The sequence below is a fragment of the Acanthopagrus latus genome, chromosome 17 (assembly GCF_904848185.1).
Source record: "Acanthopagrus latus isolate v.2019 chromosome 17, fAcaLat1.1, whole genome shotgun sequence".
NCBI classification, from domain to species: Eukaryota; Metazoa; Chordata; class Actinopteri; order Spariformes; family Sparidae; genus Acanthopagrus; species Acanthopagrus latus.
In genome coordinates this window covers 22,638,070-22,780,564 of record NC_051055.1, presented here as the reverse complement: position 1 = coordinate 22,780,564, position 142,495 = coordinate 22,638,070, and the positions used below count along the sequence as shown (strand labels likewise).

The 142,495-nt window shown below is 41.7% G+C and overlaps 7 protein-coding genes across 14 annotated transcripts; 5 read left to right on the top strand and 2 right to left on the bottom strand.

Annotated features, from left to right (window-relative positions):
• Positions 1–50,556: 50,556 nt before the first annotated feature.
• Positions 50,557–59,789, top strand: LOC119006597 (endoribonuclease ZC3H12A). 3 transcript variants are annotated; one of them, XM_037075475.1, is made up of 6 exons: positions 50,557–50,775; positions 52,294–52,744; positions 53,267–53,406; positions 57,179–57,413; positions 57,619–57,725; positions 57,903–59,789. In XM_037075475.1, exons 2-6 carry the CDS (start codon positions 52,371–52,373, stop codon positions 58,940–58,942), a joined length of 1,896 nt encoding a protein of 631 aa, XP_036931370.1. In that variant the 5' UTR covers positions 50,557–50,775; positions 52,294–52,370; the 3' UTR covers positions 58,943–59,789. The 3 variants fall into 3 exon arrangements, with proteins under 3 accessions (XP_036931370.1, XP_036931371.1, XP_036931369.1); XM_037075476.1 differs by lacking the exon at positions 50,557–50,775 and adding an exon at positions 50,784–50,815 and having other exon boundaries at positions 52,296–52,744; XM_037075474.1 differs by lacking the exon at positions 50,557–50,775 and adding an exon at positions 50,784–50,952 and having other exon boundaries at positions 52,296–52,744.
• Positions 59,790–60,975: 1,186 nt separating this feature from the next.
• On the bottom strand, positions 60,976–64,730 carry LOC119005719. The gene is made up of 6 exons (XM_037073589.1): positions 64,646–64,730; positions 63,619–63,803; positions 63,451–63,526; positions 63,213–63,354; positions 61,755–61,994; positions 60,976–61,086 (listed from the first exon to the last, which is right to left on the bottom strand). Exons 1-6 carry the CDS (start codon positions 64,728–64,730, stop codon positions 61,029–61,031), a joined length of 786 nt encoding a protein of 261 aa, XP_036929484.1. The 3' UTR covers positions 60,976–61,028.
• An 8,404-nt stretch (positions 64,731–73,134) lies between these two features.
• Positions 73,135–78,124, top strand: LOC119005718 (keratin-associated protein 10-10). The gene is made up of 10 exons (XM_037073588.1): positions 73,135–73,146; positions 73,479–73,574; positions 73,712–73,874; positions 74,672–74,752; positions 74,882–74,925; positions 75,048–75,140; positions 75,269–75,428; positions 75,591–75,694; positions 75,951–76,052; positions 76,900–78,124. The coding sequence occupies exons 1-10, from the start codon at positions 73,135–73,137 to the stop codon at positions 77,152–77,154; spliced, it is 1,110 nt and encodes a 369-aa protein (XP_036929483.1). The 3' UTR covers positions 77,155–78,124.
• Positions 78,125–79,743: 1,619 nt separating this feature from the next.
• inpp5b (inositol polyphosphate-5-phosphatase B) lies at positions 79,744–100,979 on the top strand. 3 transcript variants are annotated; one of them, XM_037073011.1, is made up of 23 exons: positions 79,744–79,998; positions 81,358–81,437; positions 81,769–81,866; positions 82,015–82,044; positions 82,150–82,260; positions 83,370–83,513; positions 88,951–89,041; positions 90,480–90,650; positions 92,964–93,065; positions 93,343–93,457; positions 94,312–94,428; positions 95,529–95,716; positions 95,888–95,999; positions 96,089–96,198; positions 96,660–96,795; positions 97,096–97,206; positions 97,452–97,617; positions 97,882–98,117; positions 98,300–98,407; positions 98,817–98,901; positions 99,387–99,514; positions 99,616–99,727; positions 100,542–100,979. In XM_037073011.1, the coding sequence occupies exons 1-23, from the start codon at positions 79,942–79,944 to the stop codon at positions 100,649–100,651; spliced, it is 2,718 nt and encodes a 905-aa protein (XP_036928906.1). In that variant the 5' UTR covers positions 79,744–79,941; the 3' UTR covers positions 100,652–100,979. The 3 variants fall into 3 exon arrangements, with proteins under 3 accessions (XP_036928906.1, XP_036928908.1, XP_036928907.1); XM_037073013.1 differs by lacking the exons at positions 79,744–79,998; positions 81,358–81,437; positions 81,769–81,866; positions 82,015–82,044; positions 82,150–82,260 and adding an exon at positions 82,825–83,136; XM_037073012.1 differs by lacking the exons at positions 79,744–79,998; positions 81,358–81,437; positions 81,769–81,866; ... (1 more) ...; positions 82,150–82,260; positions 83,370–83,513 and adding an exon at positions 85,312–85,460.
• A 213-nt stretch (positions 100,980–101,192) lies between these two features.
• On the top strand, positions 101,193–117,718 carry mtf1 (metal-regulatory transcription factor 1). Of its 4 annotated transcripts, XM_037073017.1 has the most exons (12): positions 101,193–101,295; positions 102,970–103,305; positions 103,396–103,502; positions 107,566–107,804; positions 108,760–108,891; positions 109,262–109,335; positions 110,281–110,414; positions 110,836–110,913; positions 111,120–111,222; positions 111,307–111,962; positions 112,343–112,412; positions 113,407–117,718. In XM_037073017.1, the coding sequence occupies exons 2-12, from the start codon at positions 103,035–103,037 to the stop codon at positions 113,937–113,939; spliced, it is 2,397 nt and encodes a 798-aa protein (XP_036928912.1). In that variant the 5' UTR covers positions 101,193–101,295; positions 102,970–103,034; the 3' UTR covers positions 113,940–117,718. The 4 variants fall into 4 exon arrangements, with proteins under 4 accessions (XP_036928912.1, XP_036928909.1, XP_036928910.1 ...); XM_037073014.1 differs by having other exon boundaries at positions 102,970–103,502; XM_037073015.1 differs by lacking the exon at positions 101,193–101,295 and adding an exon at positions 101,444–101,843 and having other exon boundaries at positions 102,970–103,502.
• Positions 117,719–119,334: 1,616 nt separating this feature from the next.
• yrdc (yrdC N(6)-threonylcarbamoyltransferase domain containing) lies at positions 119,335–124,692 on the top strand. The gene is made up of 6 exons (XM_037073033.1): positions 119,335–119,619; positions 121,936–122,128; positions 122,549–122,663; positions 122,756–122,875; positions 123,013–123,143; positions 124,033–124,692. The coding sequence occupies exons 1-6, from the start codon at positions 119,448–119,450 to the stop codon at positions 124,100–124,102; spliced, it is 801 nt and encodes a 266-aa protein (XP_036928928.1). The 5' UTR covers positions 119,335–119,447; the 3' UTR covers positions 124,103–124,692.
• A 134-nt stretch (positions 124,693–124,826) lies between these two features.
• LOC119005428 (glycoprotein endo-alpha-1,2-mannosidase-like protein) lies at positions 124,827–141,666 on the bottom strand. Its single transcript, XM_037073026.1, has 4 exons — positions 140,686–141,666; positions 138,232–138,341; positions 129,116–129,192; positions 124,827–127,100 (listed from the first exon to the last, which is right to left on the bottom strand). Exons 1-4 carry the CDS (start codon positions 141,194–141,196, stop codon positions 126,464–126,466), a joined length of 1,335 nt encoding a protein of 444 aa, XP_036928921.1. The 5' UTR covers positions 141,197–141,666; the 3' UTR covers positions 124,827–126,463.
• Between the last annotated feature and the right edge of the window lie 829 nt (positions 141,667–142,495).

Here is a 142,495-nt window from a genome sequence, read left to right as displayed (position 1 = left end):
AAGGGTTTTAATATGATAATACGAAGTGATGATTTGGAACAAATTCAATGCCTTAAAAAATGCCTTTCAGAGTCCGTGAAAATGTCCGTGCACTGATCTGTGTCTCCAAAAGAAACAATGTGCTGATGGTGTTGAAAGACCGGGAACGATGAAAAAAGTCCATTTAATGAGATTCTCTTTGTTGTGGCTCCTCTGGGCAGGAGGAGCTACCTGTTTGTTGTCTTTCTCCAGTCGCACATATCTATTCTAATGGGTCGCAGGCTTACCTCAAGGCGATTTCATCTCGTTGAGTGTCAGGCTGCGTTGAACACTCACATTTTGTCTCAAGGTGGAAAGGATTTAAGTATTTTATGAATAATCAGATCAAATTATTTGTGATTATATCTTTGTGTGTGATTATCTTTTGTCAGGAAACACATGATGTTTTAGTAACCACACGCAAACATCACATTACCATCCAAGACTTCAACAAACTAACATGGTTTTTCTTACCCCGGCTGACTTTTTGATAGGTTTCAGAGCAGAAAGCATTCCCAAGAGCAGGAGCATATTTGTAAAGGCGTCAATGCTCTCCCTCGCGCGTCTCGTTCTTTGGTTCTTTTTCATTCCTTTTGTGATTCACATTGAGGACTGACAATAAAACTCTTGAAATACCATCACAGCAGTCCGGTTGAGTTGAGTTTTTTTAACAGATAAGATTGCAATCGGATTGCGAGACACCAATGGATATGGTTTCCTTTTCTGTGAGGAGTGTGGTTTAGCCTTTTTGTACACCAGGAATGTGAGCACGCAAACACAAGCACAGGCCATCACTAATTGTGCTCTCCAGTAAAATCCGGAAATACAGCCGAAGACGGAATAAAAAGGGATAGGAACATTTATTGGACTAATTAATCTGTAGGTTTATATAACACAGTGTTACACTGACTGAGTATAGGCAAGGCAAGAAACCAGGCACTAATGAAACCATTACTCATTGCATTTCTTCAACCCAGGGCAAATTCATAATTATATTTTCATGACAACTAATGTTTGTTTGTTTCTTTTAAAAATAATGCTCATTAAATCAAATGCAACCTAAAATATGTTACTTTTCTAATTGGAAACATGGTTAAAACCTCACCGTGACTTTGACCATCATAACTTCACCCAATAGCTAGACAGCAAATAGCGTCTGTGTTAGCAAATTGGCAACATTCAAATACAGCTCTCGACCTTGGAAGAAGTTGCTGTTGATCAAAAGCCCCAGAAAAGCTACTTTAAGGGGCCTTGTAGTAAAATCGTGTCTACAAACTACTTGCTTCTGGTCTGGGAACCCGACAAATCTGCAAGACTCGTGTCATTTCCTCAGGCAGATGTGTTGGGCCCACCTCTTGATTTATGGTGGCTAGGTCACGACCGTATCCAAAATATGGCAGGTAGGTTGGAAGATTGGATTCATATTGAGTCTGTGGTTTTTTTTGTTTTTTTTAAGTATTTTTTTGGCCTTTTCTGGCTTTATTTGACAGTACAGCTGAAGAGTTGGACAGGAAACAGGGAAAGAGACGGGGAGTGACACGCAGCAAAGGGACCCGGGCCGGGAGTCGAACCCGGGTCCGCTGCAGAGCCTCAGCACATGGGTTGCGCGCGCTACCGACCGAGCTATGCGGCGCCCCGAGTCTGTGGTTTAAAATAACGATGGGGTGACGAGAACTAATCAAGCCAGTTGCTGAATCTTCACACACTAGACCGGCTTATGTAGGACAATTATACTACTGCACTGCTTGTGTTCCAGTTTGACGAGTGGCCGTGTTAACTGGTGACTTTTAGTTGCATGTGTATTTTGGTTACCGTGGAGGGAAGCTAGCTTTCTAGTAGGCGTGGTGTGGAGTTGATGACATTACAAGAAAGGCCATACAGACCGAACAGCTGGCTGCGATTCACAGCGCTCTTGTTATGAACGGTAGTAGCTAGCAACCTTCTCCAAATCACCATTAATTGAGAGCTAACAAGCTTCATTTTAGCTTCTGCTGCCAAGGAAACTAGTTTCCAGAGACATTTAGGAAATCAAAAAATTAACTGAGAGGATCCAGACTTCTTTGCATTTGCGATGCCAGGCTTACTTTTTTCAAGGTCATGTGTGATCTCTGCAAGAAATATATAACTAAAAGGGGCTCTATATAACAATCATTCGCAATTAACATGTATTAATCACTATTTTATGGGACACATGTGAGTAGCTTGTAACATGATGTGAAAAATGAGACCTTACCCGTCTTTCTTGGTTGCTTTTGTAATCCTGTGCGTGATTTGTTTAAAGGGGCATCTTGTAGTTCTGGACTAGGAATTCAAACTCAGAATTTTAAAACCTACAAGACTGATGAGGAAAAAAAAAACAAAATGTGTTCCCAGGGGAAAGTAAGGTCCCTGAAACACTGCTTCAGCTAGAAAGGTGGCAGGGTAAGTATAACACTATGACCCTGTGTTTTCCTTTGAGGTCAGTTTGTTTTAGGTCGAAATTTCCCACGACAGACCAAAATAAGTCAGTGTATGAGACAGGTGCCTCCCTCCACTCTGCTAACAGACAGCAACAGTAGCTAATGATATTTTGATACAGTAAGTTCCACAGAGCCCCTTTAAACGACCCAAATGTGACCAATAAGTCATCGAGAAAAAATGTTACGCATATGATATGGAAATATATTTTGTGAGCAGTGCATGCACACAGGTTTTTTTCTCGGCAGGTGTGCCCACTGGACGGCTTCTGGCAACAAGCCTGTTGCACAAGTAAAAATAGAGAAAACACTGGGATGTGTGTTAACTACTTAATGTTTTAATCCCACTCCCTTGGTGTAATATATCGTTTAAACAGTCATAATGTTTAATGCACTATAAGCTGCTCTGCTGTTTTTGGAAAGCCTCCATTTATGGACTTTAAAGTTGCTGAGTTAAAGATTTTAAAGTCACACAGAGCTGCGCGCAGTTCACACCACAAGCTTGCCGAGCCATTCCAGTGAGATACTACTACACATATTCATGATTTATCAAAGATCAAATAATGATATTTACCCAAGAGTAGTCAGCAGATTATGGAGCCTGAGTGTGTGGGGATGACTCATGATGGGGTTGTAAAACTGCGGCAGGGTACTTACTTGCCACACAGTTTAGTGGATTAAGGAGTGCCACAGTCACACTCGCTTAGACGACTGTGTCAACAAGGGAAGCATCTCCCAAGCCACTGGCTAAATCAATGCGCCGCACGCTCTCCGGGATGCTTTAGAGGTTATGCAAATGAACGAGGCTGGGATGTGACATTTTGAAAGCCCTGGATGGATCACCCCTATTAGCAGAGGCTTTGACGGATCTTAAAAGGTGCTTTCCTCTCCCATGATGGAGGTTTATTCTAGTCTCTCGCTCCTCTTTCAACATGATTTGTGGTCAGCGGGGTCAGCGGTGAGTTCATATAAAACAAACACGGCTCCTGCTGTAGGGGAGCCCACCTGTGAAATGGAAGCACACAGAGCAAAGCCGCTGTCAGGACTCGGTGGCAGAGAGCACATAACTGATTCCGTGTTGCATCAGACTGAGCAAATGTGGCGAAGAAAACCAAGGCTTACCGAATACCGACACTGCTCCACATTTGTTTCACACAGTAATGATTCATGGAAATGAGGCCTGCGGTTAAAACGAGCTGTCCACAGCTACAGTCGGCAGTGGGGATTTTCCTCCAACAGCAATCCGAAGAAATAATTACTCATATGCAAAATTATCACATTACAAACACGCATAATAAAAAAAATGAGAACAAAATGTCATATTCACTCTCCCCATTAAAGGCTGGCCATTGTTTGCGCAGCGCCCAAGTGACACGCTAACCTTCATATAAATTGGTTGCAGCACTTAACTGATGAGATGACAATAGCCTGAAAAAAGCACATTATGGTAGATGAGGCTGCAATTATCTGGTTAAAACTCCTTAAACAGAATGATTGTGGGGGAAGAATGGGGAGGCTGATTGAATTCTGACATACACCAACGCTCAATTAGGGCTGGAATGTGAAATCACTGACGTTACCTACATTCGTCGCAGCAGTTTCCTGTATCCCTGTTTTCAGAGGCAGACAGTGGAGGTTTTGGTACATGACGGGTCCACGTCCATTCACCAGCAGGTACTGGGCTTCTTTAATTGAGGAAGGAGGAGTGTGTGATCAATCTAAGTTAAATGCAGGGACGCATTACGATTTTGTTGATATTTTCAACTAATTTTGGCTGATTGCAGATGCCGGATATTACTATCTGCACTGCTCAAAGATATGGTTAAAAAAAAAAATCACATTAGGATTATTTTTGAAAGATGTTGGAATTGCAATATGATTCACGATTAGTCTGAATGGTCACATGTACATGCAAAACCTGACTCTCTTAAAACAAAATCACAATGTAGTGCTTTGACTTCTGACATCTGGAGAACAGGATTAAAAAAAATTAATTGCAACTTCCATGACTTGGATAGTGCACTTGCCCGTGTCGCCATTTGGCTAATATTTCCACTAAGCGTGCAGCTCTAGTATGCACATGATTTTTCCGCCTAATTGCATCAACACGAAGTCTAGAGTCAACATAGTATGTCTATTCTTATGGTAATGTTTCACTGAGAGATGTACACATACAGGGCTTTTCAAATATACCCATAATCACATGGCAGAAAAAGCAGAAAACCGCTCTGCATTGCGTGCACAGAATTAAAGCCTCACGTCATTAGCATATGAGCAGAAATGGTCACATTGGTCCGATGGCTGTATTTCATTTTAAAGCCTTTAATCTGCTGATGCTGACAATGAGCCAGTATAAATGACATCCCTTATCAAATGATAAACCTCTATATTTTTCTTAAGTTGTGAATTTGTGAAATAGGTCAACTACCAAAACAACATACGGTATATCACAGTTCCCATAACACTGACCTTAGCTGTAAGGTCGCAATTGTTTAGGCGAAGACAGGAAAACTGTTTGGTGAGGTTTAGGTATTAAGAAACACGGTTAAGTTTAGGGGGAAAAAAATGTCATTTGGGTAAAAATCACTACAGTTACCTGAGTAATTAAATTTGGTTACATATGAGACGTAATTTCACTGTGTCAGTTAAGTTCAAATAACTCACTACTGACCCCTTGTTTCACACAGGACATACAGCTGGCCTCCTCCATACGTACACTCTTCGTCCCTCATACTACTGCTCCCTATGTCCTCCTTTGTGGCTGTAATAATTACCACTGCCACTAGAGGTCACTGTCAAAGATGAAGCATAAACATTGCTGATAATAACTGCTTTCACACCTTTCTGGCTGTTTCTCCTATGAGGACCGGTAAGAACGGCAGTATGAGCAGTGTTGACATCTGGTAAGCACGCACTACTAAGATAAGCAAAATGAGACTGCAGGGAGTAACAAAAAAATTACACCCTGCCCCCCTCAAAAGAAAAAAAAAGTACATTACATATAAAGTCAGACAGCAGGTTTTCTATTGCGTAAAATGATCTATTTGTCGTCCGGGTGCTTGTCTCCAGACGGCCCCCTTGAGCATTTAAGGGAATGTACCATCAAGTGGAACGTCCTCGGATAGACAACACCACTGACAGGAATACAACCATTTTCAAATATTTAGCTTGAGCAGGCAATCACAGCAGTAAAAAGATCTGAGTGATGCCTCTTGGGGAGGAATGTCAAAGATCCAATGGAGCTAATACTGTGGAAAAATGATTTGTTTTTTAAGGGTTTGATGTTGACTCAAATGAAGTCGGCATGAGTGGTCACTGGTTCATGGTCACCAAGCGACGCAGCAGCACCAGTATGCACACTATAACCATGATTATTTGAACTGTAAAATTACCAGCGGTTCACAAAATGCTTTTTTTATTTCTCACATTTCATCACTTAGCTGTTAGAATAAACTATAAAAGTCTTATTATTTGTCTAAAACATTCAATCTTCACATGAATAATGTCCTCACATGTTCCTAATAATGAAGTGATGTACAAACCCCACGTTCTGCTGCCCTGTTGTGGAAATAATGTGTTGCTGCATTGTAGCGTTTCATACGTGCTCCTAAACCCTCATCAGAAACTGATTAATTAACAGCACTAACTTCTAAATCGGTCATCATTTAGCAGTATGTGCTTTTACAGGTGCCCAAGTCTTCATTGTGCCGTGGCTTAAGGTCTTATGATAAAAGATAGGAAAGTTATGGTATGAGGAGCAGGAGGTTCAGCAACACAAACCCTGCAGTCATTCATTCACAAATACCTAGGGACGGGAACAGTCTCTGCGCACAGAACACAAAGAGAGAGGATTCACCAGGGATTTCCTGACGCTTGTGACAAAAGGACCAGAGTCATGAATATTTAACGTGATGCTGCCAGATGAAAAGTCGAAAGGTGTGGCAGGTAACATCAAAGTCAGCCGAGCAAAAGTTTTATCTTAATCCCAGGGCACTGCTTTGCATGCCTCACTCGAATTTACCGTCTACTGTCACTTTCATTTATAACACAAATCACAGCATATCTAAGATAAATTCCTGATATGTTCATTTTTGTCAACGATAGATCTTTAGATTGTATGAACCATGTAGACTATGCTATAACTAATGTACAAATCAGGCTAAAGGGGCACTGTAACCCCTGTTCTATCAGCCGGGGGTTTCACCTTCTATCTATCTCTGTAGGTTTGATCGTCGCCCCACAGTGAGACGGTCAAACCTCCACAGATCATTAGAAGTGAAATCCTGTGTGAAATAGGAAGTAGACGTTCTCCCACCCAAGGATGCACAGAGTTATGTGTGATTGAATAACATCAGAGTCATAAAGCTTTTTTTCTCGATACAGACTACGTAACGCTCCATCTCCCATCCTTGGAAGCAGGTTGAATCGGGCGCCCAACAATGGGACGACGCTCAATTTTGCAAATCAGACATCAGCCTTCTTGCAAGGCTGGAGACTTAACATAATGGCCGACACTTGTCTTGTGACAAAACAAGGTCCAACATTAAAAGGAAGAAAGAACTTGGTGATTGACTGGGTTGTAGGAACGAGCAGGTCCACCATTATCTGTACCTGTGTTTGTTCAACCGACTTAATTACCTGTATTCATGTTTCTGCTTGGCACGGATGAGGCTTTAAGAGGAAGTGGATTGCGAGGGGATAGCAGTCACCGTATTTTTGTCTCCTATAGGTCATGTCGTGCACCCACACCCTCCTCACCCTGATGTCCCAACGTCGTATAAAAAACTTAACGGTTAGTTAACAGTGGTCATCAAGATATTGCCGTCATAGAGACCAGACGCACATGCAACATTTTTTCTCTTGGCGCACACAAGCTTCATCTTTACTGCTTGAATAAAACGCTATGTGGACACGGGCCCTGAGAGAAATAGATACTAGAAAATAAATACTTCAATGCTGTCAGCAAAGTCTTGCTATTGATAAATAGTGCAAACTTGTGTCAAACTTTACAAAAGTTGAACACTGGCTGCACTGAAATGCGTCATTTTGTTGTAAAATTGAACCAATTTAAACACACTACAACTAACTTTTAACCGGTAATGAAACAGTCACCATTTGATACTGATGCTTCTATATGAAATACCTCAACAACAACACCATTCAGGCATTCATTCATTCATTCTTAACACCTGTCGAAGGGTCGGATTCCAAATGATCTGGTCGGATGAGTCCTAAAACTTTAAAATGTCTGGATTTGTCCAGAGGAGCCACCAGAATCAACAGAAACATTTATGCTCCCTGTAGCTGCTTTGAGTCCTGGCGCGTCTACGTGTTCGAGCCCAGCTCATACCTTCCACCACTGCCGCTGGCTGATGGCAAAAGAGCTGCTGGGATACTCCAAATTAACACAGCTCCCATAAGCAGGAACACTCCCAGAGATTATTTTTGGACCACACTTTGCTAAATGCTCACTTTTAATTGGGACAGTACTCAGGCTCTCATTGTCACTGACTCCTTTACTTGGCATTTGGCTGCATTTCTGTTGGACGGAGAACAAACTCTCCTGCCTCTTCTTTATCAGGAAAATCGTGCCGTGTGTGGTATCAAACCTGACTTGAAATATTTACGGCGCTGACCTCACCGGACCTGGAATTGCTCCAGGTCTGACCTACAGCAATCTTGTATTATTGAATAGCTTAATTGAAGCAGTTGGAGCGATGCTTTGATCAAGGGCACTTGTTTATCAAGGGCGCTTAGGAGGCAGTTGTCAGGGGAGCTGAGAGCACGTCTTATCATTCTCCCATAACCAGATTTTTTTTTTTTTTTTCAAAATTCAAACTAGTGACCTTGTCCTACGCTTACTTCAGTATCCATTAGGCGGCGGTGACACAAAAGCGATGACTTCCACTACCACTCCACTTTGTGTTGCAACTTTATGTCCTGCAGTTTGAAAAAATATATTTTCATCCAGCACCCACCATTCATAAATAGACCCCTCGTGTCTCCATATTTCACCAGAGGACAATGGAGTCATATCGAGGCTTGTCACACAAATCTCTATTGGCAATGTCTGACATCTAATCTAATCCTGTCCTCCCTCCATTTCTTTTCACTGCTGGTTTAACAGGCTATTATGTTTTTAGCATTTGTGGCTTCCGGTGCACAGGCCCTCCTCTGTCTTATTGAGTGACTTCTCATCTAGGCGGGATTTGCCCTGGCTACGGATGTCAGGACGCCTCATAAAACCTTCGCCGCGTCATTTATTTTGTCCGTCCAGCTTGCTCGACCAGATCAGGGCTTTCCAAGGACTCGTTCCGCGTTACGAAGGTGCAACAGTTTGATCTTTAAATCTTTTCCCAACATGGAAAAAAAAAGAGGCGCGAGGAGAGAGAGAGAAAATCATTACAGATGTCATGCTTTGATGGTGTGAATAGCGTGTGAGGTAGGTTTTCTCTGCATATGTCTGGTTCATTATTCATTCTGCTGGTGGTGTATGTTTCAGTGTCGAAACCGAAAGAAAAAAAATAAAAAATAAATGTTCTGAGACGTCTCTTTATTCCGATATTCTCATCTCTCGCTTCGGGCGAAGACAGCAATACACCAAATGTACACCCACATGCATCATTTCAACAGCATCCCCTTTGGTGACAAGTCCATTCCCACAAGCATTATCCAACGTAACATTACACTCCAAAATAGCAAGACTGTTGAGGCGATGGAGTAATATAGAACTGTAAAAAAAAAAGCCCATGTTTTAATTGCTCATCATCAGCTCCACGTTAATCACACTTAAAAAAAAACAAAAAACAAATATGTCTTCTTTTTTCTCTCGTTCCCACGCCGCCTCTGATCTGAAGCCAGTTTTCATCAATAAGTGTGATGATTAACATTACGCCGCGATGTAGGTCATAATTTCAGGATTATTTATTGATTTCAGTCGGTGGTGGGGGGGGGGGGCCTTTGGCTCTGGGGTGACATATGAGTCTGAGCAACCTGCGCTGCGACACAATACCTGCGGTATGCCGATGATGAAGTCATGCATTCAAAATCACATTAGCATGGCTTTGACCAGTTTTACATAACGTATCCCAGGGTGCGGCGGCTCCCACGGGGGGACGTGAATAAAGCATAAGGCCTTCCGCGGTATCTCCCCGCGTTCTAAATATCCCCCTCTCAACTTTTTATAAATGTGCAGTATTTATCATTTGGAATTCCACCACAAAAAAGCCTCTGCGTATCACTGGGGGAAGGAGAGGGAAATGGCAAAGGGAGCGCTGGAATAAATTATTCGCAGACAAATCTTTTATTCCAACACAGAGCGCAGAAAACAAGTGTGCCAGCTCCCCCAGTAATTCAAGAGGTACTTTTCTTTTGTTCTTCCCTTTGTTTTTCAGCGCGGCTGTGGAAATAGAAGTTGCTAAATAAGGCCCCTCCCATTTCCCAACTCCCCTACGAGCCTCGTCTGCCTTTCTCCTCCACTCCGGCAGCCTCTTCTAAGCAATAGATCATTACCTGTTGTCTGTTTACGGTGAGTTGCACGTCCGGATCGGGTCCATAATTTAAATTGCGAGTGACAAGAGTCCGCACTCGGTAGCTGGCAGGAGCATTCCCCCTAGCGTTTTATTAACTTTGCCAATTGCATAAATTACCTGTTGTGGCCACATAATTGAGCTGACCTTATAAAATAACAAGAGGGATGGCTCTGATGTGGCGTCACACCTTCCTCCAACCCCCCTCAGGTGACCCCCTTCCTTCATTGTTTGGACTGGATCCCTCTTATTAAGACTTCATTACTGCCCCACCATCAATATTTCACCCTCCTTGTCTCCAGCGTGCTTCGGTTATGGTGGAGCCGATAGTGAGGGAGGAGGAGGAGGAGAGGCCTGGTCAAAGGAATGAGATGGAGGCAAAGGGAAAAAGAAAAACTCTTTAATCATGCATCACTGAACGGGAGCTGTTGAGGCAAACGTGAGGAACCATGTAACGACTCACACTCCCATATTAATGTGCGTTCTCATTAGATCACGTTTAAAAACGTCTGCATGATGAAGTGGAGCTTCCAAAGATTCCTGCAGTCGGTTCGGGAGCCAGAGGGGTCGTATTTACAGCCTTGAAGAGCTCGCACACCACTTCACAGAAAAGCTCTTTAATAATCGAGGTTACATCAACTGTACTTTTCAGCAGTGTCTCGCTTCTCATTTCTACTGATTTATACAAAAAACACACACACACACTTCTTCTGTCAGTGTTTGTGGGTTAAACACGTCGAAAACAAACAAAAAAAAAAAGTGTTGGAATTACTTTGCCACACAAACTTTTGTCTCCACCACGACTCGCCCAAGGATCCAAACTGAGGCCTTTCACTCACGAGCCCACCTTGTCCGACCTTTAGCTTCTTGCTGCCTCCCTTTCCCGTGAACGCTCAGGCTCAAAAGGACTGGATTATTGCACTGCGAGCAGCTTCTGGGTAAAAAAAAAAAAAAAAAAAAGTAAGAAAAAAAAATTCTACACGTCCTAGAATAACATTCCGTTCTTTAGCAAAAGTGTGTTCGAGCTCTGGCAGCTCGGTCTCTTGATCATGTCGAGTGTTGCGTCAATCTGAGAGCTGCAGCGGTTTGCTCCAGGAATGTTTTCGAGGGCCTGCCTCGTTCCCACACCTGGGGTTCAAGTGCACGTTTGAATTATTGAAGGCCCACAGGTGCGTATAGAGCGGTAAATGATGCATAACCTGCATCTTCTCATCCACGCCGAGTACTTAGAAAAGTATAGTTAGAGAGATTGCGTTGACTCCGGAGAACCTGAGTGTTACAAATGGCCGCTTTTGGCTATTTAATCATAATATTCGTGGGGGGGGGGGGGATAATCACCCACTTGTGGCGTGAAGACTGCGTCACGTCTCAGCCTCCACCAGCCAAACTGCTGCAGCGATGCAGATGTTTTGTACGACATCAAAATGTGTTTGCTCGGTGATGTGTCTCTGTTTCCTCCACCCTGTGAGTGTGTGTGCTGTGTGTGTACCTCCACTTGTATGTACTACATGTATGTGTGTATTTGTGTGTGTGTGTGTGTGTGTGTGTGAGAGAGAGAGAGAGAGAGAGAAAGAAAGAGAGAGAGGGAGAGAGAGAGAGATCTTGAGATACCTGGCATCTCTGCTGCCTCTGTTTGTTTGGCTCCGGGCTTTCAGACTGTCAGTGCGAGGGCTGTGTAGTGAAACAAAACATGCTGTCATCTCCGTAACAAGTCTAGCCGCCGGGACTCAACACACACCTCAGCGAGACAAGACGCCGTGGCACAGCCTCCGACTCACCACGTTCTGGCTCCAGCAGTTGACACTCAGGACCAAAGCCGCTCTGGGGATTTTGGAAAGCTATGAAACACTCCTCCGCTGGCACGTTTCTTCCTCTCCTTCCTTCTTTTCTATATGCAGCTCAGTCACTTTTTGTATATGTAAGCACAAGTACATCACATGAGGCAGATGTGACAAGATGTTAATCACACATCTACTCGGGGGACAGTCGGCCCCAGTTCGCGCGATAAGGCATCGCACAGACCGATCGCACGGAGACGAACCTGATAATCAAGGAGGAGGTTAAAAAGAAAAATGCCTTCTCTCTCTGAATTGTTTTCTCTTCCCCTGCAATTCTGAGCCAACTTTCATGTTGTTTGTCTTTGCCCATCTGTTTTCTAAACGCCATGCTCCTGGAGGCACATCAGCCCTGGTCTGTAAGCTGTTACAGACGGGAAGTCAAGCGCCTCTTTCAATTACTCTCTTATTGGCTTAGACCTCCCTCTGGACAGGCCAGGCCCAGTGTCAATCCTGCTCGTAATGAGAGGAGATCTCTCCCCACGGAGAAAGTGTCTCTTTGGGTTTACGTTATGTCCTCCTGCTCTAACCCAACAAATAGGAAGCGCCTCGGGTGGGTGGGTGGGTGGGAGGATGTGTGTGGGAGCACATGTGTAGAGTGTGCTTGTTTTTTGTTTTGTTTTGTTTTTTAGCACATCCTCTTTTTCACCCTGCATTTGACAGTCAATGCCACTTCACACACACTTATAATCTTTTCCCAATCTTCATCATCTATCCGAATCAAATCCCGGGGATGCCAGTAAGCACCAATTACTGGGAGCCACAGTGTTGTTCAGCGGAGCATGTTGCCCTTTTGCCTGCCAGCTAGTTGTCTACCGTAAAAACTGGCCGGTGCAATAACATATAACACCAAAACCTCTTTTCCCAACTAAACTTTCTGCTTCTCCCCGGGGATTGCAAGTGTGCTGTGTGTATGTGCGTGTGTGTGTTTATGTGTGTGTGTTGGGGGGGTGGTGGTTGCAAGTGTGTGTCTGCATTTTCCCAGCCAGACAGCTGTACACCAGCCCAGTGTGAAGGTCAGGGTACAGCCCGACTAGCAGCAGGAGATGTCACACCAGGACAGGCCACGGCAGCCATGCACAAAATTGCCTCAACAGATCACAGACCTCCACCCATCTGCTGTGACGCCAGATTGGGGCGGGGGGGTTGCAGAGGGTTGAATTCAGTGGCCGAGCTAATAGCCCTCAGTGAGATTCACCACAGTAGCGCGGGCGCGATTTGTAAATTAAGTGTTTGTTTCCCTCAGAGGTTTGTGGATTAATGAAATATCATTTTTTTTAAAAACGCTCCTTGACTGTCGTTGAGGTTGGAGCAACAGAGTCATCAGGCGATGGCACTGCGATGTCTGATAACGCTTCTTTAAAACCTTAAAATGTCTATTTGATGTATCTCTTGACATGCACTGTCAGGCAGTAACATACCAGCGTCTTCACAGGTTTCATTTTAATCCACCTTCATCCTTTTATTTAAAAAAAAAAATCATCAATTACATTTGCAGAAACAACACAGAGAACAGACAGTGTTTACTTTTTGTTCTAAAGACTTTTCAGTATTGAAATACAATGGTATCCCTAAAACTACAGCCTGTGAATGTAACATGACAAATCTGTTGCCATAAAATTTAAAATGTAGAAAAATATCGAATATTTACATATATTCTTATTGAAAATGTTGTGTATAACTAAAATTGTAATGACAATATTAAGTTAGACAACTAACATTCAAAGAGGCATTGGTTTTGTATTGCAGATGTGAAATAAAGGCTAATAAGAAAAGGAAAATATATCATAAAACATGAATTAAAAATAATATGAATGAATTATTAAAGACAATCACAGAGATATTCATAAATTAAGCCAAAAACAAAGGGAGGTAATCCCTTTCTTGCCAGATGTGTCTAGATGATGACCTATGCTGTCGCTGGGCAACATTTCCTGACAGCATCACAGATGGGAGATACCTGGTAGGGCGCGTTTACTGACGAGCGGTTCTAATGAGGAAATCATGTCCCGCCGACCTCGGCATCATATGAATATGTCCACCTGGCAGCGGCCTACGTCACGGCGCCGCCACCTGTGACGGAGGCAGCGCTGTCGAGGTACAAACAAACATCGCTCGTCTGTCAATACGAAATGCCTTCGAAGAAATACTGGCAAATAAAGAGGTGTTTATGTTTTCTGGGGCTGGCGGAGTGCACAAACACACCTCAGAAAGCCTCGAGTCGTACTGTACTCTCAGAGTGCAGCAACAGATGTGTGATGAAATAATAATTCGGCAGTACATCATCCACTTTTCGAGGCACCTGCGCCAAAATGTGTAAACAGCCGCATCATCCCGCCACATGCATCACAAAAACTGATCCGGCCAGACTCGACGGCACGGGGGGCGAAGTGACAGGGCGCAGAGCGGTGACTAAGTTTCTGCGTCAAAGTTTAATTACATTCTCACAGTGTGGAAATTACAAAAGTGCTGACCTCTGGGGGAATTTGATGGCATGCAGTCACACTGCATAGAATATGTATTATTATTATATACAGCTCTGAGATTGGTCGGGGGGCTGAACAGAAAGTCTGCGAGCAAGCGCCTTTTCTGTCGGCAGTTTTCTATTTCTGTTTCCGCTGCTCGTGGCTGATGTGTCCCATCGTGGAGGAGTCAATCTTCCTCACAAAGGAGGAGCCTGCCTTCCCCGGGGACATCGTTTATTCATGTATCAGATTTATTTTTTGCTGCCATGGCCTCCCAGGATTCACACTGCATTTATTACAGGGGGGTAATGAAAATTGAATTCGTATGGCGGAGCCCCACATGCATTGTGTGACTCGGGTGCAATGCGAAGGTCTCCTCCCTCCACTGTAGCTGTCTGCATCCACAGCTCCCGAAGTTGAGAAAGGCATCCGCAGTTAAGAAATCCTTGAAAGTTTTCAAGGATAAAACGGTGTCAATTTGAAGTAAAAATAAAAAATTTAATATTTAAGGTCGGAAAGTTTTTTTTTTTTATTTTATTTTTTTATTTCTTGGAGTTTAAAATTCAGCTGCTGCAGAACCGAGGGGGAAAAGAGCCTCAGCTTCTTTTCAGAGTAGGGTGAGAAAATCTGCCATCTTTGAGTATATATCTTATCTTAACCACACAAGTACGATTTAAAATCCTCTGTAAAGTTGCAAAGTGTTTTCTTCAAGTGACTAAAACCTCTCCAAACGGGACAATCCTCACTCTTTAGCTGTGTCTGTACCAGATACTGATTCTTAAGAGGTGCACCGCGTTCATACCGGGGAAGTGACAAAATTAAGAGCGCTCACAGCTGTCAGTCCTGAATGAGCTTGATTTTTGAGAATGCTATTGATGGACACTATTGTCCCACAACACAATGCACAAAGGAAAAAAAGGGTAGTTGTTCACAGCTGGAGAAAAAAAGCAGCACGACAAGCTACAGGAAAACTAATGTTTTACATCTGAGGAAACATCATTTTCTTTGTCTTTGTTCCAATTAATTGCAGTTGCTTTCAAAAACAGTTGCAGATTGATTGACGTCCGTCTGTGCATGTCTCTTTTCATTTTGTGTTAAAGCGATTAACGACAATATTATCCTTCAAAATGACCGAAAATAGCAGAATTCTATTAAGATTATTACATAAGATAAAACGGGGTGTTTTACACTGGTTCTTGGGTTTGAGTTAATTGGTTTTCTTTATAAAGAAATCGCAAAATATTGAAGGATTAGACCAAAGGTATTGTCAATATGAATTTGTGCAGTAACATGGAGGCTGGGCTCACAAAAGACACAAACAGCAGTTAAGCTAACAGCAACAGTGAGGCTACTGCTGTTGTATTAGCAGCACTCAGCCAGTTTGTGTCGCACACTGCAGAACTTTCTGTGCAATCTGTGTTTTTCCAAAAACAGCCACTGCGCTGACCTGGTGCCAGCTGTAAGCTAGCTAGCAAACGGTCATGTGTATGAACATGCGGCTTAGCTTAACCTCTGACTGAACCCAGAACTCACCAGGAACTCAAGTTCTACCAGTCATTTCCTCTCAATCTCCTTTTCTCTTGTCTTTTTTGAAGCAGACTTACAAAGCCTCGGGAAAACCAGAGCTTCTCAGAGACACGTCTTTGACTTCGCACTGCTGGATGGATTTGCATTATTTCACTGACTTTACACAATCACGCTAGGAATAAAAATACGCCTTGCATTTTGTCTGAACACACTCCTAACTCAGTGGAACAGCTGGCTTTTCATCACAAAACATCCCTAGTATAAAAAAACGAACTATACAGGTCACATTACAGTGTCAGCTAAACCATGGCAGAGTCTGGTAATCACCCCCCCATTGTGTCTATATAATAGAGTCTCAGTGGTTTACTTTACAGTGGAAAGCAAAGTGAGATTTCAGACACTTGTCAATCATCATCATTTTGTGTCATCGCTGACAGCTGTAGTCTTGCTCACAGCTATAGAGTGCGAGCAAAACACATGCAAACGAAGGATCAACAAGTCACCAACACAGTAATGATGAACGGAAGATGAGTGAACAATATTGCATTAGCTCCATGTTGGCCTCAGATACTGACTATGATGCCTCGCTTGGTTAGCGGTGAGTTGATCACAAAAGCTAAAGTAACAAATTTCTGCTACCCATTTTACGTGTCGCTTTGCTAGAGTCTTTCAAATCTACCCATCAGCCACATTTTGGACTGGCTGCTGCCTTACTGCTAGTTTTTGGGTCAACTTGGATTTTCTTCAAAGGTAAAAATCTGTTGACCTTCATGAGCATCCTGCTGCCTATGTTTACGAATACGGTAGCAGAGGACAATAGCAGCGAGCGTACCGTATACCCCAAGAAAAGAGACAACTTGCAAACATGAGCGCATGAGATTGTATCACATTCTCAACCATGGAGTTCAAGTTTATCAAGTGAATTATTCATGTGTCTATGAGCTATATTATACTGGCAGGCATACGTTTTCCATGTACCCCTTTAAACCATTAAGTAGTCGCACACGTTTTTAACAGCCTATAACTGTTTTAATCAGCGGTATCGGGACAGTACGGACACGTTGATTGGTGATGCGTTACATTTTTACACCACTAACTGTTGCGCTCTGTCGGGGGATTTGGTGGTTTGGATGGATAAATGATGGACTGACTGGCTGGATGTATTATTCATTTGTTTATTTATGGGCTTGGATGAGCACTTTGAAATGATTATTTATAGTGACGTCGAACTCGCAGGGGGCCCGGCGTGCTCGACTTGAAACTTTTCCAAACATAAAGTGGATGCAATGCCGACTCGCTGATATGAAGTCGGCAGCACGCATAGATTACAATAAACTGGCTCAAAATGTAGTCGAGGCTCCTCGCCGAGACGGGGACAGTTCAGGATCCTTCAGTCTCTTTCCTCCGATGAGTCTTCATCTCCTCCCGCTTCGTCTTCGTCCCTCTTCCCCCCGTTCAACTCACCCGTATCGTTTGTCTCCTTTACCTCGAGTATATTTTTCCTTCATCTGTCTGTGCCGCTCGCCGTCCTGCCTGACAGGTTTGGCCTTTTTAAATGACCGTTTGTCATCGCGGCAGGCGTCAAGTTACGCTCGTGAGCCGCTCGCCCTCGAAGTACGAGGCAGAGAGGACGAGGGGAGAATGGGAGATGGAAGGAAGAGAAAAGTGGGGGGGGGTGGAATGAAGAGAGAGGATGAAATGAAGGGAGGCGGGACAGGGGAAGGAAAGGGTGACTTAAAGAGAGAAAATAAATCCTCCCTTCCCTTTAAACGACTGCGCGAGAGCAGCATTTCTCGCGGCTGATACAACACCAAATTATGAAAGGTAATCTCTGGTGTGAGTGTGTGACACAGTGATAACTTGGGCAGGTGGAGAGGAATCCTACATCCTTAAGAGCTGCAGCAGAGCCGGCTGATTTTATCAAACATGGCTGATGAGGCCTTCGCTGTCTGTCGTTTTTACTCTCTCCCTCTCTCTCTCTCTCTCTCTCCCTCTGTGCGCCGCCCCTCCCTCCCCTCTCTCGTTCTCTCATTTCTGTCTTACAAGCTCGCTGGGCCTCGCCTGCTGACATGCTTCAGCACGACCACTAAGCACATCCCCACCGTCGGGTCTCGAGTTCACACTGCTGACAGTGCCAATTCATTAGTGTCCACTGACGCACAGCCAAACTCTCAGTCATAATGCCACAAGGCATTACATTTAACTTTTCTTTCTAAGAGCCTTCTTTTTTTTTTTTTGGTCTGTACAAAGGAAGCATTAAAAAAAAAACTATGTGCTCTTTTCCCACACACTAAGAGCCCTAAATGAACCAGGCGCAGAGTGAGTGAGGATGACAGTGAATGCAACCTAGCATCTGAAGCCACAACCGGCATTAAAAGTAAATAGATAAATAAATAAATAAATAAAACTCACACGGTCTCATTTATGTGAGGCTGGCTTCCTCTGAGCCTTTTCAACACTTTAATTAAATTGGATCTGCCTCCTAATTATTCTAATTGATAAATTATAACTTGATTATGTCACATTACAGCTCTGTAAATCTAAAATGCTCATTTGCTTGACAAACACAGCGACGTCTGCTGCATTTGAAGTGAGCACGGGATGGCCTCGGCCGCACCGAGGGGAGCGAGCGCCGAAGATCCCCGTTTATTTCCAGCTGCTGCTCAGGGTCGGGTGATTATTTGTCTCCTTTAATCACTAGAAGCCCACTCAATTAGAGCTCTTTTCATTTTATTTCAATAACTAATCCGGGAATTGGGGTCCAGACTTTATAACACACATGCTGTAATTATATCCAAAGTATATTACCACGCTTTTTTTTTTTTTTTGTCTATGGGAAATGACAGAACCCAGGGGCTGCACTGCAGGAACGCCTCCTGTTTGCACCACATCAGCTCCAGCTTGATGACGCTAGATTTGCTGAATTGAAAACAGGCTCCTGGAGAGGGGGGTTGTTTATTGCGATGAAAATATCAATACACACGGATTGAAATCTGTGAAGCCGGGACGTCTGGGCGGCAAAAACGGGACGACGGGGGAGCTCAGTCGAGAACCAATCAGCAGTTTAACAAAAAAGGGCAAACACTAATTTAGAAGATAATAATTCAATGATCAGCAAGCTCTCCCAGGATGTCTGCTCATCCTGCAGCCACCTTTGACCCACAGCGTGACCCCGCTGCTGCACGACCTCCACTGCCTGCAGCCGTCAGCAGCAAACAGATAAATGTGACTGTACATGAGTGTATGTGCTGTATATGTGTGTGAAGAAAAAAAAAAAAAAAAACAGTGAGAGAAATACAGAAGAGGAAGGCAGTTTGGAGGGTTACGATCCCTTTGAGACCTCATTAACAAGGGAGATCTCACCACTTTGTGTCATCCGGCAACATCCGCTGACTGACGCTCAGAGGGCAGCACGAGTGGATAACCACACTGTAATTTCTTTGGGGTTTATTTTACCCTGAGTTCAGTCAGAAACATTCTCGTCATACAGTTGTTGAAGCTGAATTTGGCGCAGTGGCTCGTTTTTTTTTTGTTTTGTTTTGTTTTTTTGTTTAGTTTATTTTTTTTTTCTTTTTCGGAGCAAACAAAAACCCTCGAGGGAAACAGAGCAAACAGAGCCGAGAAGTATGAAAAGAAAAAAAAAAAAGAAAAAAAAGAAATGCTGTATGTGCACACGATAAGGTTCTCTAGGGCGGAAATATATCCGTCTAAATCTATCATAAATATACTGGAAGTCAAAAGGTGAACTCGCCGAGTTAATTAAATCGCAGAAAATCCAACGGCGCGGCTGCGGCGGCGCGGCTGCGGCGGCGAGCCTGCGGTGCAGCTCCAGCGGCTGATTTCTGAAAGTCAGCAGACACATACAGGAAGCTTTCCTACGCTTTCTTCCCGAAGCTGCGTCCATATCTGACACAGTCAATGACTGAAACACACGGGTAACCTAGGACAGATACTGTGGCAATATCATAATAATGAAGCAGAGTCGCAGTTAGCTCATCCATAATGTTGCTGTTGCTACGCGAGCGCACGACTACAGAAGTTTTGGCGAATCTGTCCCTAATCTGTGACAGAATAACTCCTTACTTTCAGTTTTAACCCTGTATCATCCTGTTTCTCGCCCTGCTGGACATCTGATCAGCGAGGCAGGCATGTTCCTAGACAAATAAAAAGAAATCAGCAATTCCCTTTTTGACGTCTAAGGATATTTTTTCTGCAGCCTGGGACCTGTGAGGGGCCTTGTCTTGTTGCACACCGTCTGAAATAAGCAGCTGCTGGAAAATGCTCGTCAGGAGAATTCTAATCTAAAAAGAAACAAATAATGAAGCCCACTGTCTCTGAAGCAATAGTTCAGATATGAGTCACAAGTTTGACAAAACGCAGGCCTCAGAGATGATTAGACCTTCTTAGCATTTAAAGTTAGAGACAGAACAAGAGGGGCACTTACAGTCTGGACTGGGCTGTTGTTATCATTTCCAGGATCTGTACAGCGATCAGGAATAACTGTATCCTGCTCTGCTTTTTTTTTTTTTTTTTTTTTTTTTTACATTTTCCTTCAGATTAAGCTGTAGAGTAAAGCCACAAATTTCATCCCAACTGAAAATTTTACCAAATTACTGGCTGTCTCATATTTTCTTCATATGCACGCTTCTGTTTTCTTATTCGGTCTCTGAGGAAATTATATTTTCTTTTGTACCACAACCTGCGATTTTCTCAGAGAGGATTGGTTTTCATGTTTATTCTTCTCTCTTTTTTTTGTTGTTGCAGATTTACTGAACTGTCTGAACAAAGTGATTGCACAGGATTTTTTTTTTTTTTCCCCACTGTTTCGGTGTGATGACATGATTTGTATTCGTCGGCGCGCATCAGAATTGTGGAATTTTCTCCTGAGCGACGTCTGAAAAAGAAATGGCAGGAAAGATGCCCCCTCATGCAAATTATGCAGTACAAGTCGCAAATTCAAATCAGGGAAGAATCAAATGGCTCCACGGCACTTTGAGTCTTGATTTTTTTTTTTTTTTTTTTTTTTTTTGTCCGCTCCTCCCTCGAGCTCACGCCGACGGCATAAATCTCACTTGGTGGAGTTTAAGGCCAAGGACAATATTGAATAACCAACCGCGGCAGAGTGACAGATTGATCTACCGTGAACATGATACAGATGTAACCGCACTCTTCATCTTCTCGCTCTGTCAGTGGATTAAGATGCAAGGTGCATTCGCCGTGCCCCGGTAAATAAGCTTTTATTGCATTGAAGCCTCAGGGACTCATCTGAATATTTAAAATCTTTGGAAGAATACACTGATTTAGTAGCTTTGAACATCGCCCCTCAGGGCTGCTGATGAGAATTTATGGAAGTCAGCTCCGGTTGATCAACATTAATCTCTGAGATGACAGAAAGGAGATGTTTGGATGATGGAAAGATGATGAATGTCCATTAGGGTTCAGTTATAATTAATATGCATGGAAAAATGTGACTTTAACGAGAGAAAATGTTTATGTTTTGCTAATGATTTTCTTACGTTAATGAAAAAAGAAAAAAGATTCCTTCCACCATGCCGTTTCCAGAAGTGGCTTCATTTCACATTTAAGTTTTTGTATTTTGATAGCAAAGTTGTGATGAACCCAATGTTCTGCACACTGGTGAAATATATATATATATATATATATATATATATATATATATATCTATATATATATATATATATATATATATATAAAAGAATTTTCCAGGCATGGTGGGTTCAAAGCAACATCCAAACCTCAATCTATCATCACCACCTCTGTATCTCCAAAAAGAAGCCCACGTGAACTGAGGTGGATATTGATCATGATAGCTGCACACACACAAAAAAATCTGTGTGAGGTCAAGCAAAAAAAGGAGCCTCCGAGGGACCTCCAATTCCCACAATCCCCAGTTAACCTGAACATCAGCACAAAGAGAAGCGGCTCTCAAGGTCAGAGGAGACGCCTCTACCTACATAAATCATGAAGAGGAGTCATCACAAGGAAAAAAAAAAACCTCGAATGCCCATAAGCGTCACTCAGCCTCAGTGTGTAAGCACTTTTTTTTTTTCTCCCTGTGTTTTTCTCAGAAAGCCATCCATCAGATTTTTCTCTCCTCGCTTTACTTTTTCTTCCGTTTTTCATGATTCATCTGTTTTGACTTCATGTTTGCCGCACGCTATCCAGTAAAGGTGGATCTACGGGCCTTTGTGCACAGCTGTTTCTATCTTTCCTATCATCTCTCCGCGTTTGTTCTGCATCAGAGCGAATGTTCACCTCGTCGAACAGGAGCGAGCCGCGGCCATCAAAGTGTGGGCGACCGTCAGAGTGAACCCAAAATTTTCAATATTTACTGTGGAAAAAGGAAACGGAACGAGCAATGTCTACGGTGATGGACGGCCGCTGCTCCTTGCAGATAATTTTTTAATGCGTTTAAGATGTTAAGTGCCAGTTTTGTGATATCAACATTCATCGCTACCATTAGGCAATTACACCCACTCATGTCTGGGCTATAATGGTGATATTATCAGCCGCGATAGTCGCCCTGAAAGACAGAATCACATCTTAGTAACAAAAAAAAAATTAATCCAGTAAAATGAAGACATAGGCTATCATGCTTTTCCATTTAAAAGATGAGGCTGGTGATACTCTGTACTTTCACTTTTTACCACTGTCAACAAATCAAACGAAAAGAAGAAAAATAGTGCAGTTTTGGTGCTCTCTAATATGGCCGTGACATAAAGATTGTCCTCTTTTAGAAGCCTAAAACCTATAAATTATTTGGAATAAGCAAAGAAAAAAGGCTGAAAAAATCATGTCATGATGCAGTAATCACCTCCTGCTGATCACTGCTCTGCAGCTCGTCCTGTTAGGCACACCAGGCCTTTATCATCTCATTGTTAATGTTGGCAAACGGTCATAGGTTGTTACATTTAGGCACCAAAACTCCAAAAGATTGTGGTTCGGGTTGTAATAAGTGACTGAAGTTATGTTACATGAAGCTGACACACCACCAGAACTGTCTGGAAAGGAGCTGGCCGAAAACCCATTGTGTTACTGAGTTCTCCCCCCAGACAGCTTCAAAAAACCGCAACAAGTCCAGTTGCCTACGTCGCAGCACCTGGATGTTTGGAGAAGGGCGGGCGCTTTTAGAAAATACTTGGCAGGTGATTGGACCACGTTTCTGTCTGTCACGGTCAATCATGGGTAAATAACAGAGAGTAATAAAAAATACAAATAAACATTTTTAAAAACATTTCCCTCGAGAAAAGCCTTTGTTGCTGTTCAATGGTACGCTGTACATCTCCACTTCTGATACCAGATGCTAAAGCAGCATTTCCTCTTCTGAGCGGCCACCACCACATTTCTTTTCAGATGAACAGTCAGTGTTCTCGCTTGTCCGTCCCCGCAGCTACCATCTCTAGCTGCAGGTAGTTCCACAAGGACAACGATCGGCTTAACACCCGTGTGTTTTGGCCTTGTGAGGTAGACGTACCATCCTGGATGTGCCTGGCTCATGTGGACTTCCGTCGCTCTATGACGCCTGACTTCCTCCTCTGTGCCTGTCATGATTACCATGGCCACTGCAGCCTACCTACAGCTTAACAATATACATTATGTGAAAAGAGGTAGCTATGAGCTGTTTTCAGCGGCTGCCAACATGGCTGCAGCGAATGTATGAGTGTAAAACAAACTGCAGTGCTCACTGTTCATCGTGATTGTGGCCAAATGGTGTTTTTAACAGTTTCTGGGCTACAACTAAGCTCTGAGGCAAAGAGGATCGATCTCTATTAGGTTTTGATTAAACAGATAATACGTGTTGGTATCAGTTCATAATTGTTTCTAGTCCTCCTGTGCATATCTTGAATATGAGATACATTATAAATGCACTCTTACTTTTTCTCCAGGCTTAAATCTGGTATCAAGTCCACTTTGAAGGATAACACGTTTGATGCTCCGACTTCTCTTCTCTGTCCTGCAAGGAGCGCTGGCTCATCGGCACGTTCTCGTCTGAGTTTTTCTCACAAAGCCCCATTAATGTTTCTTTATCAAGAGTCTTTGATTCACCTTTTGAGAGAAATGGCTAATTAAATAGTCGATGCCTCTTGCAATTCCTGGAAATTTGCTTATTATCGATCCATCCTCCAGCTCTCCTGCTGTGAACCAGATGCATTTTCTCTATTGATCCCACATCAGACTGTGCAGTGTACCGGCACAGTATTTTTAAATCTCGGGCTATTACGTATCGATTTCGAAAAACTTTTCATTTTTTGCTCTGAAATACATACAAGTTTAGTTTGAAGGGGAGTCATTTTCAGCTCAAAAAGCAATATCAGGACTCACAGGGGCATTAATTGCCGCAGTCATAATGAAAAATGCATTTGTTTCCATTATTTCAGTCCAGGTACTACCACAGTGTTCCTGTGCTCCATTAGCACAAAGGGCCTTCTTGGCCTGCTTGACTCCTTCATAACAACTCCTTTTCGTCTGTCACTGCCAACACCATCACTTTTTCTGAAGGCGTTTGAAATGTTCCAAGTCAACAGCCACCCCAGTGTTAATTCATGCCTGATTTACAAGATTTCTATATATGGCTCCTACTTCAAGGTACACCCATTGCGGTTTTTTGATACAGAGGTGCTTTGTTGTTAGGAAACGGTGAGGGGAAAAAAAAAAAAAAAAGACCAAAAAACAAAAACAAGAAGTCTATTTCTGTCGAGCGACAACCCTCTGCAGTCTCGTAGATGTCAGAAGTTGAATTTACAAGACAAAGGCGGTGAGTGCACCGCCGACAAGCTGCAGCTCTCTCCTGACAGATGGATGAGAAGTAAACGGCAGCGGCTCAAAAGGAAAAAGCGCACTCCCGGCAAGCTGGAGTAAGATGTTTGGCAAGATGTCCACTATTTCTAAATGACAGTCTTGGCTTTCGTCACTTTATTCTTTCTGTAGTGTCTATTAGCCATGTGTTTACTGTATCTTTGGTCTCTCTTTTGTTATATATTTTCTACACGCTCTCTCTGACTATCTACAGTGAGCCGGTCTGTGCCAGCAGTTGCTTCACACTTGAATTCCATCTTATCTGCCAAGTAAACAGCCACGGTGTTTGTTAAGCTCATAGTGAAAAAGGTGTGAGAAGCTTTAACAAGGTTGACATGTTTAAGATACATTTGTGCGGTACTTACTTCCGAGTATTTCAATTGTGATTAATCATTTGTCTTTAAATACACAGGTTTCGAGAGTGCGTTGACCTTGAACCACGGCAGGAACTCCATTCTTTTATTTAACTTCCCCTTTTCCCGATTAATTCAGCTCACTGTTGAACTGTAGAGGAAACATAAAGTAGTTTAACTTGTGTATATAAGAAAAATCCCCGTGTATGAATATGTAATGAAGTTTGACACAGCCTCAGCCATGATTATGTTCTCATGAATATGCATTACTTTAAATCTTGGAGTCTTCCGCAGTGTTTGGGAATGTTCCAGGCGAGGGGTGTCGAGCATCACAACGCCGTTGTTCCACCGGGGTAACCGACGGAGAGAGGCACTCTTCGTGTTTTCCATGAGAAAACAAGCGAGACATTGTCTCGGATGCCGCGCGTAGCCTACGTTCACGTGACTTTATTTCTCGCGTCACTGCCGGCGGGCGGTCACACAACAAAGTGGAGATTCACAGATATGGCAGTTATTCAATAGATCCGCAGCCATCTGTCATTGCTCACAGACACCACCACAATGCCAAGATGCAGCTATATGTTTGTCTTCTTACTGAGGCAGAGTGGTTCTCTACAGGCAGACTTTAGGCCAGCCTGTATATTCACAAGAGGGTCATAGAGAATCCACTTGCCAAAATACTTATATTTTGCATTTGTTTTGAATATAATACTGCTCTTTTCTCATTACAAATAACAATTTCAGCTTAACAATGTCTGAGAAGTTGAGTCATTGAATGTAATACATTTAATAAAAGAACGTACAGTCAGAATTCAGTCAGCCCTTACATTATATTATTATATATTATATTATCCCTGTACTGTTCCTTTACTACTTATTTCCAACTAAGTCATTGTGTTGTGTGGGTTATATGCGTATATTACTGTATTATACATTATATTACGTGCAATATATAAGAAATTTACTTTAAAACATTCTCAACATCATCTCAAAGCCTCTATATAGTGTGCTGCAATGAGATCTACTAAAGTTAGCATGCTAACCAGCTAGCCTCGGCCCGTCCCTTTTACATAGTACTCCTCCGAGGTCCCAGTCCGAACCACTAGCTGCACGGCTAATAAAGCTAGCTATCAAACAGTTAGATATAAGAAATCTCTCTGCAGGACTACAATAGATACCACAATAGGAACAACTGAGTGTTTTTTCTTTTAATTTGAGTGATGTGCGGTGACCAAACTATAGGTTAAAACAATTCAGCTCCCTCTCTCTTTTTACAAAGTAAAGAAGTAAAGAAAAGGTCATGAGTTTTGTACTCAAAATGTATTATTGAGACAGGACGATACCTGCCGGACAGAACTGTCATCTTGACTTTAACAAACAGAAAAACACCTTATACCTGCATTCTCTCTCTCTGTCTCTGTCTCTCTGCATATGTGAGTGAGAGACTGAGGCTGATACTGTGCCCAGGTGATGAATGGCCAACAGTGGATAAAGTACACAGCAATAACCTCCAGGCAATCCGGAGCGCAGTCGGGCACGGGCCAACAAATTTATCATTCAATTGTCAGAGGATTTTATCAAGTGTGTTTTCTCCTGTGTCTTTTGATTTATTCTACAATTTGTAACAGTCACTCTGAGTCAGCATTCGACAAGTGTCATTGCAGCCGATGCGCAGCAAACCTACAGTATGTACGGCGGCCAGGGAGGGAGGGAGGAAGGAATCCAGGAACAGATCGAATGCAACGGTGACCCGTGAACAACAACAGGACGTGGCATTTCGGAAAATTCTATTAATCTAGAGAATTGTAGAATAGTCAAATCTGTCTCACAACAGAGGAGCGCGAGTGCTGCTGAGGCCAACGGTTTGCAACGAGCTAAACAGATGACCTCGCTCTCTCTCCTCTCTCCGCTCAGACGAGTGAAGTGCGTGGGTTTGGGCGGCATGGTGTAGGAGGCACAAACCCTGCTGAGCCCCGTGGGCTATGAACACTCATCAGCACATGGAGTGCACTTCACTATCTTGAACAGAATATACATGCTCCCCCATTACACAAATGGGTCCACAGCAGTGGAAGAGCTGTCCCGGCAAACCGCTTGTTTATTTCTCTCTAGCAGGCTAATTGTTAATCATTTTCTTTTTAATTGCGGTGGTGGGCCTGGCCTCTCAATCTGCATCGGAAGGCCTCCCAAGGCTCGCCGCGGCGTTAATGTGATGTTCAGTCTCGTGGGTTTAGTCTTGCAGCGGCAGCCTCTCCCCCAGCAGCCACTGAGCGCAGCATGAAGGCAGCCCTTGAGGGACATTACCCGGCCAGCCTCTCGGATGCGTAATATGTAAGCTGCTTCTCAGCGGAGGCAGGGAGCCCGGTTCTCTCTCTGTCTTGCCCGGTTCTTGCATCTCTCTCTGGGGGCTTGGCAGTGCCCATGTGGGGGTGGCAGTGATTGATGATGCCCACTCCGTTTAACACACTGTGGAAACCCAGCGGCAGATGGGGATCTACAGATGCATGCTTTTGCTGCAAAGCTAAGGTCTTGAGGAAGTTAGCTTTGCCTCAGTGTGTCAGCGTGATGTTTTACAAGTGCGGTAGATCACGTTGCTGCCTTCCTGCATATAGATCATCCAGTATTTCAGGCGCGCGTCAGGAGCAGGCTAACTAATAATTCAAGAGCTGTATCACATAAAGAGCCCATTTGAATATGATTCCAAAATATGATACTTTTCACCCAATTGAAATGCATCAAGTATGAAATTGACTGCGTGGAATTTATGCATGCATGGGTATTTCTTATTATGCAATTACTGGACCATTATCACCCTGTGTTCATGTCATGTAATTTAGTGACATGCCTGGAGAAATTGCGTTTGTGCAAGGCTACACCCCCCCCCCCCCCCACCCCCCACTCACACACACGCGCACACAATTTCCCTCCACCAGTTTGATTTGACGTATTAATCTTATCAACTTTACACGAGCGCGCGACGTGAATAACTTAAACATTCCAAAGTTATTTTCATGCAGAGGGGTAAGAAGGGTAGGAGGAAGTTATTTGTCGGTCTGCTGAAGTGGGAGGAAGTTCCATTTAATTGGATTTTGATGTGCCCTGTTGTCATGGCACCCAGATCCCATCCTTACACATGAACTTATGTGTACATGTGGGTCTGTGTGTGTACGTGTGCCCGTATAGGTGTGTGCGTGCGTGTGTGTATGTAAGATGGAGGAGCAAGCGAGAGGCAAGGTGGAAGACGACAGAGAGACAGATGGAAGAAAAGGAATTATCTGACAGAGGAAATTAGCTTTCTATAAAGAGAATGTAACAACTGAGGTATGGCTAGTAATATTGATTGAGAGGAATAAATGCGATTGACCGATCGTCGCAGTGGGCACGGGATACGGCTGGTTAAGTGGCCGGGGATCCCTCCACCAGTGGCGAGCGAAATCACCGCCAAGTGGTTTAGTGCATGTGTAATGAAGGGACACAAAGTCCATCTGCATCTCAGTCTGCTTTGATGCTTTGATGTGGCATGTGCTCTACCACGACTTATCTCCAAAGGCGACTCCATAAAACCTCAGATTAGAAAGACACACACATAATTTGTCTGTGCCGGATGCGCAGCGCAAACACAAAAACTCCTGGGTATATTTTTTTAAAACCCTCTCATCTACTGACAGAGAAAACATTCCCATTTTGACGCAACAATTTGGAGAAGTAACCATGAGACATCTGTTGCTACCGCTGAAAATGGCAATCCTGAAGATTTCCATACCTCACTGCTTTCCGGAGATCCAGAGTTGCCTGTGTGACGTTAATCGGTTTGTTTCTTTGGATTTGGATTTGTACTTGTTTTGCATGTATCATCGTCCGCTGTTAACCGTCTTTTCTTTGTTGGTTCGGACACGACCGTTAACAGTTACGTTAACTGTTTAATCCCAACGCTAGCAGAGACCATGACAAACAAAACTGTTACGTCGCTTGCAAACCACTTACTCTCTCTGGCCGACCAACCACTGCTCAACCACACGTCACTAACTCTGTGCCTCTTGTGATATCTTCCGGGAAAGTCATATATATCTCTTAGCCGTGGGCGTGATCATCATTGCGTTACCTCATTCAGCAATAGATCATGACTTAACAGATATTTACTGACGTGAAAATCTTTTGAGATTATTACTTTAACTCTTGGTTGGAAGTTCAGGCACTTTGCATCAGGGCATGTGATTGAAAGTTCTATTTCAACATCATCTGTTATATTTCTGAGAGGCAGTGAATGAAAAGCGTTGGCTTCGGCTAACGCTTACAACACACGCAAATAACTTGAAGGAAATTAAACAACACTCTGACATATCAACACCTTATAAAGTTTTTCTGGCCAAAGGGATTTTTTTGACCACATTGGGATTTTGTTTTTATATTAACCCTAACCCCAACCCATGACTATTTCCATGAAAAAAACGCCCACATTGTGGATAGCCCGGCAACAGTAGCAGGAGTCTTTTGCCGCCTGACAAATGTAGGTCTAATACAGGGGTTCCCATATGGTGTGTCGCGACGCAATATACAACTATAAAACAAGTAATGAGTTTTTAATTAACTCTTGTACACACTCATTTCCCAACACAGAGCCAAATTCTAAACTCTGAAAAAAAAAAAGAAAGGAAAACCCTTCAGGGCACAGCCGTTAACGTAATTGTCAGATGGTAGGAGTTATCAGAGTGTGACACATCAAAGGCCCTGATTGACAGCCAGTGTGAGGGAGGATAACAGGGAGACAATGGCTGTCCTGTGCAGGGAGAACCTCAACTAACCACCAGTGCAGAAGAAAAGTCGACAGTATCATGAAAGCTACTTGTTTTGTTGCTTCAGCTGGGGCGGGTATGTCGACTACCCACAGCCTGAACGCATCGCTTGTTGGGAGATGTTGGCTAATGCTAAGCAAGCTGAAGAGGCTCTAGGAAACCAAACGTCCATTCCACTTTGAGAGGAACTGGGCCACCTTCAGAAGAGCTCAGGATCTGAACCAGAAGCAGCAACGATTTGTTGGATTGTGTCAAAGTGTAGAAGTTTAGTGACAGTGATAACACGTGCTTTAGAGGTTGTTTTGCATGAATATTAACACAGGTATGTCTTGTCGAAAAGAAAAAGCTTGAAAACCACTGGTCTGATATTCTTATCTGATTGGATAATCACTCACCTTTTGGCTCTGTTTTGGTCTTCACCAACTCATGAGGGTAACATCTGCCTTATGCCTATATTCACCAGCTAGATGCTAACTTTATGTCTGATGTTTAGTGCATAGCATTGACTGTACATAAAGATAGACAGAACGACAGCTTCCCAGAAGTGAAATCAAAACATCAGGATCGCCCCCTGGTGGTTGGCTGCAGTACAGCTCATAAATACTGCCCTCTCCATGTCCACATACAGTATGTAACATTGAATCACCCACTCAGAGGACACATCAAATACATTTTTAAGATTGTTCCTGCCGTTTTAAGACCATTCTTATCACGCTGATATGTTAAAGTGTTCATTTTTGTTTGGTTTGAATTAGTTTTTTGCTATTAGGAGGAGGTGAAACGTCAAAAATCAATGCCATGACTCCACACCTCGAGCATTACAGCGCAGACTCTTGATCCAAATGACGTGACCAGCACAAGATGGCGGTGCTCTTATCTGGGTTATTTGAAGAAGTGGATGCATGTCAGTCAACTTCATGTGTTGAAGGTGCTGAGAGGGTAGCGTGCAGTAAAATAAAAAAATAAAAAACAGCACTGATGAGAGTTTACAGACTGACGCAAAACAGTGAATTTGCAGGATGTAAAACCAAAACAATAAGCTGAAAGATACTAAAAGGTTCTGAAGAGCTGGAACCACAGAGTGATTCTCTGACTTATTTCAGAAATATTTCACATTGACCAGTGTAGCTTGAAAAAGTGAATACCCAGTTCCGATCAAGGCAAAAGATTCACAACGAATACTAACAACGCAAATGCACTGCAGGACAAATGAAATAAATCACTGAAATATGAATCACATCTCCAACTGGATTCAACTCCACGTCACAGGTTTGCTTTTCATGCCACAGATTAATTTGATGTGAGGGAAGCAATATTTTTATTTTTAATCACAACAGCTACAATTTTGTTTATTTGATTCTTTCTTTGATAAGATGTCTGTTTATTAACAGTAAAACTAAAGTGACCTGAACCCTAACCGGCACCAGAACGCTGCGGTTAATGGAGCTGTAAGAACAAGGTGAGTCAAATGCCGTCATCCAAAAAAAACAAAACAAAAGTAACTGATTCACTCCACAAACATTGTGCCAAATTAATTGCCGGTCCCAGTCCGCAGAAACAGTCATTAGTCTATAAATCTGGCCCGTTGCCAAGGATGTTAAGAGTGACATAAGGCAAGATTAACCATCCGTCCTCTGAAGTGCTGAACTGAGTCACAGTTGAGTGTGAATGTAAACACTAATATTGACATGGGGAGCTCTTGTAGCTTAACTGTGCACAAGGGAGCTCGAGCCAATCCGATCCCAGAACACACACAGACACTTCTTTAAAGGACAGCATAAAAAACAAGTGCTATTTTAGTGAGTGTGTTTGATTTGGAGAGGTGTCCCCGAAGCACTAAGAAGACACTCCTATAATAATTCACAGGAGTCATATTTTGGAAAACATTAAGAGACTTCTGAAAAGTACTGTTGTTTGCACGGAGGAGGTAACCATGGAGGAGGTTGGGTTTTTTTTTTTTTTTTTTTTTTTTTATTTGAGAGACAAAATGAGTCTCACTGCGTTAAATAATGGACTGTGACACTGTTCCTGGTGATGGCTTGCCACGCTCCATATCTTTTTTTCTTTTTTTTTTGCATTTTGGCGGATATCAAAAATAGATAAGGAAGCAGCCTCCGTGTTGCGTTCAAGCACTTAGATCCCACGACAGCGCTGACGAGAGAAATCTGGAGCATCCAAATTTAGTCGAATGAAATCCAGGGTTAATCACCCAAGATGCAACGCAGACAGTCAAACAGCTGTTGAGGGGGGGGAAAAAAGGAGAGACTGCACGGTGGCTTGCATGGAAAATGAATTTGCTTCTCAAATAAATAGGGGGGAACAACAAAATTACTTTCCCGATCTCTGAGTAGAGAAGAGGCATTAGTTTGTTTTTTTGACCAAGCTAAAAATAATGTTGAGTCTTGGTGGTGGTGGGGGGTGCAGGCAAGTTACGATGCCATCTACAAGGCTTCCTGCGTTTAAACAGCAGGGAGTCATTTACTCACTCACTTGCTTCAGAGAAATTAAGTGGTGTACATGCAAGATCTTAATTGTAATTGTTTGCTGAACACAAACTAGTTCTAAAGTAGGCAGCTGGGCACACACATCAGTTTTGGCGAGGCTACATAGAGCTAGGCTGAACAAATGCTGTAGATATCAACTGAAAATGAAATGGGGGCTTATGGTGTCCAAGATAGTTCTTTATTGCAAATATTTGGACTTAAAATCTATAAAGCATGGACAAGACATGGTGGTGGTTTTTGTCCAGGCCTCAGCTCTGCGGATAAAACTACACTCCTAAAAACTTTGGTGTGTCCTCGAGGAGTTGGGGTGGTTTCTTCACCCCAGACTGAACCTAATCGATTTTTTTTTAAAGAAAAAAGTGTAGATTCTTGGATTCCAGATTCTTAACTGTAAATATGTTCCGGTTTCTTTACTTCTCTATGACAGTAAACTGAACCTCTTTAGACTGACGGACAATACATAACATTTTCAATTTGGTCTTGTGACAACGCTGTACTTCAAGTGTCAACTCTTGTTCAGGCTTTTCTTGGGGTGGGGTCACCATTACAAATGTTGAAACTCTGTCTCAAACTGCAGTCGCTGGCTTCCTAGCCTCGTCGCCTGTCACTCCGCCTTCAGACATGAAAGTTCATTAACATGTAATGTAAAAGTGATATCGCACAGTTTGTTGAAATGTCAATATGGAGTCAAATCAGCGGTCTGCAGAAGGTACCGACATTTTATCCTTCCGATTGGACCATTTTATAGACCAAACAACTAATCTGATTAGTCAGGAAGTAGTGGACAGATTAATTGACAAATGGAAGTAATCCTTAGAAGAGTCTTCTCCATTCTATTGTGTTCCACTCTATCTGAAGCACCGTTGTAAACAGTTACACGGATGTGCACTTCTCTAACGGTGGGAGTTTTCCTGCCTGTTAAATTGTGAGTAAAATCTTTTGGCTGGATGCCTGGCTCCTGCTAATTGTAGGGGAGGAGGGTTACCTTGAAAACACTCTTCAACTCCTCACTTCACATTAAGGCTTACCAATACAGAGGAGTGAAAAGGGAACGAAACAGACTTCACTCCCAAAAAAAAAACTTAAGACTGAATCAGAATCCTATGGGAAGATCCGTGCCCATTCATCTTTAATGTATCTCAACTCGCGCTCCGAGGCGCCGAGGACTGACAGAGGAGAACAGACAGAACGAAAGAAGAATGGGAAAAGGGAAAGAGAGAATTTTTTGGAAGGAGAAAAGAGAGGACGAGGGGGCAGCTTACTGGGGAATAGGAGTATACTGTGAATGATTGATGAGCAGACAGGGCTGTTGGGTGCGTTCGCCAAGCAATAAAAATGGACTAATCCATCCTTTTCACTCCCTGAGGATCATAGCACCGTAGCCATCACTGAGCGAGTGGGATTTTTTTTGGAACTTTCCAGTCTGTTCACTGACCAGTTTTCAAGAAGCAAAAACAGTGGAGGAGTTAGTGCCAAATGATATCCAGCCCGCTGGAGTCTCTCCATCACCTCTCCTCCCCCCACCCCCTTTTTTTTTTTCAATCTCTTCTTTTTTTTCCATTTCCATCATCCTTTTTCCCCCCTCGCCCCTGCTGTCCATCTGGCAGTCTGTCTGTTTTGTCTTTCTACACCTGTCCGCCTGACAGTGGTTTGGTTAATTTGCTCGGATCAATCTGTTCTCTTCGACAATGTCCACACTCATCTCCTGTGTCATTTCCCCCTTGACCACCCACTCTCACCAGTGTAATTTTCCCTCCAAACTCACCTTCATTCATGCTGCATCCTGATTACCCCCTTTTCTCCCTCTTGTTGCTGTTTTTTTCCCATCAGCCGCCAGTCTCTTCCCCCTTTTTTTTTTTCTTTTTTCTTTCTTTGCTAAACACAGAGTGACCCCTGTTGGTGGCTAGCAGGGCTTACAGGCGGTAATGGCACATCTTTCTCTTCTCGAGGGGGACATCAGGCGTGAAATCAGCCTGGCATTGGCTACACTGTGACAGACCCTCTGTCTCGGGGCCATATTTGCCCCCTGCCCTCCCTCCTCACTTGGGAAGTAGCACCAGTCAGCAGGTGGGGTTAGTCTCCTTCCTTCATATGTCTCCATGGAGCTTCCTCTCTCTCTTTTTCTCCCTTCCCTCTCTTAGCTGACCAAGCCATTAAAAAAGGCTCTAAACTTCTGACATATCTCGCTCTCATTTTTCTTTTCATTTTCTGTTCTTTTTGTTGTATATATATATATATATATATATATATATATATATATATATATATATATATATATATATATAAGTGATGTGTCTCTAAAGTGGTCAAGTGTGAAGTGGTGTATGAAGTGCTCAGCTTCGTTGTTTTTACTTCAGTGAAAGAAGCAATAACACAAAGTGAAAAAATAATACCCTTCCAGCGTGTTACATTATATAAACCACATTATTGGATAATTAATATCGAAAGCAGCATTTTAATGTTTTGGATCTGCTGGAGTTAAGTTGAACTACTTCATGATTTTTTTTTTTATTCTATCTATGCAGTTGTGTTTTATATTAATGCATCATATTCTATTCTTTGTGTCTAAAAAAAAAAAGTGACCAGTACAAATAAAATATGTCTCAGCAGATTGTTAAAAGGGCTGTAAAATAATAATAAGTGCAAATAATTACAAAATGACATTTGTACTTAAACCTGTATTTTGACATATTGACATATTGCTCTCTTGCCAAGTGTTAGATAAAAAGATTGATAAAGCTGCAATAAATATGAAACTACAGCAAGCAGCTTAGCATGTTAGCATGACAACGATTAGCATGGCTCTGTCCAGGGTTTGTGACTCAAAGCTGGAGTGGTAGAAATTTTACAAAAGTATGAAAAGTCCCTTTTATTCAAGCCATTGCAGAAGGAGTTCAGAAGTTGCTAATTAAGCCACAAATAAATCTGTGTTTTGCAGTATAGCAGCTTTTTTTTCAGTGGTGTGTCTTTGAGACACCCTGCACTGACACACCAGAATAATAGATGTGGGAAGGGAAGTTGGTCCAGCAACTCTGTGGAGTTCATGGCAGAGAAACCAAATTGCCACAAGGGGGCAACAAAAGCTCCAGACTTGCATCATTCATACAAATACTGATGTGTAAACCAAGCATACTGCAGTTTCATGTTAAAGGTCTATGTGGTGGACTATGACCACCTCCAAAACTGCATACTTTGTACCACTCACCCAATATTTGTACTGTTGTTAAACAAACATTTTGCGTAAATAAACGGTCACGTATCTTTTTTCAGACGTTCACTTCTCAGTGTGTAATTATTAAGTCACTTGCTGAGAGATTTCAGTTTAGCAAACACACAAACGCAGAGCGGTTCCCTAAATTCTACTTAGCTACACCCCCCCCCCATCCCTCGTCATTAATGTCACATAATGGTGCTAACGCTATCCTCCCAATTAAAGTTAGCTAGCTGTGTAGCAGTTCTGAGGTTTCAGACAACTAAAACGTATCAAACACTGTTTTAGTGCACTGAATAGCATGCTAGTATGGAATATCTGATGCTGCATTGATAACCATCTGCTGTGCTGTTTTGGACCTTTTGGACAGGGACATCTATTTCCTGTGTTTATGCTAAGCTAACTGGCTTCTGGCTGTAGATTCATATTAGCCAGACAGACGTTAGAGTGATATTAATCATTTAACTCTTGCAAAATGAAGAACTGTTGCTTTAGTAATTGAGTAAATGGCCAATCCACAAGGCGTACATGCTTATTACTGCATGGGCATGGTATTTTACTATGTTAATTCAGAAGTACCTCACAGATGAAGAGTGCTAACAAGTCATAGCATTGATTTCTATGCGACCATCAGCTATGGCTTGAAATAGAACTTGTCTGTAGTCAATGTCTGTCCATTTTACCTCATACTGTGGGTCATTTTACAGTATAAACCCATGTGACAAACTACAAGCATCCCCTGTGCGCCCCTCATCTTTCTTCATAGAAAGAATCCAAACAGATTACTTCACATTTGCTCTCGAAACATCAGAGTGACTCATCCACGCTCAGCTACAAGGAGCTTCCTGAGAAAATAAAGCTGATATTATTATATTTATCTTCCGTTGCTCCTGGAAGTCACAACAGAGAGAAGTGAATCATCTTAAATTTGCTAAAACGCTTAAGTTATGACTCAGCCAGCAGAGATTTCCTTTGAAATGTGGAGTGTAGTGTGCCGGGCTGTCTACAGTAAGTGAAGTGTAATTGGGTTTTGAGCGCAGAGAAATGTCCTGAGTTCGACTTCAAGTTTAATTTGCTCCGGAGTGAAAAGAATGAATAAGACGTATGCAGATGGGAATGTCAATGTGAACTATGCTTTTTCCTTTTTGCTTTCATCACTCACTAAAGGCATCATGACATTGCCGATTTTTGTTAAGGGGGTTTCAGTTTGAGGAGTGAAGGAGACGTATGGTTTTGGAACAGGTTTGTGGGGAAAGCGCCCCGGTTGTTTGAGGGAATTAAACCAACGGTCCCTCCAATATCACTAAAGCGGCACAATAAGATGAGGTATTATGTGCTGACAACCTCATTAATAACAAATAAACATCTTTCTGCTGCCTGATGTTAAAGCAGCCAAACATGTTTTTACTCAGGCGGTGTATTTGGCCACCAGGTGAGACTGGGCCCCCCCTCTCTCTCATTCTCAATTAACTCCCATGATTTACTTCAGATTTCATCTGATGAGACTGACCCCTTCGCCCCAGCCACAGAGAAGACTGAGTCATAAACGTCAGCCATCAGATTTTGATTTAGGGAGATCTGAGTGATTAAAAGTTAATTGTTGAAATGTGTCAAGGTGGCTTGTTTAATTACGGCGAACGAGGCATTCATTTTGCAGCCCGACTTAAAAATAGCGCGGCGGGGTAACTAACGCTGCCGGGCTCGCCCGCGTGGATGCGGTGCCGCCGTATTTACTTTGCAGAAGTCACTGCGATGACCCCTGGGGAAGATAATTAAGGTGGAATCAACATTTCATGCAGTACGTGATGAGCATATCAAGACAATTACGCTCTTCAGAAAAAAAGGGGACGGGGAGCTCGAAGCAGGGTAAAATACTGTTACGCCAGGTTTAAATTGCGATGTATAGTAGACAGTTTTGAGTATTCAGATGTGGTTTCCCCAGGCTGCTGCTTACACGGGATAATTAGGTCCAGTGTAGTAGCTGGAGGAGGTATCTGGTGGAGTGGGAGTGCACAGATTCAATCAGTCAGTATTTTTTTTTTTCTTCTTCTTCGTTTTTTTGCCGTATTGTCAAGCACTTGAGCTATTCCCCACTTTGTTGGTTCCCCGTCTGCCACTGGGGAACTAACATAACTCTCTACACATCTCTTTTACATATTTCGGGGCACATATTCATTGCCATTGATTTATGTGTCAGGTCATAGTTCTCCATTGGCATTTATGTATTCCATGGTTTCTCCGCTGTGCTCAAGAAGAAGAGCAGCCATGAAGAGATTTCTTTGCCTCCCGCAAAGTTTGAACTGGGTCATGGTAAAGACCCCGCAGGGCCGTTTCTCTTTGCATAAGTGTTTTCTTTCATTGCACGCCAGTTACATACTCCAGCGCAGTTCATCTTTATGTAAACCAGGACCCCCGGTTCTCTCCACTGCGAACAGAAAAGATGAGTGCGTTTGAGGTATCGTCAACATAGATACACAGCGTCATTGGAACAAGTGATATCAGCGAGAGCGTTTACGGTGAGCGCTCCGGCTGCACGCTTTTTAGCAGTGTGTGTATGTGTGATGCTTTATATTCGACAAGCAACTCGTGGTTTTTACGTCCAGCGAGGAGGTTTTGTGTCCGTTTGTTGGTTTGTCAGAGGGATAACACAAAAACTACTGAATTTCCGCTGAACTCGGAGAGAGGATGGGTCTCGGCCAGGAACTAGATTAGCTTTTTCGGTGCCAATCTGGAATCCAGGGATATTTTCTCACATGTTTTGTTGTTGTTGTTGTTGTTGACATGTTCATTAATTTCTCAGGGATTAAAGAATAGATCTTGAAGCGTATTCACCTTGCTGGTATCTATGAGTGGAATTTGATGAGGATCCATATAAAAATCACAATCCAGCAGATGTAATTATGTTTTATTTGATCTTGGATTGGGCTTGATTGAATTAAAGGGAGTGTTGGGCCTTGGCAGATGGACTGAGTGCCATTCTAGTTTTCACAATGGATTCATGTGTTGATTATCTTTTCAGTTAATTGATTAATCCGTTATAGTCTATAAAACCCAAAGATATCTGGTTTATAATGATACGAAACAGAAAGCAGAAAATTGGAGAAGCAGGAACCAGATAGTTATTTTGGACATATTTTCTTTAAAAAAAAAAAAAAAAAAGATACAAAAAAGATTATTTGATTATCAATCGCTTGAGCTTGAGCTCTGATTTTTCAATTGTTCCAGTTCTAAATAAATAGTTTCTGCAGCTCAGTAGCTTCGATCTGCATATAAAAAATGGAACTTTTAAATTGCATTAAGTACAAATGCCAAAAATCGCTCCCATCACCAAGTCCAAAGCCGGACTGAGACAAACAACCACGGGCCTTTCGGCGAGGTGTCGACTTATTTCAACTTATGTTTGTCAGTCAGTCGACATCATGTTATTAATCTAACATCACCAACATGTTTGTAAATCTAACCAATCTGCAACCTTTATGTGTTTTTCTGAATGCCCACCATGAGGACGAAGGTCATCTGATGATGGATATGCTCTTTGGAAAAGTCGATGGGAAGGATGGGCGTACCACCTGCATGCAAAATTTGACTTTGGGGGATACACTGCTTGCAAATTAGAATTTAATGTTAATGTGTAATGTACAATGTTATTTGTCATCACGTGAGCAAGCGAAGGGATCTTTCCGTATTTTGCACGTGAGAGTCATCTGTGTGTGGATCATTTGGGGAAGGAGGGAGTGGAGTCTTGACGACGTACTTTTAAAGCTTTAAAGTTGTGTCTCTGTGGGCAGTCGAATGTGAAGAACTACGAAAATGGATGATGTTAGAATATTGTACGTATCTGTTTATCACTCGTCTGAGCCTTAATACTTAAAGCTAAATCAGTCCCAGTTCATAAATAGTCATGAAAATAGAACCAGTCATCCAAGCACTATTTTGCTTGTTCCACTGGCATTAAAAACACAAATACACACACACGCGCACACACACACACACACACACAAGCATATAAACAGTCAATATAATTGCAAAACTAAATTATGGCGGCCATGGGGAAATATAAATTATTTTATGTGAGCTGTACTCATTTCACGCCTGGTGGACTCTCACCTTTAACCGGGAATGTGCATGTCTTTCGCTGCAGTTTCGGGCCCGGGCATTCTAATAAAAGAATAATGGAAGCATTCTCCCTTTTTAATTGGACATTGTTAGAATGACATATCAATCCTGCCGCAGAGATGCCCTTTCCATGTATACTGTAATTGAAACGTTCCCCATTTCCCCCCTTTCGCGGTTCCCCACCATACAGGAGATTGAGACTGCTCATGGCTTGCAAATCCGGACCGCCCGCATGGCTTGTTTATTGTTGACTGTGCTTTACTGAGCATCACATCATCACTTCATTCTCCATTTGTTTTGTTTTTTTTTTTTCCTTGCTAATATCTCGATGGTGGTGAGATCCGCTCCCTCTCTGCGCTGTCATAATAAAAAAAAAAGAAGAAGCCTTTCTCGCGCAGAGGCACACTAATGCGTAAAAATTCTCGTTGTAAACTCTCGTCGATATTAACAATAATATCACTGCTGGTGATTCATCCGCCTTCATACTCTTTGTTTTCTCGCAATTTTACATTCCATAAGCTCTGATTTCCATTAGCATTTTTGCAATTATCCAAGAAATTCTATTAAAGTTCCTGGCAAATGAAATGACAAGAAATGATCACCCTATTAAGCCCCGGAGCTAAAAAACAACATAATGTGCACAGTATTGTATGGTTATAATTTTCATTAGTGGGGGGGAGAATGAAGAAAAAGGTGAATTACTACCTGTGTTTAACCACTCAGGTATTCATGGCATGAGGCTGACAAGTGAGCTGAAGCTGAGCAAATAAAAACTGGCAGCCGCTGGATGAATGGCTGCATGTTTGGGTCATGATAAGGAAGAATTACAGTTTTACACATCACCGAGGAGAGGAAAACAAAGCCCGGTGTGGGGTTAAAAGCTCTTTAAACTGCTGGAAAACAGCCCAGCGGAAAAAAAAAAAAAAAAAAAAAAAAAGATTCTCTCTCTCTTTCTCAGTGGTTAAAGCCTTTTTCCTCGGTGGAAGATGTAAGTGATTTAGAGCTCATCAAAATCACACAGTATGGCCCCCAAAGCACGCACAGTTAAATGTATGATAGTGGTCCGCAGGGTGGGCAAGGTACTGTCTTGATCATTGTTGGGGGGGGGGGGGGGTTCCTAATGGAGCTATTACAGAGACAGTTGTTACATCCACATAACTGCATTAATCATGACAAGAGGGGTAATATCCTCCTCATTTAACAGTCCAACTTCCAGATTCCCCCCCGTGTTCTGCACTCTCATACTCAGCAAGTCGAGTTCTATTACAGATTCCCGTCCATCAGTCCGATTCCCACGACTCTGCTCGGCTGTCAGCGTGTCCTTCGTACGTTCACATTAACGTGGAAATTTGCAAAACAAATCATAAAGAAGCGATGCAAAGACGGAGCAGGTTACATTCTAATGTGGGTGAAATAAGAAAATATTACCACCCATAATAATTATATGATAATAACTTGTCTTATGTAGACCCATCAAAAACAGCTGGATCTGCCGCTTCTGAATCTCAGATTGGAAGGACTAACGCTTAAAGTTTGATCTCATTTCATAACATATACATAAGAGGAAACAATATTGCTGGTATTTTTATTGTAAAATTGTGCTGCCTTATGTTTGTTGTATCACCAATCCTCTGCAACTGGTGGTTTTCTCTCTTTGTGAGTGTGTGTGTGTGTGTGTTTGTGTCTGTGTGTGTGTCATTATGGCAAAATGGGTTCCTGGGGACACATTTCACAGCGGGAACCAACACAGAAGGGGTTTTGAGTACTTTTCCCAGGCGTCTGTCTGTTTGTCCGTGGACAGATTTTATCGGCGCGACGATATCGCAACCGTTCAAGACACGGCGAGGAAACTTTGCAGGTGTGCGGCTGAGGTCAAACATGAGGAGAGATCCGAGATGGGTGTAGTTTGAGCGATGGGAGCCAGAGAGCAGGGGGACGGCTTCCTCGTACTTTACTCCCCCTGGCCCACATTTCTACTGATGCAGTCCTGAAACTTAGCAGGTGTGTAGTTGAGATCACAATGAAGGCCGCAGTCGAAGACGTAAGGGTGTGGTGATACACTGGTACTGACATTAACTGTGATACTGAAAAGGGAATCGTTGTCTCAGTCATACACCTTTGACAATATTGTGTAAATAATCTCACAGATGTTAGGCCACGTGAATCTTTTATTAATCAGGTCATCTGGTTTATAGTCATTTTTGTCCATCTCCCTTCACTTGTGTTTTATCTGCCAAAAAAAGAGAGAAAATGCACAGTGAACAGTTGAAAGTTAAAGATGATTTTTACTGATAGCAATATTATTTTTGTGTTTTATTTTCAAACTTTCTGTAGATATCACCATAATATTGTTATCTTGACTCTGTTGGATAGCCATGCAGCAAAAAATCTAAGATCCTGAGAGCCCTTGTCCGACCCATGAGTCCTCAGTTTGAACATCAGCATCCTCCCCATATTGTTTTGCTGCCTGTTTTTAAATTATTTACAATAAGATCTAGTCTCCCGTTTTATTGTGTTTTTTTCCAAGATGGACAGAGTAATAAAAAGCAAAAAATCACAAAGGTTTTCTAGACTTTTCTTAGATGAAACAGCTAGTCAGTAAATCAAAAAAAAAGTAATCGGCAGGTTAATCGGGCCTGAAAGAAAGAAAAGCAGACTCTGTTCCGTCAGACGGGACAGAAAAGGGGGGGGCATGAGGCCTGCTGTACATTATCCCAGCCAGTTGGCAGCTTGGCTCCTGAGAGCCCACTCCCACTGGGTGTGAATCAGAAATCTAACAGCTAATGGCAACAGTCGCCCCATGGTAGCGCTACTGACAGCAAACTAATGCCCACACATACAGAGTGGAGCACAAGAGCTGTCAACACCCCACCATGACCCTGTGGGTATAAAATGGCAAAAAGAAAAAAAAAAAAAAGTGAGAGGAATCGCCCCCCAGTTGAAATTGATGGCCGTTAAACACACTCGAGCCTTTAACTGCTAAGTGTGGAGTTTCCACTCCAGTGTTTTTTTTCTTGCTATAATCAAAGTGTTGAGTCACATTTATAAGTAGAAGAGAGGGGAAAATTGAACGGTTCAGGTAACGACTGTATTATTATCGACTCTATCAACACAAGCAAGTCGAGCTTTTGTTTTTCGGGGTCTAACGCGTACGTCTGAAGTGGATCTGCAGCAGCGTTGTGCCCACAGATCAGAGAAAGGAAAAAAAAAATATGTTTCTTAGACGTGTAGAGCTCTACTGTAGGAATAAAACAACTTATTCTGAAAGGTGTTCTCTCATTAGATGTTTTGATGATGCTGGTGGTGGATGGCGCTTGTCTGTCATACTGCTGGGGACGTTTCACCACCACTCTCTGACACATGTTGAATCAGTGTGACCGGCTCATTTTTTGGGGGGCTTTTATGACTAAAAATTTTGAATTTCATAAATCTAATATCCGTCTGCTGAAAAAAAAAAATGAATAATGCATCCACCTCATAAGGTTCTTTTTGGACTCCTGAATATGAAACACACTTCTGGAAGTGTTTTTGTTTGTTGTTTTTCTCCACTGTTTTATTCAGGTTTATTCTTTTTCCCTCATCTAATATTTTGGCCAGATCTTTAAACCCTCAAATCATGAAACTTTCATGTTTTACCAAAGTTCTTCAGCTTCCAACTGTTGTCTCTAATGACCCTTTTGGGCCACTAGAGGGCAGCACACACAAATGGTGTTGTTAAAGTAAAGACAACATTTATCATACTATTACATCACAACTTGGTGATTTAATTGATGACTTTTCGAATTGTGTTGCTTCAGCTTGGGTTTTTCAAACTGCTGATGTTACGTATAAGGGATAGTTTACTAGTTCTGATGAGTTCTATGCTGTAAAGTCTAATAGTCTGAGGAGAAAATAACCCAGATGAGGTCATCAGAGTTATCTCAACTCTGGCTTGCAGACTACATATTTTGTTAAAGAAAGCCTGTGTTATAAACTGGTATCATGGATTTTGGTGGACGTAGATGTGTACCAGGCTGGGCGGGTCAGATGAAATGATGCTATCGGTTAAGATCTGGTGTTGCTGATCAAAATATCCTGCCACAACTTAATCACATTTCTGGAAAACACAGATGTGTCGAGACTTCACTGTTGCAAAACCGATTGGTCAGGGTTGGAAAAAGATCACGTGTTGGCTTAACATACTTGTTTCAGTCACCACAAACGTGGCTGAGTTCTTGTCAAAAACGACCAGTTTTGTCGCCATGTTAAAAATGTCTGGTGCTGCTGAAACCTCAACTCCGTTCCTTTTTTTCTCGTTTCGTGTAAGTCCCTAAACTTAAAGGAAATGCCAAACCAAACTGCTGGAATGCCCCTTTAATTATCATATATTACCTTTCTTGATACATAAAGCAACATGTAGCCTACTGTACATCAGGGGAGTGAAAGAAATTAGAAGTTATCAGACTCTATTAGCGTTATTTCATTAACGACAAAGCCTCCGCCCCTGCAGGCTGTCGCGAGACAAGCAGCGACTGTAAAAAAAAAGAAAAAAAAAGAAAAAGGAGGAATCGCCGAGCAGCTGCACTCACAGAGATGAGCGGTATCTCCGGCGTTCAGCAGCACCACCAACCAAGCCGAATCAAGTGCGTGTTATCAGTATACAGGTTAAACGCCTACACTGAGCACCGTCAGCAAAGAACAGGAGTCCTGAGGGGAGCAGACATCAAAGTAATCAACCGCCGAAAGCAAGATGAGAGAGCCGCCGTCACACCGCAGAACAATTTCTCAGCAGAATGGAAAAGGTTTTCTCTATCGACATCGCTACAAACGCTATTATTCATCATTCCATTAACACAATCTACCACAGCGATAAACCTGCGACAACGACGCAAAGTATTTCTCTATGCTCCTACAGGCCATGAGCCTCTTGATGGAAAAAGGCGGGAACAGGTCGAGAAACTGGAATTTGAAAACAAAGACTCATTCCAGGCGATACTCGGAGTCATCAGGCCTCATCTATCTCGAGCAGCGCCGCAGCACGCGTGGCAAAAAAACGCGAGACCGTCGCGATTTTTCAATTCTTGATGCGGTTGTTGCTCTGAGCTGTTCCGCGGCGTAGTGAGTGAATCACCACAACGTGAGCGAAGCACTTCAGCAGGAACTCTAGGTTTCTTTTTGCCCGAGATCCCAGCAGAGAGTGCATTAATCATCACAGCCTCTCCCCCCCCACCCCCACCCTCCGAAGTGGAGACAGAGCGAGCAACAGCTGGGGGAGAGGAGCTCGGCTTTAAACAGTACAGGCTGCAGGAGGTTCAGCCATCACTTCTTGTTGTGGATTCTGACATCAATAGTAATGAATACCTTGGAGCGTTGCCTGACTGCCTGAGCACGAATCGCTATCGCACAGGAGCCCGGGCGCTGAAAGTGGGTTTTGTTTGCGCGTCTTTTGTGTGTTATTGACCATGTCTCTGGGTCCACGTGTGACCATGTGATGCGCACGCCTCCGTGTACCTGTACGTCCTCGTGCTTTGCTGAGTGTGAGCATGCCCCTTTTGTTGGGGCCAGATATGAGTAATATGCAGAACAGCAGGCAGCCCAAAAATGACCCGGGCTGACAGGAACAATTAATCAGAACATTGTTGGTGCTCTTGGACGAGGCCGGGGCTTCATGCTGAGGTTACACCTGCACGGGCTCGGAGCTGCGCTGGGATCCAGCGCAACTCAGCGCAATGATCTTTAAATGATCTATGGCCGGCCGAACCACATTTATTTCAAGCAAGTGTTTGCGTGGTTGTTGGACAGTTAAAGGCACAGTGCAAAAATACATAAAAAGACTAACAAGGGCCACAGAGGTCAGTGAGAAAATACACTGTTTTTTAGTTTGGTGTGACTACTCCTTTAATAAAATAGAGGACAATACATTCACCGGGTTCATGTGAAGTCCTTTAGGTAAATTTCCCTCTTTTCTTGATCCACCAATTGTTCCCGTTCACCATTTCTGCTCAGGGGAGTGTGGAGGGGTCCCCGAGGAGGCACGACAACACGTCTGCAGAGGGATTCTAGAGATCAAACACACAAGTTATTGGGAATCTGATCAGACTGATCACTGCAATGTATGTATATAAAAGAGGACACACAAAGAACAAAGCCAACTTCAGCATACCAGGTTTTAGATTTGATTATTTATGGCTTGTTCTAGTTTTAAATATTAGAACCAGCCGCGTGTGTGGAGGTCTAATTAACAGAACAACCATACCTGTCTTTATGATCGGTTGTTTTACCTTTTAATCTGTATCGTGAATAACATTACAGCCAGAGGAGAGGAGGGGAGTCTGTTGTCTTTCCGCAATAAACACAATTCCACACAAATTCTGTCAGTATTTTGAGAAACTTTCACATTATTTTGAGATCCCAGGTCATTATTTCTGGGTTTTCCGTTATCTTGAGAAAGTTTCTTATTATTTGCGAAGTAAGTCGTTATTATTTCCAGATACCTACTCAAAATTTTGAGACATTTTCTCAGTATTTTTTGAGATCCGAGGTCATTATTTTGCAGTTTTTCCATTATGTTGAGAAAAGTGAGTCAACAAGAGTTTCTCATGGTTTTACATAGTCAGCTTTTCCAGGTACTGTGTCTTGAGAAACCTTCTCATAATTTTGAGATGCTAAGTCATTATTTTCAAGAAAAAATAACTAATTGTTTAGAGAGAAATTCTTTGTATTTTGAAGGAAGTCATTACTTCGCGTTCGTCACTATTTAAGTATTCAAAGTCCATCTTTTGCGGGGTCTTCTTGGTTATTATTTTGAGGACTGTCATTATTCTGAGCCACCAAGTCATTATTTCGAGACACTAAATGAAGCCTCTCTTTAAAACGACCTGCGGGGTTGTGAGTTTTTCCATCACACTGCTCGAAATGGACTTCCATCCTGGCCGGCGAGAAGGTTAATAAATGCAGACCGTTTGTGTGTATGTGATGTCTAAATAAATACAATTTCTCTCAGAGTGTATCTCGGTTGGCAGATGTCTGTGAGCGGCTCGCTGGAGTGGTCGCTACATTGCGATTCTGCGCTCACAACCTGCTCGGGGAATTCAGTTGTCACTAATCAAAGCAAATTTAATCAAACGCCGCCTCGGAACCGCGGCCCTCTCGGTTCTGCCGCTCTTTTGTTCGATCAGTGCTGAAGCCACCTAGCTCGTTCTAATGCCTCACCTCCTCTACACTCAAACACTGTGTCAGGGGGTCTTTGCTTGCTGATCTATGTAGGACAAGCAGCGGGGCGTCTGAGGTAATAGATGAACAAGATGAATGTGGGGGATATGTTCATTTGAAAGCTCTTGTCACTGAGGGTTTGTCGTCCGGCTGCACAAAGGGTGGAGCCGTCCCCGCCTGATTTACTTTAGATCCAAACCGCGGCTAAATTGGAAATCGTGAATCACTCTGACACCGTTGGTCTAAGATGGATTACTCCAGTTAAAGGGCTGCCTTTTCTTTTCCTTTGGTTCTTTTTAAAGAAATCATACAAAAATTAATTTCTCTGACGGACGGCTGACCCGGGCGCTCAGCGAAAAGGGATGGCGAAGGGGAGGCCGGAGCTGAGGCACTACAAAGCGCGGCGCTCTCCCAGCCACATCCAAATAGCTCTCAGCAGCACAATGAGCACTGGCTGAATATTTGATCAACTGTCTCCGGTTTAACAACCCTTGCCAAGCTACACCTGCCTGGAGGAGAAAGATATGCCTTTGAGCGGGGTAATGCCTCCCCCCACCACCACCTCCCCGAAAAGATGTTAAGGAAGTGAGCGTTTGATGTTCACAATACCCAATCTGCACTAATCTCGTCCAATCTTGGGCACTTGGATTTCTCAGCGAGGTTACAGATTTGCATTACTGAACAATGGCTCTCTGGGTGCCAGCAAAGGCCTTCCAATACGATCCAGCCATGAATCACCAAACCAATGCACTCAGCCGCAGTCAACTGTGAGGTACTCGGAGTGTTTACAGATCGAATTCAGTTATAAAATACTTCATAACTGTCCTTCGCGGCTGATATTTCCTGAACGCACCTGGAAACGTTCCCACTCTCGAAGAACTCAATGGCAAGAATTTATTTGCGCGAGCTTTTCTGTATCTGTCTGTCTTCTAGTCGTGAGCTTGTGTGTGTGTGTGTGTGTGTGTGTGTGTGCCCTATGTGTGTATTCACCCCCACCAACTCATCGTCGCTGGCTGCTGCAGCTCATTGCCTCCAGTAATATCAGGCCTTGCAGACACCTGGGACCGCTGGTGTGGGCCCCTCAGAGGAGGCAACCGCCTGGCAACTGGCCCTGATTACTTTCTCCACTCTCCGGAACTCAACTCTGTATATGCCATTAACCGCGGCACGCAGGGTGATCCCGACTCGACCGTGCCATTAACCCTGTACACAAAGGGTTGTTTACAAACACACACACACACACACACGCACACACACGCACGCACAACCTCGCGCTCACACGGCCACACCGAAGTTCACAACATGCTGAAGCATGCTGAAGGCCATCTGCAGAGCAACATCTTCCATCATCTCCTCCCCTCGGTGAGCGCTTTAAAGCTGGGTAACGTGGTGAGAGGCTGACATCTAGTGGGAGAACTGTAGCACAGGCAGACATGAGCTGTTGCATGTAAACATTACATAACAGTGGTTATTATTGCAGCAACATACTATGATAATGAGTAAAAAGGTTTTTGCATACACCTGTAATTTGTTCGTCGTTGAAACTGGTTCTCCTTCCTCACCGTCCCTGCTCCCACAGACCCCATTGCCTGTATCTGTGGAAGTGGTAATCAAAAATGCATAATTAACCATTTTTTACTGTAAATATCAGAGTGTTAACCACTTACTGTGCCACAAACTGGTCTTGCAAATTTGATGAAGGTGACGACATTATAGAAATTACTGATTAAAGCATTTGTTATTCCAATAAATAAGAAATTTCCTGTTTGACACGTGCCATGCCTGACAACATATGTGTTTCTTTTGCCTGCTAAAAAGTTGTTTACAAAAAAAGAATGTGCAGCACGATAAATCCAACACAGTGCTACTTTACTTGACTGCATTAAAAAAAAGTACTGCCAGCAGCAGTTTAAAACCCTTTGTACTTAAACATGTTTTACAGAAGTAATACATCGTTTTGTGCGTCACAATCATCTTTATGAACAATTCCGCAGAAATATCAAGGTGATGCACCGATGTTGTGTCTGTCTCTTGAGCTGTCGAGCTTACCTAATATTCATTTTAACTGCATTCTTTACATTCAAATATTTCAATAATTCTTTACAAATAAACAGCCTAGTCAAGAGCATTTGATTCGTGTTGTTAATTCAGTTAATTCAGGTAATCTCTAATGAGGTTTAGCATCGGGCTCATGAGTGAAAGAAATATTCAAATCCCTCATTTAAGTAACATTTGTGATACCAAGTAGAGGTCCTGCTTTTAAAAAAACATGCACTAAGTAAAAGTACATAATTCTTATCTAATATTAATTGGTCATAAATAGAGGTAAAAACACCCATCATGCAAAATGGCCCTGTCGGACAGTTTATGGATTATTGTGTCATATGAATAGGTTATCCTGCAATGCGCTGGTTCCCAAATGTTCCCCATTTATAGATAATAATATTTTCAAGCTGCCTAATACTTTAATATTAAAGCTGAAGTTTTGAGTCGCAGAACACTCTGTGCTCTCTCTTTATTACCCACTGCTGCAGTGGTAAAACCGAGGGGCGAGATGCGCCTCGTCATATTTTCTCATCTTTGTTTTGGCTGTCTGGTAGACTTTCCGTGTGATAACACCGTGATAACACTCAGCTCCCACCCAGGTGGTCCTGTCAAAACACTGCATTAATGTCTGAGCAGAATTGTGATGTTGGAACTTGTCAATAATCAAATCAGTTCAATTTCATTTGCATAGAATTGATTTGATTTGATTTGATTTGATTATTCTGCTCAGATATGTCGCTTAAGATTCCATATTGTAGATTTGTTCAGTAAAATAATAACACTCAGCCAAACATGAGTACACGTCACCTATTTAGTTGGTTTCCATTTCCGCCTCAAACCAACACTATTTCTAATGTGTCACCATTTTTACAAAGAGGTGCATATAAAGTATAGGCTATAAAAAAATGCGTTTTTTGTATATATGAATACTGATTGTCTAAGAAGTAAACAGTCTTGAGTCGATGTCCTTTACTGGAAAATACAATCTGACATAACAAAACTCCCTCCCAAGGAAAGATACAAAGGTGTTGTGATTGTTGTTATTCTCCCCATAAACCACTAGGGGGCGTCTTGTCCCTTACTTTATTATATCTATGTGTTTGTTAAGATAGGAGATGACATTCAACACAAACAAGACAGAGGTTACACCAAACTCAAAATCTTATCTGAAAATAAACATATATATATTAAAAAAAATAAGAATGTTCCCAAAAAATTAATTAATTTGAAAAACACAGCATGTAGGAGACACAAAGACAGACAGCAGCTTTACTCTAACTTCCCTCTTCTTTCCTTAATAGGCTACAAATTCGTTCTATCATTGTTTTTATTTGTTTCTTTATCATTTAAATGCATTTTTCTTTTCCTTTTTTTTTTCTTTTTTACTTTGTTCTATAATCATAATCTGTACATTATATGATAGATTTATGTATGTGTATTCTCTGTAAACAACTGAGGTTGATTTGACTTTTTTTTTTTCTTCATGGTATCTACATAATGCCTTGCCTGTGCAGCAGGTGAACAGTCGGTTTCATTTCATTGCCTTTATCTTTTAGGTGCTACTGCACTTTGTCAAATCGCCTGAGGGAACAACAGCAGCAACAAAGCACTTATGCAAAACACACACCGGTGTACTACACAGCCAGAGGAAACGGGAACACCTTATCAAACCTGTGATACATGCAAATGTCTCTACAGCTCCGGCTGCTGCTGCTGCATACCTCTGTGAAGGGAGGAAGGGAGGAAAACTTTGGGTTTTTTTTTTTCTTTTTTTCCCAGGGAGGGAGGCGCTATATATGAAGTCGGAACTGTGTCAAAAGTTACTGTACTTCGACCCACTGACAGAAGTGAAGAGTTGACTTTCTGCCGACGAGTGGAGACACACACACACACAGAGAGAGAGAGAGAGAGAGAGAGAGAGAGAGAGAGAGAGAGAGAGAGAGAGAGAGAGAAGGTAAGCTGCTGCTTCGCCTCAGCTGGGGGAGAGATTTGTTGGTGAGGTCTGAGCTCGTGGAAACGTCCTGCCGGAGACTTTGTGCTGATCACCTGTGTTACGTACAGTCACGTACACGGCCGGTGGGTGATCTGAAGGTAGAGCCGCGTTTATTTCTTTATTTCTCCATTTACACATTTTGACGTCGTTACAGGTGATACATGGTGTCGTTCGTGCAGTGTTATTGTCTTATTGTTTGTATGTGGCAGTGGAGCTGAGCAGTCATTACAGTAACACGAGAGAGAAACAGGCCTCTGGTGCCTGATTCTGTGTGGCAGAGGAGACCTGTTTATTTCCTCTGACCTCCCCATGAATACACATTTCACAGGGCAACATCACACATTGGACTTTTTTTATTATCTTTTTATATACATTTAATCTATTGTAGCTATATCAGATAGTCCAAACAATGATGTATTGTATAATGTATAATTTATGATCATCAAGTTGTTATAAATGGCAGATTGATTGAATGTCTGGTATTGATAAGGCATGAGTTAAAAAGTAACTAGTTTTTATGAGTATTTTTATAAGGCCAGTAGTTTTACTTTGATTTAGTTGAGTAGCAAGTTAGGTTTTGGGTATGCTTTCCACCACTGATGAGTAAAGTAAGAGTGGTAATTCAAGCCTTAAAAGGGCACTGCTCCTTCTTTGGGAGAAGAAATTCAAAAATAAGATTAAAATATTAATGAGGTAATACTACAAACTCAAATATATATTTCTTTTACTTAACTGAATAAACAAGCGGTTCTCTGAGGAAGATAATCTCCCCAGAACACTGTTTCGAGGCTAGAAAGGTGGCAGGGTCCGCCACATATAAACAAAGTGAAAAAGTATGAGACTGAGTTGTCCTTTGAGGTCAGTTTGTTTATTGAGTATATTCAGAAAACGATGGTATTTAGTTTGTTTGTTTAGTCTTCCCTAAAACTAGGAGTGCACCTTTAATCAATGACCATGTGACTGACATGTCGATCCACCACTTGCTTTCTTGATTAATCAGTGAATGTAATTCTCTTAAAAGATTTCACAAAATCATCAGGCCAAAGGTTACACCATCAAATGTCTCTGTCACCAAACAGAATGACACATTGTCACATTTCAGGGCTTTTAGGGCATTTAGCTCTAAAAGCTATCCAAGCTATGGTCTGTATGAAAATCATTAACAAGCGGTTGATGGAATAAGTATTACAAACACAGAGCTAAACTTTAACTAGCAGAGCAAAAACTCCTGGACCATGAATAAAATGTGATCTTGGTTAGATTAGTTGATGTTCTTAAGCATCCTGCAGCTTCAGTAAAGAGTTTGAATAAATTTATTTAGAAACTAAAGCTGTGTATTAAACTGTGTTTTAAGATAATTAAGAGAAAAAAGGAAAACTGGATGTTAAGAGGTTGAATAAACATGCATTCCTAACCACATTATATGTACATTTTCCTGCAGTCAGTCGATGAACGCCCCCTCGAGACTGTGTAACACATCTTCTATGCTGCTGAAAAGAGGTCCAAATGCCCCAGGATGGATCAGGCACTTCTCAGCCACACGTCAGCTTCGGACCTGCTCCAGCCAGACAGCGAGGAGCTCCAGCTCAGAGTGGACTTCTTCAGGAAACTGGGTTACTCGTCGGCAGAGGTGAAGGCCGCTCTGAGAAAGCTGGGCCTGAGCACGGACACCAACTCCGTGCTGGGAGAGCTGGTCCGGAGCAGGACCAACAGTGCGCCCTGCGCGTCCAGTTCTGACAGTGATAAGAGGGGCACAGGCCAGAGGGACTCTCTGCTGCCTCCCAGCTGGGCCCTGGGACCCTGCAGGATCACACCGCAACTCGGGGACCAGAAGAGTACTGACACGGAATTGAGGCCTGTCGTTATTGACGGCAGCAATGTTGCCATCAGGTAATCTCAAAAAGCTATTTTCTTTCTTTTATGCCATGATAGATTCTAAATAGGAACTCATGGCTGTAATGTTTTGCTACCGTGAACCACCAAGCGGTTTGAATACCTGCACAAATACAGTGACATAACACCTGTGAGACAGTGAAGTGCCTTGTAAAGTAAATGACATGTCTCAAATGGCCATCACTCATCGCCTTGTCGCTGTTCAGACGTGACCCTAACACACTTCGCTCTAGTGTCATGCCACTCGACTATTTCAGACGGGCGTTCACCATCGTGCCTGTACTTGTTTCATAAAGGCTATGGCTAATATGCAAATCTTGGCACACACCTCAAAATCTCCACCTCTCGATAGTCGTGTAGTGCTACCCGTTTAGTTCATACTAAGTAATAATAGCCTGGAGGAAGGTTCCCTGACAGAGACAACACAGAAAGGCATGTGGTGTTTGCACAGATCAACTGTAGTTTAGCCTCTCCCACCCAGATTATTTACGGTCATTTCTATTCATGTTCTCCTTTCAGTCATGGAAACAAGGAAGTGTTCTCATGCCGTGGCATCCAGCTCGCGGTGAACTTCTTCCTGGACAGAGGACATGATACCGTCACTGTGTTTGTTCCCACTTGGCGCAAAGAGCAGCCCAGGCCCGATGCCCCCATAATAGGTGAGGACACGGGAAATGCACAAGCAAGCACACACTGATCCAGCAGACGGAAACTTTAGTTTAGCTACACAAAAATTCCTCAGTCAAAGAGAGGAACTATTTAATTGTCAAAGGCTAAAACTCCTTTTTACACAGTCTTGGACTCAGGATGTTTGAGGGGCAAGGGCACCAGTTGTGTGCGATGTGGCACCAGTGGCCACAAAGTCATAAAACATTTACATTGACCTGGAAGGGGGAACTAGAGTTTACTTCATGACATCTCTTCTTTATTTTCATTGACCTTTTCAGTCATAAACTTGAATGGTAGGCTCTTTTTCAGTTTAAGTCACAGAGCTGGACTTCTCGTTTTTGGCATACAGGACATAATAGAAGTAGAAACCATGAGTCACTTTGCTGATTTGAATAACTTTGTTGAGTTCAGGTCAAATTCAAATATTTACAGTTACTGACTGTTGAGCTTTTTTCTTGAGCCAAGCGAACGCACGCATCACAACAGGTACAGCACTCTCTGTTTCCAGTTTAAGTTGTCATATTCAGTTCAGTGTAAAACTAGCTGCTTCAGCTGCTGTAAGCACTGTCATAGTTTTAGCTGACTTCCTGCCTGTTTTTTGCAGTCAGCAGTTCCCGCCCTCCTCTTTCCTTCACCAATTGAACGCTCGGCAATAATCGCCAGACATGGCGGCAAACAGGTGAATCCTGCTCTCTGAGAGTTCACAAGCAGACAGGACCGCCTCTTTATGGAGTTCTCTGTCCTGATTGGATAAAGTGGGCAGGGATACCAGAAAATTTCTTGGACGTGGATCCAAACAATCTTTAACAGCGATTACTGTATGGATATAGAGCTTTTTAACACTTATTTTATTAAATAACTATCACTTGCAGCAGCTTTAATAACTCTGCAGCATATTAATTACAATTGAGCTATCAGATTATAAAGGTTCCTGTGGCTTTAATGAGCTTTTAACTGTGAAGTAAGGTACTGTGCAGTGCGGCTAAGCTAACGACGGTCTGTGACAATACTGTTCCCTATAAAAAACTTGTTGTTAAACACTGGTTTGTACATGAAGGCCTTCTTAACACACCTAGGAGGCAGATAAAAAAAAAAGATGCGACTTTCCTAGCCCGCAGTACATAACGTAATCACCACAGCCGAAACCAGCGTCTACCAGCCAGGGAGGATGCCAGTATGCATATCTTACATGATGTCAATCTTTTCTGGCTCGTCTTGAATCAAACAGACTTGTCGCAGACTATGTTGATGAGTCACGCTCATTTATTCACAGCCAGCAAAAGAAAGCAGTCCAGTCATTCCTACTGATGAAAAATACTGATAGGTGAGAAACTCAAGCTTAGCTGAGTACAAAGACTGGAAACAGGGCAGAACAGTTAACCTGGCGCCACCTGACAGTAACAAAATCAGTTTACCATCTCCTCTTAACAAATTGTATCTAATTCCGTTAATCCCTTCTGTTGAACCATATTATTTAAAAAAAACTTCTATTTGCTATTTTACAAGGGGTTATCTCCTTTTTCAATCTCTTGCTGGGATCAGTCACTTCCTGGAGTCACACCCACCCATGGGGACAGTCCGGCACAAAACACCCATAAAAACAAATTGTTCTTTAACACTCAGAGTTCACTAATTAACAAGATATGTTAATTATTGAGCCTTACGAGGTGTTTGTAGAAAAAACAATTAGGATGTTTCCAAAATGTGGAACTATTCCTTTAGCTAGAGAGCAGTTTTCAGTAGCTTTTGTTTTGTCCGACTCTATAGCTTCTCTTTTACCGAGAAATGTGAATGCAACTACCCCCAGCGCTGTAGTCATGCATATTCCCGTATCTGTGATTCACTCCCACAGCAGCCATGAGATGATGTTTCAGTGTTGTCAGAGGATGAATTACTGAATTTGGCCTCTGGGCTACTCAGTTAAGATTGTCAAACAGTGGTTAACCCAACTGGATATCAAGTTATGCTTCAATTAGATGCCATGAAGGCACCAAGTGTGGGGCATACTCTGATTCTGACTGATTTGCTGTTAACACTTGTGGTGTGGGTGCAGTGTGAACACAATGTGCAGTTCTACATTTCTGGCAGCTGAGTCAGAAACATTTCCGGGTGTATCTGACAGATCCAGATTAATGCCATGTTGACACTACAACATCCCTGATGGTAGAGAAGCTGCCTTCTCTTAATGCATCAGGTTTTTTCAAGCCGACGTTTGACTCCCTGCAACTATATAATGAAGGGTGGACCATCCCTTAAAAAAAAAAATTGAAAAAGCTATGCATCATCGCCTTGTGGCTCTCATGATTTAGTAGCCGTGCAGCCCATGTGGTGCAATCCAAAAGCTTCTATTTTAAAACAGCGAACAAGGAAGTAAAAAATCCGCCTGCAGTCATTTGTGGGAAAGCCCCACCAGGAAGTCCAGCTGTGTTTTTTCTTCCACACCTCGCTTACTTGCTGCAAGCTGTCTGGTTAACTGCTGACAATAATCTACAGAAAAGAGATCATATAGAGCCAGAGGTGAGGTGATGACAGTCCAGACAAATGGAAGCACTTAGTGAGGAAAGTGCCTTTAAGTGTTTGTATGTATTGTTAATTTATGCAAATGTCATGGCTCTTTTCACTTCTGACTGCACACAGTGAGTGGCATGCTTTCATAAACTCCCCTCGCAGGTAACATGATATACTGTACACAGAGATGGTTCTGAAGATGCAAATTAACTTTCTTAAAAAAGCATTGTGGTTCTTGAATCAACATCGGTGGTTGTTCTTGATGACAGATGAATGTTAAGTGAAATAACATAGCAGCATGTCTGACACAGTACCATCAATCAAAAACTGTGACATAACCGCAGTTTCCGATAAGCCAAGTCCTGCCCCTCCCAGTGGCGAATGACGAGAGATTAATTTTTTATTTTTGCGAATTGGGCCATGAATTAAACATGTGATGCTTGTGAATTTGAAAGCTAATTTTACAAGTCAAGAAAGTCACTGTTTTTTCATAATGACGGTAAAATAACTTAATTTAGTTTTGTGTAAAACCCAGTGGCGTACTCAGGATGTTTGAGGGCCAGGGGCAAAAGGGGCCCCAGCTGAATGCAGATAGGGCTCTGGAAAGGTACCTTAGAGGGCACTTTATCATGTTAGATCTAGCTCAGGGGCATCCGAGAGAGACATGGTCGTCACCTCGGCACAGAAAAGGTATAAATAAAGATGAAAATTACAGCCCGTCTATCACTTGTTTCTGTATTATGTAATTTCAATGAGAGGGTAAAATCACAGTGTTAGATGCAAGAGACAAGTTTTCAATACATGTTTTGTATGTAGTTGGCACCTACATTATGTCTGACATATTGCTACAGACCTGGGATTTGTATTTAGGTCAGTGGTGTTGCATTCAGAAACTGTAGGGGGCGCCAAACCCCCACAAAATGCCATGTTGCCAGTGTTTCTATATAATCTTGCTTTAAACGAGACATCAATTATGCAGATTTTTATTCAGTCTTTTACTTAAGTTTTATGACAATCTGGTGGTCCTATGTGTAATTATCACATCATTTAACAGGAATCCAAAAGTTATTTGTCGCTCTCCCTTTCACTACCAGAATTTTTTATTTTTTTATTTTTTTTCAAAATAAGGTTCCTTGGTGGTCCACTAGACCCCTTCTGACTTCACCTCTCTAATAGAAAAGAGTAAAACAACTACCTCCTGTACACTCTCAATCTCACCACAGCCATCTCGCATTGCATTGTTTGTACTTTCAGATCAACACATCCTGTTGGAGCTTGAAAAACGGAAAATAGTGGTCTTCACTCCGTCCCGCCGTGTTGGAGGTAAGCGAGTGGTTTGCTACGATGACCGCTTTATCGTCAAGTTGGCCTACGAGTCCGACGGAGTGATCGTATCCAATGACACCTACCGTGACCTCCAAGGAGAGAGACCCGAGTGGAAGAAATGCATCGAGGAGAGGCTCCTTATGTACTCCTTTGTGAATGACAAGTAAGCAATTAGCCTGTTTTTCTACCTGAGCCTGTGCAGTTTCGCATCTGACTTCCATGAAGCCTGGTTAATGTTCCTCCGGAGGGCATATTGCATCCTGAGGGTGTAATCAGGGAAACATAATTATGCTGCACCCAGCTGATTTCTCACAAGGTAGATGAAGAAGTCAGCAATCAGTCGTGACTGTTGTTATTTTTTTGGCCAGGTTCATGCCCCCAGATGACCCTCTGGGTCGCCATGGCCCCAGTCTTGACAACTTCCTTCGGAAAAAGCCTCTGCCTGCGGATCAAAAGAGACAGCTCTGTCCTTATGGTAAGATATGAATAGCACAGAGCTCAGGAAGGGGAAGGATTTTGCTAAAGTATGCAGTATTTCTATGCAGCTGATTGTGAGAGTTTTGAACGAGGTTTTGGACGTGGAAAGAGTGCACTTCCCAAATGACACGACCTTTTGTTGTTTTTGTGTGTGTCCAATTTTGTTTTCCCCTAGACAAAAAGTGCACTTATGGCATCAAATGTAAGTTCTACCACCCAGAGCGGACAAACCAGTCCTACCTCTCCTTGGCAGATGAGCTGAGAGAGAAAGCCCAGATTTCGACTGTAAAAGAAGAGAGAAATGCCAGGTTATCACCCAGACATCTTCAGTCCGAGCCCGGGTCGGCTCACAGTGCCTATTGCCATCATCAAGACTCTAACACAGAGTACGGCGGAGCACAGAAAGGTTCTCTGCATCCTGGTCAGGTTAGTGAAAATAGACTGCTGTACAGAGAGGATCCTAGAAAAAGTCCAAATCACATGCCCTGCTCTGTGACAGTCAACCACTGTCAGAATGACTGGCCTGGGCTGCACACGATGCCCAATCATTACTATGCCAGCATGTCTCACGAGTACCTGGATTCTGGCCTCGGCTCTTACGAGAGTCAGTACTCCGATTTTTGCCACAGCAACTCCCACAGGCCCATGCCCCAACAGCCAAGTGCCCCCGCTGGACCCAGACATGCCTCAGTGCATATAGAGAAAAATAACACCAGCCAGTCCTGCAGATGCTGTTCCCAAGTCCCACACTCAGCAGCTCATCAGCAGCGTAACGGCAACCTGGACTCAAAGGTTCGACCCAAATACGACACCTACCCTCCCCACATGTTCCCACCTGGCGTGCAACACCACAGCAGCCTCCCCAGCCATCTCCACTACAGCGGAGCCCCACATCATCAGCAGAATTACTGGTCAGATCCCTTTCAGGGGCTTCCACAAGCCAGGACGTCACATAGTCTCCCCTCCTCGGCCCATACCTCACAAGGCCACAGCTCCTGCTGCTCTCACGAAGGCCATCGGTACCATTCTTGGGGCCAACAACAGTCCTTCTCCGCTGCTTTTGACCCACAAAGGCTGGAGCTCCGCAAGAATCTGCACACCATCTTCAACCCTCAGGAGGTGGATACAGTCATGACAATGTTCCCACATCTGATGGATGCGGAAAAATTAGCTGCAGAGATCCTCAAATTGAAGACTCAGAGAGGGATATTCTGAGGACTTTTCTTCCGCTGTGTCCTCTTCAGTCAGAACTAACATGGTACATGTGTTGACGCTCCGTCATAGCAAACAAGGAATGTATTGAGAAGTTTTTATCGCGTCTGGTGTTGAGTGATTTGAAAGCTTCAATCTGTCTAAAGTGCCATTATGGATTTGCAACGTGCCTTCGTATTTATGAAAAGCTTAGATGATCTTTTCTGAGTTTTAATGCATTTGTATGACATAGTAGTCAAATGTGACCTTGTCCTCCATGTTCTGAATGGGAAGTGCCTCTAGACCGGATAGTTACTGCCGAGTTTCTAGAGTTTTGACTGTTGATGCATATTGTGTCAAATGTGACGTATATTAATCATTGTCCAACAGTAAGTTCTCAGATGATATGAAATCATGGTTTAAAGTATTATTTTTTTTCTCTGTAATCATGGTAGTTCTCTAGAACAACTTGCTGTGCAATGTTATCTCTGTGAGGTGTGACGATAGCGTATTTCAACATGCAGGAAATACAGTGAAAAATCCTTGTTCAACAGTGAAACTGAGAATAAGACGTTGACCACAGCGAGAGGAATTCGCTGGTGTGTCGACACCTTTTTCCTGTAAACCAGAATCAGTTTCATCGAACGTTCTCAGAACAAGTGTTGCCATAACATCATACAAGTATTTGGGGGGTTGCGGTGCGATTGAGAGTTGACGATAGAAATGTGAAGATTTAGTTCTCATGAACATGCAGATTTGTGTTCTTTATGAAAATCATTTTTTTGCAAACGTGTGCTGTAAGATTAATTTGTGATAAGCATGTGTAGGAAAAACCATGTCACAAAAATTAAAACATGTCATGTCTCAGATATCATGTGTCAGTTGGTCTTACTCGTAAGGTTGGTGCTGCACCTTAAGCACAGCTAGTGTTCCTGGGAACCCGCCCCCGAAGTTTATCAGGAACTGAGGACCTTGGCAGTCACTCATGCTTGCATCATAACATATTGCCTAAAATTCCCAGTAAATTCCCTACTTAGATTTAATTTCACAAGTATATGCACAGACCTGTCTGCTCCAACAGTTATTCTGGGGAGAGCCCAGGGATTTTAAAACATTACAAATGTTCTCTGCAGCTCATGTTGCAAGCTCGAGCAAATCATTTTTGTTTTTCCAGTATCAGAGAAAGGTCAGCCTGTGTTTGTGTGCGCGAGTATGCTCATCTGACAAACAGATGTCCACTGGATGAAGTAACTGCTGAATGATGCAGCTTCATTTTCTGAAAATATGTTAAAACTGGCCTGAACTTTTGCCAGTGTCGATTTGTTTGGTCCAGGGCGAAATATCTTGACAAATCTTTGATGGATTGCCATAACATTTTACACAGACGGTCTCTGGGTCCTTTGGATGAACCCTAAGTACTTTTGATAATCTTCTTACTCTATCTTGAGCACCACCATTAGTTTAACATATGTTTTTGTTTAAAATATCTCAACAACTAGTAGATGTCTTGCTGTGTAAATCTGGTGAACACATACATGGAAATGCATTCAGAGGAAAGGTAATCACTTCCAATGTAATCACATAGATCCCCCTGACTTCTTTGGTATATGGTTTAATGCAAAAGTAAAGAGAGCTGCCATCAGCTGTAGCAAATATTAGCACACCAACACGCTAAACTATCAGTGGACATGGTAAACATTACACTTACTTGACATCCACACGCATTGTGAGCATTTCTGTTCGTCAAGGGCAGTTGGATGAACATTCTTAAAGTTTTAAGCTGGGCCTGATCCTGAGCTTGAAATGTAGCATTTTTCAAGCATTTTTCACAAGGTATGTGAGCAGATGAGCCAACCAACGCTGACACAACATGAGAACAGCAAAGTCTTGTTGCAAATTTAACACCACTGTCCATCCAGGGTCACACATTTCAATGGAACTGTGAATTTTATTGTGAATGAAGGGACACCTTATTCATGTATATTCATACAAAGATTTATCTCATAATAATAAGCTATTAAATCCATGACTGCAACTACAGTTTTTCATCCAGCTGGCCCAAATCCATGCATCCAGATGGGGCGTCACAGCATGATCGCCTGTGCAGTTGTCATTCCCAGGCCATCAGTAGCTTGTGGAATGGTACAAAGGCACCATAGCCCAGCTTGCTAAAAGGAAACAAGAACAGAAATGATAAAGTTTCACAATGACGGGCGTGTTGAAAGTAAATTTCAAATCAAATCTTCCACATAGAAGCTTGAAGCTTACAGTAAAGTTCATTGTATTTCGCTGCACGGGCTCATGAAGAAAAGACTAGATTTCATTCGCATGGCAATTCAAGTGAGTTCACAACCCACATCCCAAGATAACGTCTCACTTCTTAAATGCTGTTATTTGAGAATGCCAAGTTTACCTCACCTTGGGATTTGCATATTGAGCCCAGCCACTAAGTGCATAGGATTTGCTCAAGTATGTCTGGAGGCATTGTTTGCCTGTTAAATACCTGAGGGCATAGTGTGACACCTTCGTTCACCACGAGCCACTTTATTGTAATTGTATGTGTTTAACACAAGCTGTGGAAATACTTTAACAACCGATGATCCTGCCAGAACATCAGCAGGCCATTTAAGTGCACTGTGTCAATTTGCAGTGTAATAAATCAACTTCTGGTCCACAAACACAGTAATAAGGATTTGAAGGAGGCATATGAATTGTCAGAATTCAAAAAGCAGTGAATTTGTTCCAGTCAACCACCGCACTTCAGCACTGAACGTCAAGCTGATCGCCCTGAAGGAGCTACACCTTGTTTGTGTTCCAACAATATTATATCGGTTACCATTCAAAGTAGCTTTGTCCCCTGTGGCTGCCATCATGCAATCCGTGATCAGGTGTCAGCAGCTCCACCCCGAGGTGGAGCTCTGCCTCCCCCTGCAGGTGACCCAGGTAACGAATTGTCCCTGTGCTGATCCGTCCAGATGGCAGCATGATCCTGACACGGTGACCCAGCTCCAGGTCCATGGGAGAGTGGGGTACAAAGACCCGGTGAGGCCCATGGGACGTCCTCCACGACCTCACGCTGGAGGAGGAGAAGGGTTCATGCCAGTCATATCACAAAAACTGAGATGAATATGACCAAATCTGTTGTACTTCTGTAGTAACATTTGTGCTATACAGGGGTGTTCTTTCTTTTCTTAACCTTTATTATATAAAAAGTCACATACAATTTGAAGTTTTGTTTGCATTTTGGGAAATACTGTTTTCTGGCAGGGGAGTTAAAGGAGAAGATAGATTCTACTTTCATGTCTGTACAGCAAATATGATACGACACGCTATGTGTGTATTTATGTTCCCAAGGTCCTACATTCCCAAGTCTAATATTCTGTTATCACACATTAACTCTCCTATTGTCTTGGAGGTCAAAACTGTGAGCCTTACCTTGGAAACACAAGACCCTGAGAGAGCACATATGGGGAACTGATGAGGCATGTAAACATAGAAGTGACCCCTCAGACACCAGTTAGCTTAGCTTAGCTTAGCACAAAGACAAAGAGGGCTCTGTCCACTGGAAGCAGAATCCACATACTAATGTCTACAAAGCTCACCAATTTGCACAATATCGCAGTTGTTCAGGCTACACAAAAACAGACTTTTGAGGAGACCTTGAGACAATTTCCAGGATATCTTTGACAGGAAATAGCGACATCTTCAGCCGAATTTGAAACCTGTCGTTTTTCATGAGGCCTCAGGACATCTCCAGTATTGATTGTGGTGACCAAAGCAGGTATTTGAAGCCAAAACATGTTTCCTCACCCTAACACAGTGGTTTTTGTGCTTAAACCCTAACCTAACAAAAATTTTTAAAAACAACAACAAACATTAAAATAAAACAGGGAATTGAACCTGGGGAAGAAAAATGAAAAATTGCAAAATAAAGATGTGAAGTGGGAACATATCTGTGGTTTTGGCAACATACATTGCCAGCATGTATTCTAGGAATTGAACTGGTTGTCAGGCAGCTCATGAAGACTACAGAAAGATGCCGCTCGCTCCCAATCAGGAAGTAGTCTGGCGCACAACTCCTCTGAAACCTTGACATTGTTCATTTCACTCTTTGGGCTTTGTGTAGATGAACCTTAGAGTTGCTGCTAGGTGGGTTTTGTCACCTTTAGACAAAGCTAGGCTGATGCTAAGCTAACCAGCTGCTGGATGTAGCTTCATATTTAACCATGCAAATAAAGTGCGGTTGGTCTCTTTACCCAACTCTGTCCAGAACCATTCCCTCAAGGCCCGGTACCTGGTGGCTGAAGACGAGGAGGAGCCAGCCCTCGAGCTCTGTGTCGATGACGAGGACAACTGGCTGCCTGACAAACTGCTTGTGTCGCCTCTTGATGACGCCTCAGACCCCCTGTGTTGGAACATCGTCCTCGGGAGGCCGCCTGTTCATTAGAGAATAGCAGCTGTCGTCATTATTTGATTCAGAGGCCATGGATGAGAATTTCTGAATGGTCTCAGCCTTCATTCATTTTATTTACCTGAACACTCCTCGAAAACTCCATTGTCTGCTCCCGACTGGTCGTCGTAACGGTCAACTTTCACCAACACTCCAGCCTGAGAGGCCAGCGAAGGAGAAGGAGACACGTCGTTATAAGTGAAGTTGTCAACACGACGCTGACCACACACACACACACTCGGAACCACACCTGATTAAGCAGCTCTTCCTGTTTTCTCTGCAGCTCTGCAAACCTCCTTTCCCACGATGCTCTCTCACAGGCGATCCTGGTCTTGAGAGACAGTATGTCTTTCTCGGTTTTGGTCAGTCTTTTATGGAGTGCAGCCGTACGGTCAGGGCTACCTGGGATGGCTGTGATCCCTTTGCTTTCAGGGCCTGACAAATAAAGTCAAATAAGGTCATTGTGGCTCTACTTAGACGTGCGCTGATGAGATCTAAAGCAGATTTACACTAGGATGTATAGACCTTTGGCTCCATAAACTAGATAAGACATGACAGCTTGTTCTTGGTTTGCATTTGACCTCGACAGGTGTGATAGAGTGACTTTTATTACGGTTGTTATTGAAGGCAGGCATTTCTTTATAATCTCCCCCAAAAAAGGGCCAATGCACATTGAACCCTCCTGTTGTCTTCAGGTCAAAAATGACTCGAAACTGTGTTTAACAGCAGAGAAAACGCCTAAAATGTTGTTTTTTGCAACTTGCAATTTTATGACTTTTCCAAAAGTGACCCTGACATTGGACGAAGGTAAATATTGCCTTTATTGATATGTCCATGGAAGCTGTACACCACGTGGGTACAAAGATTGTCTTCAGGTCATTTTTGACTCAGCAGTTAAAATCACAGTCACAGAGTCAGTTAAAGACTACAAAGCACACACACACACACACACACACACACACTGTGCCGATTGATCTCAGACATAAGACTTAAGGCTCAACACACCTGCATCCATAAATTGATGTAAGCCAGCTAAATAATCATTAAGTAAAGATTTTTTTATGAGATCCTTACCCACAACTTGTTTCAGCTGCCGGCTTGTGTCCTTTGTAATGCGCTGTTCCCTCGGCAAGAATTGGATTGCATTGTATGGGCATATCTGAAGTGCAAAAAAAGACTTGTCTTATATTCGCATATAAAAAATCAACCTTTATGTGTTATTGGCAAGATATCCAAATGTCCGTACAAAATATAAGTTGCGAGGAGTAAACACTCACCCAAAGGAACCTGCAGGTGCACAGTATCCCCTTGAACGTCCATGTAAACACAGTCCAGAGGGTGTACCTTGTCATGCTGAAGCATATTCACCTCACATTGTGCTACTTGACAGGGGAGAGAATCATCTATTACAGCCAGTGGTGGGATTATTTAATCTAAATTGTAATTACACTGACTCAAATTTTAATTAACAGTACTTTACTTGAGTAATCCCGTTAATTGACACATTAACATTCTACTACGTTTCAGAGAGAAATATCATCCTCTTTATTTTTCCCCACATATATCTGACAGCTTTATAAATTGAGATTTTACATACAAAACATTTGAGGAGCTTTTAAAACATGATGCAGTGTGATCATAAACATTATATTACATACGGGCCCTAATTATTACACAAATAATCTATGAGTTACTTAATCAGTTACCATAAAATCAATCAGCAACTGTTTACACAATTGATACATTTTTATGTGTCATGTACGTTTTGCTTATTTTCTCTTTATTAAATACAATTAAACTGAATGATTTTCAATTTTAGACTGTTAGTTCGACAAAACAAGACATTTTAAAGTGTCACTTTGGGTCTTGGGTAATTGTGTAACTTTTAATAAAAAAAACAAACAATACATAATAAATAAATAATCAAGGAAATAATCTGTAAATTAATCTGTAATTCAACAGAATCACTTGTTGCTGTACTAAATAAGACCGCCGAAAATTAGCTCCACCTCAACAACAATAAAATTCTCCTTAAATGCAAATGTCCATAATGAGATAATAGTAATTCACAGGGAGCATTGTTCTGCATGAAATACGTTTACTTAGTAACATTTTCAATGACTTCTACGTGTAATTGAGTATTTGTTCATTGTGTTGTTGTTACTAAATGATCTGAATACTTCCTCCAACACTGATTTACAGCTCGTAGTGAGCTGAAGTCATTCAGGTGAAACGATATTGGATCTCTGCATTGCATTGCACTGATGACTGTTATAGATTTTATTTTTATTGAATCGTGGTCTAATGAGTCCAAAGGATCAGGTGTAGCGTGGTAAAGATAATGGGCTATGCTACAGGTAGGTGGCTGCCCTGTTGTGACCTCATCCACAAACAAACACACATACAGCAGAAACGTGGGTGGCAGTGTGCCGTGGGAGAAATGTACAGACGGGAGCTGGACACTGACCTTCGCCAGGAGCTCAACTGTAGGATGTGAGGAAACAGTCCCATGTGGGGTCAGGAGGAAACGGTAGCTCTCATTTCTGCTCAACGTGTCTGTCCTGGTCCACGGTGAATGCTAATGGTGGCGCACAGGATCTCGCTGGCTGGACCCGTCGCAATGTGTGTGATGCAGTGCTGCTGACGACTGCTGGCTAGGTAAATCTTGTCTAATCTTCTTACTTGTGCAGTTAACACAGTCCATTTGCATCCAGGCAGCTTAATTTGGTGCACTGAGCCTCATCTATAAACAATGTGCATAAGCCTCCACACGCAGTGCAACTGTTACCCCGCCCTGTTGCAGGATTCAGTGTCAGCATCCATCTGTTCTGAAGAAATACACAAATGCAAGGCCAAATATGTCCCGTTTAATTCATGACATGCTTTATTTACAGTTCCCTACTGTGACCGCATCACACATATGTGTTCTCTGAGATTGTTTTGTATCTATTTCAGGTTGCTGGTGTAGGAACTCCAAAGAACAAACGCGTCACTGTTCATGCAGGCCTGCAGTGTACTTACATTAGAATGTTGTTCTGTTGTATTGCTCTCTGTGGACATTGTGCCCTTTGTTCGGTCATTTCATGACAAAACTTCCAGGGGGACTGCAGATTATTTCTCTCACCATCATTTGTTTCTTATTTTGTGGTTTTGGGTATCAAACGGGAACAATGTTCCAGTGCGGTACTCACTCATTTAAACTTCTGCACCCTGGAAAGTTACACTGCCGCGAATATACAAGTTTCTGAGAGTCAGATAGACCTCAGTGGTTCGATTTATCTGATTTAATATAAATACACCAGTGTATCTTACTTCCCACTGGTAGATAGTGGTCAGGAAGAGGATTATTTAAGAGGTGTTTGTCCAACCGAAACCGCTGCATCATGCATCTCGCTCTCTGGGAAATAAGGTGTGAAAATGGTTTTGGTTTGTTCCAAGTTGATAATCCTATTGATTTTTACAATGCAAGAGTCTTTGGTTTCAAAGTAAAGCTGGACATTCAATTGAAATGTGAGCCAACAGGCAATATCTACCTGGGCGTGAATAGGCGTATAAATTTTAGTGCTTACATCGACAGCTTCTGTTCTGGTTTCTTGTGTTGTGTTTTTCAGATACAGAAAAAAAAGGACTTTCATCTCAAGTCTCAAGTATATGTGTAGATATATTACGTGTGGTTATATACACTTTTGTCTACCTGTGTATTTTTCCATGTAATAAGTGTACATGTATGAAACCAAACCACCTTAAAACAACAGAGGAAACGTGAAAATACTGCGCTCATGCTCTGGTTAAGTCTACGCACAAAAAACACTTGGTTACCGTCAGAAAAAAAATCATGTTTTGGCCTAAAATACCTGTTTTACTCACTAAAGCACAGCTGGAGATGTCTTATTAAAAACACCTGGTTTTGTTGCCACAAATCTGGCTGAAAATCTCCAGAATTCCCATTAAAATGTTCAGTGTTTTGTCACCACAAACCCTCATAAACTCTGTGCAATATCCAGCAATATCACACTTACAAATGTTGAAACTCTGCAGTGGATTCAACACAGTCTCAAAATTGGTTTAGCAGCCATCTCACCAGCACTGTGATCATGCTGTGAGACACTTTGTGGACATGTCAGTATGGTAAATAGCCTATGACACATACAAATGTTAACGTATTAATGGTTTGCAGAAATGTTAACTGCCAACATTTGCCAGTAGGATAATTTATCGTGGATTGACAGACAGAGAAAAAAGTCGTATCAGGTGGTGACCTCTCAGTCCAAAAATGTTGATAGATATAGTAAGGAGCATGTATGTGATATTTCCCTGAGGAAGCAGGAGAGGGCCATTCCAAGAAAACTGGAGAAGTGGATCATCTCAACTGCAAGCAGAGGATGCTGTCATATGTCAATCTGGATAAACCACAAGGACAATATGGGCACAAATTATTACATTTAAAAAGTGACCAAAGAAAAAAAGACATTTTGGTTATTGTTGCTACAACATCGTTTGATTGAAAGTGACAGAGAACAAAACCAACAGTCCTTTTTCAAAGTAAAGACGAGGCCAATATGTGGTTGTTGGTGGTTGTTTTCAATCTTTATTGTGTGAAATGCCCTTTTTTGCGTTGTCCTAATATCCCCTCAGGAGACCTAAAGACGAAATGTTGCATTAAAAAGGCTGTAACTTTGGTGGATAACTTTGTTGGTTTTTCCCAGATTCTCATGTTAGCTTCTGTTCTGTTCACCACCCGTGTGTGCAAAAGGAAACAGCTACAGCATCTATTGTGATGTACATATGGACATATTAGTATTAGAAAAAAATGTTACAACTAGTTCATTTTTATTTTATTTTATTTTTTTACATCTTCTATTCATTGAACTCCACAAGCAACAGGAATCATCATAGATACAGATAATACAGGCTGAGTGTTTTAGAGTCTTTTAAAATAAGTAACCACAACAGCTCACATTCCACCTTTAGAAAACAATATAACCTCGAACAGTAAGACATTAAAAATAACATCCAAAGCTTGATAATTCCCTGGTATGCATCTTTGGTCACAGCACCTTGAATAAGCCACACAGCAGACAACATCTCATGTGTGTCATGCAGCTGCAATGAAAAAAAAGACTTCTGTCACCTGAATTGTGCAAGTGCCTTTTGTGTGGTGCCCAAGAATTCTACGTTCTTTTTGGCCACAAAGAGGTAATTGTAGTCTGCGGGGGCTGTATGGCTGGCAGAGAGCTGGGGGTCTGATTTCACATTGTGTTGAACAGAAACTAGCAGTTTCCTATACAATCGCCCCCGCAGGGCACTGAAACCTCACCTGTACTTTTATGCGTTAGGGAAAAAGGTTTTAATCCACTGAGTTATTTAGGTGAATCTTTAATGACCGGGTGCCCAGTTTTTAGTTAACTTTCATAATAGCAACCTGACACTTTGAGGTTTGGATGTAACGTAATATCTTCTTTTATGTGACGTTGGCACACAATGAAGCAGCATTGAAAGATGAAGTATTTTTAGCACAGTCTTACTACTTATTATTAGATATTTAAGAAGATATTTAATTACAATTGAATAATCTGTTCTCTAATTCATTCATTTATTCAACCTTCGTTTAAATAAAGACCAGGCTCTCATTTTCAATTATATCGAGAGCACAAATTAAAAAAAAAAAAACTGAATAGGTGTAAAAATGTGAAGAGAAACAGTGAGTCAGAGTGTTTCAATTTAATGTTTAACCTGAATTTCTACCGGGTCAACCAGATTTAAAATTCATCACCGTCATAATGGGATTATTGTGGAAATATGAGCTTTTAGTTTTAACACACGATGCTCTAACTTAACCTGCATGTTAAGATAACAACCAACATGAACTTCCGGGAATCATTACCGCATCACTTCTGGCGGCATCTTCTCAGACCCACCCGGCAACAGCAGCGGCCGTTAGTCTCCTCCCCTCACGCTGGTGTAGCTGTGCAGGTGAGAGTTTCCACTTGCTGGGTCGCCACTACAGTGCTGTCGGCAGGAAGAGGAGGGGGGAGGTGACAGAGAGTCAGCAGAGAAAGGGAACAGCACAGAGAGAGAGTGAGAGAGAGCTCATTCACTTCAACGACAGCTGACAAAGAAAAAAGAAAAACAACCACAAAGTGCCCAGCAGGTGAGTGGACCTTCACTGAAAAACATCATTGATTTTTAAATGAATTTTGTGAGTTTTAGATTTGATTTTTGCTAAATAGAGCTTTGGTGTGTGTGCTCAGGGAACCACAGGTCGCTGCAGGTCAACAACAGTGGTACCATTGTAGCCAGGCAATGATGCAGCAGGGAAATGTTTGTTTTGTGGTTTCCGTTAAAGATGTTATTGTATGTGTGCACCGTTAACAAGTTCTATCAAGAAACTGTTGATCGGTAATAGTCATTTTGACGATTATATGAGTGGATCTACTTGAATCCAAATATATTTCAGTCAAATGAAAGAATCAAGCAAAACAATTCTATGTTTTTAAGTTGCATTTATCTTATTAGTTTACTTAATGATTTGATTTTTTGTGATGATTTGAATTTTTACGTCTCAAAAGTTACTCAAATCACTCTATTTTGTCTGATTTCAAAATTACTCACAATCATTGTCAGTTTTCTGTTTCTTGCACATAGACACAAGTTGCTCGAAATGCGCTCATTAATGAAACAGTGTCTTATGAGGATAAAGACATTGTCAGATCAGGAATTGAGGCCTCTATCTGCTTTGTTTACCTCAACCTATCATCAAATCTTCCACATGATTCACTGGTGCAACATGATGAAAATGTGCATGGGGCGATTATGTGACAAGACCAAAAGGAAGGTGTGACTAATGGCATTAAGCACCTGAACACCTCTTGAATGTCACGAAAACGAAGTCTCATCTTTACTTTTTTTTCCAATTAAACTCTCCATTTTGACCTGGAAGCCAAAATGGCCTCTGTTGTTAGCCAGTTTCCAGGGTGTAGAGCCCACAGGAGCCCGAGCTGGGATCCAAGGGAGAGGGGAAAATAACAAGCCGCGCCGCTTCGCAATTCTCCCAGAGGAGCAGAATGAGGAACAAACACATTTTAATTACGTTCTCTGACAAACCACCGTGAACAGAGAGACACTGAAATTATTTTAGCAGGAAAGACCTCAGTGTTTTTTAAATGTCCCGACCAATTCAAAGCTTTGGTTCAGGATGAAACTGTGTGTAAAAGTGTGAAAAACGTGAGCTTTAAAATCTCACATTCATCCATTTTCTTCTACTGTGACTCAGCCAAAACAATTAAGAGATCAGTTTCAACAGAACAATTAGAGGATTGTAGAAAGAGGAGGCCACAGATGACTTAGCTTCTCACAGATCAAAAGAGCTGCCCGGGTGAGTTACAATGAAGGACCTCTGCTGTAGTTCAGAGACCGTAAGCATGAGTAAACTGTTTGTATTGCTCCCATATTACCATCCGTCGTACAGATCTCTTGTCAGCATATGCATTGAGTCTGTTAGTGCTCAGTTTATTCTGCAAGAAGAGATTTGTCACCTGGCCTGTGTGAAACTTAGTGGACGGTAATAGAGGAGCATCCGTTGGCCGCTTTATTCAAGTGAATTTGTTAGTCTCACCCTTCCCTTTGCAAGGATTTTGACAGTTGTGACTTCATTACAGGCTGGATAAAGAGCTCTCTCCCCTTTCTGCCGATGTGATAATGGCCTCCACCACTTTTATAAAAGGCACAGGTAAGAGTGTGTTTGCTTGTTGAAAATCACTGTGATGGATCATAGAGATGTCTGCACTCAGAGCCATATTGCAAATATGTTCTTCCTGCCAATCTAGCTGTCAAGTCTAGGGCTGAAATCACAACTTTGCCTCAAATAACTTAATCAGTATGTACAGCATGAGACACCCTCAATCCTTAGACCCGATATTCAGATAAAGAAAGGAAAGAAGGGGAAAAACAAACCAGTGATCCCTCATTCAGGACAGACGGATCTGCATTAGATGTTGTATGTACAAGAAGAGATAATGCAGTACAGGGGCCTCATTTATGAAATTGACTAGATCAATTTTAAGACTTTATGACTTAAGCTGGTGATGCAGTTTGGAACACATACGCACAACCTATTAACAGTGCGTAGTAGTGGCAAACTCAATAGCTGCATGTTTGGTTTTGTACGTCAACTCACTGTTAAGTTCAGTAGATAATACGTTTCCCCTTAACTTCAAACTCCTATACCATCGGCATGATCTCGATTTGGATTTTCTCTTTCGGCCCGCGGGTGTTTCAGACTGAACCCTCCTTTGTGCTGCTACCACATGAAGGGAAATCACTGGGCAGGTGCCGTCAATTTAGGTTAAGCGAGGGTTTTACATTCAGCATCTGTTATAAATCATAAACACGCGATTTTGTTCAAAGACAACGTCGTTTTAATAAATGAGGCCCCAGGTCTTGTTCAGAGACACTATGGCAGGCCACATGGCAACATGTGGTTCAACCTGAAATCTCCTTCTGCCTGGTGAGACAGGCCTGTTCATTCATGTTTTATATGCAAAGCATCATATGAATTCGATTTACTGTAAAGTGTATATTTTGTGCCATGTGGGCTGCATAATATATTGGATGAAAGCCATGTAAACAAGAATGACGCAGCGTATATCTCAGCATACAGTCTCCTTTATCCGCATGAAACTGTACTCAAACATAGATACCAGCCACCTAAACACGGCTGACTCTTTTCGAGATCCATGCATTGTTCCCTGAGAAATTAATGAAAAGGGAAACAAAACACAACAACAGCAAAAAAAAAATCTCGCAGTTTTGAGAATTCCTGAATCTGTTCCTTTATCACAATCCACACTGAAAGTGAATGACGTCCATCCCGTTGAGTCATTTTTGTGTAATGCTGCCGACAAACCATCTAACGTGTAAACAGACTAACTGTCACAGGTGAAAAACAAAACCTCCTTGGCAGAGGTAATGACTCACTCATAGTCGCTAAACGTGTGTTTGCCAAAAAGAAACTCTGGGACTCTGCTGTCACCCTCCCAAAAGCAAAGATGTCATGCTGCAGCTCTCTCATGAATAGATGACACGTGCATGTTGGCATAGCTACTGTACAGCGCGCCAGGGCTGCACATGCGGCCTCACACGTACTCACATGCACGCATGTATAAGTTTAAATTCTGTCTGCTCCAGTTATTTCTTTGTTGCTCTCTTTATTTACATGTGAATGTTGAAGAGTCGGGTGCTGTCAGTCATCAGTCAGTTCAGTAGATGCTGAGATGACGCCCATTTGGATTCATCCTCTGGGTATCATGAACATTTGTAACAAGTTCTATGGCGAATGAACTTGAGACTGAGACTGTTTCATAATTAGTTAAAAGTTCCTCGTAGTACATTTAACCAAAAACTTAAGTCAACCTAATGATTCGAAAAGGCAGGAAAGTAAGGAAGTCACCAGAAGCAGTAGGCGCTCCCTCTGAGGACCATGCATTACTGTGCAAAACCCTCTCAGGCTGATAAGTTTACTGGCCACACTTGCATTTAGTACCACTGGAGTATTTCTTGTATTTATTTCTACGGCAACCGATGCAAGACAAATATCGTCCTTGCATTGTTAAAAGGGTCTGCAGTAGATTTCACGTGTTCTGCTTTCCCTAAACTAAAATACATGTCTTCCCACTGTGTTTCCCAACAGGCTTCACTGGACTGCTGAGCCTCCTCCTGTTAGGAATACTTCTGCCGTCAGTATTATCAGTAACTTCCATGCCGTATAATGCGACCAACGGTAAGGCAATGACCACCACCCAACCAGTCCCCAACAACCTCCATAAAAAAATGTGGAGGCAAAGGAATTAATGTTGGGCTGTTTCAGTCGACTTTAAATTTATATATTGTTACTTCTGTGTCTTTTCTTCCCCTCAATCTTGACATCCGTCTTTTTCCCCACAGATATGAACGGAACTGCTATGCCATATACTCCATCAATGAGCATGGCAAGTCGAACTTATTTGAGAGAAGTGTATTGTTGAGTTTGTCCGTTTTCCCACATCAGTCCTTGTTCTCCGTCCCTTCAGACTCTCATCGTCATCACGGCCCTTTTCTCCCTCTCAAACACAGATTTACTGCCCCTCGTTCATGTGTAACTACACGGACTGCTATACGATGTACGCCAGTCAAAACACCTCCTCATGTATAGCTTGGTCCTTCTGTCAGGTAGGCGGAACAAAAGACACTGACTTCTCTTAACAGAGGGGTCAGTGACGTTTTTTTATTTTTTTTTCATTTAAAGGAAGAAAATGGGAATGCACTTAAAATGTGTCCTTTTAATGTGTCCTTCTTCAATGCATCAGCTGATGAGACAGACGGACATGAGCTACGTTGCCGGCTGCGTCGCCTCCTGTGCTGACAGCTGCGTCGACGCCTCTCAGACCAACTGCTCTGTGAACTGCTGCAACTCTACTGGCTGCCTAAACGCCACGTTTGCATCCATGATGATGATGACGACAACCACAGGTGAACTCAGACTCGCCTTCCACATCTTTAACCTCCTCCTCCCACGGCTCTTATAATTGCTGACCATCTCCGGAATCCGCTGCATGTTCCACCAACTCATTCGCAGGAACTGATGTCGGCATTGTGCTTTTCTGTCAACCACAGTTATGTTGATGGTCTGGTTAGGTTTAGTCACATAAACCACTTGGTTGGGGCTTGGAAAAGATCACATTTTGGCTTACAATACCTGTTATTTTGCCACAAACACAGCTGGAAAATATCCCAATCTATTCGTCTTGACATCTCACTGAACTTTTTTTTTTTGCCACAAGAATGGGTGCAAAATGTCCAAACAGTCTTTCCACCTGGAATTCAACCTCCATGATTGTTTCAGTCTCACCAAATAACAAGATGTTTCTGCTAACTTTTTCAGGATTTGTTTTTTGTGCATTGGGATGTACTTCAGCCATGTCGGTGATGTTTCAAGTCAAAATATGAGCTTTTTCTGACCCATAAGCATAAGAGCAAAAAATGAAATGTAAAGTTGCAACGTAGAACAACAAAATTCCAACATATCTGTGGCTTGCAGAAACGAAACGTAATGCCGAAATGTATTCTGGCGATTTAGTTGCCCACCAACACAACCACCTCCGGAGGCTTAGCACTGACCATTACCACCCAGTCCCCCACAAACAACCCTGCAGAGGGTCAGCGAGCAAACAGTCTGGCACTAGCACAGCCACTGCATCTTCAGCACCCATCGCCTTTAATTCAATCAGTGCTTTTTAACTCAGTAACACCCTCTGCTCCCTCCACAGCTGGACCAACAGCCGTGACCCAGACCAGCAACACCATGACAACCTCAGTGAATTACGCCAGTCAGATATCAAACTCCACTGGTATGCTTTGTTTCACCAGATTATAAGATTCACCTTCCAGACACTTTTTTCCCCATGCAAATAAAAGAAAAATGTTGTTTTCTATGTCTGTCCCTACCCTTGACCGTGACATCCATCTCTTCACCACAGACATGAATGGAACTGCTATGCCATATACTCCACCAATGAGCATGGCAAGTCAAATTTATTCGAGAGAAGTGTATCATTGTGTTTGTCTGTTTTCCCTCATTTACTTGTTCGCCGCCCCTTTAGACTCTCACCTTCATCACGGTCCTTTCATCCCCCTCAAACACAGATATACTGCCCCTCGTTCATGTGTAACTACACGGACTGCTACATGATGTACGACAGTCAGAACGCCACCTCGTGTGCTTTGGGCTGCTGTCAGGTAGGTGGAGCGAAAGACGCCGACTTCTCTTATCAGAGGGGTCAGTGGGGTTTTTGTTTAAAGGAGGCAATGAAAGGCAATTGCACTTAAAATGCATCTCTTTAATGTGTCCTCCTGCAATGCATCAGATGATGAGACTGACGGACATATGCTACGTCGCTTCCTGCGTCGCATCCTGTGCTGAAAGCTGCGTCAACGCCTCCCAGACCAACTGCTCCGTGAACTGCTGCAACTCCACCGGCTGCCTCAACGCCACGTTTGCGTCCATGATGATGACCACAACCACAGGTAAGCTCTTGACTCTTACAATTGCATTCTATTTATCGCCCTCGCACTGTCCTTGATTATGTTTCATCTTAAGAGTCATGACTGCATGTTTACAGGCGTGCACTATTAGTCCCAGGTCTGGAGTTCTTTTCATACTGTACGCTGTCCCTCGCTTGATTTTAGACATGGCGAGAACAACAACAGTGGCAACGACGCCAGCGACGACGACAACAACCACAGCAGCCACTACGATGATGGCCTCCAGTACACCACCGACAGCAGACAATGTAAGGACAAAAGGGCTGCATGTGTGAGTGTGTGCTGACGTATGAATGATGCGAGACCAAAGTGCTAAAAAGAGGAATTCATTCAATTCTGCGGCTGAAAGTCAGCTTGCCAATTCCCAGTGGATGTAATAACAATCTGCCATTCATGTGATGTTTCGGATTGAACAATAAAACAGTTATTGCCATTCAGGGTGAGCCAGGCCTGGTGTCAGATTGCTATCACCCCCTCTTTTTTCTTCTGTGTTGTTTCTTTCAGGGAAAGAAATGCCATCAAGGTACATGCACTGGTTCGACCTGCTACACAAATTTTGCACAGGCGGCGCTCCAGACATGCTCCTCTGCACACCTGCACTGTCAGGTGAGAACTGACACACACACACACACACACACACACACACACAGCTTAATGCAAATATGCTGTGGTACAAATTTTAGATCTAGATTCTAAATTCCTGAGTATAAGACTGAGATGAAAATGTCGAAACATCTGAAGTTGTGGCTTATTTGGTAAATATTTATAATAGTTTTTGTCTTAAGCTGTCCCAGCCCCACATGCACAAACTGCACCCATAATACTAATCATTGCATCAATTTAGTTAAGTATAAAGCTGCCAGGAAGCCAAAATACAGGAAAAAATGACACAGGCTTCTCTTCATTTTTGATTTGATTAACCTCCTAACTTCCAACAGTCCCCTTAAATTCGATCAGACCTAATCCAATATCAGACAAGATATGGTCGCTTTTATTTGGATCGGCATCAACTGATACTCTCAGACTTGATACCAGCCAGGCTAATGTGCCTGATTTTGTTCATCAAGATCAATGGCATTGTTCTTTGAGAAATTAATGTAAATTTTAATGAAAAACAAAAATAAAAGCTAATTTCACAAAAGACAGACTGAGACCGATCCTGTTTCCAAGTTTCGGACAAATGGACACTGACCTGCTTGGCAGAGGTGAAAATCTATAATATTTATCGTTGTTGCGCTTTGTTTTAGTAGGCTTACAAATCTCTGAAAACAATTAGACGCAGTTTCCTCTTCTTTTCTCTACATGATATAAAACAAATCAAGTTAAGTGACCAACAGGTACGCAGACCCCAGAGGGTTTAAAACAAAATCTCAGTCTCACATTTAGACTTTTTATACCACTTATAGGTCCCCCACTGTTCTTTCTTGATCACTTTTTTTTTTTGCCTTTGCAGCTGAAAAAAGAGATGGTAGGTTCCGACATGAAGTGGACGGCAGGCTGCGCCATCAACTGTTCTGCTGAGACGCCGTGCAAACAATCCACAACCCCTCCATGTCAACTGGAGTGCTGCAGCGCCACCATGACCTCCTCCTGCCTGTGGCTGAACGGCACGCTGAATGTCCCCAATTTTGCCACAAGAGGTCCTCACCTTAACACAGAATTGGGCGCTTTCTTACTTTGCCTGCTCGCCATCGCCTTGATGCTGTAAGTGAAAGGCAGCATGCTCAGCTGACTGTGTGGATCATAAAGTAACCAGAGCTTTGTTCAGCTCTCAGTCCAGCCAGTCAGGGGGAGGAAAACAAAACAAAACAAAAAAAAAAAAAGCTTAGCAGTGCAGAGCTTAACACGTCATGTTGTTCATATGTGATTGTACTGTATATATGTATGGAATTGATGTAAGGTCTCAGTTACAATGTTGATTTTATTTCTTGTTTTTATAAAAAAAAAAAAAAAAAATCCCAATCAAGTTTTTAATCTCTGGTTCAAGGCTCAATGAAAAATGTGAACTCAATGAAAATCAAAAATCAAAACATGGCGGAGGCCACTCGGTCCTCACATCACTTCAGACTTAGGGTGCAAATCACGGTTCTAATTACCAAGAACAAAACATTTCTTCTCAGTGAACTCGTCATTTTAAATTGCTGTAAACCTTGTCATTTGTTTTAGCCACGACCTTGCCCATAACTGGAATTGAATTCAGTTGCTGAGAGCCAAACACAGTTTTGTTTTGTTTGTGCCTTCACACTTTCAAATGACTGTAGACTAATTTCATCTTTTTTGGAATTGGGTGAGTGATCCTAAAGAGATAAGCGTCTCCATGAACACATTTTATTACCACAAGCTCTCTCTAGATGATCATTTTTCCCTCAAGCCATTGTGAGAGTGACGCAGCTATGACTCTAAATGCACTTTATCAAACACAGATGTTGGGCTGTAACAGGGTGTCGTGAAGGTTTGCTGACGCATTTCTGTAGATGTACTCATAAAAGAAAAAAATTATCTGTGAATCGTGAGTTGGATGTTTATACTGTGTGGTTTACAAAGTATATTTTATGGTATAATGGTGTCGTTGTGTAAATGTTTAATGAAAGCTTTATTAATCTCTTTTTCTAGTTGTGTGTGCTGTATAGAATATACAAATTGTAAGAAAAATTAAATAAATTACATGTACAAATGAATATTTATGTGATTAAGTCGTATTTTATTATTAAATTCAAAAGTCTGCGAACATGCTGATAGCCTGGCCCAACAAAATGACAGTTCTAGGGCCCATTTTGAGGGTCTCTCATGGCCCAGGGCCTCCCGGGACATCATTCACTCCCCCTAGTATGTTTCAGAATGAATCTGAATGCAGACTCCTTACTTGTAATAGAGTATTTTTACTTTGTTGTATTGGTACTTTTATTTAAAGAAACATTATGTAGAGGAGATTTGGCGCCCCCCACAGTTTCAACAAAATGTGTGTCGTAGATACAAATTCAAGGTCTGTAACAGTTTATCAGACGTAAAGTAGGTGCTGACTACAAACAAAACTCATGACATCACAACAGTGTTATGTTTTGAAGACTTGTATGTCAAAGTAAACACGTATGTTACTCTGTGATCCTTCATTCTTACTGAAGACACAGTACCATCAAAATCACTTTTAAGTTGTTATTTTTAGGTTATATCATTACATAATGTTATTTTAAGTACATTTGACATCAGATACTTTAAGACGTTTACTCAAGTACTATTTGCAGGGGTGTCTTTTCACTTTTACCAGAGTAATACTGTGGCATGATATCTTTACCTTTACTCCAGTCTGACTTTTGGGGTTTACAACACTGTCCATCACACAGTAGAGGTGAGTTTTATACTGCCACACCGACACTAACACCTACTGTGTATCACACCCATCACCTGTTTGACCTTCTGCTCTAACGGCAGCGCAACAGGACGATCACAGTACACACACATAGATTTATGAACAGTTTTTTAAGCCGTCACCACACTGACCTCTGCACTCAGGAACACCTGCACCAGATTCACTTCCCTCTCATGACTATGGGTACAGTGCATGTTTGTTAGTACTGATGTCTGTGTGTGTCTGTTTGTGTGTGCGCATGTGACCTTTTTTAATTTGATTCTCTATTTTGCTGATTTTCGACTTATTCGTCTTTTTTAAAACCCTGTTTGAGATGCACTCAGGAGGTGCAACAGAAATTAACTTCATATACCTGCACAATGGCAATAAAAGGTATTAAAACGCTTTCTAAAAACAATATCTAAAAAGTCAGTCAAGCTGTACTGTGTGTGGACCAATGGGACTCTGGAGCAGAGATCCTCCCTCTTCAGGGTTTATGCCAAACTAGGTCGAAGCTAAAGATAATATACTGGTCTAGTCTGGAATATGTCAGTATGATATCAGTTCATCCAGCAAGACCATTGTTGTGTTTTGGTGCTGGTCTGTCCTGTTTTTTTGTTTTTCCCAGCAGCGCCAGGAAGGCGGCATGCTCCTTTTAGTTTAACCTGAACACATGTGGCAGGCAGGCAGGCAGGGATCCCCTCCAACAACTGACCACTAAACTCTATGGATCTGATCGGACCCTCCCCCGAGAAGCTCTGACAGAACTTTGGTAGTTACTTTACAGGCTGCTGCTCAGCTGTGAGACGTAATCCTCTTTGGATCGCTGCGCCTGAGGCCTAAATCCAAACTGAAGTGAGCCGATGACAGCCCCAGATGTGACGTCACTGCGGGCGCACGGAGCGATTCGGGGATTCGGTGCGTGGCAGTCGGAGTTGGGTCGGGCCAGCAGCGGAGGAAGAAGAAGAAGAAGAAGAAGAAGAAGAAGAAGAAGAAGAAGAAGAAGAGGAGAGCGAACATCTGGATCTAAAAGGGAGGAATAATGCGGGATTACGCGGGACTCCTGAGGCTTTCACGCGTCAGTGTGAACTGAAGCTCCTGCGGGTGTTTTCGTGAGGGGAAGAAGAAGTTGGCACACAAATCTTCGGCATGGATCAGTCCGTCGCGATTCAGGAAACATTGGAAAGGGAAGAAAACTGCATCATAGTATCCTTTTTTTGTCTGCGCCAGGGGCTTTTATGGTATAATAGCAAATTAAAGGATGAGCTGCTTCAAACTAAGTCGAAGTGTGTTGAAGAATAACCAGAGCTGGGAGGGAGGCAGGCCTGTCAGACTGACACTCTGGCCCTACACATGTGGACATCTCTCTGAGTGGACAGTCCAGCAGCACTGAGGCTGTGATTTAAACCCGGGCCGTGTATTTACAGCGCGTGGAGTTTAAAGGACGAGTGTGGGTTTAGTCGGGTGTGACTTCTCCGAGGAAATGGTCCAACACCTGTAGTGACACCTTTCATCCACAAGGTGGCAACTGTGTGTCACCAGCTGCAGCTCCCTGCGTGTCTGTGGAGGCTGTACTGGGAGAGACATGGAGCCTTAACTTAAAGTGGCACTCCACTCATTTTTCATATTAATGTGTGTTTACTCATCTCGGGGAGTAACATAAAGCCTCTCGTGGCTCCAGTGATGCCATGTTTAAGTTGCATTGTGGGTAATGTAGGCGTCAGTGTTGGACTCATTGTGGACAGTTTAAAAAAAAAAAAAGAACAGCAGAACCAGATAAACCACCTCATCTGCTCGTCACATTCCTCTTCCTGTTCAAAATGTGGCGCCTACGTTACCCAGAATGCAGCTCAGCCAGTGAGTGACATCACTGGCTGAGTCAATTTATCAATTTACAACACTTGTAAACATGCTTTAATGTGGATAATATCGGTAGTTACTCTTTAATTTGAACTAGCAACACTGACACAAATCAAATTTTAATGTTAAGGTGTACACTCAGGAAAATGATTTTCACATATTAAAGATGAAAGTACAATTAATTTCATTGTTATAATATTATGATATTATATAATAAGATAAGATTTTTTGTAGTAGAGGTTGAGATATTATATAAATTTTACATACTGATGTGTATTTTATTCTTTAAAAATGTATAAAAGTATATCCAATGGGACTTAAAGTGTGTGAAATATAGTGGAAATGTTATAAAATAAGTAGCCTAGATGACTTAATTAACAAATTATCTGTCATGTAATTTCTCAAGTCAATAATATGTCAAAAGATTGTGAGAAATTATACAATCGTCACAACTGCTGTCTCCAAGTTGCTTTGTTTTACTTTTGTTTTTCTTTTCCTTTCTTTCTTTTCACTTACAAAAATAGTATTTCAGTCGACTCACCATTGCAGCTCTTGTACTTAGCTCTGTTTTTATAGCTATAAGTTACAAAGAAAATTTCAACTTTGCTCACTGTACCCAAAATATCAGCTGAAATGAGAAAAGGGTCATATTTCCTGCCACTGAAGGAACACATTTCCATTAATATCCTTAACTGAACTGAACATGCTGTCCAGTGTGACGTCCTCTTTGACGACATCACAGAGAGCAGACTGCTGGGACTGGTGGAGTCCGCAGAGGAACATGCGTGAGTTTGAATGGACAGCACAAATCAACATGGCTTCTCTGTATTACTGAACAATATAATTGTGTGCTATGCAATCCGGGGCAACAACACAAACTGGCCCTTAGAAAAATGACCACAGAGTTGCGTCGACCTGTCTGACACAGTAGTCTAAATTATATCTTACATGAATAGAGTAGTATTTACTCCAGAGCTGTAAGGCTGTTATGTTGGCTGGCATTATATTTTACAACAAGCGTCTTTTTGTTGCATCAGGCATAAAGATACTGCTGATTCATTATACTGAAATGTAATTTTAAAAACTGACTAATCAGAATGTTGTTCTATTTTGAAGAATCTTTATTTACACCCATCGAAGGATGGCCATTACTGCCGACGACGTGTCACTGGAGGACGTCATACCCATCTGCCTCGACTTTGCTGTTGTGGAGGGTGAGCTCCTTTCATATGTTGCACCTCTTTGCAAATAGACTGCAAATAGGCCGTCAGATAATCTAAAGATAACCACTGTTTCTTACGACATGATGGTTATATCTCTGAAGCATCCTGACAAGAGTTTCTCATGCTGCACTCTTTCTAGTTTCCTCACCAGAGGAACTTGCGGTAGTGGGTGAGTCACCTTTTGTTCTCGTTACAGCTCAATTTCAGTATGCCACATAAGCACCCCACCACATGAAACATGTATTTTATGTATTTTTTTTTGTTCTTGATCTAGGTGGTGATACCAGAGTGAGGGTAAGCTACCAGGAAGAGGAGTTGGAGCTCAGACTTCCTTTCGGGTCTCACTCGCGGCTCTTCCTCGGCGAGGTCAACAGGGCGTGGAGCGGTGGGTCAGAGACATAGCTGTGTGGTCTAAGTGTGCTTTTATTGAGGATTCTCACAGCCTTTGAAAAATCCTTAAAATCTACTATTAGACATGGATAGCAATTCATAACTTTAGATGCTCTGTTCTGAGCAAAGTAGGAGGGACATGTGTGCGTAAACCAGTTCAAATAATCTGCTCTGAACATCTGTTTGAAAGAGAACCTGCTCAGCCAGTCTTCAGTTTACTTCCTCGAGGTGACATCATGTAGCCACAGATACACTTTAGATAGAGACAGACATTCTTTAATTTTACTGCACCGGAAAATTCATTTAAAAAACGGAAGTCAAAAAACACAGATACATTTATGAGACTGTTGGCGGCTGTGGTCAGCAACTTGCATCACTTTTAGTGCTACAAACTGGCGGCGTCGCTCCATCTGTCAGTCATTGACAGGGTGTACATGAGGCCTGGCTGAAGGACGAGGGAGAGAGAGAGAGAGAGAAGGGGTGGGGTTTGGATGGTGTACTCTGCAGCATAGTTTCAAGGCAAGCACACAGTCAAGATGAAAACCATTTAAAAAAAAAGACATGAAACTTCCTCTTCGGTGCTTCTTGAGTAGTTTTAGCACTTTCTGTATCCTGGTCATCTGAATGGAGCAGGCCACTGAAAGTCTGATGGATGGTCTGCTCTGTTAGGGATGCGTCACTCCGGTTACCGGATCATTATTTTTCACCGTGGATCGCTTGGCGTAAAAGAAGGGATATGTTGTTTGTGGCACATGTTTCCTGATGTGAGCCACAAAGGCCTTTAACCTGGTGAGGGAAAAACCAGTGATGGACAGATTAAATAACCTGGCACCTGCCGCTGTTAAGAGGAGGAGTGTGAAAAACGGTCAAGGTAAGTGGATAAAAGCGAGGCAGCGGCTTCAACTTGTGATCACATTCAAGGGAGAAAGACCAAGAAGTGGGAAGCCATGAATCTTACCATCGCTGTTGCTCTAGCTTCTCTATTTCTGACTAAAAACAAAGCAGAAAAAGCAGTTTTGATTTTTGTTCCATTCTTCACTCACACAATATTGCCGCCACCCTTACTAATCCTAATTCTCTCCCTTCCTATGTCCGTCTCTTCAGATGTTTGCAAGTCTCCCACACAGGTACCGAAGTTCGAATGGATCAACAAGTACCACAAAGGACCCAGAGGCCAGGGAGTTGTCAAACAGGCACTCACACCCCTGAGCACAACGCTCAATAAACTCAGCCAGCACCGGAAAACAGGTTTGTCGTCTTAGTTCTCGTAGTAGATGTTCACAGCCTGCGTCATGATTGCCCATAAATGTCACTCAATCGCAAAAAGTCCAATGATGATGGGAAATGCTCTTCTTTGTCTTGTCACCCCTTGCATGATGCAAGTGTACATCAAAAGGGTTACATAGTAAAAATAGGTGGTTTTTGCAAGTACCACTTCCTCTAAATGCACTCAGCTCCCGTCCGCATCTGGGCTGTGGCAGACTTACCCAGAACCAGCGAGGGCGCCAAGTGGGGTTGGCCTCTCTCAAGAAAGACATTTTGACATGTCCTTGCAGAAACATACAGGTACAGCCAATCACATTAATTATATGTGTGACTCCATTCCATTTCAACGTGATGATTTGCAGGATTCGGCTGTTGCTGTTTAACACAGAGCGCAAAGTCGATCGTAGAGTCTCATTGGCGAGCCACCAACCTGCAACGACTCAGCATGCAGCGATCTGTCTCCAGAATCGCTGGCGCCCAGAAACATCCCAAACACAGCAGAATAATCAGAGAATAAGTAAACACAGGTAGAGGGCAGGGGTCTCTGCAAATATAGACATTGAGAGTATTGTTTTGTATGGGCCAATACATTGGGTTTTTTAGGGTGGAAAATACTGCATAGTATACCTTTACGTGTCAGAGTAATGTGAAATGAATTCTCTTGAAACCTTTTTAGTAACACTTGTGGTTATGCTGCCTGCCACGACATGTGGAAATGACTACTACGAAATAGCAAAAGCGGGATGATGTTTGTTTTTAGCCTGGACTATGGACGGCATTTGGTTGCCAAGCCTAAGAGGCTATTTGTGCAGACAGTGCTATTCAACCAGTGGGCCGTGAACCTAATGCAGCCCTTTGATCATTTTGAGAGTATGCTAATTAAGCAATTCATTAGTTGCGTCTGATGCCAAGAAAAAAACATACTTTATTTCATCAAAAAAGATTTAACCCAGGCCATTAAAGGAAATCAATGTGATGGCCTACTTTAAAGAGGCTATACTTTTTCAAAATAAAACAATAACTAATAAAAAAGTGCATTGTTTGATTTAATGCACTTTAATTTTGGACTGAGGCCCACATTGGTCTAAACCTTGTTTTGTGTACACTCTCTTTATTCTCATATTTGTCTGACATAGGGAATGTAAAAGCCTCTGTCCTTTACACTTATCACTTGACATGGCCCAAGTAGTTGATTAGATGAATTTTAGTTAATGATCAAAATTATAAGGGAGAGAAACAGTCAGGGCTTTTAAAGTAGAGTTTCTTCAACCTGTCAAGTAATTAAACAATAAACATACACACACACACATATATATGAAAAACTGCAGCAAGATCCATTATGACATGAGTCATTCTGTGACACATACAATTTGTACGCCTTGTGTAATTTGCCTTACATGCTAATGGGCCATTTCGGATGGATTTCATGCAACATCATGCTTCTGCACGCTTCGGTTAGAAACCATGCCGTTCATTAGCTACGCTTGTAATAAAATTTTCGCCAATGCAAAAGAGCAAACAAAACTATAATCTTCATATAGAAACATTTTTTGTTTGTTTGTTTGTTTATCAATAGTTTCTTTTCACTGTGTTTAACTACATGACACATTGCCAGGGACTTTTTTTTTCACACATATATAAACACAAAGACTATTTACAGAAGTGATGTGCTTCTACTTGGAGTGCAGGAGACTCACTTCCTCACAGTATTGATGTGCAGCAAAGCATTTCCCGCTGTGTCTCTGTGCACCGGTGGACTGGTGTGTGTTGGCGCAGCCTCCCTGTCTCTGCAGCAGCAGGGGAGGGGAGCTAAACTCCTCCTACTACGGCGTTTAGCATGGGCACGTCTCAAACACACTGGACATTGCTCTTGTACACAGAATGCGTGGGAGCGGTGCAGGGAGATGTCTAGGGTGATGAGAGACTCTGGTATGAACAACATTCCTACATTTGTCTATGTCCGAGGCGGTTGAGAGGAGGGACGCCATTGCCTCACTGTTGTAGCAGTCGGTCTGTCCTTATTAGGTAGCTTTCGTTGCTAACGCTAGCGCGGACAGTAGTAGTTGGTGTTATTCCAAAGAAGCTAACTGTGGCCAGATTAGCTTGAGGGCCAGTTTTTTTTTCGCAAAAGGGCGGAATAATTTGTAGTTCATAATCTTTGTGGTGTCATAAGTGTTGTCTGCTGCTGCTTTAATGTCAAGCTAAAGTTAGTGTTAGCTCGTTGGTACTGTATTAACTGTTAACCATAAGTCCAGGCTAATTAATGTTTGTGATGTTTCTGGTCGCTAACGTTACTGTATGTGACAGAAAATGACACACCTGCCGTGCTCGGTGTGGCAATAACGTGTTTTTAGTGACAGTGAATTGTGTCAGTCATTGAGACACTGTCTTTGTCCTGCCTCTTGGGCAAATGTGCCTCTTTATTCTCAGGCTGTTTTCAGTCTGAGACTTTCACTTGTGGCTTATCCTCTTAGCTTAGCCCGTTAGCTTTTAAATCAGTTGCCTGTAAACTTTCCTCTGGCCTCCTCTCAATGAGATTAAAGGTGCTTTTACTGTCTCCACTCGTGAGAAAAATCCACTGTTGTCATTCATTGGCAAGGTGAGAGGAACCTTTTTTTTTTTTTTAAAAATGTAAATTAGAGCTTTAGTTGGGAGTAAAGTTAAGTCACTGAAATGGTTCCTCTGCAGTTTTATTACCTGTAGGTTCAGACCAGGAAGGGAAGTTGTGCAATGCTGACCTTTGTGCAGATGTGGTTTGAAAGCTATGACAGTTTTAATTCTGAAGAGTCAGAGGCTCGATATAACAACTTGACATTTGCTCCTGAGTGTAGATAGAAAGGCGTGGGTCTGTGAAATCGCTTTTAGTCAGACTGCATGCCTTGCAAAGTGGTTTCAAAGTTTAGTTAAGCTCATTAGCTGGTCAAGAATACTGAAGCATGAATGTGAAAAATGCAATGTAATACATTAACTGAGCTCCTCACACTAAGGACCCTCTCCTTCAAGTAATGGTTGCATTAAAACAGTCTCAGTATTGGTTAAGTTTAGTTATGAATGTAATGAAAGTATTGCATTTTATTATTCAGCTTTAAGATGAAAAAAGCAATGTGCCATATTTTTTCTGCAAGACTGTTATCTTGTGGTTGTCTCAACAGGGCACAACGTTTTCACACTTTTTTTTTTCTTTTTTTTTTAATGACACCACAAACTGCGCTGTCAGTGCTATTCATCTGAGACCGTACATAAGTTAATATTTTCTGATAATGACTAACATTTGTGTGTTTAAATCAAGCTTCAGGAGTTGTTTGACTCTTTTTTTTGCCAGTTCAAATTATTTTTTACAACAAAAATCTCAGAAATGTGGCACAGTAATTATTGCTTTTTTCATATTCATGAAGGACTCTATAATACTGTGTTTCATGTATCACTATTATCCAAATTGGCTCAGAATGTATGCTTTTAAGTCACTGTACCATAAGCTTGAAGATGCAAATTATAAAGCAGCGATATCTGTCAAAATGAGTCCTTGCAATCCAGAGCTTACAGTAATTATTACTCTGGAGAGCTTTTATTTCAAAAGGTGAGGGTTGAGTCTCTTCCGTCTTGAATCTTGAGTCATTTGGACGGTTGCATGTGGGGGTTTTCTGTTCCATCTGAAATTTTCTGAAAGTGTTTCACACTTTGCTGACAGTTTTCTCAGTCAAACAAGAGGCCATCTTGTTTTCCTCTTCCAGTGTCACTGCTTTTGAAGTGAGACTTCAATTGATTTTTCTAGGCTTCTTTAAAAAAGAAAGAAAGAAAGACAAGCCAGTTTTTACAAAATTAAACAAACAGCATCAGCATTTCTGACATGTTGACCTTTTCTCAAAGTATTGTACACAGATCACAACTGCCTGTTTTCTCAGAAAAGAGGAGAAAAGAAAAATCCTTTTATAAAACAAAGTCTTAGCAGAAATAATGTTTTATGACCACTGTGGTTAGAATGATAGAAGCGTAGATTTTTTTTTTTTTTTTATTGTCATCACTAACTCACACTTTGGTGCCGCTTGAGACATGGCTGTGGCAAAAATTGTACCCTTGTGGCACAAATTAGATTAGTTTGGACAGCAGATATCCATGTCTGGTCACTAAATGTCAGTGTACTATATACGCATGTTCCTCACAATGCATGCTGCACACAAATAGACCTGTAAACAAGTGCGTTACAGGTTGTGAGTTAGTTTTAAGAAACAAATGGGCTTTCAGTTTTGAAATGGAGGTCATTATGCTCTATTAACCAAATGTTTTTGGCTGTACATTTTTTCTTTAATCATCGTATTTACAAAATCCCCTAATCCTTAGTTCTAGAGCTGCAACAATCAATCAGTCAGTTGTCAACTTAACCACCAGTTCACTGGTTTGGGTGGGGAAGAAAGTCAAACCTTTTGTGAATCCAACCTCTGAAATGTGAATATTTACTGGTTTCTTTACACCCCAATGTCAGTAAACTGAATATCTTTGGGTTTGCAACAGTTGAGGATGTCAAAAGATTTTCATTTTCTACATTTACTGAGAAAATAAGTGACCAAGTAATCAACAGTAGAAAGAACTGTTAATTGCCGCCTCAGTTTGTTGATACATAAACTTGAAGTTGAAGTATTGTGTCTGTGTAAGGAAACTAAAAACAGCCTTGAGCACCACCCTGATGATGGCAAGATAGCCATTGTGTGGCATGTTTTTAATTTTGGACAGAAGCACACACTGGTCTAAACCTTGTTTTGTGTACACTCTCTTTATTCTTATTTTTGTATTAACATAACCGCTCCTTGATGGATTAAATATGATTTAAGAGCATGGTCCCATATTAGGTTTTCTTGTGAGATGTGCTGTTGGTCATGTGCACAGCCATAACTTTGTCAAGTTAAATTTCCTGCTCAAAGAACCTGACTTTCCCTTTGAGAGGAGCCAGCTGTGCTCCCTGCCAAGCTGCAGGGGACAGGGGCCATGCTGTCTCATACTCCACACTCACCCATTAAATCCAGCTACTTAGGATGCAATAACTGTAACTGACTGCGAAAGACTGCCACAGTCGATTGAGCGCAAGAACTCAGCCCTGACTCGGCACTTTTGTGAATGACTTTTGTGTTATTTTGAGTGTTTGTGTTTATTTTAAGACACAGCTTATTGTCCATGTCGATAATTAAAGGTGAAATATGGGTTTGCTTTGGGCTGGTGTGTTTTTATGAGTGAGTTGTCCTAGGGCAGAGTTTTAGGTAATGTTGATGAGTAGGTCTACAGCAAGACACAGCGCAGGCAGGTTTGATAAACATGGTGCAGAACTGTACATTTGCATTTATGGTATGTGTTTTAGTACTGTGAACAAGCAAACTAAACAAATACTTAAACAATCTTCCTTTTCGCTGCTCTTGCTCATCCCTAACAGAGAAATCCTCGGACAAAAAGGGAACTTCAGAAAAGGAGAAAGGTTCTAACAGTGGCATACAGAAGTCCAGAGCACCTTTAAGCCAAGAGAGGTAAAGCCTTTTATTCATTCACATTTACATGTCCAGTAACACTACCAAAGTGGAAGTAGTGTCACTCAAAGTTGTCCTGTGAAGTTTGCTTGTTAACAAACAACATTTTTTGTTCAAGTGCTACTCACCATTATGTGTTGTTTGAGGCTTAACACTTTTGATAACCTGTATTGTTAATATCCATGTTGACTTGCTAGCTGTATTCTTCCTCACTGCCTTTTGTTCATGCAGTGCTGTGTTTCTTGCCCAGTGGAATAGTTTGAAAAAAATGGCAGAAATGGATATTGCATGCTTTTGCAGGTGCACAAGAGATACTTTAAAGATGAAGCTGAGTAAAGCCTAAACCACGTACTATGTAGCTAGCATCCGAAGTACGAGTGATACGAAAGCAGTATTGCAGTGATTTGAGTACTTTCCTCTACGGCTGCGTGGTTATGAAAAATAGCATAATCACACTTATTTTTGTCAACACTGAGATCACAGTTGTTTAACATGGTTACTCATTGACTTTATAAACATCAAGCATGTATTGAACTTTAAAGATATTTCAACTGAAAAACAAAACAGTGTCTTAGGATTGTCTTACAATAATATGATATATAGAATATGTAACAGCATGCATTGATCAAAATCCAAGCAGTAACTGGCTTGACAGTGTTTTTGCAAATAAAAATTGAGCCACTAGACCTCAGTGAGCTGAGGTAAATGTGCCACAATGTAGGACGGACGAAGTGTGCTGCTATAACACAAGACAAAACGAGAGCATCAAGGTGTAAAGGGAATGCTGCACCATTGTTTTCATAATCATTGGAAGCCAAAATCATAATTGAACATAAAATGTTATTAGTTACCCAGCCCTACTTTCCCCCACAAGTCTCACAACAGCTTAGTAATGAGTTTTTAATGCATGAAAAAGCTGTTCAGACGTAAATTGTGAAGTTGTTCCATCCAGTTGTTTAACCTAGAGGCTACTGCTGCCACTCTTGGAATGAAGCCTATACCCCAAGATGGAGTTTAGTTACAGTATATTCCTGGAAGACTACAGGGTCCAGACATATTACATTTCTTCCTCTCCCATTAGCCTCATTCCATATTGACGGCATTGAAATAGAGATTCTCTCCGTAGCCTGGGTCACTGTAGTGATCATACATATCGTACATTAGGCTTCACTGCTGGTGCACAGTGTAATTCATCTGTTATGCCATAATCTTATTTCTCTTGCTTCAAGGAGAGGATGATGCAGTTAAACTGGAGTATCCTGAATGTGACCTGGCAAAATGTAGAAAGCTACTCAGATAAAAAAATCGAAACAGCCCAGCGATGAAAATCTATTCCCTCTGAGATCACACCAGTGTGACAAAATGACCTTGTTTCTATCTTGGTCTGTCTTCACTCCCTCCCACATCTAACTGTTACTTCTCCTCTCCTGATGTTCAGTCAGGGCATTTCCAGTCGAGAGGACCGGGATGACCTGGTGCGCTCCTCTAGCCACACCCCATCTAACAAAGCTCAGATACTGGCCATGCCACAGTTCGGCCTGCGCGACAACCTTATCAGGTGTGAGCTGCTGAAGAATGAGGACCTTTACACTTACCTGGAGGACTTCAGGTATGTTCTATTTTGCTTGTTGTGTCCTTTTTGTATCTGTTTTGAAAATGTACATGTGTGGCAGGATGTAGAACTAGGTGATGGCATATCACTGTCATCGTGGAAAGACACATTTTTCCTTTCTTTGACATCATTAATGCTTTGATTCTTAGGGTGGGGCTATAGGTGCTTCCATATACTGTTTTATCCAGAGGAGGGGTGTGGTATGCTCCCCAGGTTATTTTCACACCATGCAGTCATGGTGAGCTGTCCTCTGCTCACCAGTTAGGAATCTAAAATAGTGTCTAAAACGTTGTTGGAAGGGAAGGAACAGTGTGAGCTCACAGTGTTAGTGTGTGCACAGTTTGGTTCCTAGAAGTGTCATGTAAAAACAATGAGTCAACATCTTTGGTACTGTATTTGTGTGGACCTAGCTTTTTGCTAAATTAAGCCCCACTGTCTCAGACGCTGTCAAGAAGAGCACCAGCATTAACATACTGGAGCTCAGTTTGTTGCTCTCCATCTCATTTCTTATTTATTGCAGAAATTAATATCCCTGTAGAGGTCTAGACATCTTTTTATTGAGGTTGTTTTGAGGGTTTAAAAATAAGCATTTGCTGAAGTCAGCATCATGGTTTAGCTCTGAACTACACTGCCTCCTGCTGTTAGATCTGTGCCTTAATATTTACACCCAACATTTCAAAGAATTAAAACAAATCTAGATTTAATGGCAATGGGAGAAGGATTGTTGTTAATTACCTTATGCATATTTTTGATCATATGTTTGTAAATTATTTCACAAGTTGTTGGATGTGCTGACTGCTACAGTAGTGAATGTGTTACAGCTGATGCACATAAAAGCTTACATTGTGCTTAAACACATGTGCATTGCCTGCTTTCATCTCATATTACAGAAAATGCATAGAATGCACTCAATACACATGCTGACATGCAGATTCAGAAAAAAGCTCGTAGACGCAGTAGTTTTTGTGTAAAGACAGCTTCAGCATCTTTCTAGGTAGCTCAGGGTAGGACCATTAGGGTAGAAAGCATTGTACAGTTGCGATGACAGTCAGCACAAAATAAAGAGCTCTGTGCTGCGCCTGTTCAGCAGCGTGAGCGGAGCGGCAGCTGCCTGAAGGTTAGAGAAAAGGGCTATTGAATGAAAGGAAACTGTAGAATAAATCTCAGTGGGGATGTAAATGACAAGGGCTTGGCCTTCTTGCCATTCCTCACAGTCGAGGTGTCCTTCAGCAAGGCACTTAAGTGCCAGCGGTCAACAGATGAACCCTTTTGTATTCTCTGTTGTCTCTCAGCTTTGTAACTGTGTGTGTGTGTGCGTGTGTGTGTGTGTGTGTGTGTGTGTGTGTGTGTGTGTGTGTGTGTGTGTGTGTGTGTTTCAAAAATCAAAAGTTGTAATGAACAGCTGTACCCCCAAAGGCAGCCTGAAAAGCTTTCTGTAATAGAAGGGGATGGGAACCGTTTTTGGAAAGCAAAAGGATGGGACGTGTAACACAACACCGACAGCGTCTAGCCTGATGTTTTACATACGTGCCTGGCAGCACTTTCTAAACAATGGCATAACATGGCACGAAGAGTCAGTTACCGCCCCTGGTATAGATGGTGGATGATTTCGTCCTCTGAGGGAAAGTAGCGTCCAGACCTCACATTGTCCCTCTCACTTCTCAGACATTTTTAGTTGATGTTCTTCTTTTGAGTTAGCTGCTGACTGTTGCCAGCTGCCTTTTAATGTGTTGCACACATAACATTGCGTCAAACCGCCACACCCCCGTCCCATCCTGTAGCCTTGTTGCCTCACTCGTTTTACAGATGCTCATTCATCGCTGTTCCTCTGCCTCTCTAACAGCAGGAGAGGAACAATGAGTCTCTACCTTAGAGAATGAATGCCGAGGCAGAATAATTGTGCAACAGGCCTACCTTAAACAGGCTGGATAAAATGCAAGCAAGACTCCGTTCCCAGCTCAAGCTGAATAAGCTAAAGGTGTAGTCAGAGGGGGTTTCTGAAGCTATACAACCACCTGACAAGATCGTTTTGATTAGAGCAGCCCCTTGAATTAATAGGAACATGACTAACAATGCTCATACAGCCTCCATAAAATAAAATCTCTTGACATGAGCTGGTGTCTTTGGCAGTAAAGCAGCAAGGCTTGTTTGACTGTTGTAACCTCCCTTGGTGTGAACTGAGCATTTTTTTAAAAGAGGAGACCCACACAGTCAGCAGGATTAACTCAAAATTATTAGCACATTTAAACAAACTCGCATTGCATTCATATCCCTTGTGCCTAATTCTTTTTACTCCCCATTGTGTTTCAGCTTTTTCCTCGGCACATACAATGTCAATGGACAGCCGCCGAAGGAAAGCCTCAGTCCTTGGCTGAGCCACACTCCCAACCCTCCTGACATATACTGCGTGGGGTAAGTCAAATTCACTCTGCTGGAGGAATAGCCATGCAGTTCTCTTGCTTAATCCCATTACAAAGACAGACATATTCTGTGCCATCCTCTGACCGATGTATGCAACATCGATCTTGTTATGCGTATGAGAACATGGCCGCTGAATCCACTGATCCTGCCTGCCTTTCATTTTAATACTTCGGTGTTAAAGAGTGAGAAAGTTTTGAGAATACATGAAAGCACCGGGTTGAAGCTCAACAAGGGCGTTAAACTCTCTTCCGTTTGTCCTTCTTGACAGTTTTCAGGAGCTTGACCTCAGCAAAGAGGCTTTCTTCTTCAATGACACCCCTAAAGAGATGGAGTGGACAAAGGCTGTGTCTGAGGCCTTGCATCCAGATGCCAAGTATGCCTTAGTAAGAAAGTCTTTTTTTCTTTCCTGTAACCCTGTTTATTGTGTTTTACTACAGCTCTTAACTGCTCGATGATGCTTGGACTGGACCTATTAATTTAACTGCAAAGTGTGCAAAGCTTGTTCAGCTCTTTTTTCGACCGGAGCCTGGTATCGTATTTAGTTTCGACCATACCAACACATCACATGAATTACGACACTAGATAATCCTATGGGACAGTTATGATACTCCTACTTGATGAGCTTAGTCAGTCCGTGTATTTTTGGTCTTTCTCTTTTCCTTTCCCCTCATTCGCTTTCAGCCACTTCCCTTTTCTCAGACTGCTGACTGCAGCTTATTAACTTCCCCTTTTCTTGGCTAGGCTGTTTTCTTCTAGTCATCTTGGGGCTTACAGGATGTCTGTAAGTCACGGAGCTAATATGATGACGTGTCATTTCTTCACAGTGGATGTTCTTGCTAAAACACACTTGGCTGATCTGTATTTGACACTGTAAAGCTCAGCAGGCTGACAAATAAATGTCTTCACCTTCATTTTTAATGTTGGTCTATGTAGGCTTAGGGAGTCTTATGAAAGTTCTTTGCTTCCTCTCATGTGAAACCGCTTCACAGAGACCCCATTTAAGAGTATTCTGACCTTTGACCTTAAGTCAAATCATAAACTACAACTTTAAATAAAGTTGTTTTTGTGGTTACACTTGAAAAGCAGTCAGATGCTGATATAAACAGCAAAAACTGTGTTAAAGCACTTTTATACTTATATGACTTAAAATGCACAGTAAATTCTCACGTTACATTTCTTTGAATGTACCTTCTCCCTTTCCTGTCTAAAAGTCTATTCTGCTCATCCTCTGCTACAGGTGAAGCTGGTGCGTCTGGTGGGCATCATGCTCATCTTCTATGTGAAGAAGGAACACGCAGAGTTCATCTCCGATGTGGAGGCTGAGACTGTGGGCACTGGCATCATGGGAAGGATGGTAAGGACTGATTCTAAAGGCCTTCTTTCACTCACTGGTGCCCATGTGGGTTTGCTGCTGTTGTATAAATATGTTATTGCCAATTTCACACCACAAATTACTATATATATGCTGGATTTTTTTTTAAACCTGGGTGTCACGTCTGTTATCAAGAATGAGGTAACAGCAGAAAGCAGCAGATCATCTACCTCATCAGACTACATCCAAAATACATTAACATATCATATAAGTTGCTATTGAGTGAGACATCTTGTTTCTTTCTCATCCTTGTATAAAGTTGCGCACGAGTTGTACTGACCAGGCTTTTTCAATATCTTTTATGTCAGTCTCATTTTGTCGAGTTTCAAACCAACTTGGCAAAAGGTGCCAAAAACTAAACTAAACTTTATAAATACAGTTTAATGATTCCGCTTTTCATGATGGCATTTGCTTTGGCTTTACATTAAAGACTTTCCATTGCCTTTGTACTGAAATAGGTTCATTATCACACACTCAAGTGTTAAGTGGTTATTAATTAGATAATCAAATGCTCAAATCAGAAAAAATACAAATTTAGGCAAGCACAATGACAGTGTTGTTTCATTAGATAACAACTGCAGGCTGTACATATAGAGCCCATATTATGCACAAAAGGTTTTGCTGTGATGATGAAATGCTTTTCTCTTTTGAATTGCATTTCACTTTGAAACTCATTCTTCCATGAAGCATTAAATCCAGCAGCTCAAGCTTCACTTATCATGCAGCATTGCAGAATATGTTATTCTTGTCGCGTATGCGGCCGTGCTTACTTAGCAGTCCCTGCACTGTCAAGCAGATGGCTGGCTGGTGACCAGTGGGGGCCTTTGAGGGGCTGCTCCATCCTTTTCCTCCAGTAACGAGAGACTGGTTTATGATCTGCACCAAGAGCCATCTGAAACATGCCGGATATCATAGTATTGCATAATATCGGATTACTGTCAAGCAAAGGAGTATATGGCTGCGTACTTTAGAAAACTTTTTCTCCTTCATCTTTCTGCAGGAACTTTCAGTTGTGTTGCTTACATAATTCTGACTGAATTTCACACTCTCTTTCTCTCTGTCAATCACTCATTGACTCGCAGGGAAACAAGGGTGCTGTGGCAATCCGTTTTCGCTTCCACAACTCTGATATCTGCGTGGTCAACTCTCACCTGGCTGCCCACATTGAAGAATACGAGAGACGTAATCAAGACTATAAGGACATTTGCAGTCGCCTCCAGTTTCGGCCACTTGACTTTACCCAGCCTCCACTTACGATCATGAAGCACGAGTATGTATCAAGATAGATGTATCAAGTGGTGTCTTTAGAATTTAAAGGAGATAATTAACGAAAGGACAGACTAAGAATTTGTGGATTTTAAAGTGATATGTTTGCATTAGCGAATAACTGTGATGATAATTAATACATATTTAAGTTGTTTCCATGTTTCTCTTCCTTTAGTGTGATTCTATGGATTGGGGACCTCAACTACAGGATAAGTGATCTTGATGTCGACAATGTGAAGGAGCTAATCAGCAAGAAGGAATTTGAAACGCTGCACAGTTATGATCAGGTAAAATCTCCTCCCTGCTGGATAAATAGTCTTTACTCATCATTCATATTTATGAGTGGTTATACTTACCAGCTGCATATGGTCCTCAGCTCAAGCGGCAGATCGATGAGGAGGCTGTCTTTGTCGGCTTTGTAGAAGGAGAAATTGATTTCCAGCCCACCTACAAATATGACACCGGCTCCGACATGTGGGATACAAGGTAACCTCATATGAACGCCTGACTGTAAATAGCTGGATATAACTTTTTTTAGTATGGAGATGACTTTTCAATGATATGATTCTTGTACATGTTGTACTTTAAAACCACTTGAGAGAGAGCAGAATTAAATCAGGAAACTACCACAAAATTTAATTTGCACTAGTGGCCCTAATAAATCACTCCAGCCGTCCTGTTTAACACTGTTAATTAAAGTTATCGATAAACACGCCTCACAGTTAATGTGGCCCTAAATTGCAGGAGCAGTGTTGTGTGGTATTTTCTGCTCTTTCACCTCCTGCTAAGAGAACTTCCCAGCAGAGATTATGTTATTTACTTTGATGAAGGATGTACAGATACACTGTAAAAACAGATCTAATTTTGGTCTTTATTTATTTTGACACTAAACAATGTAATGATAAACACGCTTGAGCATTAACATCTGTTCTCCCTTCTCCTTTTAGTGAAAAATGTCGCGTGCCTGCATGGTGTGACCGTATCCTGTGGAGAGGGAAGAACATCAAGCAACAGCATTATCAGAGTCACATGGCTCTGAAGACCAGTGACCACAAACCAGTCAGTTCCCTGCTCATCGCTGGGGTAAGCAATTCTGACCTTTTTTTAAACTGGTCTCACCTTAAATATCTTTCGTACAGCTTCTTGTTGTTCAATTCAGTGGTCCTCTTTTTGAAACTCATGCAAATTTTTGACAAATAGGGAAGGGAGAAGACAAGTTGAATCAATGAACAGCACGTTGAGATGCAGCTTTTTTCACTCCCTTCCCATCAACAGGCTCTAACTTTTTGCAAAGTCCATGTTACATAACTATTACTGTATTATTTATGGTTCATGTAACACACATATATGCTGCATTGTCATTTTTCTCATCTGTTCCTACAGATCAAGAGGATAAACACTGAAGCCTATAAGAAGACATTTGAAGAGATTGTACGCAATATAGACAAAATGGAGAATGAGTGTATTCCATCGGTAACCTTGGCCAAGCAAGAGGTAAAGATTCATTACACTCAGTCATATTACATTGTAATGGAAGCTGTAATACCTCTCTGAAAGACATAGTACAATAGTTCCTTCTCATTATGTTCCTTTGATGAATTCAGTAAGTAAACCATCACTAATGAGGCCGTATGTGTTGATCTCAGGCTGTGAGACTAATGTAGATATTTAAAGGATGTATTTAAATGAAATAGAATAGATTTTTTTTTCTCCTCATGGCTACCCCTCCTCTGTTTCAGTTCCACTTTAAAGATGTGAAATACATGCAGCACCAGGCAGAGACATTGAGCCTCTTCAATGACGGGCAGGTCCCGTGTCAGTTTGAGTTTATCCAGAAGCCGAATGAGTCCACGTACTGCAAGCCCTGGCTCACAGCCAACCCCCCCAAAGGCTTTATCGCTCAGGGTGAGTAGCACAGAAAGTCAAGAGTTTCATCCTAGAGTCAAAGATCTGATTTTTAATAAAAGATTGTTATCATGTCTTTTAGGTTTTACAAATTGTAAAGTACAGTGTGAGCCGTGAGGCCAGATCTCTCTTTGATACTGATGTACAGATGCAGTCTTTGTGACTTGCAAGATGAAATTCTGTCACAAGTTAGGATTTTTTACGAACTGAATTCTGACAGTTCAGCCCTGCTGTTATATTTTATGTGTATCTCTCATCATCTAGGTGGTTCTGTGGACATTGAGCTTGAGGTTTTTGTGAACCGCTCAACGGCACCTGATCTCAACTCTGGCAAGGAGCAGATCGAAGATATCCTTGTGCTGCACCTGGAGCGTGGCAAGGACTACTTCATCCCTGTGACAGGGAACTACCTGCCCAGCTGCTATGGCACCTCAATCCATTCATTGTGTCACATGAGGGAACCCATCCAGGACATGCCACAAGAGACCCTCCACAAACTGGTGAGCGCTCCCATGTGCAGAGCAGGGTCGGTGTCCTTGAAATTCCTCTTCTCTGTTCAGGGTTGTCTCCATAAAACGCAGCATAGTTGTTTTTTGTTTTTTATAGCTTTGCAGATTTGGGGTAAAACGGGATCCATTTTGACTTAACTGCTTCTCTTTGTTCTGTTCGTTCTCGACATCAGGCGGAGATGTCAGTAAAGGAGAATGTAGCAAACGCTGAAAAGCCTCTAGACATTCCTAAAGAACTCTGGATGATGGTGGATCACTTGTTTCGCAATGCAATCCAACAGGTCAGTTGTTCGCTTTTTGGCCGGGTTTTGCCTCCTTGCTAAATGTTTTGGTTTTTCTTACAAGGACTTTTCTGCATGCAACAGAAAATAAGGAAAAGGGAATGTTTTAATATTTTAAAGACTTTCTTATGGCTACAAAAACACTAGCTTTGCAGAGCCACTGCACTGATTAAGTGGAGGTAATTAATCTTCAATTTAAATGCGTTAATCCAGGTAATTTAAACAGAGGATTGTGCCTTTTAATTATTTAATTTTGATTAAATAAAAGTCAACTGCACTACGCCTCAAACCAAAAGAGGTAAACTCAGGTGAACTTGTTATTTAACTCCTGTAATGTAATTTAACTCCTTTGTTTAAAAAATGTTTTTAAGGACATACAGATTTAACAGTTGTTGTCTTCTATTTGCAGGAAGACATATTTCAGCAACCTGGGCTTCGGAGTGAATTTGCTGACATAAGAGATTGCCTTGACACTGGCATGCCAGATTCCCTCCGTATCCTTTCAAACCATTACCATCATTATTATCATTGGTTAAAAATGTATTGTGTATCTTTATGTAATATTTTAAAAGGGAAAGAAGCGTAATCCAAACAGATTTTTTGTTGTTTTGACACTGTAAGTATTACCATCCTATATTGAGCCTTTTCTTGACATACAACCTTTGGAGACTTAAACAGGTACATTTGCAACACTGTTCAGTTGCTGTTGATATAAACAGAGCTGAAAGTCAGCACTTTGCCATTTTAGTCTTTTTTTCATTGCAGATACAGTGTGCTGAAATGCTGAGGCAACAATGTCACTTTCTAACTACTCTACTATATATCTGTCAAATCTATAAATAGGTCTGATGTTTAACATGCCCCCTTGAATGAATCCTGGGATAAAACACAATTTGATTACTTTTTTTGCACCTACTACATTTTCAAACATGCAGATTCTGCTGAGGAATTATGTCCTTGACTCTGTATTGACCTGCAGCGGGTAGTAACCACTCAGTGGCAGAAGCCTTGCTTCTATTCCTAGATGCCCTCCCAGAGCCTGTGGTTCCCTTCTCCTTTTACCAACAGTGCCTCGAAAGCTGCTCCAATGCCAGTCAGTGTGAGAAAGTGAGTGACACAGCCCACAGTTAATCAATGATTACCATTATTCTGTTCCTAGATGTGTTATGTTGTTTTATATATTAATGTTTATTTATTTTTCTCTTCAGACAATATCCATGCTACCTCAGTGCCATCAAAATGTGTTCAACTATTTAGCTGCCTTTCTCCGTGAGCTATTGAAGAATTCTGCTGTCAACCGGTTAGATGTCAACATCTTAGGTAAGCAAAGGAAGCTGGTTGCACTTCAGCCTGTTTCTTTTGTAAATGTGTTGTTTTTTTAAGGTTGTTGAGCAAATGAGGAGTAACTAATGAATAAACCAATGGAAAATGAAAATTAATTAAAAAATGTTTATTATTCTGTTCTATTTAGGGATATTATTGATTAACTGCATTAAGAATTGAACTGTTGTAAATGTATTAATAGACAGAGATGGGAACAAATACATCTACAAGTATCTTTCATTAAAACACAAGTGAATACATTCTATACAAACGGATATTATGGCATCTCAGCCATTTAGTAGCATCAGTGAAGGTTGGATTTTGTTGGGCCACTTTTCATATGTTTGTGTTATTAAGTTGTATTACAGCCTGTAATGCCCACTGTCAGCATTCACATTTCTTCAGAACTTATCTTCCATATTTATTTATTTTTTGTTAATATGTTCAATCGAGTAACTTTGTGTTTACTTTTATCTGTTCTTCTAACTCTTAATGTAGCCTTCTCTGATTTAACATTAAAAACATAGTCCTGTTAATGGACTGTTTGCATGTATTACCTCTTCTAAAACTGGCAGTTTTTCTAAAAGAGAACGTATGAATGTAGTTAAAAAAAGGAACTGTAGTGATGTCTAAATATGATGATCATTTTACAATTTTGATTTATTACATTGAGTCTCTTCTCATCTTCTCCAACACATTTGTTTAGGCATGAAAGTAAGAATTCTGCTAATACAGATAATACAATACAACAAAGAAAAAGAACCCTTTGTTATACTTTGCAGTATTAATATTTGATGTTCTTTCTGCACAGCCACCATTTTTGCCTCCTTGCTCCTGAGGTCACCAACAAAGCAGGATCTTGCAGAAAAGCGGAAGACTCAGGAGTTCTTTCAGCACTTCCTGACACAAGGGTCCACTTAGATGGAGGACTGAAGCTGAACACTAAAAACTGTACAGTCCAGTATTTGAAATAAATTGTAATGATTTGTTATATTTTTTAGATGGCTCTTTGTATAGATGCAGAGTATAATTACTGTAAGTGACAGTTCTTAATCTGATATTAGGTTGTTTCAGAGCAATGTTTGTCAGCTGTTGATGCACAAAGTTTATTGTATATCATTGAGCATCTGTAGAGATAACAATTTTTAATGTATATTTTATTTAAAAAAATGTATTTTAATGTTTCTGATCTCAACATCATGTTGTTTTTCTATATAAAACTATTAGAAACAAGATGTGTGTCACTGTTGATTTTATTATCAGTCCACCTTGTAAATAAGAATACACATACACATGTGCAGGTTTCTCATATTGTGTGTGTTAGAGAGAGAAAGTACCATTCCCTGCATTCAGATTATTGGATATCAATTGCCACATTAAAAGTCAAAATTGCATCTTTTGGAGTAGAAAAAAAATAAATCATGTTTTATTGCAACATTAGTTATGATATTTGATTTCCCATAATTCATCACGAATAGCTGAGAGTCTGACGTTGTATAGGGAGGGGATAGAAAGAAAGTGCTAAACATCCAGAGCATAGGAATAAGGCTTAAAATTTACCACAGGTAAATATACCTTATTGTCATCTAAGTTTAGTCGACGAGCTTTAGCGTTTGCATGCCCGTTTCTCACTGGGTAACACGAAACGTGTTATCCTTGCAGGGAGGATAGGTTATGTCAATTTCCGACAGTAAACAGGCTAACGTTACTAGCTATCCCCTTAGCTTAGCTTACGAGCTGTGAGCTAAATCGCTGCTAGCTAGCAAAGCTATCATGTGTAGAGAAATGAGCGATAGTTGGCTTTCGCTAGCGTATAGCTAGCTAGCTAGCTTACGTTCATTTAGCAGGACAACAATTGCTACTGTTTCATTGACTGCGCAATCGATTCAAGAGGTGCGAATAACAATAGACGTATTATTTAAGATGAGGGGGGAAAAGCGTTATGTTTGAAAGATATGTGTAGCAGGCAGCTAGCGACATGCCTCTGGGGCTAGTAACGATGTAACCAGTGTGTACTGTGAAAGCACGTCAGGTTGGTGGTCGAGCGGACTGTCACACATCCTGCTAACGGTGTGCGGTTAACTACTACTACGGTACTGGAACATAAAGTTAGGTATGTGTTACTTCACTGTCAGTCAGACAAGGTAAACTCTACGGTTACTGCGTGTTCATGGGGCCCCTGTGTTTGTAAACCGTGCTGGATTTGCAAACATTAGCTCGCCATGTCGATTATGGTAAAGTTAACTGGTACTGTGATGAGGGTGTGTTATCTTTTTATGCGTTGCTTGTGACGTTCTTTTTTTTGCTCAATTGAAAGCTAGCCCGAGGAGGTTTAAGTCGAGTTTAAATCATTAACGCGTGGAATGTAAACTCGGCTGAGTTTAACCGCCGCTGTCTCGTGACTTCTGTCATTGAAATCAGAAAGCTCGTTGTCTCCTCCAAACAAGGCTAACATGTCCTCTCCACCGCTGGCTTAGGAGCGAGCTTTCCGTGTTATGTTACCCTTTTTTTGCGTGGCACACGGAAGTCGGCTCTTGGAGGAATAGGTGAACACATCTACATCAGCGTTTAGTATTGTCAAAGCCCCTCTCTTGATATAGCACACACATTTAATATTTATGGCGCTGTCTAGCCAGTTGGTAATTGTTCCAGAAGAGGCCTCTTTCTGGGAACATATACGGTTTTATTATAAATGTCCAGGCTGAGCTTTTTCAGATAGTCAGTCAGCAGTCACTCATCTGGTTCACTGCCATTGTAAGACCTGCTGCGATGGTAGGAACTGTCCAGACCTCTCAGATGATTTGGGGCCAGGTTCACTTGCAGGTCCAAGAGTCAAACTAAACATGGACAAACAGCGTTCAGGTTTCACACATCACATATCTGGAACAATCTCCCCTTGAATCGTGATATTGGCTCCAACTCTCTTGACTTAAAAAGTCCAGGTGTGGAGGATTCATTGGATGAAATTTAATAAAATATTTTGTGGGAGTATAATCAACTAAATCCTACTCACTGGCCCTTTTGAAAATGTTTCTGTTCAGCACATCCTTTTATGAAATCCATTTTGGAAATGTGCTTTTAAATCACATCTGTATGTCTTTTAAAAGGGTTAGGATTAAACCTTGTGTAACTCTGTTTTAATGACTTTGTGTCCCTTTAAAAGCTCTTTGAATTCTCAGTTATCAAATGGACGTAACTATGCAACTAAACTTAAATAAATAAATGTGCTCATTTCCCAGGCTGTAACAGTTAACCGTGTCAGTGTGCAGTCCTCCTTGCCAAGGAAGGAGAGGCACCAGGGACCATGAGTGAGAATGGCCCTCATACAGAGGCGCCAATGTACTTTGAGGTGGAAGTGGATCCGTTGGGAAGGGATGACGAAGAAGAAGAAGTCAAGATCCACTTTGACAAAGACGATGACCTGATCCCTGAGCCTTCGTCGTCCTCTGGTCGGGTGTACGACCGCACCACAGTGCTCATTGAGCGGGACCCCATCCGCCTGGATGAGGAGGGTGAAGAGGAGGGTCACTGCGGCGGGGACGAAGATGGGGTCACCTTCCTTACAGAAGAAGAAGGTGATGGAGATGAGGAGGAGGGCTCAATTACATTCATGACTGATGCTGACGGCATGTCACAGGGTTATGTGCACCATACCATTTCTCCAGACCAGATCCAGTTCACAATAAATCCAGGCTCCACCCCAATGCCACGCAACATTGAGGGGGCCACGCTCACCCTGCACTCCGAATGCCCAGAGACGAAGCAGAGAGAGGTAAGCCCAAATAAGTACCGATACCGTTTTACTTTAAATGTTGAGTGTCTACACAGATTCACAATAATTTCAATATGTGATGTAGTAATGTACGGCACAAATGAGCTGTTACATACCAGTTACAACACAGATGGTCAGTAGAATGTGGTTAACAGTTATTGCTGAAGTAACACTTGGTTTTGTTTTGTTGTTGCTCAACCATGGCTTGGTTTAGTTGTTTATTGCTGATTTTATTACTTGGTGTGTTCAAAACCCAAAATAGTTCATTTAATAGGCAATTTATTGATTTATTGTTGTAGATTATTAGTGACATTATTGCTTGGTTTGGTTTGTGGAAACTCATGTCGAATCGTTCCATCTAATTGCCTCACAGAACCGCAGAGTGTTTTAAGTTTTTCTCACAAGCCTAATGTTCTTGCAAAAGATGAGTTGCATAATGTAACTGTATAGAAAGTATTTTTTAACCTGCCTTTTCGTTGATAAAAGACTAAGTTAATACACTGATGTGCTAGATTGTCTGTAATAATGAGCTACCCCAGCAGCTTGACCCTAGTTGCTCATTCGGCTTAGGTACAAGTTACCGCCCCAGTGCACCAAAGAATTCAGCTCATGTCTGTTGGTGTAGACACATTCATTCCACAGTGTTTTCACCCAATACTACACCTTGTCTTTGCCACTTTGCCTCCTATCTGTTTTAATGTGGTAAATTTACCATATTTTGACACCTATCCCAGCCTAATTAGTGGATTTGGACTATAAAACTATATGACAGTTAGTGAATGCTGGTAAAGCAGCCAGTTGTGGCTGAATAAGAAGCAGATTGTTGAAGGACTGCAGGAAACAATGTAGTTCTTGGTCAACAACTCAGTCCTGTGTTTAGCCCCTTGTTACAAATGTCAGATGACTCAATGACAACAGCACATGTAGGTCATTTGACAAATACATAAAAACAAGAAGTTTTAATTATTGATCATTTGCTATAATGAAGAGCTTTGAAAGGATTGTAGTAAATCAGGCCCCTTGAGTTGTACATAATACATTTGATCCATTACAGTTTGTATAGGAGGGGTAGAAGATGCTCTTTAGCATGCTGTTGGAAGTTTACGATCATCTTTATAGACCCAAGCATTATCATGTAGCAGTAGCATCATTAGATGGGTGGAGTGCATGCAGTGTTTTTCCCTGACGTTATTAACACAGAAGCCCCACAGGGGAGCACTTTCTCTCCAGTGTTGTTTTTAATCTTAAATTTTCTGGTGAAAAAGCCATTGTTGCTTTGAACAAAGAAGATCTCACAAGATATTGTGGATGGACTGATCTGTTTGTTGGTTTGTGTCAACACAGTTCTCAGACAAACCTTTTTTGGAAATTTGTAAACACTAAGAAAATAATTTCATTATTTTTTTTTTTTACTTAATAACCCCACCAGCAACACCAAGAAACATTCTTATGAGGGGAAGAATAATGTCACTGAATAATAATTTCAAAGGAAAGTAATAGAAACATTCTGTCTGAGATTTTTTGGTGCCTTTTTTTTTTCATCTGTAAAATTGCACAAATACTATGGCCTTCATCAACAAAATGGTGCAATCCTGTTCTGATGGCTCTGAGTCACAGGAAGAGGACAGTCAATTCCTGGTCACGTACTCTTCCTCATTTTAATGAAAATAATTTGTAGACATGTCTTTGTAAAGGGGCCATCCAAACCAAGAATGAAAATGATAACGATGCGAGCATCCGCACTGATGAAAGATATCGTTCTTTAAACAAATGCGCCAAGCACATGTTGCACTCAGTAGAATCCAACACTCTGTCACAAGAGTAGTCATTTAAGGACAATGTGGTATGTCTCAAGTAAAATAAAGGGCTTATCTTTACACATATTTTACAGCCTAATATGGCACAAGCATTTAATGAGTTGTGCATATGACGCCCTCTAAAATCAGCTTGATTTTTATTGCCTGTTTGTGTTTCCATCATTTGCTGTCATTGTCATTATAGTTCTGATGTGGACTCTGCCATCTACATGAGTTAGAACACCTCTCCAACCCCATCTGTATAATATCACTAAACAAACAAAATTGTGAAATATGGTACAATCTGTGTGTGGAGGTTGGTCTGTGTAACTGCTGAACACGGAGCAGTGTATTTGTTTAAGCTGTTTGCATTGCTAGATTGTCTTTCTCAGCGTCATTGGGCCTGCATTTTTGGTTGGCTATGTTACTTTTATCCGTATTGTTGTCTTTGTCAATGTCATTGTTGCGTCGTTATGACTTGATTTGCTGTGACATTGTTAAGATGATTTGCCACAGGCACGGAATGAATTTCCAAGAGGACAGTACACTAAGCCATATGCGATACTTCCCTCAGTGGAACTGCCCACTTTGGGAAAAGGCAGAACATCTAACAAAATGCAGCTCCAAACAAACTAGAAAAGCATGAGGAGAGTAGAGAGGACACACAAGTGGGTATTTCCTGTTTACAACAAAAAGAGAATTGCAGCCTCTCGAGCAACAGGTGTCTAATTCTAATGATGAGCCATGTCATGCACTTGATATTACTGTAATATTATATTATTATTATTATTATTATTATTATTATTATTATTATTATATATTACAGTGATATTACTGTAAATACTCTCACGCAACCATTTGATTTGTAATGAAATGGTCTTTTTCACAGTACGTGTGAGAGCCCAAAGCCTACTGTTCTGTCTCACAATGAATGAACTGATGGTGGAGAAGAGTCACGATGGTGTGGGAGATAAATACAGTACCGAGCTACAAGCTTTAGCAGGCTTCCCACAGTGGCTCTGCCTGGATGTTTGCTTAACAAATGACTTCTCCCACTTCCTTGAAATGGAAATGGAATGGGCGTTGATTAACCATCACTCACATTGGTGTGTAAAGTAAGCTTTATATAATTCTGTGTGTGTGTGTGTGTGTGTGTGTGTGTGTGTGTGTGTGTGTGTGTGTGTGTGTGTGTATATATATATATATATATATATATATATATATATATATATATATAAACGGCTAAGGTTTTGTCCTTCTCACATTAGGATTTAAGTAATTGTGTCGTTAGGTGAAGAATTGAGATTGTTACAACATAGTTTAAACTGATATGTGAGCTATTTTCCAAACAAAGGCATCACTTGATGCACCATAAGAAATTAAGAAGCATTAGCACTAAAGTGACTTGGTATTTGTATTTTATTTTTAATAAAATATTTCAAATGTTATTTCAGTCTTCTTGCTTTCATGTAAATTGTGCTGCAGTTTCTTCTAAACTCATGCAAAATAAGTGTTCGGATGTAAATTGCCTTCGAGAAAATGAAGATTTAATAAATATAAATTAGAGGTCTGATAATTATTTTTTGTATAATTCTAGCTACTCAGCAGTAGTAAACTATCTGATCTTATATCACCAGGGCTAAACATGCAGTCTTTTATCTTGAGAGTCATGCTTGTGGGAAATTCTGTGGTGAAATCCCAGAAAAGGATCAGTTTAGGACAGGAAGCTACAGGAAAAATGTTAGCTGAGACAGGGGATTCACTTGTCTAGGTGGTCAACCAAGAGCTTCCTCCTGCTGAATTTATGTTCAGTACAGCATAGCATTTTTTGAAGAGGAGAATGGACTGCTTTTATCCACCGTGCCCCAGGGCTTTTGTGTGAGGAGAGAGCAGGCGACTGCCACACTGCAGTGGAGATTGGTGCTGTGAAACGGAATTGGATGGGATATATTGCATGGGGGGTTAGTCATCATCACTGTCTTTTGTGCACACCCGCTTCATGTGCTGATGGCTGGCTGAGTCATTGAGTTCAAGTCCCATCTGAAAGGTCATACTGATTCAGACTGTCACTCCATAGTATTGCAAAGCTGCTTATAACTGAGATGAATTAACAAATTACTTTCTTGCTGGCCTCTTGAAATACAGGGTAAAGACTTTTAATTGATATTTAAGAGGGGTGATTTTTGCTTTTTGCCTTTGCTTCAGAATAATTTCATTCTGTGGAGATGCGGTCAGGCGCTGATTTTCCCCTCTTCTTCGTCTGTTAGGTGAAGCGCTACCAGTGCATGTTTGAAGGTTGCACAAGGACGTACAGCACGGCAGGAAACCTGCGGACACACCAGAAGACTCACCGGGGCGAGTACACCTTTGTTTGCAATCAACAAGGCTGTGGAAAGGCCTTCCTCACATCTTACAGCCTCAAGATCCATGTACGCGTTCACACGAAGGAGAAGCCGTTCGAGTGTGATGTGCAAGGTTGTGAGAAGGCCTTCAATACGTTATACAGGTAATCCCTCACATAGCTTTGTTGTATTGTGTTTTTTTTTCTCCTTATGGTGATGGAAATTCAACTCTAATTTCTAAATTAAAGAAATATGTATGTGGTTTGAGATGTGAAAATAGACTGAATCAGTGCAAAAACACTCAAAGTAAAACCGTAGAAACACGTCATGAAAGAAACAATACCAAGAAAAGCTGAATGTTGTCACATCAGGGTGCTTTGTCCTGTATGTTCTCCCTCCCTAATTGCTGGCTTTCCAGTTATCCATTATTCTCCCTAAATGAAAATAGCCTCCTCTAATCCACACACTTGCACACAATGATGGAACTTAACACCACAAAGGATTTTTTAAATCCTTTATTTTTCACCTCACTTTGCAATTTTCAGCCCCGTGAGATTGAGATTGATAGTGCAGATGAGTGGAATAACCACAAAACTACATGTTTCACTTTTTGATTTTTATCAGGACCGATCACAGTTTTAGGCTATTTTAACCATTGCCAGACAAGTTCTTTGTCCATAGCATTTCTCACCATTTAGAAATGTTCCTTTGATCTGAAGTAGTCCACATCCGAGCCCTTTGGTCTGTTTCGGTTCAGTTGCTGTGACAACAGGTCCGGGGCTTGGTAAAGCTGTGCCCCTGCCATCAACTTCCTGTCAGAGGTTGTTACTCAGGGTAGCCAACCAATGCCACACATGGTTAGATTTTCCTTTCCGTTAAATTGCCTTCCACCTCCCATCTCCCAAACCACCCAGATTCTACCACAAAACCCTCTGTTCAGCTGTTGACCCTGTCTGGCTAAATTCTGTTGTCACTTGAATGAGGATGTTTTCCAGATGCTTTTTAGTCGTTACTACGATTACTGCAACAGGAATCACCACATGCCATTTAATGCCACTGTGCTTTTGTTTGTTTCTCGCTGCATGCGGTTTAATGAAACACTCCTGATTGTCCCTGCAGACTGAAAGCACACCAGAGACTTCACACAGGCAAGACATTCAATTGTGAATCAGAGGGATGCACAAAGTACTTTACCACACTCAGCGACCTGAGGAAGCACATTCGCACACACACTGGGGAGAAGCCATTCCGGTGAGCATTTCCATTATCACACCACCAGTTTTAATCCACCTCTAGTAGAAGATAAAAGAACTGTGATACTGATACATATTCACATACAGCTCTTTCAGTCCTTTTTGATGTTTGATTGTTTACAGAAATACATTTTTAGGGTTCAAATTAAAACATTGTTACTCATACTGTCTTTCACTTTGTTTTGAGAGCTGCATTTTGGTTAGACAAAGGACCAAAATAGTGGTGAGATGCATTGCTCGGCACATGAGTCTGCCATCTGCTGATCATAATATAATGTTGGTTGTATGTATACAATGAGTCGAGGGTGTTCGCTTTATACATTTTTGTTGATGTTTTTACCTGTTTTGTTTTTTTTGGTAACCTTCAGGTGCGACCACGATGGCTGTGGCAAAGCCTTTGCAGCAAGTCATCACCTAAAAACGCATGTACGGACGCATACAGGTACATATTAAATGTTTTATGTAGCCCTGATTTGTAAAGCAAAGCTTGATAAAGGACATCCTTATTTTTCAGCTATGCCTAATTTGCATGTGCATTGTTACCAGTGCCTCCCACACAAAGTTCATTTGAATAGTCTCACTAAATAGATTTTACTGCAGCCTACTACATTATGTGGTGGTGTATTTACTATGCTCCTGTCAAAAGAAATATAGTAAAAGGAGCAGTAAATATAAAGGCTACGTCCATGTATATGTGCATTGATTAGACAGAAAAACCTGATAATAGTTGGCTGTACTCCTGGAAGTGGTGGCTTAGAAGCCACATTTATTGAATTAGCCTGTCAAGTAATTATTTTGCCAATCACTGACTACCCATCCCATTGTTCCCATCCTACTGTTGTAGGGCAGTATTTATTTATTAATTTCTCTTTAGTTATTTGCAAATGACATGACACAACAATGTGGTTTGTGGGAGAGCCCTTAGATTATTGAATTATATTATCAAAAATGTTTTATTTGCTATTCTTTTCTTTTCTTTTCTTTTACAATTTGTGTTAATATCCATGTTTTTGTGTCTATGGACCTTCTTGAAATTGGGATGATTATTCTCAAGGTTTTTCTCAAGTGCCAGCTCCTGAACAGATAACCAGCTACTTACTCATATCAGTGTGGTTTCTAATATGTGGTTCCTTATCTGTGGTTTTCAGTTGGGTGTCTCTCCCAAACTGTAGATTGAAATTATGTTGTTGAACAACAGACCAGCTGTTTTTGATGCTTTTAATGCGTCCAATAAAACTTCCCTTTGGATGAAAACAAAAGTGAAACTGAAAAAGCTGCTGAAAGTACATAAAGTTAGATTAGCAACTGTTATATTTGCTGACATTTAAAGATTATTCTGTGAACTTCAGCTCTCTAATCTCAGCTTCTGTGTCTGCTCGTTTTATAGGGGAGAAGCCATTCAACTGTCCCAGTGACGGCTGCGAGAAGACGTTTAGCAGCCAGTACAGTCTGAAGAGTCACATCCGAGGCCATGACAAAGGACAGGCCTTCAGCGTCACCCTCACCCATCCTCCCTCTGAAGTGAGTCACGGCGCAGCAACTTCTCAGTGTGTCGGACACTTTGTCGCTCGCTGTCTGCACAGTTGCCACGTTCTCAATGTACAGCCTCTGAGCAACATGACACCACAGTCCTCATGTTATTCGCTTAATTAAAAACTTGTGGATGTACAGTGTTGGGGGGGATGTTGAATTGATTAACTCTCACATTTTCAGACAATTCTTGCATCATGCTCTCACACATGTACCATGGCATGTCTTAATACTAGTTGGGAGGCACTCTAGAGCGCATGCTCCTTTCAAGTAAATGCGTAATCTTCACATTAACATACACTAGATGTCACTTTATTTTCTAATTTCACTCCCTGTCTTGTTTGCATGACTCAGCACTTGATCCCATACCAGTGGCAAGTATAATTAGGCCATGTTCATCTGTTAATTACAGGATGCAAATCACTCGCTGTGCCTCAGTGACTTGAGCCTCATCTCTACAGACTCAGAGCTGCGAGAGAACATCCATAATGTAAGTCTGGCCTTTTTCTTCAGCTTTGTCAAGCAGACTTTGGATTGACGATGTTGAGGAGCTGTCAAGATAGTCAGTAAAGATGTCAGTTAACCAGCAGCTATGTTGACACCCTAAGTTAAACAGTCACTGTATTACGAATGTAAGAAGTAAAAGGAGTTGTAATGCTGTGAGGTCAAATTTATTAAGTTTTATTTTTATTACAGGCTCAAAATTTGGACCTCAACAATGTGACCCCGGTGAAAATCTTTGAGCTCATGTTCCAGAGTCCTGAAAATAGTGTCAGCCAAGATGACGCGCATCTCCACGGTCAGTACATTTCAAAACCTGTCAGCTTAGATTGTATCACATGTTCTTGTTCACTGATGGGAGTCTTTTTTTCTCCTTCCTCAGAGAGCCTTGCTGAACGATTCAGCCTAGAGACCTCTAACCGACCAGGAGTGACAGATGCCTCAGCTATCATCTCTTTCTCTATCAATCCTACCTCCTCATCTTCCTGTTCCCACTTGACTGCAGTCATGGAGGCTCCTACCCAGCTCAGTCAGAGCTCTTCCTGTCAGACCACCACCCCTGCCTCTGTCACTGCTACTGTAAGCTCCACTCAGCCTCCCCCTTTCGTGCAACTAACCCAGCCTCAGCAGATCTCTGATGTGCCTGCTCAGGCTTCTGTCCAAGCTCCAAACCACGTCACCCCACAGCACTATGTTGCACTGCCACCTACATTCCTGCAGCCAGATAGTGCCACCCAGACCACTCCTCTACCACCTCCACCTCCAGTGGCTCCAGTACTGACCACCACAGCACCAGGCACTGCTGCTGTGCCTGTTGTTGCAGCCACCACAGTAGATGCTCCAGCAGCTGTGGCCCAACCTGTGCCTTTGGCCAACAACCCTGTCCCAAACTCTGGCCCTGCTTTGCCTCCCACGCCTGCCACCATCACCATAGCACCCACCCAGAACCTGCTGCAGCCCAGCCTGGTCATGTCTGACCAGAACCTCCAGTGGATCCTCAGCAGTGCTGCCAACAGCCAACAGAACCCAGAGCAAGCAGTGAGTAATGTTGTCACACAGTGTTTGCACTGACTTGATTTTGTTATAGTCTTGACTTGTGTCTTGACGTGATTTGTTCGACATGTAAAAACAGATTCATACATGCATGCAATTAAGGATTTTTGTGCCTTTTCTAACATTGTGATTATCAAAAAAACAAGTAATTATCAAAAAACTCAAATTTAACAAATTAATGTCAAGGAGAACAGTGTGGATGGGGCTTTTTGCACTTTCTTCAGCACTGACTCTGAAAAATTAACAGTGTTGACACTTTTAATACAGTGTGTTGTATTATGCAACATTATCCCTTCATGACAATTGGGCACCACTTAACTTCATCATATAAACCTGAACTGTGGTGTTTTAATATTTGCTCACAGGCACATCAAGGAGGTCCTAAAGTGGAAAAAGTTTTCTTCACTACAGCCATACCAGTGGGAGCAAACGCTGGTAAGTTAATGAGTAGTGAATTATTATATTTCTTTATGTTGCAGTGATTGGTCAAAAGCCTGTAATGACATCATACATTTGTTTTGACATCCAGCACAGTACTTAGCTTTGATAGGATTAATTAAATAGTTAGATTGATGTCCAGAGAGCACCACTTTGGTACTGTCGCAACTACAGTTTATTATACAAAGTCAGTTCCAAGATGCTGACACTCAATTAATTTACAGTGCTTGAACAGATGAAACCGTGTTTCATTATCATATTTTAATAATAAAACTGACAAGTAACAACACAGGAGCTGTATCATTCTAAACATTCAGGAACTTTAAGTGTTGTTGGACAGTCTCACATTACAAGTGATGGAGTTGGATTGTTCATTTGAGTTTTAAAATGTCAAAGTAATGAAGACAAATCATTAATTTGATCCCAAGCATCATCTTTCAGTGTTGGACCAACAGTTAAAAACACAAAAAATATTGACTTTACGATGGAATGAAAAACAGAGGAAAGCAGCAAATCTTCCTGTTTGACTGAGGAAGTCACACAAAGTTTTTTGCTGGATGCACTTAAATGCTTAATCAATTAGCTAAATTGTCTAGCTAATTGATTATCCTCTTCAAAAAAGTTGTGCCTGAGAATCTCTGATGGCAGTTCCCGTAAAAATTCTAAGATGTTGTGAAGGAACACAAGAAAGAAAGATTTTAAAGGAGGAAGAATATAATCTTTCCATCATATTCTCTACTTATATTTTGATTAGCTGATGAGAGGTCTATCAGTACATGTGGCTTTAGCACTTCTTAGTCAGCTTCTCCAAAGCACTTCGTTACTTCTACCCTTGCATTCAGCATACTTTAACTTTTTCATCTTGAGCATTTTGATTCTCTTTCATATGCTTTGCAGGACATTTCAAAAGCAAATGATAAACGACTGCTATGAACTTCACCACTTTGTTTTGCCCTTTTTTTCAGTCAATATTTTGCATTTCTGTTTTCAGGCAACTCGGTCCAACAGATTGGCCTCAGCCTGCCCGTCATCATCATCAAACAGGAGGAATCCTGCCAGTGCCAGTGTGCCTGCAGGGACTCTGCTAAAGACAAGAGTTCAAAGAGTGCCTCCTCCATTGTTTCAGCCCCAGCACAGCCGCAACCATCAGAGCCCCCTCCTCCTCCACCACCATCGCAGCCCCCAGATCCTCCACACCATCCAGGCACCTCGTCTCCTTCATGCCTCCCTGAGTCTTCCTCCAAGGTGGGTGAGGTGAGCCCGGAGGCCCCCTCTTCCTCCTCCTCCTCCTCCTCCTCCTCCTCTTCCGCCTCTGCCTCTTCTTCTTCTTCTTCCTCCTCCTCAGCTCAGACTTTCTCCAGGATAGTGAGCGGCACTGCCCCCACCCCTCCCTCATCTGACGGGTTAGCCAATATGGATGTCTCGGACTTCCTCGCCCTGCAGAGCCCTGAGACAGCTGCCAACATTGAGGCTCTGCTGCTGGTCGCTGATGACTTCAACATGGCCACTGATGGCAATTCTTAGAAGACCTGCCTTCCGAGTCTGGCGCCGTGTGTTTGTCTGTTGCACCCACTCATCCACAGGCATCAATTCCACCCACATCTCGAGTCATTCTGCACAGCGACGCCTCTTCTTTCTCCCTATATAGTGTGCGCATCGAACCCCCTGTACCTGCAGTGCATTCTGTCACCAACTATGAATAATTCTTCTGTTGAGTTCATTGCAGTAGTTTTTAAATACAAGACTAGTTTGCTTATTGAGATTTATCAATTTTGATGCAGAGAAAAGACAGTAGATCGTTTTGTTCTAATCAAACTGTAAATAATGACCCTCGATATCCAGTCTGAATTGATTGAATGAAACAAATGAGTGTTGTCCAAGCACTGATAACTTAAGAGTAGGAAAACAAAACTTGTCTGTATATCCTTGTACTGTACTACAGGTCCTAACAAATGCTTAAAGCTGGTATGCAACTGGCCAGAATGCACTGTATATTAGAGGAGTCTGCTTTAATTGTATCAAGCATCGCTCCCAGCTAGAATTGGACATTGTTGGCCACGTAGCCCCTCGTAAGACTGTCATACAATATGAAGCGCTTTCCTCTGTACTTTTATTTCCTAGAAAGACTAGTGTAGTCCTTGAAATGTGATGATTCTTTTTCTACAGTTATTTAGCAATTGAGAAAAAAAGAACCTGTGACCAGATCTGCCTGTTATGTTAAGTGAAATTAAGTCAATTCATCATTAAGTTGCCTATAACTTAAAGTAATTTAAAATTGTACATGTTAATTTATTCTAATGCTTGATTCTTGCGTTTTACTGGTAATATTATCTTCAAGATAACAGAGAAATCTATTAATTTATTCCAATCACTTGTATTTGTAAGATGAGCTGTTTATGTTACTGAATTGTCTTTTTATTTTCCTTTTTTTTTTTTTTTTTTTTTTTAAAGAACGTAATGGGTATTGCTAAAAGCACGTTTGAGAAACGAGGCACCTGTATTAGACTGCACAGTGATGAAGCAAACTATCGTCTAGGATCTGCTTGTTTGCAAAGAAAATTGTCCACATTTTAACAGTATAGAACTACCCTCAACATCCCATGTTTTATAGGGTTGTGACCCTCTCAGGGATGCATCAAGTCATAACTGATCCTGGTTCCCCTTAATTTGTTACTCAGACATACAGTTTTCTCACCACAGGCCCCACTCTTGCAGTAGCCCTACGTTTTGCTGCACTCTTCCCTGTTTATTGCACACTGACTTGTAAAGTGAGTAATCTGACAGCTAGTTAGCTGAGGTGCAGCACCACTACAGACTTTTTGTATACAACTGCTGTAAAGTAGCATTTAAAAGATAGTGTCCTGGCGACAGTGTAAATACATTTTAGTGTAAACATCTTTGAGAAAACTTGTAGATTATTCTAGAATTTGTATTTTTGTATAGACTTTTGAATTACTAACTCTCAGAGTTTGGAGCTAATATATCCTTGCATTCCCCCCTCCCATCCAGTCACATTTATGCAGAAGAGTTTTTTTGCCGTGTTTTAGTTGAATAGTTCTGCTAGCAGCTGGGCTTTTGTACAGTCTCCCATAGTAACAAAATATATGTAACACATAGCCTCCTCCTCAGAGTATAATTTAACAGTATTGTTTCAGATGGGACACAATGCAATGATGCTAGAGCGACGGGATTAAGCCCTGTATACTAGAGTGTAGAGCTACTTGGCCTTACAACGTAACTGTTCTATGAGCCTCCTTGCCTTGACAGTCTCTGCTTCAGACTTGCCATTGACATGCCAACACACTCATCGTCATTGAGTCTCAGGCACTCACTTCACTTCCAGCAGCAGATCACGATAGGCAGAAGCATAAAGACAAGAAGCGTGTGGTTTTTCTCAGAATCTGTACCTTTTTCCAGCTTTCTCTTTGGAGATTCAATAATGGATATGCAGCATTGCTAAAGAAATATAATCAGCTTCAGATGCAGGTGATGTGATTTGACATCTTTAGGTTTAGGTGGTTTAGGTGGTCAGAATCTGTACCTTTTTCCAGCTTTCTCTTTGGAGATTCAATAATGGATATGCAGCATTGCTAAAGAAATATAATCAGCTTCAGATGCAGGTGATGTGATTAGACATCTTTAGGTTTAGGTGGTTTAGGTGGTCAGAATTTGTACCTTTTTCCAGCTTTCTCTTTGGAGATTCAATAATGGATATGCAGCATTGCTAAAGAAATATAATCAGCTTCAGATGCAGGTGATGTGATTTGACATCTTTAGGTTTAGGTGGTCAGAATCTGTACCTTTTTCCAGCTTTCTCTTTGGAGATTCAGCAATGGATATGCAGCATTGCTAAAGAAATATAATCAGCTTCAGATGCAGGTGATGTGATTTGACATCTTTAGGTTTAGGTGGTTTAGGTGGTCAGAATCTGTACCTTTTTCCAGCTTTCTCTTTGGAGATTCAATAATGGATATGCAGCATTGCTAAAGAAATATAATCAGCTTCAGATGCAGGTGATGTGATTTGACATTTTTAGGTTTAGGTGGTTCCAATCAAAACCAAACTTACATGCATGTGACCGATCATGCCTGGCTTTATTTTCTCTGCTGTAATTCAGTAGTGGAGCTTTCCTTCGATTCGCAGGTGCCAAGAAGGCAGTGAGATAGGGTTGTGAACAGCTCCAGTCGCACATTGTCCTCGACCATTCCACATATGCAGTATTAGATACCAGGAGTGTCTCTACTTCGCTCCACTGGACTGCAAAATCGTAAAAGAATTTACTCACCATTTCCCTGTTAAGGCATCGGGTAAAATTACTGCCAAGAGTCAAGCTCATACCATCAAGATGTATTCATGCCATTGAACACAACTATGCAATTTAAGTGTGGCATTCGCGAGTATAAAACAGTGATTCCAAGACGAAAAGATTATTTATTCCTCCCGCCATTCATAAATGATATTCTGCTACCAAATATGCAGCGGCAACAGTTGCCTTTACAAATGCATACATGTTAAGCATGCTCGCTGAACTCAAGTATATTGCATTTCATGTTCCACATTTGGGGTGGTGTGACTGGACTTTGTAGTGTCCATTCGAGTATTGTTTCCCATGAATGTTGCACCACAGGTTTACTTTTTACATGCTGTTTAAAAACCAACTGGATTTGTTTGAAGAAGTACTTAGTGAATGAATGATTCTGTTTTAAGAATTGTTTTTTTGGTCAAAATGTGTGCAGCTTTTTTTCCCCTTTTGTTTTTATTTTTGATGTTTTTCATTTTTGGGCTCACTCCATTTATGTAATCATCTCAGCCTTTTACATATATGAATTTGACATGTGGACAGTCTGTTGGCTCACCTTCACCACTGAAAAATCGACTTGCAGCTGCAGATATTTGTTTTAACCAGTAAAGCAGAGATTTTCTTTTCCTTTTTGTTATCTGGACTTGTGGCCCGGGTTTGTCTGTCTGAAGTTTACCAGAAATGGTAAGCGTCAGTAAATCATTGATGGTGACATTTGTTTGGAAGCACATTGTTTGATCACAAATGTAAAAACCAGAGTATTTTTTGGAAATGGATAATTTTCCAAATGGGCAATATTTCAAAGACAAGAGGAAACTTTATGCTTCCAAAGGAATGTCTTGACACCCAAAGAGTGAGGAATTGTTGAGGGTTTGTATTTTTTAAAGAATGTATAATGTGAAAATGTTTGCTTATGCTTGTTTCATATAAAAGTATTATGATAAATAACTTTCTGAATTGAGAGCAATATGATACTAATAAAACCTTATCCTTGTCACTGAAATGTTTCTTCTGCTTTATGAAGTCTTTTTATAGTTCAAGTTGACAGCTGATATTAAAAATTTATTTGAAATCAAATAAAACATTAACACAACAAAGAAAATAAGGTTCTGCTTCTTGTCACTTCTGCTGCAGTAAGGTCACATCCTGGAGAGATTTCCTCTGTGGTGAAGAACCAAGAGTAATTTGAAAAAAAATAAAATCTGCAGTCAATCATAAAAAGGTTTGAGGAGAGAAAGGAGAGCTCACCACGAGAAGATCACTTAGATCCTTCAAGTCGTTCAGGACCATGTTGCACAGGGTGATCTTCTCAGACAGAGTCACCATTCTGTCCTCAACATCCTCCAGTTGCTGAGGATGACATAAAATGTTGGCTAATGTCTATTTGTTTGACAAAAGTTCAGGTTTCAGGTTGTGTCTGACCTGTGTGACCTGTGAAACACTCTTATCAGTCTGCAGGGTCATCTTGTCCTCTGTCTGATCTGTAACTGTTTCACAAACATACTTTTAGAAACACATTGATAATGTCACAGCTAAGATAAAAAGATGCATGTTTTATTACCTGTGTCAGAGGCCATGACCGCAGACATCTTATTTGTCCTGTAGCCTCTGATGTCCCACATTATGTGTGCCTTCTATGTTTTTAAGGAGGGGCTCACAGGTGATTTACATTTACCAATTAATGAGTGAGGAGGAAGGCAGACAGGGTAAATAAATCACAAATATATGTCAGTCGCACAATGTGTAAAGGGGAAGGCCAAAAGATGAAAGACAAAAAAAATGTATATATTATTTGAAATTAAATTAAAAAACACAACATATTGCACACTTAAGGAGCAAACCTCAGACTAGGCGGTTTATTCATTTTGATCGCAAAACTGCACGAAACCAAACTTAAACAACAGAAATGTGTCAAGGACTCAAGGCTGACAGATTTTCTGAAAAAAGGAAAAAAGAAAACATTTTTTAAACAATGGGGTAAGCAAAGAGTTATCTTATATGATTTAAATAGGCTGTATCGAGAGTTTAATAAGGTTGACTGAGTAATAGATTGTTGAAAACTTATATTTATTTTATTTCTATTCACAGATCATCAAAAATATTTAAATGTAATTGTTAAAAAACAAAAACAAACTATAGTCTTCAGAAATGTTGCTTTAAATGCTTCTTTAGACATAAAATAAAAAAGATCATTGTGCAGCCACCAAAGTGCAATTTTATTAAAATGATTTATTTTTCATCTTAATTTTTTTTTGCATCAATGGAGTAATGAAAAAACAAACATCATATAGTCATGTCCAAACAGTTTTGTATTTAAATCTTAAAACATTTTTATCTGAAAAAGTGTTTCTTCTTCATTATGACACTCAAAGTAAACAGCAGTGGAACTGTACATGCAAACAAAGTATAAATAAACAATGGAAGATAATTAGAAATAGTATTCAAAATAAAAATAGTAGAACAGAAATTGAATGAAAAATAAAAAATAAAACATTACATTACATCACAACAGTAAGAAAAAACAAACATATATAAAGTGATTTAAAACATTGAACTGTGGGTGAAGTCTCACAGTCTTTTGGAGCGTTTTTAGATGCTGCTGGCCCTTTAAGAAAGTCGGCGTCATTGTTTGGGGGCGTAACCCGGAAGACGTGTTATTTCATCGGGCAGGCGGCGACAACATGCTCTCCCCGGCTGTAAACTGACACATCCACGGCTTTAGATGTGATTTTATGACGTCCGTCTGTAGCATCGCTGTAGGATTAGTGAAGTCCAGAGCAGCTCACGGTTCAGCCGCAGCTCGACGCCTCGGAGCAGACATGTGTAAAGAGCTGAAGACCAAAGTGCTGCGTTTGCTGCCGCCGACCTCCAATGGGCCGTCCGTCCACCAGGAGAGCCTCACAGGTTAGTCTGGCAGCTGCACGTGGGTCACAGATGAAAATACCCCAGTGACTTTGATTGGTTTTTGGCTTTTAATGAGTTACGATTTGCATTAGACCTTGCCAGTGTGTTGCATCAGATTCCTGTTTTTCCTGTCATGTCTGATGGACCGGCCCACACCCTGCAGAACTTCACACACTCCAATGATGTTGGACAGTAACATAAAGCGTTAAGGCCCAAGAGACAGAGGTTTACAGTAGATTAGAACAGCTGAGGGGCTTTGGTAGTCTATGTTTGTCAGGGTCACTGAATAAACTGGACAATAATGTTTTACTTGTAATGTTCAAAGGTGTGTGTGTATACACATATTTATTTTTCCCATAACTGAATAAACAAGCTGTTCTCATTGAAAAAATAAGGTTCCCTGAAAGGTGGCAGAGTCCGCCACATATAAACAAAGTGAAACAGTATGAAACTGTGTTGTCCTTTAAAGGTGCGCGATGTAGTAAGAAAGACGGACCTAATAGGAGAACATCCTGTTTTACTTTGTTTATATGTGGCGGACTCTGCCATCTTTCTAGCCTCAAACAGTGTTCTGGTGACTAACAGCTTGTTTATTCACTAACGGTGACAATTTTGTATTATTACCTCATTAATATTGTAAATATTAAAATTCTGCATCAACTCTTCTCCAAAACTACATAATGCTCCTTTAAAAAAAGAAATATCTCTTTTTTCTTTGACTGATTAAACAAACTGTTCTCTGAGGAAAATGAGGTCCCCAGAACACTGTTTGAAGCTAGAAAGGTGGCAGGGTCCGAAACGCATACACACACACACACACACACACACACACACACACATATACACATATATATATATATATATATATATATATATATATATATATATATATATATATATATATATATATATACATATAGTGAAACTGTGTTGTCCTTTAGAGTCAGTTTATTTATTCAGTTGTGAAAACAAAGAGTTTGTTTATTTAGTTTGTTTAGGCATAACAACAAAAACAATTACAGTTTCAGAAAAAAGTGTCTTCCCCACAATTACATAGTGCAGCTTTATTTCAAAAAGGAATATAAGCAAAGCTATGTTTATAAAATGAATGTAAAATACTCGATTCCTTTCAAAGTGTTACCTTCTATAAATGTACGGACAGATGACAGCAGACGTGCTCGTGCATTGGAAGTGAAATGACCTGATGAACTGTGGCTCGTTATGAAGAGTGGCTCCTTACAGAGCGATACATCACTAATGAGTCTATGTGTAAGCATTATTTTAATGCAGCTACTTCGAGCATACCGTCGGGTTGCAGGAACAATCGATATTTATCATATTTATCACCCCACTTTACTCGTGTTCTGCATGCAAATCCTTCAACTGCGAGGTGACGGGTAGGTGACCCACAGCCAGGCGATAAGTGTCGCTGAGGAGGGGGTGTGTTGCAGAAGATGATGATGATGCATGAAGTAGCACAGCTAGTGTTTTAGTATCCAAGTGATCAGTAGAAAACAATTTAAGACCAGGTTTATGTTGTTGACCACAGGATATCCTGTCAGTGGTCACTCTAGAGGGAAGTGAGATAGTTTTTTTTTTTTTTTTTTAAATCCTATTTATACCTGGGAAGTGATTTTGATGTCTTCCTCACTTTTAAGCTGCTGCTGTGTCGTACCTGGTGAAAAAGGCTATTTGTGGATAGGAATACACAAAAATTACTGAAGAAATTTCTATGAAACTTGGATGCTTGGATAAAAGTCAGTCCGGTATGATTGTTACTTTCCTTAAATTTGTGTGGGAAGCCTCTTGTTTGCCTCGCTATTTGCTGTGTGTGAAGCCTCACCTGCAGAAATCTGTCCGACCTGCCTCACTGGATCACAGTATTATCAGCCCTGTCATTCATTTGGGGAGAAAAATCAGTTGTTAATCTACTCTCTGTATTGCATTCTGTCATTTCCTGGCGGCGTGTCTTCATCATGTAGATACAGGATGTTGGGTCTGGCCCTAAAGCGAGGTGACGTAATGACCCCCCCCCCTTCTTTTTTTCCAGCTCCTTCCGTTACGCTCCAAGATGTCTCAATCATACACTTCCCATGATGCCACTCAGTAGCTGTTCAACACACAAATCAGCGGAGTGCCATTTATGGTTCTAGATCAATGCTGGTTTCTCTTTCTGCCTCAAAAAATCCATTTACAACCTGCAACTTCACCTGTTCTTCACCTGTGTTCTTTAACCCCTTGATATTTGGTTTATCATGTGCGCTTTGTGGTCAATGGCTCCTCATCGACCGCTCCGTGTCGTCTCTTGACCTGCAGATGCGGAAATCCTGAGTTGCACGGTGAAGGCTCTGAAGGAGGGCCACGTGGTCGCCGTGCCCACAGACACCATCTACGGCCTGGCGTGTCTCGCCCAGAGCTCCGAGGCCATCGGCAAAACCTACGACATCAAAGGACGGAACGCACAGAAGCCGCTGGCCATCTGTGTGGGAGAAATCCAGGATATCTATAAGTAAGTGCTGCTGCGGGTACAGAACAAGAGGACAGATTTCAATCCTGACCCACAGTGAACATCATGTACTGATGATTTAGAACCTAATATTTGTACTTGAGTAAATGTTCTCGGATGCATCCCACCCTTGCAGATGATATTAGTCATACACAGAAGAGTCACATACAGAGAGAAGACATCTTCACACCACCGAGACACACTTTACATTTTTAAGTGACAGGAACACCTGCTGTCACAGAAATGAGCAGCAATCCTTAATGAATTTGGTTAGGTAGTTATATTTTAGCTGAGGGGATTTTGTAAGCAAGTCACAAATTAACGCAGACGACCAAATGTCTACATCCCGGACGAAACACAGAAAGTAACAGACTGAAAATGTCAAATGTTAAAAACGACGGCTCAACATGATCTTGTCTCCAGGTACTGTAAGGTGCCGGTGAAGGAGGCGCTGTTGGGTGACCTGCTGCCCGGTCCCGTCACTCTTGTGTTCGAAAGATCCGAAGTGCTGAACACAGATCTCAACCCCTTCACTTCAGTAAGTCCACCCTCCAGAAAATAAAAACGTGCATCAGTGTTTTTCAACGGATGTCAATCACGTTCGGTTTTACACGTCTCTGTGCCGCCCAGCTCGTAGGCGTACGCATCCCAGACCACGCCTTCATGAGACGCCTCTGCCAGATGTGCGGGGAGCCGCTCGCACTCACCAGCGCCAACATCAGCTCGCACACCAGCACCGTGGCCGCACACGTGAGTGGTTCGTTACTCATTTTCAGGCCGTTTTTTTCCCCAGCAGATTTCTTTGTTTTCTGTCTTTTGTCAGTCAAGTTTACGAGATTTTTTATTTTTTTTTAAATCTTTGATGATGCTGTGTTTTTCATCTGAAGGAGTTTGAGGAGCTCTGGCCCAAACTTGCGGTGGTGGTGGACGGCGGACCGATAGGGGGCAAGAGCCGCCTCGGATCGACAGTGGTCGACCTGTCAGTGCTCGGCAAATACCGCATCATCAGACCCGGCTGGTGAGTTTGTGCCGTTGCTTAAACCCAGTTAGGTTTGACATACCAGAGTTACATGTGCCTTAGTTTTCTCTGTAAATTAAATCATATCTTCAAATAATATCCAAAATTATGTAAAGGAATGCTAAAATGTGAAGGTTATTTAAACACTGTTTCAGTGACCTTTATCATGTTTTATGTGTTATGTGCTAATGGTCACATTATACCGCCATGCAACAAAATAGCCCCACACAAAAATATATTTTTCTGGACAAAAAAAAACAACCTTTTTTTGTGAAACCGCGTGGGGAAAATGTTCAGTTTTTTTTCCATCTGTGAAATTTCATGAACCCCTAAAAAGATTTGGTGATACAAAATGTGATATCATGATACTGATTGCGGACAAATAATCGCCACGGACAATGTTTGCTTACGCTAAAGACGACATGTAGCATCATTCAAATCCCTCGGCTCGCCAGTTTCACCTGCATTAAACCCAAAGTGTTGCCAAACTGGTGAGATGGCGTTCTTCTTCCTAAAGACTTCAACCCTTATGTTAAAGCACGCATGCCTACATCAGGGTCAGTTATTCTCAGCCTCATTCCCACCTTGTCCAGAAATCGACTCCATGCTGCCTCTACTGCAACTAGAGCTCAGTGTGAATTTTCCTTTTCAAAATAAAAGCCAGAAGATGCCTTAACAGCTGTTTGATTTGAGATATTTTTAGGGGAAATATTTCTGCAAAGATCGCAGACGGACTTCGCACTAATTTGATCATTTCCTGTTAAGTATGTTACTGAATATGTAAAAACTGATCATAGAAATTAAAGGTATTTTTGCATTATAACATGCTTACACATCCCCACTAATGGAGATTCTTTAAGTTAAACTAGAAACGACTTCTGTTTTTCAGCGCCCTTTCTTCTACGGTTGATGTGCTGGAGAACAAATACGGACTGTCAGAGGACTCGGGGGAGCAGTGACCCTTGAACCCTCCACACTCCACAACACATGCTGAGACGCACAAACCAGCTTTGACCCGGGGGCTTCCTCAGAAAAGATGAATCCTCTCCGTGCTCTCGTGGAAGAATTCCTCTATCCCGGGAAAGATTTCAACTCGGGAACATCGAGCGCTAAACCCTTGATATTTTTCTGATGACTTCTTATTTTAATTTCCATATTTTCTGCCTTACTGTGTGTCTACAATACTTATTTATTCAGAAATATAGATCAAGATGAGCTATAGAAAACGGGATTTTTTTCTTTTGGTATAAAAATAAAATCTTTTTGAGTTTTTATTTGTCAGAAATTGCATTGACTGTACTTCAAATATTTTTTATTAAAATATGGATTAAATCCCCTGTATATTTTATCTGCATGTCCGTCAAACAGTGAAACCTTTGCACTAAATTGGTCACAGTTAAAATAACACTGTTTCATGTTGTAGGTTAAACTAAAGTATATTTACAAGATGGAAATTAACATTGTAATAATAACATTGTAAATTCTCATCATTTTATTGATGAATTGTACAACCTTGGCACGACGACATTAAAAGATTTCTGTATCATCATCTTATTAATGCATACTGAGCTATTTGAGATATACTCCTGTCTTTATTTTTAGGTGCCAGGCTTTCGCTCATAATTGATTCTCAATGGAGTGTGAAATCAAGAGTCAGATTGTAAATGTTAAAAGAAAAAAATAATTGAAGACTCCACTCAGAAGCGCCCTTCACACCCAAAGACACATCAGACGGCGTACTCTTATCCTCAAAAGTGCCTTTTACTTAAGTAGACAGCAGGATTTCATCAAACGTCAGTCACGCAAATCCATTTAGCAGAGTGCATCAGTCAGTGTCACATCTTTCCGTTCATACAGCCACTCAGAAATATTGAAAAGTTTTAGCTTCTGCATTTGTTTTCTGAAGTGAAAGAAATGCGTGTGCCCATGAAGATTTAGTTCCGTAAAGGGAATTAAACCAAGACTCAGATGATCAAGCAGGTTTGTCAAAATTAGGGAAAGTTCTGCAAAATTCTCTTAATATTTTCGCAACCTGTAGGCCAAAACCTTTGTTACGCACAAGGAGAGGAGCAGGGATATACTTGTAGAAATACTTAAGGGGTGTTTTAGTTCAGTGACCAGTTAAGACACTTTTCTTGAAGTTTCCTCAGGAGGGTTTTCACCAATTCAGCCTCTGAAATGATATGACACCCTAATTGAGTTGCATGATTTGAGATAAAACTTTGAGAGCAATAGTTTGACATATTGGGGAAATAAACATTTTTACTTTCTTGCTGAGAGTTCAATAAGAAAATTGATGGAATCATAATCAAAGCATGAGCCAGCAGACACTCCACAAAGTCACCACTCAATGTAGCAAAAACGTAGAAAGTCGGGAGACATTTGGGTACACAGGCTGCTGACATGATGCTGAAACATGTTGGATGAAAGTTTCGTCAAACATTGTCAACTGTATCGTTTCCTTTACACTTAATTGTAACTCAAATAATGGAAACAGCTGTAAAGATGTTGTTTAACACTTTAAGCAATGAAATGGGACCATCTGAAGAGCACATGAATGCAGCATTAAACACAACCAGGTTAGCCGTTTCCTCTTGTATCCGTTTTTTATGCTAAGCTAAGCGAACTGGCTGGTTGAGTGGCATCAATCTTTCCATTTACTTGTTTGCCAGAAAACAAACTTAAGTATTTCCTGACTGAATCAAGTTGAAGATGTAGGCTTTTTTTGCATGACAGCCAAAAAAACCTAATTTTACTCTTCACTTGCATGTTCAGAGTCTATTTACATGTTTCAACAAACTCTCTGAACTGTCTTAAAGGGAAGATCAACATGAGCGTCTCGCAGTGTTTGAGAGCCTGTTGTGGATGAAAACAACCTTGAAAATGTTAACTGCAGAATGAGGCCCTAACAATGCGACACTTGGTACTTACAAATGTAAGGCAGGAGTCTGTTTGAGGCAGTTGTTCATTAAGCTGCATTAAGTGAGCAGAAACAAGCCGACAGAGTCATTAAGAAGTCTTTGTTTTCAATGCAAAGATGGAACTAATTCCCAAGAGGAACGCTTTAATGCAGCTGTACCTGAAAACTCAACAAAGACAGTCAACGCCACCAACACGAGTCCGAATCTTTACAGATCAGCATGTGTGCACAAATACACACAGTCGTAGAAACTCTCACATCTCAAAAGGTCAAATCGTGTCCGTACGTACTCACGTCCACACCGAGCAGTCTCTACATTCACTATCTTTTGTTCTCTCTCTTTCATGTGTACACACACCTCCACTAAGAGCATGCTCTTTCAAGTCAGTGTGATGAAAGCTCACATGAGCCACTGCTCCTTCTCTTTGTTGAACTGCTCGGCCCAGCGGCGGGTCAGCTCCAGGTAGTGATCGGGGCCGTGTGGCTGATAGTCCAGGTACACGCGGGTCACAGTTTTTTTGGGCACGGCCCTCTCTATCTGCGTCCCTTCATGCCATTCGTTAAAAGACGTAATGGTGACCATCTCCGGCCTCACGTTCAGCGCCGCCTGCAGGGCCGTCTCATAGTAACGGCCGTTCACCCTGTTGCGGGTGTTGTGGTTGTTCCACGGCCGGATGCTGGTGTCGATGTAACCTGGTCCAACGCTGGGGATGAAGAGGAGATTGTTGCCGTCGCAGAAAGCTTTGATGGCCTTCCAGTTCTGGTGAGAGGAGCCAAAGGAGAAGCCGTTGGAAGCAAAAAAAGTGTACATGCCATCAAAGCCTCCTGCGAGGATGTCGTGCTTGTGGCGCTCCTCCACGATCAGGGCGATAAAGATGGAGTCGTAGGCCGAGCCGCGCACGCTGTGGGAGCCGGTGGGAGTCAGAAACTCAGACCAGGACTCTGGTGGAGTCAGGTAGGAGTCATAGATGTAAAATAGAGGAAGACTCTTCCCTGTGCTGGAAGTGAACTTGTAGAAGGCGCCGTGGTCACCGTACCTTTAAAGACAATAATAAAATCAGTAAGTTAGAACTGAAACAATTAACTGATACATGATTGGTTGATTAAATAAAGTTGAAATAAAGTTTTGCAAAGATAATCTTTATGAGTTCCTAATATTTTTTTTCCATCTTTAAAAACTACATTTTAGAGATGTTTTTTTTGTTCATATGTAAACTGAGTGAAAAATATTTTTCCCAGGGGAAAAAAATACCATGTGTGAAACAGTGATTTTTTTTTTTTTTTTTCTGGAGAAGATTTTATTTGTGAAACCAAGTAGGGGCAAAATTTCATAAACAACCAAAATCAAATATTGCTTAGATGATCCTTTCTAAGTTACAAATTTGTTAAGGAGATTTTTTTTCCATACATAAAAACAGTGAAAAAAAAAATTCTTCAGGAGAAAAAAAAACAATCATGAAGAGGCTTTTAAAAAAATCTCCAAGATAGAAAAAATCTTTCTATATTTTTAACTGTCTTTTTGTTGTGAATTTGTTTCCCCACTTGATTTCACAGAAAAATCTTCTCCAGAAAAATAAAAATCACTCAGTTTCACACATTAACTTTTTTTTCCCCCCCGGAAAAGATGTATTTCACTGCATTTTATGTATGAATAAAAAAAGAAAATCTTCCTCTGTATAAAATGTTTTTGCTCACGTTTTCACAGATGGAAAAAACATTTTAAGGAACTCATAAAGATTATCCTAGAAAAACTTTTTTTCCCCTCACCAGTGAGAGCGCTTTGGGTGTCTTGAAAAGCGCCATACAAATCCAATCCATTTCACAAATCTACTCAGAAGTTGTTTTTTTTCTATTTTTTAAAATGTTTTTGAGAACAAGTAGATATTTTGGCTTGATGGCTCTTAAACCTCTTAACAAGCAGTTGGCCATCATGGGTTAGTCACCACAAACTCATGCTGTACAGTCATATATTGTTAGAACCTGAAGAGCTTTATTTTAAATTGTAGTGTTGATCCAAAAGTTTTTAAAGATACAAAATATCTGGTTGAATTGTAAGAAAATGTGTATAGAATAATGCACAGTTATGGAAGATAGTTTCATTTGTCTTGATCGATAGATAAAGAATATTCAATATATGATGCATATGACAACAGTGAGATGATATATTTTTACAATAATGTATCAAATCACAAAATGCTCATTGTGAGGAACCTACAGAGAATAATCAGCTGAGCCGGCAGTTCCCCCTCAGAGCCTTACAGTGAGTTTCAGCTCATTGATTAGCTGTCAGGCCTGCAACTTCACCATTTAGACAGCCGTTTTTGGAGAAAAAGGTCTTAAAACTCACTGTATGCTACCTGCTCCACATTAAAACAGCCATCAGACCCACTGGTTCAGTGGAGTCAGCGGAGCATTTAGCAGCTACTGAGTGAGAGTTTTCCCAGAGTAGCTGGTGGAGACCAAAAACAGAGCTAAAAGAAGAGGGAATACTGGACTTGAATTTACCAGGTGTCCAGATAATCATGATTCCAAATGAGTCATTTAAGTTGCTCCGTAACTGCTGGGTGAATAAGCAGCTATTTGCTAACAAGATCGAAATTTAAACTTAAAAATGTAAGGAAATGTCATTGTCGCATCACATCTTGTTACCACTTTTGCCAGAGAAAAGTCAGTTGTTGCTGTTTTAAACATACAGGGAAACATAAGGAGAAAACTTAAAGATGGATCCTCTGGGTACCATGACCGTCCACAACAGGTTAAATAGAAGCCAAGTTCCGAATCTTGTCTTGGACAAACATGTTGGTGAAAGGCAAATTCTAACCAAATGTTGGTGCTATGGAGATGGTCAGAGGGAAACTGTCCTCATTTTTAAACGTGTTGCAAACTGAATATCTTTGGATGTTTGGGGCTTTGGTGTTTGTGTGTATGAGCAACCTTGATACTAAAGGTCAGGAAAACAATTTTTTTCCTGCTTCCCAAGTCATGAAACTGCTGGCCTTATATTATCAAAATGAGTTGAGAGTTGAGTCAGTGATGAAGAGGTGCAGCCTACCTGTCAATGATGTACTTGATGTTGTCGTGCACACTCTGGTCATTTCGTCCTCGGTACGGCTGGATGTGAAATGCGACCTTGGGAAACATGTAGAAGGACACACGCCTCATTGGTTTCTATTCATTATTTTACTACCATTAAAGAATTCATACCACACTCTGCACTTACAGATGACCATGGCAAAACTGACTTATAATCAACATTCAGATACTTAAGAGAGGCTCCTTTACAAAAAGCTGACAATGCGATAATAATAGTTCATATTGGTTTTCAAATTAAAGTCAGGGAGAAAATGGCTCAGCGAGATGCATATTAGAGTTTGGACTGTTGTAAAACAAGTTAGTCATGCACCGTTTTGACCTCATGTTGCCCTGAAGCATAGCATGACATCAGGTTGTTACAGATGATATTACTTGTTTACAGGTTTTCTAAAAAAAAAGAAAAAACACAATGAATAAAAATGTAAAACGCTGACTTTGGCCACCACCGTTTGTGACTCAAGCAGCTGCTTTTGTACAAGATGTGACTGTTAAGACGGACACGTTCAGTCACACTGTAGGAGATGTTTTTTTTTTCCCCCACCCTGCAGTGACTGGTGGCCCGCTGGAGACTTCTCTAACACGCAGTTAATGGCTCAGTCAGACACGAGTGTTTGCAATAGATGAACAAAAGCAGCAGGAGGGAAACAAGGGACCTGAAGTGACACGTACACAAAAAGTACTTAAGTTGAATATTTCAAGGCACGGACGGAGAATTCAGCCACTTTGAATAATGTATGATTGAAGTGAAACACTTCTGACGCAGCGGACAGCCAAGGGGAACAAAGTGGAGGAAAAAAGGGGCTTTTTAAGATGGAGGAGGCCGACTAAATGGATGCACGATGTCACTGAGTGAGCTACACGATGCTGACACAACCAATGTTGTATTATGTCTGTCTTAGTCTTGAGAAAGTCGGCCTTTAGCCCAGTATTTCACTTGAATAAGAGTGAGAGTCTGCAGCCTTGTGGTTCTGTGAGGCTCTGTTTTTACTTACACTGCATGCCGCCTTCTTAAAATCTCAAGAAGGATTTCAACCTATCAGTACACATCAGAGGCAGCGAGATGAAAAGACATGAAAAGAAGTAACAATAGACAGAGAGGGAGACCTGAAGGGGAAACGTCCTTCAGAGGAACACTTTACTTCTAAAACATCTGAGGAGGACATGCATGTGTGTAAATTTCATGGTAATGGTGACAAATATCTGCAGGTAGCTGTGGAGTGAAAGTCATCCTGTAGGTGCCACGTATGTTCCATCCATCCATCCATCCATCCATCCATCCATCCATTGTCTGCTTTATCCCTTTTATGGGGTCCGGGGGGTTTTTGCTGGAGCCAATCCCAGCTGTCTCTGGGTGAGGGCAGGGTCCACCCTGGAGAAGTCGCCAGCTCATAGCAGGGCCCCTCTCTGATGGCAGAGGCCGCCATGCAAGGTGTCAACCGCACATCAGGAGCAATTTGGGGTTCAGTATGTTGCTCAAGGACACTTCAACATGCAGCTCAGCTCAGCCCGGAGCTGGGATTTGAACAAACCTGCTCTACCCGCTGAGCTACAGCCGCCCCGCCACATGTTATTTCAGTCAATTCACAATAATGGAAAAGGACGTTTTCCATTTTTCTTCCAATCTAATCTTTGTTGGTGCTGTTTGTAATGTTGTGCCTGTTTGCTGTCTGTTAAATTGTGGGGAAAAAAAGTGCTGCTGGCAAACCGAGCGTGTCACTGTGACATTGACCATAAGTGTACTAATGGATTAAAGTGATGCTTTAGAATAGGCCGAAGCCAAGCAAACTGTTTTTTAAACTGCAAACGCCTAAAGATGAAGGAGGCAAGAAAAACAGAAACACTTGTGTCACTAATGGAGATGCTAAGTGCTCTTAAGTGCCATAAAACGTATACTTTGACGGTGCGAGATGCACGTTGCTGGCAAAATATCAATTCGAAGAAAGACAGAGGAAGAGAGCTCCTGGCCATCTGAGTAAATCTGAGCCTGGGACGTTTATGAAGCCATAACTCTCCGGATTTCTTGTAAAGTAAAGTCCAATAAAGAGAGACTGAATATGAAGCTATTTTGAAAACTGTGAGGTATAAAATGATGTGAAGCCACATAATTATCATCCACGGAGGGGGGCAGGGGGAGCTGTTATGGTTGCACGCCACTAGAAAACGCAGCTCATTTTCCAAACACGCTGGCCCATTACTCTGTGGTAATTTAGAGGTAAATGAGACAGAGCCGACGCATTTTAATACCTCATAAACATTGACAGCATGAGCCTGGAACCACCCCAGCATGATTTATGCTGAGCAGAGTGGAATTTAGTGCCATGTCGTGCAGAAAGAACAAAAAGAGGGGGGGGTATGAGCCAACACACCGATGATGGTCCAGACCTTTATAACAATTAGATCAATTTCAACAAAGCTGAGCACGTTTTGTTGAAGCGAAAGTGTCAAGTCTTGCTCTGTGGTCAAAGCCAGTGGACACGCGGCATAATGGAGGCTCACGTACGATCGATTGTGGCAACTCTGTGCATCTAGAAACAAGAAAGTGTGGCTGATGCCATCAGAGGGCACCCATGGGCCATATTCCCCCTGTGCACATGCAGCTACATGGCCTACTTACTGGATAGAACTTTTGCGGCCCCTCGGGGTGCAGATTGTTCAGGGAGGCAAACTGAGTCATGATGCATATTTCCCCTCTGCTCCCTCCCTTACAACCCCACCCCACCCCAGCCCAACCCCCCACCCTGTCCCCACCAAACCGCCCCCACCCTCCCCTGGGCAAGAAGGACTATTTCAGCTCCACTTCAAACTGAGGTCGAGCAGCAGCACCGCTGTGGAGGCTCAATGTGATCCGCTCTCCAACTCCACTGTAAAAAAAAAAAAAACAGAAGTACACGAGCGGTGTGTGGGTGCTGCTGAAATACTGTTTAACTTATATAATAAAAAAGGTACATCGCTTTCTCAAGCAGCGTTACCCGAAGAGGGGTCAGTGTGTTTTTAGCTGCGCGGTGTGGGATTGAGAGTATGATGGAAGTCGGATTTGTTTTTAGTGAGCCGGCTCTGCTCCAGTTTCCATTCATTTTGTGAACGTGCATATGCAAACTGGGATTCGAGGGCGGATGAGGTGGGATGCCGTTGACCTTATTAGCAAATATTACATGAATAAGTCCTCCTTTGTTAACCTGCCATCCTGCCTTTCTCCCTCCCCCCCTCGTAGCACAGAGTGTATGAGGGGCTGCGGGGTTCATTAGTAAAATATATTAGTCTAGTTTGTCTGACTCATTGATCCTTTATCTGACCGGGGTTTGTGCAAATTACAATCTATGGCCTCCGACCACGGCAGTGAAACATCAGTAGTCCGACTGCGTTGTGTATTGATAAATCTATGGGGCTGTCCGCGGTGCTGAAGTGGCAGATGGATCTGTAATTGTCCCTTTTTTTCTCCCCTCTCAGTCCAACCTTCTGTCACATCCGACTCAAATCTATAATATTCTCTAAACTGATCACTATGAATGCTCAATTATATACTATACTTTAGCCTATATATGCTATCGAGTAGTGTTCCCTTCCTGAACAAAGTGGCTGAAGAGCGAGAGGACCACAGAGACACGCTGCAGTATTCCTATAATCTATGACCATTACGTAGGATCTGTGCTGCTGATAATCCATTTCCAGTCAAAGCCAGCTCTGTAACAAGAGACTTGAGAGAGGACACGACTACAGATGTAGTCTTTACTATAGGGTTAGGTTAAAGCCATTCCTCCTGTTTAACAAATCACCTGCTGTGTTCAACTATGTGCGCATAAAACTTTCCTAATCTTGTCAAGGCCGCTTCACCGACCAGGAAAAATGGGCAATTGCGGTAATTTGTATAACGGCTCTGTGACAAAATGTGGTATAAATATATTCTCCAACTTCTAATTCTGTCTCGCTGTGTTCATTTATCTCTCGTTATATGCCACAAACACATCCCCCATTTCACAGCACAACCTTTTCCTTTTCTTTTCTTGTGAGACATTCAAATATTGTTAATGACTCATCCTAAACCAGAGGGGTGTGTTGAAACGCGTTGACTTTAGGCAGTGTAGTCAGGGGATCGTATGAGGTCAGAGTAGATCATTACAGCAGGAAAAAGATCTAATAATTGCTCATAAAAATACATTTAAATCTTTTTTTTTTTTGGTAGCATTTTACTTTTGGCACATTTTAAACTAACCATGCTTTTAAAAAGGTGATAGGGTCAAAATTGCATATTTCAAAGCGTACTTTAAAATTTATGTACACGCAACTTGATCCGATCAGATTTGGCTTGACGAGCCAAACCCACCCAACGTACATCAGTATCATAGCAGGAGTTGTGTGTTTGGATGTCAGTTAGCGAAAGTCTTTCTTATGCTCTAATTTTAATCCAATCTTCCCTCGTCCTCCTCCAGACAAGATCGAGAACAATTTAAATTGGATGCCTCTTGTAAATAAACACCGCCCACACATTCTGTATCACTCAGACACTATATCACATCCAAACTCCAACTGATCCGCAGAAAGAAAGCAATTTTAATAATCGATGATGTAATCTTTTGGGCGAAAATGTGAGGATTTGATCCTTTTCTGTTATTTGTGATAGTAAACTGAACATTTTTGGGTTTTGTACTGTTGTGTAAAACAAGCTATTTAAACATATCAACATGAGCAGTCCGAAAGTATAACATGCGTTTTTTTTCTTTGCGGTCAGTATGGGCACATTTTCTCCCCCCGGGCCCCCTAATAGGTTTATCCGCCCGTGAATCTTGGAAAGGTTAATTCCATATTCATGCCCCAATGAGCTACATAAAAACCGGTGTAAGGACTCATTCACATGCCGCCTTGGATTGCTCTGTCAAGCAGTTAGTTAGGAAAGCGTGCCGAGCTCACTGTAATCCTCGTCCTCGGGAGGAGTGCTGCTGTGACAAACGAGACCAGACAGAGCAGGACGACGAAGGACAAACATATCAGATGGAAAGCAAAGTGCGTATGTACAGGTATCTGAGCCCTCGTTCGCAGACCAAAAGTTTGGACTGTCGCTATACATGCAGAAGGTTTCTGAGGGTTTATTCTTGCTCTTGGTTTCTGTCTCATCTCTGTATCATTTTTCAGTAATACAGCACCATTTTGGTGTAATTATACAGACTCTCTGAGGGCCTGATGTTGCAGAAAATTCTCACGTATTATCACAAAGCATTTCAGAGGTTGGCTGGCTGGCTGCCACGTTGATACTAAAAGCAGATTGCAAATATATGTGTTTCCTGAATCCTGTGGGACCATCTGTCCTCCTCGCTCGGGCTGCCTTCCTCCCCTCTTAGCCTGCCCTTCAGTCGGAAAGAGCAGGAAAATGTTCTGAGGTTGTTGCTTTAGAAAACGTTGCATTAGAGCGCCACATGATGAGAACCGAACTTCTTTACCATGTCAGCGTTTTGCTGAAATTATGCAAGAAGAAGCACTCCGAAAGATGAATGTCCTTCTGTGCAGAGGGAGTGGGAGGAGACCATCAAAAACAAGGAGAAGTGGAAGAGGACTGCTTGGAGAGAGTACACTGAACATGCCGCTGTACACACAGTAATTCTATTTGAAGGCTTTCTCTGCTCCGTTTCTCCGATTGTGGCCTTTAAGTGCTCTCAATAAATCAGAAAAATAAGCACTTCCTTCGTATTTCAATGAGACGCCAAAATGCTCAGTTGATTTGCAGAAAGCGCGTCACAGTCTGTTTTTACACACACACGCCTCCTCCACGCTTTTCATGAAAATGTCATGCTTGCTGGGTCAATGATGACAAGAAAGTGTGGCATTAAACTCAATCTATTAGCTTCTCTCCTGACAACATTATGTGTAAAACCTCATCAGCTCAGCGTTGCGTGTCTAATCCCAGCGGTCCCGTCTTGCCCCTCGCAGAGATACATTATTTCTTCGCCCCGCAGCCAAACAGCAGACCAAACAAATGTGATATCAAATCTGACAGACCGGCCTGACAAACCTCCTGCCTCCCATCAGGGCTGATTATACGGAAGCAAATATGTGTCAAATCGCTGCTGGAAAATAAATTAACTTTATCTGCACATCAGCATACAAATGCTGGCTTCATAATGATTTGTGTTGCAATAATAATAATCCTTCCCACTGCTTTGCTTTGTAATTAACCTTGGTGATAACTTTAGCAAGATGTAAACGCAACTTTTTTCCTAATAGGTTCTATTCTGCCTTATACAATGTTCTTAGGGTGAAAAAATGTGGACAGTCCTGCATTACAAGTCCCAAATCCTGTCCTAATTGCCCAAAAAGTTAGACTAACTTTATTGCCGGGACTAAATTAAAAATCAAAAAAGCCAACATGATTCAACACAACTTTGTGTTCCTACATTGTGTTCAAATGGAACAACTGGTCATCTTCTCTTTTCTCTGACATCTTGTAATGTTTCGTTCGACCAAACCAGAGGACAGTTTACGCTGATACATGATAAAGAAAAGCAGCAAAGTATCATATTCAAGAGGCTAGAACGAGAGAATAGTTTGTCATTTTTCACCTCATAAATATGTCAACTAATCAATTAATCACCTCATCGTTACAGCTCTCAAAATCATACTATCTCCAACAAAACTTTACAGTAACGCTGATGCTTAAACCTGGTTTCTACCTTCCATAGCATGTCAGCTGGCTGATTTTAACTTTAAAGATGCAGAGTGTTGTGCAAATGCCGGTGGTGCATTATTAATAGCACCTGCTCTGACATAGGAAAACTCTTTACAAGCCTGTCTTCTCTCGTCACTTCATACAGAAATATAATCTTGCATTTGTGTTTCTCCCTCCAACTGCCTTCCTCAAACCCCCCACTCTTTGCATCTGGAGGGTAACTGACATAAACTGTATCGCATTACGAGCAAGCGTCCACCGTAAAAGTTTAATAAGCCTTCGATATGGTGACAGGAGGCAGAGGGGCCAACACGGACAGTCATTTCCCCTTCAACATGCTTTTTTTTCCAACCTAATTGGCAATTGGTCACATGGTTTTGCAACCCCCCCCCCTCGCCATGCTGATGTGCTCCCGCGCTCATTCATTCCTCACTGCACAACTGATCCAGCAGCAGCCGCAGCAGCAGCAGCAGCAGCACTTTGACCTGTTTTTTTTTTTTTTTCCCCTCTAATGCTGGAGATGTCACTGCGGCTCCAAACATCCGGAGTCAAATCCCTGAGTAGCAGAGACGGCTTTATAGAAGGCAGCAGAACAAGTTCAAAAGCTCTCAATCGTACTCTCCTGTGACAAAAAGAAACTGCTGCTTCTGTGTATAACTCTCCGCAGCACAATGGCGGCTTTGAGCTCAGCATCCCGAGCAGTGTTAAGCTCTCTGCTCACTTCTGTGAAGCATCAATAATCCTTCGCTTCCTCCCGTGTCACTGTGCTCTTAGTGACGTGAAGGGATGGAGACAGAATCAGTTTTACAAACCAATCATCAGCCACACTCATTTTCTTGCTACCATTCAGACGATGAATGATTGAGTTTCTTTCCAGACATTTGAATTGAATAAGCTGGAGATTTTACACAGTTAGTCCACTTTTATACTACCATACATCGCAATCCCTGCACCAGTTTCAGCCTTTTTTGTCTTTTAGTTTTTAGTGTGTGAAAGTCAATGGGCGCAGTCCAAGCTGGCTTACTTTAGTAAATGGAGTGCCTCAAGGTTCTGTGCTTGGCCCACACGCAGATGTAGCGAACCAAAACAACGTGACAAGACAGAAAGAGGGGAGACTTGAATGTGGGGGAAAGTGTCTTGTGTCTGCAGATGTCCCTTTAGCCCTCTGCCTGAAATGTCTTATTTTTTCAGGGAGGCTTTACCAAATCACAGTGTTGGTATTTGATGTCGTGGGAATGAGACTCGGCAATCAACTATCTCTGGTGTGTTTACAAACAGCTTGGACAAATCCTACTGATTCTACCTTTAAATCTAATGGTTTTTGAAACTTATCTATATGATGTGAGGTTCGGTTAGCCTTGTAAAAAGGTCCCTCAGAGGGAAACTTTCTTACTTGAGTGATGAAGTTGAACCAGTTCTTCTTTTACCAATCTTTTGTAGTTTAGTAAAGAATGGGAATAAGTTTGCCACTTCTCGCTAGAAGAAATGTATTTCCCTCAAGTTATATGTAAACTTGTGATGAAACCAGACTGACAGTTTTTGAGACCAGTCCTGTTTGTCTTTTGAAATGAGGAGACGGCTGGTCGATGCCACCTTGGAACTGGTTCTTGATTATGATGATGTGTTGTATATTAATGTGTCAGCAGAGTCTCTACCTACATTGGAATGTTTATAATCATGCATTTAATTGTTTTATCAAGTTAAAACCATTCAAACTTTGTATTCAAGAGTTGGATGTCCATCTCTGTCCATGTCTATTTAGTTCCTGGTATTTCCTTTTAATTATAAAGCCAAATTGCATTCACAAATTAACTTCACAGTGTTCATTTTGCAAATCATTATCTTAGATTACAAGACATAGAGTATGTCTGCTGTCTGTCTCTAGTGTTCTGACAGAGATGATTAGGAAAGCCTTTTTATTTTCTGTCCCAGCCACTTGGGACAATCTGCAAATAGGAATTAAATTGGTGGATTTGATATCACTTGCAGAATTCAAAACAATCGTAAACTTTATGGTGTTAACTGTATGGTGTTTAATAGTGTCTATTTTTAAGGCATATTCTACTATAAATATGTTTTTAGTATTGTTTCCTCTGCAACTTTTTATGATGACGTCTTCTTCAAAAGCGGCTGGTTCGATGGGACTGAATGTTTGATTCAATAAAAAATAGGGTAAAATAGACTTTGAACACCCGCTGCAAATGAAAATACTGGCTTTGTTGGTGAAAAATACAGCCTCTTCCCTCAAAAGCTGCTGACTAAGGAATCTGAACAATCAAAACTAATTTTGTGCGATGTGAAGTATGAAGTAAAAATCGAGCCCAATTTCATGCCTCTCAATAGATTTTCATATTAAAGCCTTTCCCCACTTTGTTTCAGGTCCTACACAGACACCCTCAAAATGTGCTGATGATTTTTACCTTGAGGTTGTGCCTGTATGCAGCATCCAGTACAGCTGGTACCAAATCCTCAGCGGGTTCGCCATTGTCGTCAGCCAGGCCGGGAGGATACCAGGACAGGACGAGGACCCCTGGAGGAACACAGAAACTCATGAGTCTGATCGAAGATGCTGGTTAATACCTCAGAGAGCATCTGCTGCTGCTGAGACTCTACAGAACGTTTGAAATGCGTATGAACCTTGAACCGTGCTATCTTGAAACGCATGGATTTCATGCTGATTGTAAGAAAATGCCGGCAATTCTGTGGGGAGAAACGTGAGCGGGAGAACTTTCACAGTCATTTATCTACTGTAAGGTTTCCACGCAGCCCCTCACACAGTTTTACAGACCTATTTAAGACCATTGAACGAACACAGTCAGTTGCTCTTTTATTGAACACGCTATAAACTCTCTGCCCTGGTAATCCATTAGGGTAATTACCGCACATATTTTACAGGACTCAGACAGACGCTGGTAAAGTTTGTGGCAAGATGCCACTGGAAAGGACGGATTAAGAAAACAGGCACAGATCTGTAAAAGTCATTCAGTGTCTCTTTGAGGTCTGGTGGTCACTTTTGTTCTCTTAATTACGGTCTTTGTAGTTGTTTTGTGTCTCTGATGTCATTAAGTGCATCTTTGTGGTGGTTATGCAACTTCTTTGTGGTAGCTTTCTGTATCTTTGTAGTCTCTCTGCATCTCTCTGCTGTGGTTGTGGGTCTTTTTCACAATTTTCGCGTATCTTGTGGTCATTTTGGTTCCTCTTTATGGTGGTTGTACTGTTGGTGCGCATGTGTTTGTGGCTGTTCCGTGTGTCTTTGTGGATAGTTCTGTGTGTCTTGTATCTAAATGCCTGCCTGCCAATCAACCCACAGCCTCCATCTGATTGATGAATACGCATCTGTCATCTCTCCACTATTTATTATGCCTTGTTTTAGTGGCAATCTCTCTGGGCAGCTCGACTGAATGACAGCTCATAAATTCCAGCAGAGAAATGCTCCCTTGTACTCGGATGCTGGAAGAGGAATAACTTCATATCAGCCACAGCAGTGCTTGGCACCGGAGAGGATCTGGCACATCGGATATGCACCCGGAGCTAATTCATTAAACCCATGTCCACTCGCTCTGGAGCTATGGAGACTATTAGATTACAATACCCAACTATGTCCGCGTGCATTAAGAATACAGTCGCTGCTATCCATCTCATTTATGAGCTTGAAGTGGTGGGAAATCAGTCATCGAGCCAAGTGGAACCATTCAGAGTTTGGCTGGCTGCGGCGTCTAATTAAATGGATTGTTTTAACTAAGGATTGCGAGGCAGCACTCCCATGATCCATCTGTCAGGGCGGCGAGGTTTCAGAGAGGGGTGGGATGTCTGGTCATCAGTCAGGATGGTGTACAATGACCTGCTGAGCATAAGGAACAGAAACATCGGGGCCTATCATGTGTGAGGCTGCTGACAGCTGGACACGCCGGGCTGTTACTCGATACAGAGCTCCAGGACTCTGCTGTCTTTGAGGGAAGCAACACTATGACTAAGACAAACAAGAGGCCGGTTAATGTTTCATGAGACGTCCACAAAAGCTCTCAGAATAGACATGAGGGACATCAGGGTTGGGTGACAATTTAGTACTGTACGTCATCTTATTTAAATCTTGTAACTACAGCAGGTAGTCCAACTTGACGAGATTACAGATCTTTCATCAGATGTGTTTTATGACCTCTGTCACTTTTTGTTAAAATTGTAACTCGATTGTTTTCTTCTTGAATGCTTGAATTTAAATGTCCTCCTGTGGTCTCACGATAAAAAGATAGTTACCAGACTGAATAAAGTTACAAGAATCTAACCGCTTACTGACTCTCAGTGAAATTCGATCCACGTGATGTGATCACATTAGTATTTTTGTACCCTACTGTGTTAATTAAAAATGATGATTACAGCACAAAACTAGCTGTTGATGACTTTGTTTTGTTCACAAGTAAAGCAGTTAAAGAGTTCACTGCATTTAACATCACTGATTTTAAATGTGGTCTTGTGTAAATTCATAATTTCCTGCTTTTGATTCCAACCACATCTCCAAGACACATTTTAAAATTATGATCGCCAGGAAAGCAGCTTACTAATAATAAATGCAGAGCTTAAGAAGTTGATCTCTTGATTGCTGGAGGTTTTTGAAGTCTTGAGATTTCAGTAACAGGCTCAGCAGCAGATGTGGGCACTGAGCGCGCAGGGAGCTGTCCGGTGGATGTGTGGTGCTGAAAATGTTTAATGCCCCCTCGAGCAGAAACCACGCAGCGTTGCGTTAACTCGGGCCAGAGATCTGTGCAGCTGCTGAGCATGAAAAACAACACTCAGCTGTTTGGTTTTGTTCCTTTGGCTCTGTTTCCATCCCTCCCTTAGAAACTCACGCTGCCCCTTAATGCATCTCTGAACCGTACCTGCTGCAGATGCTCCGATCTGCTCCATGTGGGACTCCAGCACGTCCGGATCTCTCGAGCTGTACGGGTTGAGCTCCGGGTAGAAACTGGAGCCGATGTCCTCCGGCGGCATGTGTCTCCCTCTCGGGTAGCTGGACGCAATTTTGGGGTCCCAGTGCGGCACCAGGATGTGGTCCCAGTGGATGTATTTGCCGTCCAGGTGCGGGTTGCCGTACCAGGTGTAGTAAAAAATATGGACATCGTAAAATATGGTCCCCTCGGGGCCGGAGTTGGACATAGCTGCTTTGGTGTTGCTGCCAGCCGGGCGGGCTTGACCCGGGGACGCGCTGGCGTCATGGGACACGGAGCGCCGGTCCATCTTGCCTCCTATCATCGGCAGCAGCTCCACACCTGGAGCCAGATCCGAGAAGCCGTCGCTGGGCTTCAAGGTCCTCAGTCCCATCATGGTCCCGAAGACGAACAGCGTGAAGAGAAACAGAGCTATGCACGCTTTCCTCCGTAGTCTTGCCATCGTTGCTGCGGACAGGAGACAAATAACCCTCTCTCTGCTCCCCGTCCTCCCCCGAGCTACTCTTCAAAAGTGTCCTGCAAGTGGCGGATCCTCCTGAATTCAAAACCGAAGAGTTGCTACATGATTGCAGTCCGGTCGCAGCAGTCTACCGGACGCGGCTGGCTGTGACATGAACTTTGTTCCGCAGCATCATCGTGTGCGTCTCTCCTGATCCCACAACATAAAGTCACTTCTCGCTGCTCTCTCTCTCTCTCTCTCTCTCTCTCTCTCTCTCTCTCTCTCGCTCTCTCTCCGCTGTGACCGGGCGGATGTTCCCGGTGTCCTCCCCTCACTCACTGATGGCCGAGCTGTCACTCTCACAGCAGCTTCACTCGTCTAGCTGGCCCCTGTCGTCCCGCCCAGAAGCGGATCCGTCCACCTGACACCGGACAGATGATCGGCGTCGAGATGCTCAGTGTCTGTCTGTCTGTCTGTCTGTCTCTCTCTCTCTCTCTCTCTCTCTCTCTCTCTCTCTCTCTCTCTCTCTCTCTATCTAGCTATCTCTCTCTCCCCCCGTGGTGTTTCCCAGCCTCCCTGGTTGGTTGGTTGGTTGGTTTCTCCTACACGGTCCGTTGTAGACCTCAGGAGAGGCGGGACTCGTCTGGTCTCTGGTTTCTGTGCACAGCTGCAGAGGCTTGTGGACACAAATATAACGTTTGTGACAAGAAAAACTCACAATATGATCATGTTCTCTGCAAATTAAGTTAGGCATTATTGTCATTGTGTCAAAAGCGACGTCACAATTAATTAGAGAGTCGATCAGTTCCAATCTATTTAGCCAGAGGGACAGTTTTAATACTGTCACTGTTATGATATTGTTATTAAAGTTTAGTTTGCAGTGTTTGATAGTTTGAATCCAAGTCAGAACCCGCACGGTGAGTTCAGAGTTATACTGACATCTAGTGGTCAGTTTTTAGAACGCAAGGGCAATTCATCATGCTGCCTTCAGGAACCGCCGGATGTTACGACACTCTCGATGTCTACATGTTGTGATGTGCATTTTATTATTACAGTTGCTCTTCTTGTTAATTGTATCGTTTTTAATTGAATTGTTATTATTTCGTTATTGTCCTTGTTATTAGTACGATTACCATTAATCTTATTGTTATTGTTTTTCTTGTTGTTGGTATTGCTGTTATATCTGTTATTAGTGTGATTGTTCATTCATTATTAACATTGTTTTTGTTATTGTTATTGTTGTTATTATTGTTGTTGTTACAGTTACTGTTCAGAATCAGAATTCCTGTATTTTAGAAAAGT

What these genes read in the sequence shown, in the direction of transcription:
- LOC119005719 (XM_037073589.1), bottom strand. Translation starts at nt 64,730, where the DNA reads ATGCTTCAGCATGACAAGGTACACCCTCTGGACTGTGTTTACATGGAC. An exon ending in GCACCTGCAGGTTCCTTTGG is followed by an intron (nt 63,804 to 64,645) that starts GTGAGTGTTTAC and finishes TTTATTTGTCAG; the next exon opens with GCCCTGAAAGCAAAGGGATC. An exon ending in TCCTCGTCTTCAGCCACCAG is followed by an intron (nt 61,995 to 63,212) that starts GTACCGGGCCTT and finishes CTCCTCCTCCAG; the next exon opens with CGTGAGGTCGTGGAGGACGT.
- LOC119005718 (XM_037073588.1), top strand. An exon ending in TCAGATATCAAACTCCACTG is followed by an intron (nt 74,753 to 74,881) that starts GTATGCTTTGTT and finishes TCTTCACCACAG; the next exon opens with ACATGAATGGAACTGCTATG. An exon ending in ATACTCCACCAATGAGCATG is followed by an intron (nt 74,926 to 75,047) that starts GCAAGTCAAATT and finishes CCTCAAACACAG; the next exon opens with ATATACTGCCCCTCGTTCAT.
- inpp5b (XM_037073011.1), top strand. Translation starts at nt 79,942, where the DNA reads ATGGATCAGTCCGTCGCGATTCAGGAAACATTGGAAAGGGAAGAAAAC. An exon ending in GGTCAACAGGGCGTGGAGCG is followed by an intron (nt 82,261 to 83,369) that starts GTGGGTCAGAGA and finishes CCGTCTCTTCAG; the next exon opens with ATGTTTGCAAGTCTCCCACA. An exon ending in CAAAGGCTTTATCGCTCAGG is followed by an intron (nt 97,618 to 97,881) that starts GTGAGTAGCACA and finishes CTCATCATCTAG; the next exon opens with GTGGTTCTGTGGACATTGAG.
- yrdc (XM_037073033.1), top strand. Translation starts at nt 119,448, where the DNA reads ATGACGTCCGTCTGTAGCATCGCTGTAGGATTAGTGAAGTCCAGAGCA. An exon ending in GAAATCCAGGATATCTATAA is followed by an intron (nt 122,129 to 122,548) that starts GTAAGTGCTGCT and finishes TCTTGTCTCCAG; the next exon opens with GTACTGTAAGGTGCCGGTGA. An exon ending in CGCATCATCAGACCCGGCTG is followed by an intron (nt 123,144 to 124,032) that starts GTGAGTTTGTGC and finishes TCTGTTTTTCAG; the next exon opens with CGCCCTTTCTTCTACGGTTG.
- LOC119005428 (XM_037073026.1), bottom strand. Translation starts at nt 141,196, where the DNA reads ATGGCAAGACTACGGAGGAAAGCGTGCATAGCTCTGTTTCTCTTCACG. An exon ending in GATCGGAGCATCTGCAGCAG is followed by an intron (nt 138,342 to 140,685) that starts GTACGGTTCAGA and finishes GTGTTCCTCCAG; the next exon opens with GGGTCCTCGTCCTGTCCTGG. An exon ending in CATACAGGCACAACCTCAAG is followed by an intron (nt 129,193 to 138,231) that starts GTAAAAATCATC and finishes ATGTTTCCCAAG; the next exon opens with GTCGCATTTCACATCCAGCC.
- mtf1 (XM_037073014.1), top strand. Translation starts at nt 103,035, where the DNA reads ATGAGTGAGAATGGCCCTCATACAGAGGCGCCAATGTACTTTGAGGTG. An exon ending in TCACCCATCCTCCCTCTGAA is followed by an intron (nt 110,415 to 110,835) that starts GTGAGTCACGGC and finishes TGTTAATTACAG; the next exon opens with GATGCAAATCACTCGCTGTG. An exon ending in AGATGACGCGCATCTCCACG is followed by an intron (nt 111,223 to 111,306) that starts GTCAGTACATTT and finishes CTCCTTCCTCAG; the next exon opens with AGAGCCTTGCTGAACGATTC.
- LOC119006597 (XM_037075475.1), top strand. Translation starts at nt 52,371, where the DNA reads ATGGATCAGGCACTTCTCAGCCACACGTCAGCTTCGGACCTGCTCCAG. An exon ending in TACTCCTTTGTGAATGACAA is followed by an intron (nt 57,414 to 57,618) that starts GTAAGCAATTAG and finishes TTTTTTGGCCAG; the next exon opens with GTTCATGCCCCCAGATGACC. An exon ending in GAGACAGCTCTGTCCTTATG is followed by an intron (nt 57,726 to 57,902) that starts GTAAGATATGAA and finishes GTTTTCCCCTAG; the next exon opens with ACAAAAAGTGCACTTATGGC.